The following is a 141,422-nucleotide window of genomic DNA, read 5'->3' as shown; positions in this document are numbered from 1 at the left end:
TGAAAATGATTTTGAAGCGTCCTCCCTGGTTTAGTACAAATGAGTTACATAGACTCACAATTATAGAACCATTAGATGTAGTGTCACATAATATTATAAGCAAATTCCGAAAAAAATCGATGCTTGTTTCAGTAGATCGTAGATACTTGTTTCAATAGAAAAGCATACCAACCTTATTGACCCTATGAACCATTTTTTTTTTTTGAAAGATCATAAAATAGTACTCAACTATAACGTCATCAAAATATTCTCCACAAATCTGATTTGGAATAATAATTGTGATTAACGCTCCCTTCGAAAAAGACAACCAGCTGTGAACACGATTTTCTAAATGGAGTGCAGTCATACTCCAACTAGCGAATTCCGGTTGTATATCATGGTTTTGGACGAAACAAATATTTTTTCCTGAGACATTTCTTTCGTCACAAATATTATATATTTGTATATATTTGGCGATATTAGTATTTATCTTATGCATATAATCGAACTCTTGACAATTCTATTGCAATCGGTATTTAATCTACCATACAATCAATTATTCTTCAACAGTCATGTAAAACTTTTAAAGATATCATTTGTTCTGTACTAGAACAAAGAAAAGATAAGAAAGGTCACTAAACAAAATCAAAAAACTTATTCTTAACTGTGATACCATCAACGGGATTCCTATAGTCAAGCCATAATCACCTATAAATGCGTTCGTTAATGCATGTTTTAATGAATCCAAATCTCACCGAAAAATGGAAATGATTAATGATCAGATAACTGAACTCTGTTGTAACAATTTATCCCATGTTCAACAAGAAAGAACAACGAGTAATTTAGTGTTTTCCGCAACTCCTGTACTCATATTATTCTTCGCTAGAGAATCTATCAACGCGGCAAAGTGAAGCTAAAAACGGGTTGTGCTCAAAACACGAAATTGAAATATGCACAGATATTTTTGAATAGTTTTAAGCATCGATGTTCAAACCAAAAGAAAAGCGATTTACCGCACCGCTACTTTTTTTTAACTAAACTTTTTTGTAATGAGAAGGCAATTTCGTGCGATTGTACTCTACAATGTTCCTAAACGAAAACAGAGTTGTACAGTTGTTTTGTTCATATCCAAACTTCTCCAACAACAGCCATTTTTGGATCATCGTAAGTGGTTACATTTAAAAAAGCAAGCTGATCAACCCTATAACGCGACGATAGAGTCCGCACTTGTCGGCCAGGTAGCCGGATAAAATGATCTTTTTCGTTCATAATCCCATTGTGTGCGTACCGAGCAGTGGCCCAACGAAACCGCACGCCGATAATGACTAACGTATAACATCTGTTGAGAGCAATTTGCTCATCAAGCTGCTTCTCGTGCAAGTATTCTTCAAATTGAAATGAAACGGGCTCAGTACGCGATGAAACAGTATCTTTCGTATAGAAAGCGCTATAAAATGAGAACGATACGATAAGCTCTCGAAACGTCCAGCCAATTATCATAGGCAGTATTCACAGCTACGACGAGATGGGATCATCATCTAAACCGGTTCAGAAGAGAAATTTCTTAAAAAGAATGTTCCTGGTGTTCGACCTTCACCTCAAATACTGGACGGGTGTGAATAAACTTTCTATTCTGTCTCAGTACCAGCAGTAGAAAAGCATACGTAGAATGTGTGGTTGTCCACACTGTTCAGATTCTTCTCTTTCTGTGGCAGAGCAATTTGAAAATTGATTTCAAGATGTTTGAATATTGATCTAAGAGATATCTTATCATTTTAATCATGGGAAAAGTTTTCATTACAAAGAAAAGGTATCATTTTTGAACATATTTAAAATATTACTGGAACACAAAAATTGATTAATCTGACTTGCAAATAGTTGAACTTAAATAAGATTGAATTCGTTAACTATACAAAAATATGTTTTATTCAACATTGTTGTGTGATGATCTCTTTCGTGAGAAATTGATGCAAAACTATTCAAATTTTTTGACTACTCTTGTCCAATTTGATATATTAGAACAGTTTAAACGATTATTTAACATCGCCATTTGTAGCTAAGGCTTTTTTTATTTAAAAGATGTTTTATTCAGGCCTATTTGCGTACAAGCTTCAGTGGCCGATTTAGCTGAGTTTTTAGATAATTTTTTTTGTATTGGATCTCGTTGTCACCCTTTTTCTAGGAGGAGAGGAGCTTCCATTTTCCTCCTGCGAGGATTGAGGGGCAGTTTGTTCGCGGATCGTCTCGTCATTCATTGCCGCATCGGTGGTATTGTTGTCGATTTCGTTCTTGTTGTACATTGTTTGCAGTTGCTGGTTGGTTGGATGGTAAGTTGGTAACTGCAGCTGGTGTACTTTGTGTAGGGGATACGTTGGATTGTTTCGTTGAAGGGGTTCACTATTGTTGGTGACTGTCACAGGTGTACTGGGGTTGCTAGGGGTTTGTGTGAAGGAAGCACCGTTGTCCTTTGGTGTAGTTGTCTCCTTGTCCAGTTTATCACATGGCTTACCGTAGTGAACAGCTTTTTGGCAATATTGACATGTGACCATCTGATTGTCATAGGTAACAAGTGATTTGCACGGGATTCTTGTATCCTGACCGAATGTCACATAAGAAGGTATAGGCCTCCTCAAGCGCATGAGTAACAAACGTACGCCATTTAGAATACTGGGGAAATAAACTCTTCCACTTTTCTTTTTCGATAGAGAGAATCTCTCCGTATTGGGACATAGTTTTGCGAATAATAAGGATCGATGACGCTTGAGGGAAGATCATGTACACGCACTTCTATAGCACTATCTTCCATATATACTGGAATGTTGTACTTGATATTTTCATGCTCCACATAGTGCACATTATTATTGTCTTTAGCGAATTGAATTGCATCCAACTCTTTATAGAACTAGATATAAACAACATTATTGGTCTTATTGCATTGAAGTAAATGCACACGTTTAATGTCAAGATGCATTTGCTCCTTAAGCAAACCTTCAAGTTCTCGTATCGAAGGTCGAATTTTGCACTGTCTGAAGTCAACAACAATTGTATTCTTCCGTGTCGGCGGTAGCTTTTGTTCGTTTGTTTACTCATTTCGAGGTCGTTCTATTGTTCACTACACAATACTGTACTTGGTTTCTTCTGTCCCGAACGTAAGCGGTTTTGTTTTATCGACTGACTAGGATGAGATGAGAAAGCGAACTGTGTAGCTAAGGCTTGAATTTTTTAAAACGAATTAAGATCCGTCTGTAAAATTTGTCGTAACTTACGAGACCATTCATGTGATCCTAAATTTGTAAAACTGATTTAACTTTGCCTGAGAAATCCAAGTAACTTCCCTAAAAATTCCGGAGCCGAAAATCGAATCCGGATACAATTTAACAATCACCTGTGGGGTTATAAGACCTTCTATTTAAATATAATTTTATGAAAATCCGGTAAGACATCCCTTTTAAATTAGGAAATTTATCGCTCTTTACTTTCGGAAACCGAAACATTGACCATAAACTATCAAAACCTACAAGTTGGAATAATCTTTAGCACAGTTTCGAAGAGCTTTCATCTTTTTTGCATTGTCACTTTAAACGATGGTTTGAAATTTTTAATATTCATCATATAATACTGCTACCGGAAAATGGATACACTTGAATTTTGACAGTCACCTACGGAGCTCAGGGATTGGTTTTTATCAACTAATGACTTCTAAAACTAGAAAGATTTACAAATTTATAGAAATTCACTCCTTTTTATTTGATCCTGTTAGGTTGGCAACTCGATCCACGAAGACGCGACAACCATCAAAGAAATGAAATACCGTGATTCCAGTTCATTCTCATACACATACCATTGTAATCGATCTGAATAAAGTTAGTTATAAGTTTGACTGCTCCGAGAGCACACGCGATTTTTTTATTTTTGTAACGATACAGTCCATTGCATCCGAACAGCACATTTTTTGGTCCTTCGAACCGGATCGATCCTGTTACGGAGTTCTGACCAACTTTCTCGCGGAAATGTTGGAATTCTAGTGATTTTATTCGAAACCGAACACCGACTGGTGTACTCGTTATCGCGGAAACGACAGTGCGAAGTGACGCCATTGCGTGAAGAAGCTATCTGCGGGAAGCATTCGAAAACGACGCCATTTTGAAATCGGACCACCGACGGTTCGACATATAGAAAATAAGCTTGCCTTCATACATGGTGATTGCAAAGAAGAAGCCCTGAAGGCGCAATCCGGAATATTGATGTGATTGTGCCTGAGTAACCATTTGTTGCTGACACCACCGATTGTGGTTGAATTCGGAAAGTCTAACATAGTTTAGATTTATCACTAATTGTTCGACGTTGAATACGGGAACAACGCATTTGTGTTACCGGTTCCATTGTGCAGTGAGCGATTTCGTACTAGACATTGTGCATTTGTGAATTTACTCGGCTACCGGCTTGGAACGCCGATTCAGTTGTAGTTGTGAACACTATATGAATACTGGTTCTACATTGTGGTTGTGATAATTGCGTTACATGAAATGAAACAAGTAAATTCGTTGTGCTCGTAATAATTTCGTGAAGGAGCCGCGAATCGGATTAGTAAATGTTAAATGTCGAACGAAACGCCAATGCCGAGGGCTAAAAAAGGTGAACCACGAAAGCTGGAATTACCAGAAAAGGACGAAGAAGAAAATCAAACCCCATCAGTGAGTGCTCAAAAAGTGAAGAAAAAAGCCAAAGAAGAAATGAAAAAAGCAATGGCAGCAATAAAGGTGATGAACAGCCGAATGGATTCCGTGCGAAACAAATTGATGAGAGTGCGATCGAGTTTGGAATCTAGCCAAGACGTTCCAAACCCGAATCTGAAGTGTAAACAGTTCTTACAGCTTCAGCTAAAAACCATCGAGAGTGCCTTTGCGGAATACGCCCAGCTTCATCAGAGAGTTTTTCAAGCGGACGTTGAAGACGAGGTACGAGAGGAGGCTGAGGAAGCATATGTTAGGTTTGAGCAGCAATACGGTGAGTTATTCATCTATATTTCTAAATTGATCGATGATAACATTAAGATGGAGGAAGATGCTGCTCGCACCATCCAGCCGCTACAAAGTATGCAGAATAGGACATCCGAAGTTGCGCTACACCTACCACCGTTGAAGGTTTCGTTACCCACGTTTGATGGGACGTATGAGAATTGGTTCGCCTTTCGATCTATGTTCGAGACGATTATGCAGCGGTACAATTCTGAAGCTCCCGGTATTAAGCTTTACCATCTCCGAAACTCGTTAGTGGGCAAAGCCGCAGGTATTATTGACCAAGAAATCATGAACAATAATGATTACAATGCTGCGTGGAAGATGTTGATTGAGCGATACGAAGACAAAAGGCTCATTATTGATAAACATATTGATACTTATTTCAACCTTCCAAAACTACTGAGCGAAAATGCGTCCGATCTCCGAAATTTTATTGACACATGCACGAAAAATGTTGAAGCTTTAAAGAACCTTGGTCTTCCTGTAGAAGGATTAGGGGAGTGCATGATGATAAATCGCCTTGTTTTCAAATTAGACACCGAAACTCGCAAAGATGTAAGGTATTGGAAAAGATTCAACCTGCAGTGAAGCAAGTACTGAAAAACCAAAAACCAGTACGCAACGTACAAGAAGCGAAGGGAAAGACGAGTACCTTACTTACTGTTACCGATAAGTGTCCGCAATGTTCTAATAATCATGAGCTGTGGAGATGTGATACGTTCAAGAACGTAAACTTATCCGACAAGTACAATACCCTGCGACGCATTGGTGCCTGCTTCAATTGTCTACAGAAAGGGCATAGACTAAGCAACTGCACGTCGAAACATACGTGCAAAAAGTGTCGGAAACCTCATCACACAATTCTCCATCCTGATGATAATGCGAAAGAGTCTGAAAAGTCGTCACCGTCCGCAAAGAAGGCAGAGCAAACGAAAACTCTTGAGCAGTCACCAACGAGCGGTTCGACTGTAGCTACAACAGATGTAGAGCAACAATCTAATTTCTGCGCGCAACCAAAAAACTTGGGAAAGCAGATACTTCTTTCTACAGCAGTCGTTCTTGTCCACGGAAAGGGCGGTCAACAGTATCCCTGTCGAGTACTACTGGACTCTGGGTCGCATACGAGCTTTGTGACCGAGCAGTTCGCGACTGTTTTAGCGCTAAAGAAGCATCCAACAAACGTGCACATCAGCTGTTTGAACGATACTCAGACCAAAGTTCGTCTCAAGATCCATATCCAAGTGACGTCTCGTGTCAACGACTACACGGTTTGCTTGGAACTGCTTGTGGTTCCCAAAATCACGAGAGTTCTGCCAAGTAGTAAGGTGGATATTAGTACCTTGTCTCTCCCAAGCGGAATTGAACTCGCAGATCCAAGATTCCATGTCCCCTACAAGATCAACATGTTGTTGGGAGCAGATGTATTTTTTGATATGCTGATGATAGGTCGACTACAACTACCAAGAAGTGGTGCTTTACTACAAGAAACTCAGTTTGGATGGGTTTTGAGTGGACCAGTTCCGAACGAAGATTCTCGAGTCGTTCATTCCTTCTCCGCTACTGCCTCCGAAGAAAGCGTGGATACATTGGTGAAAAAATTTTGGGAAATTGAGTCGTTCGGCGATATCGAAGGAATAAATTCTACTATTGAAGAAGAATGCGTGCAACATTTCGAAAGAACGCATCAGCGAATGGCAAACGGCAGATATTTGGTGCGTTTACCGTTCAATGATAGGAAGATCCTACTGGGAGATTCGAGGCGCATGGCCGAAAAACGATTTTATGGATTGGAAAAACGTCTGAACGGCGTTCCTGAGCTGAAGCAACAGTATAGTGACTTCCTGCGGGAGTACGAAACACTTGGTCACATGATCGAGAATCCGAAGCCCGATAATTCACAGGGTTTCTATTTACCACACCACTATGTCCTGAAACCCACTAGTTCTACTACAAAGTTACGTGTGGTTTTCGATGGATCAGCAGCGTCAGATACGGGGATTTCAATCAATGAAACCCAATTGATCGGGCCAATTGTACAAAATGATTTGGTCTCGATTCTTCTGAATTTCCGTATCCATAGATTTGTGTTTACAGCCGACATCTCTAAAATGTACCGGCAAGTCGCGGTACACGAAGACGACCGAAGATATCAGAGAATCTTGTGGAGGAAAACCCAGAATGAACCATTGAAAACGTACGACTTGCAAACCGTAACGTACGGCTTAGCTTCATCGCCATTTCTTGCGACGATGTCTCTCCGTCAATTGACTGAAGATGAAGGAGTACAGTATTCATTATCCTCGAAGGCGATCCAGAAATCTTGCTATATGGATGATGCACTCTTTGGAGCTGATGCATTACCGGAAATCATTGAATTGAAGAATCAGACCGTAGCTCTTTTGGCAAAGGGTTGTTTTTGTGTACACAAATTTGCCTCGAATTCCCAAGAACTACTGATGGACATCCCAGAAGTCCAACGAGAACGTGGTATTGAAATCAAGGATACAAGTATCAACACAATTATGAAAACACTGGGTGTGGCGTGGATCCCTGTCAAAGATGAGTTTACAGTAGTGCTCTCTACACATCCAGTCGACAAGTACGCTGTTCAGTTCGGGTTTACATCTCATCCAAGTCAGTCGACAAACAAAACCGCTTACGTTGGGGACAGAAGAAACCAAGTACAGTATTGTGTAGTGAACAATAGACCTCGAAAATGAGTGAACCAAACGAACAGAAGCTACCGTCGGTACGAAAGAATACAATTATTGTTGACTTCAGACAGTGCAAAATTCGACCTTCGATACGAGAACTTGAAGGTTTGCTTAAGGAGCAAATGAATCTTGACATTAAACGTGTGCATTTACTCCAATGCAATAAGACCAATAATGTTGTTTATATCCAGTTCTATAAAGAGTTGGATGCAATTCAATTCGCTAAAGACAATAATAATGTGCACTATGTGGAGCATGAAAATATCAAGTACAACATTCCAGTATATATGGAAGATAGTGCTATAGAAGTGCGTGTGCATGATCTTCCCTCAAGCGTCAACGGTTCTTATATTCGCAAAACTATGTCCCAATACGGAGAGATTCTCTCTATAGAAGATGAAAGGTGGAGGAATTTTTTCCCCGGTATTCTAAATGGCGTACGTTTGTTACGCATGCGCTTGAGGAGGCCTATACCTTCTTATGTGACATTCGGTCAGGATACAAGAATACCGTGCAAATCACTTGTTACCTATGACAATCAGATGGCCACATGTCAATATTGCCAAAAAGCTGTTCACTACGGTAAGCCATGTGATAAACCGGACAAGGAGACAACTATACCAAAGGACAACGGTGCTTCCTTCACATCAACCCCAAGCAACCCCAGTACACCTGTGACAGCAGAGATGGCATTTCACCAGAGAGATACACGCTAGAGTCAGATTTTTGCCACACCGAGGATGAAAAAAACGAAGCACCGCACAAAGCGGAAAGCGCACTTCTTCTCAGTTTCGAATAGACAGCATTTGAGTGTGTGCTTGTGGTTAAAGCAGCTGGCGCGAGTGAAACACATTCTCTTCACATGAATCGCTCACACGCGCTCTCGTCTAAATACACCCAAGTGACCACTGGCGCGTGATAGTGAGCGAACACTTCTGTGAACTTCAATTAATAGAGAGTAGATCTGCCCTTGCTATGAAAAATTTGCAAGGAAAACCGAAAATTTTACGATAAATTGTTTTATTTTGCTGATTTTGCGTGTCCACGCTTCATCTACGCAAACCATACAGCAGAGTGCTCACCGGCGTGTACACCTCTGTGAAAGTATCTGCATCCACCTCAGAGAATTTATTAGCTAATGCTCTAGCACTTTGGTGCGATTCAGTGGAAGAGGTAAAAGGAAATAAACAAACGCACTCATGATGCGTGTACACTTTACACAACAGTGGTGTATAAATGTGAAAGAGAAGAGCTCTCGTTGAAGTTGTCAGTGCGAGGGGAGAAATTTTGCTTGCTCTTCGTCACACAGAGGAGATAGACATCTCTGTGTGACAGTCACCAACAACAGTGAAGCATCCTCTTCAACGAAACCATCCAACGTATCCCCTATAGAACAAAGTACACCAGCTGCAGTTAACAGCTTACCATCCAACCAACCAGCAACTGCAAACAATGTACAACAAAGCGCATCTACAGCAACCAGCAACGAAATCAACAACAATACCACCGATGCGGCAATGGATGACGAGACGAACCACGAACGAAGTGCCCCTCTATCCTCGCAGGAGGAAAATGGAAGCTCCTCTCCCCCTAGAAAAAGGGTGACAACGAGATCCAATACAAAAAAAAATCTTTTATTTAAAAACTCAGCTAAATCGGCCACGTAAAGCTTGTACGCAAATAGGCCTGAATAAAATATCTTTTAAATAAAAAAAAAAGTCTTAAAAAAAAAGTACGCTGTTCACACAAAACGAACAATTTTGAGTCAAATTGCAAAGATATTCGATCCGTTGGGCTTTGTAGGTCCGGCGGTAACTGCTGCTAAATTAATTATGCGTGAGCTGTGGTAATTGAACCTGGAGTGGGATCAAACGGTTCCTGCAGATATGGCGCAGTTGTGGATAGAGTATTACCAACAGTTACAAACTCTAAACAATATCAAAATTCCGTGATGGATTTTGAGCGAAGAAACCAGTGACATCGAGCTCCATGGGTTTGCTGACGCTTCAGAGCTCGCATACGGCGCCTGCATCTATACACGATTGAAACGAACTGACGGTACAGCGGAGATGAAGTTAGTATGCAGCAAGTCAAGAGTGTTACCCAGGAAAACAAAGGAACAGAAGCAAATCACCACACCACGTGCCGAATTATTGGCGGCAGTGCTATTATCACGGTTAACTGTGAAGATACTAGCTGCGTTCGATATACAATTTGGTTGTGTGACTATGTGGAGTGACTCGCAAATTGTCTTGTGCTGGATTCGGAAGTCACCTAGTGAGCTGAAAACGTACGTTAGCAATCGAGTCCGAGAAATTCAAAATACGACTGAGGGATTTCAATGGAAATACATCCCAACGAAGGAGAACCCTGCTGATTGTTTATCGCGTGGAATCGCCCCGAAGAACATGGAGTCTCATTCGCTCTGGTGGACTGGACCAACAATGCTCCGTATTGCAGATCCAATCATTGTTGTGCCGCCTGCACTGGTGGACGAAGATATTCCTGAAGTGAAGAAGACAGTGTTAGTAACAGCGATCACAGAAGCACGGCTACCGCTTTTCGATCGAATTAGCCGCTTTTCAATTATTCTGCGTGCTATGGCATATGTGGTGCGTTTTTGTGATTTTTTGCGTAGTGGTAGGAAGAAACTCACTAAGGGTTTACCTACGACGGATGAGATTTCACTATCTCACGCACTGATCATGCGATTAGTGCAAACTGAAGCATTTGCTACTGAGTTGAAGTTATTGCGAACGAAGAACCCCAATTTGAAAGTTCCCTTCCGGAGCTTGCATCCTTTCATCGATCCAAATGATGCAATTCTGCGAGTCGGAGGCCGTTTGAGGAACGCCCAAGTTCCTTATGAGTACAAGCATCAAGCGTTACTCCCGGATAGACATCCCTTGACAACAACATTGATACGATACTTGCATCAAACCAATCTTCACCCCAGTCAAAGAAGCTTGCTAGCTATAGTAAGACAGCGATATTGGCCTCTACGAGCAAAAAACATCATCAGAAAGGTTATACATCAGTGTATACCATGCTATCGGTTAAAACCAACTACATCTACGCAACTCATGGGAGATCTACCCGACTATCGAGTCCAGCCGTCGTTTCCGTTCACACGCACCGGGCTGGATTTCGCCGGTCCATTCAATATTCGTGGCAACCACAAACTACGAAACGCGCAGATTACGAAAGGTTACATCTGTGTATTTGTGTGCATGGCAACTCGTGCCCTTCATCTGGAAGCGGTTTCAGACTTGACGTCGGAAGCCTTTCTCGGGGCCCTGCAACGGTTTGTCAGTCGTCGAGGTCTGATCGAGAATTTGTACTCCGACAATGCAACCAATTTTGAAGGCGCTAACAATGAACTACGTCATCTAGCTGAACTGTTTCGTGATGAGCAACATTGTCGTGATCTTGATACGTTTTGTACACAGCGAGGTATCAAGTGGTCCTTCATTCCGCCACGAAGCCCACACTTCGGGGGGATTTGGGAAGCGGGTGTCAAATCCGTTAAACGGCACCTCATGCGAATTTTGGCCGAGCATAATCTTTCCTTCGAGCAATTCTCAACAGTGCTTACCCAGATAGAGGCGATTTTAAACTCGCGGCCATTAACACCTACTTCAGACGATCCAAGCGATGTTCGTGCTATCACTCCGGCCCATTTTCTAATCGGTCGGGAGTTTCAAGCGATCCCAGAGCCTTCATATCAGCAAATTCATCCTGGTCGGCTGTCCAAGTGGCAGTTCGTCCAAGATTTAAAGCAAAAATTCTGGAACCTGTGGATGACCCACTATCTTCACGAGCTTCAGCAACGCCAGAAGGATTTCAAAATCACCACGTTCAAGATTGGTGCGTTAGTATTGGTCGTCGACGACAACGTACCTCCTTTGCAATGGATGCTTGCCCGTATCACTGAGTTGATTCCAGGAAGAGACGGCCACACACGTGTGGTTGGTCTGCGTTTACCTAACGGCAAAACAACGACGAGAGCAATCAAGAAGATCTGTTTACTTCCGTTGGATGGTGAAGGAGAAGAACCAGCCATCCCTTCTTGAAATGGTCCATTTCAACGCGCGGGAGAATGTTAGGTTGGCAACTCGATCCACGAAGACGCGACAACCATCAAAGAAATGAAACACCGTGATTCCAGTTCATTCTCATACACATACCATTGTAATCGATCTGAATAAAGTTAGTTATAAGTTTGACTGCTCCGAGAGCACACGCGATTTTTTGATTTTTGTAACGATACAGTCCATTGCATCCGAACAGCACAGATCCCTTATTACAAAACACTGATGAAAATAAAAATTTTGTTCTATTCACACTCTAACTCAGAAACTGGAACGATTACAAATCGAAATGAAAGAAGTATCAAAAATTACCTTGCAAATTAGATTAAAAGAAATCGTTTTATTTTGAAAGACAAACCAAAATGTATTATTTTATTAAATAAAAGCGTTAGCTGAAATAACTAAATTTAAGGTCATTTATTTCAACTGAAAAGTTTGTAATTTTGAAGCGCTAAAATTATGACCTTATCTGAATTGACAGGAACGTTAGTTAAATGTTTGTTGTTTTTATCAAAATATCGATTGAAACTATCTAGTCCACTGAGAAAATTATTTATCATGTTTTGTAGTTTCAAGCAGCAATATTTGTATCAAACCCGATTATCTGTTATGACTATTCCAATGAAAAAAGGTGGGTGGGTAATGTCAGAGACATAACTGGATGTCGTGAATACGAAAAAACTGATACGCTCCCATCACTTTTCCGAATATCAGTTAGTTGATTGATTGTATGAATTGTGCAAGATTTCCTCTTTTTCACTAATAGAGTTTGAAGCGATGTACCTACATTAAAATACAGATTAGTTACATTAAACAGCTACTATTCTACAACTATATATTCCAAACTTGAAACAATTCTTTTATAATTTGCTAATATAGCAGGCTAGGTACGACAAATTTGTAGTTTAGTTTTATTGATGCTACAAAGTTCGAAGATATCTGATTCTTCTCGAAATTTCAGTACGAGACAATTGCAATGGGCTGGTCTGAAATGTATCGACGATCTTCGGTATGCAAGAGTCATTCTAATAATAATAATGATAGTAATAATAATATTAATAATAATAATATTAATATTAATAATAATAATAATAATAATAATAATAATAATAATAATAATAATAATAATATTAATAATAAAACAGATTAACCTGTTTATATGGCAACCCTGTTTCGCATGGCATATTTTTACATGGCCCCATACTAGTATAAAAATGTGTTCAACATTCGCTTTCGCATTGCCGTTCGTAATTGAATGTGTTAGTGACGGTACAAATCTGCTTTTCTACCTGTTTCGGTGCCATCGTTCTGACGGTGTCTCGTACATACAGAGTAGCTGCTTTAACTCAAATGACGCTATTTCTCACATCACATTTCAATTTATACTGGTAGCGGTGTACGGACCTCCCCTTCGCAGAACGGGAAACAGTGAGACGATATAAAAGAGAGAGTTAGTAGAGCGGCAGTCAGTAATACTGAATTGGCTGCCTAACGGTTAACAGCTTCTTGTGGAATTTTCACGCGGAAACACGCACACAGGAGGAACAATTAAGGGCAAGGCAAAGTCCCGCTCGAACCGTGCTGGTCTGCAGTTCCCAGTTGGCAAAATCCGTCGTCTGCTCCGGAAGGGAAACTACGCAGAGCGTGTCGGTGCCGGTGCACCGGTCTATCTGGCGGCAGTGATGGAGTACTTGGCTGCCGAAGTGTTGGAATTGGCCGGTAATGCAGCCCGCGACAACAAGAAAACGAAAATCATCCCTCGCCATCTGCAGCTGTCCATCCGTAACGACGAGGAGTTGAAAACCCCGTCCTTTTCAGGACGACCACATAACTGTGATAAAGAAATATTTAGGATTGCTTTAAATTTAGCCAGTTCTGATACGCCTGGAAAGTAGAATGCGCAAATCAAGTGAAAACATTTGTTCTAATAATTTGTATAAAGTATACTAGTATAAAGATGTTTCTAAATCAAAATTTTCTGTTTCGTATTGCGAGACAGCGTTACTGTCCTGCCGTAATTGAATGTGTTAGATATCATGATCAAAAAGCGCCCCATACTAAAGAATGCAACTCTTTCGCACGGCATATTTGTGTACTAGTATAAAGATGTATTCAACATCATCACTTCCACTTTCGCATTGCCGTTCGTAATTGAATGTGTTAGTGACGGTGCAAATTAATTTAACTTCTCGTGTGTGCCTTGTTTCGGCAACAGTTGCTCGGAAAATGGTAGGAAAGCGATAAAATTCAACTAATTCTTTATGATTATTTTTAGCACTTAAAAGTGCTATTTGAATTTGCTGGAATTTTCGGCTGCCTTTCATCCGATTCTCGCTGTCATCGTGCTGACACTCGTGCTTTAACTTAACTGCCGCTATTTTTCACATCACCTTTGTTAGAATTCCTTTCCTGTACGCAGAACGGGAAACAGTGAGACGACAGGTCCACGATGTTGCTCTCGTGTGTCTTGTTTCGGGAACAGATGCTCAGCAAATGGTAGGAAAAATGAAGCACTCAACTTTTATATGGATGCTCTTGTATAGATGCAGACATCTCGCGTTCTGATTGGCTGGTGCTGTCATGGGTTAAATCAAACAGGTTTTTCAATAGTGTACTATTGAAAAACTTCAATATTGTTGTAATACACGTTCAAGTTGAAGATTTTCGATTCTATTGGTAGTTAGATTATATAAATCCTTCTACAGATCACTGAGCTATGAGCTTCCAAAATACGAGAAAGGCAAACGCGCCATATGAATTATCCTCTTTGACACTCGTTTGTACCAAACATTTAAGAAAAGTTTAATTTTGAACTATTTAAGATTATGTCACACAACTGAAAATTTTATCATTAAATTGTGATCATATTTCCGATGGCATGTTGCAAGAATTATGTTGATTCATTAGATACAACAGAAGATATTCACGATCAAAAACTTATCACTCTCTCAGAGGGTAAATTTTGAAAAGGCGCCCCATAGTAAAGTAAGTCGTATTCACGACAAAACCCTTTTTAATCCACCTAGTGGTGTAATGATGCCTTTCTCATATCATTTATATTTTCAAAAACATCACTAGAAGATTCTGTCAAGATGTCAATTTAACACTCCTAATACCATGTTATGTCAATTTAACACTCCTAATACCAAGCCTAAAAAAGTTACGCGAAGCACCAAGCCTCAAAAAGAGTTGGAACGGTAACTTTGAGCTACTATGGTAGTTGTTACTTGAACAATTTCGATTTTACACCCTCGAATTTTGTGAAGTGTGTAGATTATTTTAAGTATATTAAACTAATGAAAATCTGTTTTTCCAGTTCCAAGTTTTTTTTCAAGCCTAAAATGTGCCCTATCTGCATTTATGCGACTCCGGTATCGCGAATCGGATATTGAGAACTTCAACTTTACCGAGTCATAACTTTGTTTTTAGTCAACCGATCTTCAAAATTTGTTCACCATTGGAAAGTTACTACTTCCAGAAATAAAATGCACTAAAAGAAACGAAAAATAGGGTTGTCTACCCAAAGCTATAAAGAAAACTGTAGATAGATGACCTAAGAAAAGGTGAGACTTTTTATAATGATCGTAAATATCTCGAAAATCAAAGCGATGACCTATATATTTTTACATATCATTCGATTGCTTGTGATACCAGCTACAATTTTCGCTCAACTACCATTCCTGCACAATCAAAAGAAAACATTAAAAAATCGATAAATTGATAAATATATCTGAATTTTTCTGACATGTTTGTGTATAACTCAAAAAAATAAGCGATGACATTTTTTTGATTCGAAATATTGGAATCATTACCAGAAACCATGTGTTGTTTATCAAAATTCTATATCCGTTCAAAGAATCTCAAGAAATTTGTTACAAATACAGAGAATTTCTATTATTGGAAAATTTTGGAAAACAAAATCAAATTAAAACTTTTAAATTGTATGACATAAATTTTTTTATTATTTTAGTTAGAAATTTATTATGAACAAAATTTACAAAAAAAAACTGAAACTTGGATTTCACTGAAAATTTTAAAAATTTTAGTAAATAACCTAAAACTCTAAAAATAGTTATATTTTTGTACTGGACAAACGATCTAAACAATTTTTATGCACAATCCAAACGCAATTGATAACTACTAAAATTCTGATTTTGTTTTAAAATTTCCGAGTTAAATTGCATTGCACAGTGGTCCGGATCCACCATTTTTGGGGGGACAAAAACATTTGTGGCTTAACCTTATACTTTAGAGCTATGATGTCTTCTAAACAAATGATCAGTGAAGATAAGCCAAATGTCGATGTACATGGTATTAGGGTGGCTCTTATTATTAAGGTGATCCAAAACTTATTTTCCGGATGTATTGAGATAGAGGACTGCATTCTTCGGCAAAATTGTAGATAAACTTATATCGAGCAGCTTTGCTGAGGACCCATAGTTACGGTTTTAGGGTTACAGCTATTTTTGAAGAGCAACTTAGGGTGTTCCTCACAAAATCAGATTTTTTGCTCTAGCATTTATATTTTTCTCTTTTCGTATCGGTATCTTTGAACATCTTTTGGAGTTTGTTAAAACCAATTTTTTAATGACTGGCGTATTCAGGTAGCGTTTTCTGAACCTAAGTTAAGAGCAAAACTAGTTCAAAAACAGGTTATTTTTAAACTGCTATATCTAACATTGTGGCAAACGAAAAAAAAACCGTTTCTTGTATTTGACAGAAAATATTTTCGAGCATGTTTATAAAAAAAGGCGGAGGAGATATTTTTTAAAATTTTTTTAAATTATGTTCAAACATTGGGTTTTTTCATTGAAAAATATTCATATCATGTAAGTCATTTATTAGCTGTATATGGAAAAAAGGTATTTTTGTCTTCTAAAGTGTCAAATTAATTCAAGTGCATATTCGGGAAGAAATCGTTCTGCATTCTTCGGGGGAACATGCTACTTGAGCCAATTAGTTCTGATAACATAGATGCAGGGTTTCATTCAGTAAAAAGCATTCAAACGAAGAGGTTGTTTTTTCGAGACGAAGACAACTGTAAGCTGCAAATAGATTGGTTGGTTGGTGCTAATCGCAAAGGCTGCTGCAAAGCCAATATTCCGGGCGATTCCAGTTTCATAAGTACCTGAAATAGTGGAACTCACTTCACTGAGAAAAATGGCTTAACCGATTTGAGAACTGTTTCATTTTGTAGGTTACACTAGTTCATGCACTAGCTTTCATGTTTTTCAAAAATCAAACAAAACTGTTTGAAGAAAACATTTTTTATATAAGTTTCAGTTTTTTTGTAAATTTTGTTTATAGTGAATTTCTAACTAAAATAATAAAAAATATATGTCATAAAATTCCAAAGTTTTGATTTGTTTTTTTTTTTTGCAAAATTTTCCCAATAATAGAAATTCTCTGTATTTGTACCAAATTTCTCAAGATTCTTTGAACGGATATATAATTTTGATCATCAACACATTGTTTCTGGTAATGATTCCAATATTTTGAATCAAAAAAATGTACATGTCGTCGCTTTAATTTTTGAGTTATGTACAAACATGGGAAAAAAATGAAAGATTCATATATATTTATAAATTCATGGATTGTTTAATGTTTTCTTTTGATTGTGCAGGAATGGTAGTTGAGCGAAAATTGTAGCTGGTATCACTAGCAATCGAATGATGTGTAAAAATATATAGGTCATTACTTTGAATTTCGAGATATTTACGATCATTGTGAAAAGTCTCATCTTTTCTTAGGTCATCTATCTAGAGTTTTCATTACAACTTTGGGTAGACAACCCTATTTTTCGTTTTTTCAGTGCATTTTATTTCTGAAAGTATTACCTTTCCAATGGTGAACAAATTTTGAAGATCGGTTGACTAAAAACAAAGTTATGACTCGGTAAAGTTGAAGTATTCAATATTTTCTATGCGACGAGTATGCCAAAGGAAAGAAAATTGGAAAACAGATAGGGCATATTGGGCGCGTGAAAAAAACTTGGAACGGGAAAAATCAAATTTTCATTGGTTTTCCTTTAGCAATCGTCTGCTACAAAGTTTTGGAATCAATCTACGAACTTCACAAAAATCGAGGGTGTAAAATTTATTGATATTCGTTGAATAACAGCTGAGCTATGACAGCTCAAAGTTACCGTTCCAACTATTTTTAGGCTTGGTATTTGGAGTGTTAATTTACCGCCAAGAGTTCACAAAGTATTGGTTCATGGTTCAGATGACATTGATAACGCTTTAATATCCATTGGTGAATTATCTGAAAAGGCCACTGAAACAAATAACAAGAATATTAAAGATTTTAGACAAGACTACACTAAAAAAATTCAAGAACAGCAACAAACACAGATTTACTTCAGACTACTACTGAACTCAGATCCTTTAGTAACCGATATTATAAAAATTCCTCCCCAGAAAATATAATCTCTTCCAGAGTCAGTAAAGTCTCTCCTTTATGTATAAATTTCAATTAAGTATCATTATCAAGAAAATAATCTTTTTCAGTGATATAAATGTGTAACAACTTACAGACCATTAGTTTTTGTCAATCAAATCAAAAGAAAAAATGCACATTTTTTCGAACTTTTTTTTCAGTCAAACTGACAAATGTCCCTAATAGTAAAAATAGTGAAAGCTTGCGAAAATCAAAGATATTTGATAATGCTTAACATAACATAAACCATTATCTTCAGTGGAAAAGGTTATTTATTGACAAAATCTATTCATGACCGCCCATCCATAGGGCATAAATCGCCCTAAATTCAAAAAAATCGCGAAAATCGTGAAATACGCGAAAACCGCGAAATTCAAAACAACCCTGGATTTATGATTACAGATCAACATGCGTCAAGGGTGTTTCTTTCTTTCTTTCAAACAGCCCATTAGCTACATTGTTGCTCAATCATCTCGATGCTCGGGATTCGTGACGAGGATAGCACTTTACTGATATTTACTTCCTAAAGACCATATACTAGTGACTCGTTCGTCCTACTTTACCTTTACCGGCTTTAACCCAATTATGGTCGTTCATCAGGTCATGGAGCTCATATAGTATTCTACAATCGATACAGCGTAAATACGCTCGTTTTGTTCTCCGTCGACTGCCTTGGAATAATCCACATCAACTGCCGAGCTATGAAAGTTGCGGATTTGCTGATTGGTCTTCACACACATTTTAGCGTAATAAATGATCACACAACATGGACAAAAAATTATCAATTTAGCAAATAAAATATCTATGAACTAATACAGGCAAATTACTTATTACTTAAGAAAGGATATTCGGACGAAAAAAAATAAATATATTTCTACTCTTGAAATGTGATATTATTTATGTTCGAATCAAGCAGTTTTCAATAACACCATTGCTTTGCATTATTATTTCCAATAACACAATTGTTTTGCATTCCTATCAGAACTTGAAAAACATCCTGCACTGGCTCTTTGCAAGACAAAATTGTCATCACCAAGACTTTCGGTGATCACCACAAATTTACACTAAGTTCAAACATGTCGAAACGCACAATTTTTTGATGCACGCATTTTATTTGATAATTTATTCAATACATTTGAATCTCTTTATAGAATAACTATTATTTCAGGGAAAAAAAGTTAATAGTACTTTGTCATATATCATCCGAACATTGCATTACCGATACTTGATATCTGAGTTCTTATTATCGAGACCACTCAATGCCACTGTCACAATTACTGATCTTCATTTCGTACGCCAGAAATTGAACCAAACTAAACTGAACAAAATAAACTGATAACTTTTTCATGTGTTTCTTTCACTTCATCGATAACAGGTGAAAAAAATTGTAGCATCCCACTGCTGTTTGTGAAAATGCGCCTTCTAATACAAGGTAACATTTGTAAAACCAATTTCAAAATCAGAATTTTAACAACAAATGCTACATTCTATTCTCAGCGCTATGTACATCCCATCAGCCGGACTGTGCTAGCATACTAGAAAGCACGGATTCCGAACTGGAGGCGACCTCGATCCCACTTTAGACACATTCCTCGAGAGGGCGAAATCCATATAATGAAGTTCACATTTGATATCACAACAAAAAGCACTGAATATTTGAAAATGTCAAGAAGTCATACCCGCACAAACCACACTTCAAACATGGTTAATCTTTAACTGCAACTACAAACAGTCACTATACAGATTCTAAGCCCTTATACCAGCAAAATGCACTGTTTTTCTAGTACACCGATAAATGAGGGGCCAAATAGATACGAAACACAAAAAAAACTTTCAATATTCATTCAACTTGAGGAAGAAACACAACAAAAGCACAAAACACAAGACTACTAAACTCAGCACACAACTGGCACCACCAATTTAGGAAAGAGAAATTTAAAAGCACTCGATACCATACTGGATTCGATTGTGCATCGAAATAGTTTGCACCGCACAAATGTAGCAAACTTTCTGATTATGCGAAATTTTCCATGAAATCGCCATTAGGATGGTCACTTTCTCACCAATCTCCCACGTTTTTTTTCTGATAAAAACATACACTTAACTTGTAAATCAATGCCATTGCGGTCATAATTGTATTAGGTGGGAAACTTGTCACAATTGAAGACCAAAACTGAACATTGGCTAGAACTCCGGATTTATACATATCCGTATCACTCCTACTAAACAATGAACTTCAGTATTGTATAACATCATATTGATCCATTTTCAGTGGATGAACACTCAGCACAAATTTCCTAACTTTTGTGTATTTTTTTCAATTATTTCACAAAACTGTTAATTATGTTACTTGATACAATTCTATATACTTTTAGTGTAAGCATGTATTATTCGATTATTTAGTTATCAAGTGCTTAAGATGAACTACTGCTAAACACCAGTGTTACAACAAGAAGTAGCAAAAGTCTCACATGTTTTTCGTTTAAAATCATTGTCATCTTCATTTTAATCTATGCTGCCACTTTCGAACATTTTAAATGCATACGTCAATTTTTACAATCACTTTCATCGTTATTGTTGGAAATGGGAACTTGAGAAAGAACACCTTCCCCTCTGGTCCTAAAACATTATTGAATGCATAAAATCGCAGAGAAAAGCCTACGACAAAGAATTTAATGTAATAATTATACATTCAGCAAACTCAGTGGGAAAGGGAAGATGACTCTCTCACCCTAGTGGTGATGAATTACAAATCAGTTTAGCATATTTCTTACTAATGAAAATTACAATATACCGCTAGCTGTTACACTTCCACTAATCACTCGCTGCAGACAATTGTCGGTGCGCTCCGGTTCGGTGTCTGTCTGTGCGCACATCACGTCTATCTGTATCTGTTGCTGTTTCTTTCTTATTTTTTTTTTCATCCGAACATCCACAAGCACTTGCCACTCCACTTCACCGCGCTGACTGGCACTTCAATACACAAAATTCTCTGCCGCACTTCAATATTATCATCATCATCATTATCATCACCACTCGGACGTTCCGGATTCAATTTCGCGTTTTTATGCTTTCCATCGAATCAGCGGCGCAAATGGAGCAACCGGAAGCTCGACATGTTCTGTTTGTTTGATCTTTTTATTTCTTCTGCGAGATTCTATTGAGCACTGATGGAAGGGAAGCAATCATGATTGCAGGTCATTTGTATCCAATGGGTTTTTAACTATGAATGTTTGGAACTGGTGTTCAGTTGCGTGTCTGTTATGAATAGCTTGATCTAAAACAAAGTAAATATATACCTGGAATTATTGAAACCCGTTAGTTGCATTTTATTTCGAGCGAAATGAGCTATCTAGTCTTGTTCAACAAATCTAGCATTCTACTGATTGCGTGAGTGTTCGCGAAATAAGCCTAAAAACACTACTAAATGTGTGATTCTTTCAAACGTGTATATTTAATCAACAGGCTTTATATTAATAAGATCCACAACATATTCATGCAAAATATCTGGACTGCTGTTTGAAGCATTAACTTTTAGAAACATTAGATATTCCATACCTAAGATAGCGTGTTTAGTAAAACATATGTTGGCAGAATGCTATTATTTGTCCTACTTTCCATTTGCCATCAAATTTACTGTGTATTATTAAATGGCCGTTTAAGATAACTCATTCGGAATAATGGTTGTTTGGCTCAAAAGTCAGAACAAAATAAATACTCATTCAAAATAAGAATTAGAATAACGTCATTCATTTCAGCTCCATTAGTCATCTAATATACGAAAACCATTAGTTAGAGTGAGATGTTGTCTCTGTTAGATTGACTCCGAGAGTAAGATGAAATTAGAAACATTCGCTACGAATTTTCGCATCACCATACCAGTATCATTGAACAATTTGCGAACTACTTTTTCTGCGGTATTGCTTCTTAGAACCGATGCAAAGATATTGTACACTGAAGTCTTTTTTTATGCGAATTTACGTACCGCATAAAAAAACAGCATAACTCTGAAAATTCGCATAAAAAAACGCTTAACTCTGAAAATTCGCATAAAAAAAAACGTATAACTCTGAAAATTCGCATAAAAAAAACGTATAACTCTGAAACTTCGCATAAAAAAAGTCGCGTAAAAAAACTGCATAAAAAAGACCGCATAAAAAAAGATCTCAGTGTATTCGATTTGATCACAATTTATTGATTGAAAGTCAAATAATCGGTAAATTTACATGGTGACGTTATTAATGAGATGACTATTGGTACATTAGCCCTAGATGTATTTCAATCTACTGTTATTATTATTATTCGATCTTCTCAAAACTAGTTACTATTGTTTAGTTCGGTTTAAATTCTTAGGTTAAAATTTCCGAATGGAAAATTTTCATATCGCGAGGACAAGGTGAACTGGAAGGCTTTGTGGCAGTCCAAGTCGACCAATAACCAATCGGAAGCGACGGTCGCTTGCATACAAACCTCGTTTGCTCAGAGTTACTGGAAAGCAGAACAAATTAGCTCAAGTGGCATGTTCTCTATTTTGTTGTAGATTTTTGCACAGTTTACTCAAAGCTAAGCAAAGTCCGAAAAGGCGATAGGAATATCAGCAACACACGAGTCAGAACGATGTGTCAAAACTATATAAGTAAATTTTTTATTGGTGGCCGGCTAACTGATAAGTACCTAAATTTATCCCTAATGACTTTTATGCCAATTAGAGAATTAAGTTGCCATAAATTCATAGATATAGATTATATGAAAAGCTAAGCATTCTATTGAAACAGTAAAATAATTTGAGATAATTTTCTAATTGAAATGTTTATGTTTGACAAACCAGCTATTTACTAATATAATTTGCATTATTTATTCTAATTCCAGAACTTTGGGCCTGCTCGAACTTTTTGAAGTAGGTTTTCAAAATAATTCAATGTTCAAGTTTAAACACTACATTTTTTTTATGCGGTTTTTTATGCAAGTTTTTAAAGTTATAGTTTTAATGCAAATTTTCTAAGTTATGCGGTTTTGCTCATGCAAGTTTTCGAACCTGTGCGTTGTCGACTCTATGAGACTTTTTGAGCTTGCCGAAACCGAAATTTGCATGTTGAACGTTCATTTAGCCTCGCTTTTGACCGTTTGGAGCCGAGTGGAACAAAACCGATTTTTTTACCCCGGTTGTATTAAAAATGCATGAAACGTAGAGATTGCGTGTAAATCTCAAAATGGCAAAACTTTGCTGGAAAATTTATTTCAATATTTTTTGCTTTTCAAGATACAATCAGATCTCGACGTTTCATGAATTTTTTTCTAATGCGAAATTCCGAAGTTACGCGTTTTTAGTGATATTTTTATGTACTACTTTCCACCGCATAAAAAAGACAAGAGTGTAGTATAAAATTTAGGAACACACTAGCTTTTCAATACTTTTCAGGGTGAACCAAATTAATCATAAAGAGAAAAATACATATCAACTGTTAACAGTTGCAATATAATTATACCTACAGGAACAACAAGATTACGCCCAAGCAAGATGTAGAGAAAATTTCCAAAACTAATTATAACACGTTTCCTTACATTTATAAATTCATGAATATTGTATATGAGAATAGTTTTCTTTTCAAATGTATTTCTGAAAATCCCGCAATAAATTTAAACACTGTTCTAATTAAACCTTTGTGCAATTTCATTAGACGATTTTTAAGACAAAATCATAGTAAATTTGTATGAAATTCGCTGTATTTCTTGCCTGAGTTTAACTATCACAGATATAAAGAAGGTACACCAATAAACACACATGTATAAGAATAAATTACATCAACACCACCAGACTCCATATCGAACATGCATATAATTAAAGGATAACTTTACCTTATCCACTAGTGTTGTCCTCCATGGTCACTCAGGCGGTTCCACCTCGAACCACCACGATGACTAGATGATCTTCCTTAAGTCCCTCCTCCGTCAAATTGTGACAAGTGCGTTTCAACAGCTCTGTTGAGAAATCACACGGAGGGAAGGAGTACAACACACCGGTGGCTTCCGTTTCCTTGTTCAATAGGGATATTACTCCTGCTGCCTCCTTTTGCTTCAAATAGGAAACCAAATTGCGCAAGGGACGAGTCTGGACGCTAGTATCATCGGACGATGCTACAGAAGAAGTGGACCCCGGCAGACCCAGGAATATTGCGTGCGAAGATGATGTCGAGATCCTTTTTTGTACATCCTCCAGCTTGGGTTGATCGAGACGGAGACGCTGAGTGATTCGAAGGTGGTGTTTGCCTTCTTCGTCTTTCATTAAACTTTCAACAATTTCATTGTCTCCGTCTGTGAGATGGAATTTTGCAGGGAACAGAGAGCTTTTCAAAATAAGAGCTCCTTGCCAAACAGTAGTCGATTTTCGTGCGACTTCCGGGAGAGTTCTTGCGTTGGACAACATTCCAGTTCTGCGAGAAGAAGAGTCTGAATCTGAATCTACAGGACTGCGACGACGAGGTGAACGTGAACGAGATCTATCAATACCAGGTTCCCGAGATCCTGAACGCCGACGTGCCTCATAATCTACATCGCCTGCAGGACGACGCCATTCATCCCCTTCACCGTGGTGATGATGATGAGGAGGACCATCTCTATGATGAAACCCGCCACGGAAGCCGCCGCGACCTCGGAATCCGCCACGACCACGGAATGGTCGTCCACCATATCCTCCATAACTAGGTGTGTCGTCGTAAGATGGGGCTCCTTCAACGAAGTCAAATTCTGGACCACGTCGATATTCACCACCTTCTTCAAATCCCCCACGTTTTGGAAAAGGAGGTGTGGTACCATTATCAGCAAAATCAATACGAATTCGACGGTCAGGCGCTCCGAGTGGAAATCCTCGCATTTCTTTTACAGCTGCGGTGGCAGCATCGATCGAATCATATAAAAGAAAAGCCTGAGTGTCGCCCTTACTGTATTCAATTTTTTTGATAGCCCCAAACCGATCAAACTCTCGTTCTAACTGTGTAACCGAAGTCCACGCACCAAGCCCTCCGACCCAAATTCTAGTAGTCGGAGTAGCTTTGCCGTACCCAATCTTACACTGAAATTTTCCAATATACTGACCGGATAGCTCAACTTTCGCGCGATGAGCCATGTCCAAGGTTTGATAACGCACAAAAGCAAAGGCATTTCCCGTTCCTGGCGGAGGCCGCTTAATGTCAATGTCTTCCACAATACCATATTTTCCAAAGATACGGCGCAGCTCATCATCGGATATATTTATTTCCAAATTCCCAGCAAATAGAGTTCTGGTAGCTAAAGGATCATCTTCCGGCTGAATATGGTGCAGATAGTTCGGAAACTTGTCTTTCTTATGGTCTGGTTTTTCAAAAGGTACTCGTGGTCTTGGCATATATGGACGAGGCATGTAATGGTGATGCGGTGGCCCTGGATGCATATGAGGAGGTCCATGGTGATGCATTGGAGGTCCTCGTGGCATATATTCATGATGCATCGGAGGACGGAAATCTGGATGATGCATACGACCTGGTGGAGGACCATATCCTTCGTACGGGTGATGTTCTGGACGTCTTCGCTCAGGAGGGGGTACTCCAGGGGAACGCGCGTAATAATGACGCTCATATTCCTGCGGCGAAGAAGAACGTGGTCTGCGATATGATTCGGCCTTCGCCGATTCATATACTGGTTCAACCAGAGCTACTTTATCGTACAAGACGATCCGAGATTTGGCATGTTTCGCGTCCCGGGCATCTTCCGACGTACGGAAGCAAACATACGCTACACGTTCGTCTAAATCATGCGAAATGCGAATGCTAAAGTCTCCAAATTTCTTGTACTCGCGATATAATGTTTCTTTTATAACCTCGTCCGATGCTTTCGGATGGAGCGCACTTACACATAGTACCTTATAAGAATAACGTTCACTTGCACTTTCACGTGCACTACGAGAATACTCCTCCCGATGAGGAGATGCATAGCGAGCGCTTGCTACACGGGGGCTTGGTGATCTTGCTACACGTCGTCGCATTCTATCTGGGGTAATACGTTCGTCTGAGCTACCTTCGTAACGTCCAATGCTTCCGCGCCTCTTTGATCTTGGTGGAGAATCACGCGAGACACTACGTTTCATGTTACGTATCTTCACAGTAATACGATCTCTGTCGCCTGACCGGATGCTACTCATTAGCCGTCCTCATCAAAACTGGCCAACTCCAGCGTGGTCTGTGTGTATTCTCAAAACAGATGTGGGAATCTAGAGAAAAAAAAACGCTATAATTTAGTACTTTTTTATCAACAGAATAATCATCAATAATAAACAAAGTGAAAACCCAAAATCTACAAAAATCAAATAAATACATTGTACTATGAAACGAATCGATACTACGACGTTACTATCAATAACATTATCAAAACGCACAAAACAATCGTTTACTATTTTTAAATGTTACAATAAATCTTTTCGGTATTTTCACTAGTGCTACAACGGTATGCAGATGAGGCGAAATTTCGTTCACTAATGTCGTTTTCGTTTTTAAATTCCACTACACCGGTGTAGCGAAAGATGCACTGAAACCGTTCGTTTTTACCAATTGCACTACACCAGTGCTACACTTTTTCTGCACCGATGCCACTGGTGTAGCACTCATCAAAAGTTTGGTGTAGCTCTGTGCAATGGAATCGTTTATTGTAGACAATGGTTACTGTTTATGTTTTCGTCATTTTTGTTCGTTTATTCATGCCTCAGTGTAGCACTGCACCGGTGTGGTGCAAATTAGAAACGAAAACGCCATAACTTACAAAAAACCGTAGGCGTACAACACACAAGAGTGAACTACTTTAACAACTCTAGTGTTCATCCATAATTAAATGGCATAAATTCATGAAGAGATCCCAATTCACGAACTACACTGAGGTGATAATCGTTGAACAAAATGGCGTCGATTCTTAAAATCATGAAAAATCAAATAATGCATATCCAAATCATTGTTAACCACACAAAACGGCCATGGTCATATCACAAAATCACAACGTATTCACTGAAGATCAAATTGTATATTAAAACTACATGGATTCGATAATATTTCTTAAACGAGGCGTACATATTAAGAAACCCATTTTCACTAGTTTAACCTATTTAACACAATGTAAAGAGAAACTGTACCTTAATAATTTAGTTTCACTTACCTAGAAAAGTAATTTGTAACAAAATTGATCACTTCCCTAATTTTCACAGAAAACTACCCAGACGCTCCGAAAATAGCCTTCGCCTAGCAAGGAAACTGAAATACGAATGACGTTACAAGCCAGAAAATCTTGCTGTACGAACACCACTACTCACATTGATCGATGATCTGACAAACGTTAGTCTACCTCTGCGAAATCCAGCTCAACGTTCGACAGATGTCGCTTCAAAGTTTATTCTTCGTGGGCTACCGGCTATTCAACAATGACAACAAGATGAACCAAAGCGAAATTGAAAAAATATTGAGTGCCACACTAGCAGCGTTGCCAGGTTACCAGATTTGTCTGCCAAATGCCACATATTTTTCGCCTCGTCAGACACTCAAACTAACCAGATCTTTTGCCAGATTTTCCTAATTTTCTCAGATTTTCTAAATTTTCTTAGATTTTGTCAGATCTCGCTAGATCTCTACGGTTTTGGCCTCTATACGATAGGTGGGGAGACCTTTTTTTTGCTCACTGAAAAATTTTCTTGTATATAGTAGACCCAGACAAATCAATTTTTTAATATCGAAAGATTTTTGAAAAAATAACCAACCTGGAGCTCAATACACGGTGAAAACGAAATAAGGACTTTTGGGTTCTCTAATAACTCCCTGATAGTTTCAACCCAGTCGATATTGTCGACCCGCATCAATCCGATCATCGATATCGGCCAGATCGTACCCACATTATCAGTTCCGAATGAATTCCGAATAGGCGAGAAATTTTCATTCGGAATTCCATGTGGAAATCATAATTATTTACAAATAAATCCCAACTTCAGTATACGTTGGACTCACTACTGCTACCAGTACTTTGGGCTCACTGCTACTGCTACTCAAGACGTTGGGCTCACTACTGCCACCTACTCGACTGTTCGCCTCGGTCACAGCCTCAATATTTCAAAACGTTCCTCTTCGTTTCGTATTATGATATCAATATCAATGCAAACCATTTAAACAACTTTACACACTGATGGATGTGTTTATTAATTTCATTTTGCTTCAAAATTGTTCTGTGGAACATTCATTTTGATTCAAAATTCATTTTGCTTCAAAATTGTCCTTCCATGTGTTTCACGATATGCAACATTTACCAACATATTTGTGGAGTAGAGAAGGTGATTTTTAATAATTAATTTGTGAATAAATATTGTTGGATGAGAGCCTCTTTTTGTTTACTTTCTCTTTTGATTATTACGGAGCAAACATTGCAACTTCTTGAAAATTTCTAATAAAAATCGAAAGCTTGTAGTTGTCGTGATCAAAAAGTTTTGCGAAGAGTAACGCGTCAAATATAAAATCAATCCGGTAAATCGTGAAAGCAAAAGTAAACAAAGAGAAACTGTCGTTTACATTTAGGCCCTTTTGTCGCGGGCAGCGTTGCCACGTATTTTTTTTCCAAAAATCTGTATTGGATGCAAAAATCTATATGTACCATATCTGTATCAAAATCTCTTCTACATAAGTACCAGGAAATTATTACCAAAACTCATTTTGGTGAGCAAAAAACAACCTTTTCTCATATCTATCCAAACTAAAAACCGAAATCGGTATTTATCTGTATGATCCGTGAATTATCGGTATTTTGGGAGCACATACCCGCTAGTGAGGAATTCTGGCAACCGTCAGAAGGCTGGCTGCATTCCGGCTGCTGTCAAAATTGTCCAGGCGAAATTGCGTCATTATCTCGCCGCACGTGTCTTGTTTATTTCTCCCTTTCTTTTTTTTTTTATTCGACTTCTTTAAATATTCGGTAATCCCGCATGTATATACAAAAGAACGAATCATGAGACGAGGTAAATTAGATTGAAGTATGGGTATGTTTGGTAGTGAGATAGCATAATTAGTATATATGAAGGGCAATAGCTTATTGCCTTTCATATGTACTTATTATTGAAAAAATAAAACCAAGACGCTAAAAATGTAGAACCGAATCAACAGAACTCTAATAACCACTAGGCGAAATTCTCTGCCGGAAACGGTTGTTGCATTGTTGCCAGACTATGGCCGAAATTCTGGCAGACATAGCCAGTCGTCTGGGGGGAAATCTGCCCCTCGCGTACAAGTAGGTATCTGTATTGCGGTATAGGGTATAGAGGTCAAAAATCGGTATAAATACCGAGATATCGGTATACCTGGCAACGTTGCATGGGACTGTCGATTTGCAAGCAATTGGTATATTGTCGCAAAACTGAGATGTAGAGGCGCTGCTTGTTTAGAGATGATACTTTCAGCAAGAGCTGTCAAATCGGTAGGAAAATTTCTAATTATTCCACCTTTTCAACGATTTCTTATTAAAACGGGCAAATTCATTTGAAAAATAATAGTAGAAGTTGAAGAAAAAAGTTTTTACTCTGAGGTGGTAATGTTGATCTTAGTTCATTGTGCGAAATCTACCGTTTATTCAGAATAGAGCATTAAACTTGGTTTGATACCATTTTTCAAATGCCTGGAAATAAAAAATAAGGTATCCAAAATAAATAGTATTCTAGCAAATACAAATAATAATACCCCTAAGTCCCATACAAACGAACCACCAATGTCTGGTTTACAGCCTGAACAAGTAAGCCTAGCGAATTACTCCCTTTCGTTGCGATAGTTTGAAAATGTGGAAGGAGATCGTTTCTGGCAACGCTTTATGCTAGTTGCTACGGCGCAAAACAAGTTTGTTTGTTTATGTTTTCCGTTGCTGTATTGCAACAAATTCAAAGGTACACTCCAGCTAATCGATGGATGAAGAATTGCGATATATTTTGGCAGTGATGGGACTTTGTTTCATAAACGGGCCTTGCGTGGAACATGGGTACGATTCGTATACGTACCACGGAAACAGCGATTAGCGCTCTACACGATAAAATAAAAGTTAAAAGAGAAACAAATGCAAGCTGTGTATGCGTTTTCCCAATAGTCACTCATCTATGCGTGACCCAGACAAATTGATTATAGCCCGAACGGTGGCAAACACAGCAGTTTTCCTCTCACGATGGATAAACTTATTAATTGAATTATTTTCTATTAGTATTATGACGTAAAGGTTCCCCGCATTTAGCAGATGTTGGAAAAATTGCTACTCCTCTGACGGGAGTGATTTGCAATGAGAATACGGATGGCTACCATAACGATTCGGTGAACAGTGCCGAGACATTCTAACATATAATACTGAGCAATTTCCGAAAAGCCAAGGAACAAATTTCTGAAAAGCCAAGGAGGACAAAAAACAAAATCCGATATGGAATAACCATATCTCATACACAACAACATAGTTCAAGTTTATTTTTCACTACAATAAACAGTAACCATGGTGAATTTGTTCTTACCCTTCAGTGTTGCTAGTTTTATAGAAAACTCGTTAAAGTACATTGTCACACTGACAGTGTATCATGACAGTGTCCGCACGATGCAAAATGTGTCCTTGAAAATTTGTCGAAGTATTCCGTATTATAATTTGTATTTGATTCTAGTACTCGAGAAATCAATATTACACTGGTTTCTGTTTAAAAAAATGTTGATCCGAAAAAATCTAACCTTACCCAATTTCACACATTTCTGAAGATTTTCCATGTTTAATCGTAGTTTACACTAAAAAATGTAGTAGTAATCACTTTGAAATCGATTTTCTTCTACTCCGAGTGTAATTTTATTGCTGATATCTATTTGTATTATTGAATAAACGATAAAAATGTTGCAAATCACTACTGCCGATATGAAAATTTCCGAAAGAATCCTCCTTTTCTTAGTTCCATTTTTCATTAGCAGGTGTCGCCACCGGTAAATCAACTTTGCGACAATGTGCCAATCAGAGATCTGCAGATTTGTGTGAGAATTTACGAGCAGCCCTTAAACGATCATTAAAAGTCTCATTACTAAAGGGTGATTTTTTAAGAGCTTGAGAACTTTTTTAAACAATAAAACGCATAAAATTTGCAAAATCTCATCGGTTCTTTATTTTAAACGTTAGATTGGTACATGACATTTACTTTTTGAAGATAATTTCATTTAAATGTTGACCGCGGCTGCGTCTTAGGTGGTCCATTCGGAAAGTCCAATTTTGGGCAACTTTTTCGAGCATTTCGGCCGGAATAGCCCGAATTTCTTCGGAAATGTTGTCTTCCAAAGCTGGAATAGTTACTGGCTTATTTCTGTAGACTTTAGACTTGACGTAGCCCCACAAAAAATAGTCTAAAGGCGTCAAATCGCATGATCTTGGTGGCCAACTTACCGGTCCATTTCTTGAGATGAATTGTTCTCCGAAGTTTTCCCTCAAAATGGCCATAGAATCGCGAGCTGTGTGGCATGTAGCGCCATCTTGTTGAAACCACATGTCAACCAAGTTCAGTTCTTCCATTTTTGGCAACAAAAAGTTTGTTAGCATCGAACGATAGCGATCGCCATTCACTGTAACGTTGCGTCCAACAGCATCTTTGAAAAAATACGGTCCAATGATTCCACCAGCGTACAAACCACACCAAACAGTGCATTTTTCGGGATGCATGGGCAGTTCTTGAACGGCTTCTGGTTGCTCTTCACTCCAAATGCGGCAATTTTGCTTATTTACGTAGCCATTCAACCAGAAATGAGCCTCATCGCTGAACAAAATTTGTCGATAAAAAAGCGGATTTTCCGAGTGGACCACCTAAGACGCAGCCGCGGTCAACATTTAAATGAAATTATCTTCAAAAAGTAAATGTCATGTACCAATCTAACGTTTAAAATAAAGAACCGATGAGATTTTGCAAATTTTATGCGTTTTATTGTTTAAAAAAGTTCTCAAGCTCTTAAAAAATCACCCTTTATAAAGTAATATCATTTTTATGGAAACTGTAAAGGTAGTAATGATGAATATCCCTTACAAATTTGGAATGTCATTACTTAGTAATCATAAAAAATTACATTAGTAATTCTCGTGTAAGGGCCTCTAAAGATTTCTGAAATAAGCTGGATACATGATTTTGTTACAAACCTTTTTGCAGACTTTTGAAAATCATGTTTTCGCCGACATTTGTATCGATTTCATATCGATTTTTTTCTCGCTTCATTCTTTATACACGGAGAAAAAATGGTACTATCAACCATATTGAAGGTTATTTCAATCGTATTCCTACATTGAAATTTGCACAACCATGTTTTGATTTACTTTGACTGACTATGAACTTCGAAATAAACTGGAGTACAAGGTTGTTTTTAGCTCCGATTTTAAGGTATTTTCAACAAACATTCGTTTGGAACAACTATAATTATGGTTATTCCAGTTTGACAGCTGAAAACTCGTAGGTAAATTCTACCATACTTCACAACTTATTTCAAACAAAGTTTTGATTACACATACTGAGATTTTTTTCTAAAATGAGCAACAAAATAGTGAGTTTTTCTAAAATGAGCAACAAAGTTTGTTCGAACGAAATGAGAAGTTTTTAGGAAAAACGCCGGTTAAGGGAAATGAAATGAATATAATTCTTTCGTTTTTTTTCACATAAGTACATTGCTTTAAGTTTTGTAGTTACATAGTCGTAAATAAGTGGTCCCTTCTGAATTATGTAGATCTATAACATAGCTATTATTGTATTTAATTTTACTTTCTACTATTGGTTTAGTTGTAGTGCTCTTATTTCATACGATTGCAAACATTAACATTAACTGAATTAAAGTTATACTTCTCTTGTTCAGACCGGAATTGATTAAAATATATTTGACTTTCGTCGTATGTAATTTTCGAGGTTGAGAAATTGTTTCTGATACAATCATATGCAAATTTAACACCGGATTTTATGACTATGGTTGAGCACATATCTATACGATTACTGTTAATTCTGCAATACGCTTTGAATTCTTTATGTTTCGATTCAAACCTCATTGACCAATGTGTGTACCATGTACTGTACCATGTTGTGATGTTTCGATTTGAGAGTATATTGGAATAGTTTTACATATTGATTGTGATGAAATGTTATAAGTGATTTTAGCTATTTGACCAACAGTAATAGAATTTCTCTCAAAAGTAAGATGTGAACTATTTTTACCAAAGCACATGCAAGCTGCCATACAGCATCTGTTTCGGGCACTAGATGACCTATAATCAACGGAAGAAGCGTTATTAATGTCTTCGACTCGTTGGCAGTACGTTTGATTCTTTTAATTTTAATATGGTGCTCTTGAATATGATGTATAATGTTACTTGAATGCACATTTACACAGTTCAGTTCAAACTTTTTACAATATAAAATCACTTTAACAACAATGGAAACTGAGATGAATCGAAAACTAAACACAGTCGAGAAGAAGCGAGCTAACGATGAAAGTAACCGAAGCAAACTGAAAAACTATTTTGTTTTGGCTTAATCGTCAGGTCAGTATTTACCTAACCGAAAATAAATTGAGGTTATTTATACTCAACATATATGTTGATTCAAAGTGATATTTTAGATTGAACTGATTTGAAATATGTATCATCCAACAAGCTGAATTTTGATTGGTACAACTTTGAATATGATTTAAAAAAAAAAACATTTTTTTTTGGTGTAATCAAACAATTTTGATCTTACAACAATAATAATACAACTTTTAATTTTGATACAATAAATATTTTACTTTGATTTCAATAATACAATTAGTGGTTTTAAACTAGTCCTCTGTGTAGAAAACTTGAATCGAGTTTGCAGTCTTTTTCAACCCTGCTTAAAGATACTATAGATTTTTTTACCTGGCATATCTGCCGACTGACAACTCATAAAATTAGCTGTTAAGCTGCCCTTACACGAGACAATATTATTGTCAATACAAGGAGTATTGACAATACTTTTGATCGTGTAATGGAAACTTCATTGGATTGACGAAAATATTGTCAAAAAATCAAAACTGCTCATCAATCCGACAGTACTTTCTCTCCAGAGAAGAAACTATCAAATATGTGCAATGAACTCTCCTCTCAATGTTTCAATGTTCAGTTGCAATATTTGAAGCTTCAAACGCTTGATTTGTTCGAAAAATGCGGACTCAAGTTACCAAGTCAATTGGATTGACGGTATTGACAATACTTTGGATTGACAATAATATTTTCACGTGTAAGGGCCGCTTTAAGTCGTCCACACACAGTGCAGTCAACTGTTTTTTTTTCCAAAAATCTGTATTTGGCGGAAAAATCTATCTGTACCAATATCTTTCTCGAAAAATCAAACATCGATTTAGTGCGGAAACTTATTTTGCTACCAAAGAAAAAAAGACCTGGTTTACCCCTTTGGAATCCAACACAAAAACTGAAAATCGGTATTTATCTGTAGGAAAATTGAAATATCGGTATTTTGAGAGAGCATATCTGTATTCCTGTATCGAGTCCAAAAATCGGTATAAATACCGAGAAATCAGTATAGTTGGCAGCGCTGTCTACACACCATAGCGTGCAACACCACAAAGACCAAAATTTGCTGATTCAAAGTTTTCGCTGCATCGAATAGTTGTTTGATGTCGAAACAATACTCTATTCCAAAATGAATACTTCAATAAAGGTAAAATTATAACAATTCAATTCATCACATTCTTAAACCTCTAAGATTTAGATCGGAATAATTGGCGGCTCCGGCTTGGATGACAGTCAAATAATCGAAGCTCGTTCTGAGAAAGTTGTAACCACCTATTTTGGAAATCCATCGGATGTTCTGATTGAAGGAAAAATAGCTGGAGTGGACTGCGTTCTTTTAGCTCGTCATGGCCGGAATCACTCAATTATGCCTTCAAACGTCAACTATCGTGCGAATATTTGGGCAATGAAATCCCTAGGATGTACACATTTAATTGTATCTACGGCAACTGGCTCATTGCAAGAACACATCCGCCCAGGTGACATAGTTATTCCAGATAATTTCATTGACCGCACAACAAAACGAGCTCAAACATTCTACGATGGAAATGAGCTTCTGGTTGGAGTTTGTCACATACCGATGGAGCCGGTATTCTGTAGTCGCACACGCGAAGTACTAATTGAAACGGCCAAAGAATTAGGAATCGGAGTTCATGATAAGGGCACTGTAGTAACCATTGAAGGACCGCGATTCTCGAGTAAAGGCGAGAGCAAGCTCTTCCGTCAGTGGGGTGCCGATCTAGTAAACATGACATTAGTGCCCGAAGTAGTTCTAGCTAAAGAAGCTGGACTTTGTTATGCAGCTATTGCAATGGCCACTGATTATGACTGCTGGAGAGATTGCGGCGATATAGTAAACGTAGCGGATGTAATGTCCACTTTCAAGAAAAATGTTACAAAAGTTACGGAATTGATAACAACAGTAATTCCAAAAATTGCTGCAATCGATTGGACTGAAACTATCGAAGATTTGAAAAATGTTGTCAACGGTAGTATAATGCTACCGCATTCAGAATGAGCTGTTCGAGAGAAAAATTGAAAACTATTTGTCAATAAGACGAACTACTATTAGAATAACTATGGTGTCATATTAATTTTGAACCTAGTCAATCCATTTAAATTATCGATAAAATAATGAGAGGATCTTTGATATTGAATGAAATGAAATAAAAAAAAGTCCAAACCAAATAAGTTTCACCATTTTCTTCGGGTTTTCGGATAATTCACACATTTAGTAAAACAGTACAAAATACAACCGCATATAATAAAAAAATTGAACGCTTAGCTCATAACCCTTCCAAATGCAGTTTAATTAGTTTCTTCTGTGGTAGATCTACTGAGTCGTGCATTTTCGTCACGATTCCTGTCGATACCGTTTTACCATTTTCACGAATTGTGAATGTTTGGCCACATGACATTACCATTTTACGCAGTAAAGTTAACCGGATTGCTCCATGATCACCTGGCATCAGCATTTCTTGACCAATGAGGTCTACACGACAAGGCACATTCCACGTTTTGCTGAATAATTGTTGAATGTATTTCGAAGTAAGCGGTTTCGATCGTCCTCCTTCATTTTTGGCAAGTAGATACATTGTACCATCAAAATGATTTGAAATTCTTTCACTTCCTGCTGCACATAAAAGCATCCCTCGTTGTACCGTAGAAATTTTAACATTTCTCAACAAGACACCAATGTTGTCACCAGCCTTTGCACGACCAACATCTTTTTGAAACACTTGGAGTCCTCCAATGGTCGTTTTAATCTGCTCATCGAATCCCAACAGTTCTGCTTCATCGTTCTTTCGTAAAGATCCTCTTGCGAGAGTTCCCACAACAACCGTGCCTCTCCCAGGTACCGTGAACGAATTGTCAATGGGTAACAGAAAAGGAGATGTAAATTCTCTCGTGGGAATCGGGAAATATCTATCAATAGTATCCAAAAGTCGTTGTATCGATGGCTCTCCCAGTTCCGATTGATCTCCTTGCAAAGCAAGAAGTGCAGATCCGATCACCACAGGGCTGTCTGAGCCGTCAAACCCAAAATCGCTTAACAGTTCTCGTAATTCTATCTCAACCAACTCAATTACCTCGTCATCAACCTGATCGGCTTTATTGATAAAAACTACAATTTTTTCTATCCCAACCTGTCGTGCCAGTAGCAAATGCTCTCTTGTTTGAGGCATCTGTCCATCCGTAGCAGCAACTACTAATATCGCACCATCCATTTGAGAAGCACCAGATATCATGTTTTTCACATAATCAGCATGCCCTGGACAATCGGTATGAGCGTAATGCCTTTTTTCGGTGCTGTAACCGACATGCGCCGCATTGATTGTAATTCCTCGAGCCTTTTCCTCAGGTGCTCTATCTATTTGATCATATGGTACATAATTTGCTCGACCATCTTTCGATAGTACTTTCGTGATTGCGGCCGTCAAAGTTGTTTTTCCATGATCGACGTGTCCTATTGTTCCAACATTGCAGTGTTCAACCGGCTTTACTTCCGACGAAAAAACTCGTCGGTTGAAGGATGAATATGGATTTATTCCAATATGAATTCGGTTAGATGAAATAGTAGGAAATGATTGTTTTCTTAAATGCCTAATGGTAAGAGTAAACAATTCCACTCTAAACCTAATATGCAAGCACGGAGCTAGCATCATCTTTTTGTTAAGATTCAATCTTGAACATTGAACAATGTTTTTACATAATGTTGTAGAATTTTTATTAGCGGCCCTTACGTCTTACACGATAATTAAAACTGTACAAATTGGGAACGTCACCACTCATAGTACACGCTTATAAAAAGTTACTTAGAGTTTGAATACTAGCTACTCATTTTCAAATGATACTTGGAAAACTACAAAAATTGAGTAGTTACCATCAATGATAATGAATAACTCTTACTCTAATACCGTTTTCGTTTTTGAACCTACGCGCGGGCGACTCCGACTAAAACGAACACGTGGTACTCTAAACAACAACTCATAAAAAAGAAAAAATAAACAAACTCGCATGGATGTCGGGGTGCGACCCGAGAAAATGTTCAGAGCGAAACAACGCGGTTGGAGTCCCATTTAGAGCGACCCCAGGTTGCTAAAACGAACATCTCCAAAATTGTTTGGGTGACTCTGGGCCAGCTCTCGGGATGCTCTGATCAATAAACGAAAACGATATAAATTTAAGTTTACGTTAGAAATCGTTTTTTGGTTACTATTCGAGAGATCAGTCTAAAAGTCGTAATAACTAACCATATGTAGCAACAGGCGTAATTTTTGTTGGTGGGATCGCGATTTTTTATTTAGTTGTTCATCTGTGTTTGTCAAGCGGTTTTGTGTCTGCAAAACCGGAATGATAAACTCTTGGTTGTGTCATCGACGCAGATATTGTAACCAGGAGTGCTCCGTATTTTGCTTCAGAATGGAAACTAATATCACAGACTAACAGACATGACAGTATGAGTAAATTATTATAAAAATAATTTTTCGTGATGCACTAGTTCCACCTATATTGTACTGCGCGAACTGTTTACTATCTGTACACCCCTTGTGTTATGTTAAAGTTTTTTTACTAGTTGGTTTCCCCTCGTTTGTCAACACCGATCAGCTGCTTGCAGGAATGCCTGATTTCATCAAAATATTTGAGAATGAATCTTCACAATAAATTATTGGATTACGTTGATAATATATTTAACTTTTTCGCGATGTTGGAAGGTAACCATTTATTTGACTCAACGTTGTTCATCTAGACTATTTTTATTGTGTTGGTAGTTTTCACCCGAAATTAAGTGGCGGCAGACCAGAAGCAAATAAATATTGTAACAAAACGGGTTCGATTTTGTATTGCGTTGGAGGATGAGAAGTAGGCACAATTATGTATATAGTTTTGGCAATATGTATTAAATCTGTATCCTGCATGGACGTATACAAATCAATACATTACAGGTAATTCTGTATGAATGGCAACTCTGTTGGTAAATGAAAAAAATAAACAGTCTAGATGACAGACAGGATGTTTTTGATAGGGTAACGTGGCGCCATTATGACACATGTGAGTACTGTCCCAAATAAAGGAATATTCGAAATGACCGTTAAAATGATTGAAGAATCTAATTTGAGTGTCCTGTCTGTTAGTATGTGCTAATATGCTGAAGCCCACACCCACATTATCGAAATGACGGAATGAGCAATGAATTCTTACTCGACTGCATGATTTTTTAGTGCTCGATCGGTTCAGTGCTAGAATTTTCGCCTGAGTTAGCTGCTCGATCAACCTGATTGACAGTGACATTATAAATGTCATTGAATATTCGCTCATTTTATGAATGTGTTAGTGTGAAATTTAAGCGACTTAAGCCATTTCACTACACTCCAGCTAGAGGAATGGATGATGCTGACTAAGGTAGGCCGTTTTGTTAATTTCCAGCGAATTTCAATAGTTTATGTTGGGATTCTAAGAAGAACTGGTTATTTACTAGTTCTGTATATCCGAAAAACATGAAGATTTAAATTTGTATATTCAGTTATATAATGTTTTCGTTTAAAAATAAACTGAAAATCAGCACGAAAACGTGCAAAATCAGGAAAGAAGAAGACGAATTGACAATTCAGTCCGCATCTTCTCACTCAATTCCGAATGATTTCCGAATCAACCGGTTGTAGGCGAACCGGTTCATTCGGAATCGGTTGTTGCACTGGAGTTGGAATTGATTCGGAATCCATTATGATTTCCACATGAAATTCCGAATGAAAATTTCTCGTCGATTCGGAATCCATTCGGATCTGATAATGTGGGCATTATCAGATCCGAATCAATTCTGGAAATCATAATGGATTCCGAATCAATTCCAACTCCAGTGCAACAACCGATTCCGAATGAACCGGTTCGCCTACAACCGGTTGATTCGGAAATCATTCGGAATTGAGTGAGAAGATGCGGACTGAATTGTCAATTCGTCTTCTTCTTCTTCTTTCCTGATTTTGCACATTTTCGTGCTGGTTTTCAGTTTATTTTTAAACGAAAACATTATATAACTGAATATACAAATTTAAATCTTCATGTTTTTCGGATATACAGAACCAGTAAATAACCAGTTCTTCTTAGAATCGAATCCCAACATAAACTATTGAAATTCGCTGGAAATTAACAAAACGGCCTACCTTAGTCAGCATCATCCATTCCTCTAGCTGGAGTGTAGTGAAATGGCTTAAGTCGCTTAAATTTCACACTAACACATTCATAAAATGAGCGAATATTCAATGACATTTATAATGTCACTGTCAATCAGGATAATTGAGCAGCCAACTCAGGCGAAAATTCTAGCACTGAACCGATCGAGCACTAAAAAATCATGCAGTCGAGTAAGAATTCATTGCTCATTCCCTCTCAGCAGGCCGTTCAATTTTGTTGATTTTTGAGCGCTTGTTGAACGATATATTGCACGAAATATTCGTTCAATTTGCTGGAACGGTTTGTTGTTGTTTTTTCTCTTGCAAAAATAGTGTGAAAATTAAGTGTTACCTTTACATAGAAAGAAAATTTGTTGTTATTCTACGTGAAGTAGATGTATTGTGCAGGTATGTATTGATAGTTTAAACAAATGAGTGGAGAAAACTTCAGAAATTCTGCAGTAAAACTAGTCCAACTCCTCATGTTAAAAATGGCTCAACAATGGACCTCTGTCTGCCGGGTTTGTTGAACGAAAAAAATGGCATTCGGTTCAACGGTCTGTTTCAAAATCGGCAAACGAAGGACCCGTGTTGGCCTCCCGTTGAACAATTGATTGGACTTTCATTGGACCAATGATCCAACGTATTGGACCAATGAAGGACCACCGTTGAACGTTTTTTTCTAAGTGGGTTCCGTCATTTCGATAATGTGGGAGTGTGTCATTACACACTAAACTTCGGTAATTTTTCCATCTTTTGACGAGTTTAGAACAGCCGAACTACCGAACATTTTCATTCTACTGATATATCAGCACAAATAAACATATGTTGACAGCAGTACTTCAAGGTACCGCTGTGATAAAAGTTTATTTTTACTGAAAAAATCAGCTATCGAGGTTTGAACAGCTGAGCTTGGTAATCCAATTTAAGTGTGTAATGAGGAATAAGTGTCTTATTGGTGCCTGAGCATTTCTGTTAAGCTGCGATTAACACACTACTCCAAGTGACCGCCATTTGATATGATATCTAGAAGTTAGAAATCAATTGTAAACGGAATAATAAAAAGAACACAGTACCCAAGCAACCAAAAATTACGCAGTATCTTCAATGATCCACTTCCAAGTTTTCAAAAAGTTCAACTTTAAGTTCCGCGTGAACTTTCTCGCTACTTAATAGTGCAAGTGAAACTTTTGGCAACTTCAAGTGTTTAATAGTTTCATTGGCAGCTTGGAAGAACGGAATAAGTTCCACAAGGAACTTTCAGCAACTTGAAAGTACGATAGTTCCTAATGGTACCCTTTTCAACTTGGGAGTTCTCGACGATACATTTACAGATTTTAAGACGAATATAATATTTTTTATCGGATTAAAGTTTTCCAAACGAATTTTTTGAATTCAGGCGTAATGCAATGTGTGTCGCTATTGACAATACATTAAATTTAAAAAAAATATGCAAAATATTATCAAACGGGACTTGAACTCAGAAACCTTATGTCGCAATTGCAGCGCGCAACCAACACGCTATTTGAACATCTCTGCGACGACAGTGTAATATTAACTCATATTGAATAGCTACCACTTGTCAAACAGAAAGATTGATTGTTGTTGCTTTGTGCGCTTTTATTGTTGCCTATAAAATGGATTATTGCAAAGTGATTAAAAAAAAGTAATATTCTATTATCGCCGCAAAAGGTTACTAGCTAAGTGGACGCAAGAGAACAAGTTTTTGTTTGCATGTATGTTGAAAAAGATAATATTTTTTCTGTCAATTAATATTTAGTATTCCATAGAATCTCTTCCAAACAATCAAATGTCGAGAATTACGGAGGAAATGATTAACAATTCTACTCCAAATGTGAAAGACGTAACTCAAGATTACAATGTCCCATACAGTCCATCAAAAAATGTTAGATCAGTAACCGTGAACCAGTGAACTTAGTAATAATGCACTTTTGTTGACTCTTCGTTAATAAGCGTCGATAAACATTGTAAAATGACGGTAAAATTCCATAGCAACAACACAAGTTTGGAAGGTTGTAAACATACCGCACACAATATGTTGTTACTTCCATTCACTTAATGCCTCATTAGATCAGAATATAACAAATCAAACAGATTCTTAGTAATTATTCTAATTGATTCTTTCTTTCCTTTATTAACATCCACTCGATATGCCGCAAAATACTGCGATTTCATTCATATTTCAACTTAAGATTAATTCTACATAAACAAACATTGTCATAGTTACGACGCATGTAGCGATTCGACGCTTGTTGTTTTGTTTCAAATAATACTTGTACTGCAACTGACGGTGAACCGATTTCATCGAGAGGTCCAATTGGAATGGTATATGAAAAATCATAGACTATTCCATCTTGAGTTTATCTTTGATATTAATAATTTATAACAACCTTATTCAAATCGTTTGGACAAACGGTTCCTGTTTTCGTAAAAAAAAGCACTTGCGCTTTTTACGCTCCCGCTGCTAGGTAATGTTTTGTTTGTTCATATTTTAGAGGTTCCTTGGTAACCTGTACATAGAAACCAGAACAGTGTTGCTCGAAAAAATTATTTTTATCATGAGCAAGGGGTCTTTCGATATTCTATAACTGATGGTAATCCATTAACAGACAGTTTTAAAACCCGATTTTTCTTCGGAGTGTCTGGTCGTGTCGTCGCCTGAACTGTCAATTGTTGCCGAACTTATCAGCAGCAATTTTGCTGTTAGTTTGGAAAAGCGATCGGGATCGAATCATGGATTTACGAGTCATCAGCAATCGAGTGTAGAAAAGATTTTGCTTTATTATTGCACGAAAAACTTATCACTAAAGCCAAGTTTGGGTAATGAGTGTATTTTAATAATGCTCACTTGAATTGAAAAAAAAATTAAATCCCGGAAAAAGATATCACGAATAAAAACATTGGTTTCTAGTGCTCATCCTACCTGTAAATAAACAAATATTCAAAAGTATATAAAAAAAGAACATTTTGATTCCACTTAGCTTGTCACGTAATACTGAAATCTCTTTCATTCGTCAAATTCGTATGTATTTTCAGCTCCATGAGAAATGGCGACGTCCGGTGCTGTACAAAATCGATAGATGACAAGTGTCGCGCCGAATTTCAGTAAAAGCTAACACACTGTTCGAAATCTCGGCAAACGGATTTGCTGATATCGGTATATTTGTTGTTTACGAACAACTTCAGCAACATATTATACCAAACTTCGGCAATATAATCACAGACTAACAGACAGGACACTCAAATTAGATTCTTCAATCATTTTAACGGTCTTTTCGAATATTCCTTTATTTGGGACAGTACTCACATGTGTCATGATGGCGCCTCGTTACCCTATCAAAAACATCCTGTCTGTCATCTAGACTGTGTTTATTTTTTTCATTTACCAACAGAGTTGCCATTTATACAGAATTACCTGTAATGTATTGATTTGTATACGTCCATGCGAATTTCATGCAGGATACAGATTTAATACATATGGCCAAAACTATATACATAATTGTGCCTATTTCTCATCCTCCAACGCAAGACAAAATCGAACCCGTTTTGTTACAATATTTACTTGCTTCTGGTCTGCCGCCACTTAATTTCTGGTGAAAACTACCGACACAATAAAAAATAGTCTAGATGAACAACGTTGAGTCAAATAAATGGTTACCTTCCAACATCGCGAAAAAGTTAAATATATTATCAACGTAATCCAATAATTTATTGTGACGATTCATTTTCAAATATTTTGATGAAATCAGGCATCCCTGCAAGCAGCTGATCGGTGTTGACAAACGAGGGGAAACCAACTAGTAAAAAAACTTTTACATAACACAAGGGGTGTACAGATAGTAAATAGTTCGCGCAGTACAATATAGGTGGAACTAGTGCATCACGAAAAATTATTTTTTATAAGAATTTACTCATACTGTCATGTCTGTTAGTCTGTGATATAATGTGCTTTACCGAGATATCAGAACTTTACAATAACAAATTTCGGCAATGAGCATGTGAATTACTGAACAATCAGTAAAATTTCGAGGTTGCCGATCTAATTCGGCATTTCATTATGCCGAGCTCGAGAATCAGATTTGAGTGTGTGGGTGTTCTACTCGTAGATCTTAAAAAGATCACCCCACATGAAATAAAACAGCGTTGCGAACAACGTAAATAAAAAAATGAACTCATCTAATTCTAAGTAATATTTCCTAATCCCGTCAATCCACTTTTAATGTTTTTAATCTCTGCTAAACTTTTCTAATCTCGGTAATGTAAATCACCACTCAACAAACTGAAATTTGGGTAATAAATTAATCGGTATTTCTCTTCTTTTGCGTAATGTGCCGAAAAATTACTAAAATTCTCATTACTTTTAATGCACTGTATACAAGAAGCAAGTTCGAATGTCATGCTAATGTCAAATTGTCAACTTTATGTTGCAAAATCGTTAAAACAAAAAGTGTAAACAGTTCGTAGGCGAATATCATTTTATGTAGAAATACCTAATATTTTTTAACGTCATAACCATTTATTATCATAATATATTCGAAATTTTGATTGTAGTACAATCGCCTCAATTTAGATTTAATACGAGGCACTAAAATAGGAATTGAATTCATCATGACTGATCCTACTTTCATAGAAATCAATGAAATTAAAGGTTTTATTACTTTTTTACAAAACGTAAGTATGTTATTATAAATCATATGTATTGTGATTTGATTGTTAGCTTTTAAGAATCAGGTTTAACAATAGATAAATGAAAGAATAACTTGAGTTCAACAACTAGTTCTAAATTATTCAATTTTACGGAATAAAATTCAATAATGTAACTACTACAATAATAAAAATTAATCGTAAGGCATTGAACATGATCAATCTATTGTTTGCAGATCGATTGGTTTGATCCATGGCTCCTTGGATTAATAGCATTTCACATTTGCATCACATCAACTGCATTGCTAACGAGGAATTGTGGAAACTTTCAAGTGTTTTTGTTTCTGGTTTTATGTAAGTAAACTAATAGCGCTTTCGTTTATTACACTACACTACACCGGTGTAGCACCGACTACACTCGTTTGAATTTGAGTGTATTCCAGGCATCCTTTTTTGCTTTGCACCAGTGTAGCCCCATTGTAAAAATAACGAAATTTGATCTCTACGCTGATATGTGATTCATGACTGAATTTTCGCACAGTGCTCCTGGTGTATTTTTCGGAGAGTATCAATGAGTATGCTGCCATTAATTGGAGAATATTTTCGAAGCAACAATATTTTGATGACAAAGGTCTATTCATATCAATAGTGTTTTCGGTGCCTATTCTCTTGAATTGCATGTTGATGGTGGCAAGTATTTTATTTATGCTGGATGATCAAGCTTTATTTCTAATTTATTTAACAATTTCAGGGAAGCTGGTTATATCAGTCCACACAGTTGATGACTCGTCTTAAAACGGCCCAGTTACGACAACAGATTCGTCAGTCGAATAGTCGCCATAGGATAAAATTGGATAAGGAAGAATGAAAACACATACGCATTTTGTGCTATTTTCATTGAAATCGTGTACTGAAGTTTTATAGAAATATGTCATAAAACAGCAATTATTAGAAAGCGATGTTTTATGATAAAATATGGCAGGGTTCACATCACTTCTAAAATTTAGATGATTGACAATGCAGACCGTAGAGCAGACTTGGGTGTGCCGATTTAAATTGCATTCAAACACATTACTGATGATACGATTGATATTCCATCGATTGTTAATTTTGTATGGCATAGTTGTCACTTTTCATACTGGCCATAACTTTGTATAAAGATTGTTTGGCATAACGAAAAATCAGAAGATCACAACTGCGATATTTAGACTTTTGTGATATTCTAGATGTTCCTGGTATACGTGGTATATGGAGAGATTGGACCGTCGAATAGCAACAAAGGAACTATTGGTATCACAAAAGGTAAAGCAAGTCATGTTTTGTCGTTTTTAGAGACTTGATCGATTGTCTTGTAGCATTTTCTAAAAAAATCCCTATTCACCTTGTGGTGGTGTGATAATGCCTTTTTCTTGTCATTAAATATATTGCAATAATACATTTGAACTTGATTTTTGGTCAATTTCTGGAAAACTTTGCGAATAGTGAAAACATCGATCTTTACTGGTATGATATCTCCGGAACCGAAATCTACAACCATTTAATTTTCGAACTTGATTTACGATCCAAGAGTAGTTTGAAACGAGCCTACGTTTGTGGAAATCGGTTCAGCTCATCGAAGATGAGGAAATTGGGTGGAGAAAAATCTTTGAAAAGTGCACGCATATATTGTTTCGCCGAGCTGAGTCGAATAGAGTATAACACTAGGAGTTTTGGGACTATGATCAAAAGTCGGATTTTCTAGCAATTCTGAAAGTCTTTCCGGCAACGAAAGATTTTGTTGAAATTTGTAGTTAACACTACAATCAGAAACAAATATTTGAGAAATGTGGAAATAGAATAATTAAACAAAAGCGCAATTATTTCGCCACCGTACCAAACGGAGGATTACCGGCAGATCTATGTTTACTCCACTGTCTATATTGTATTCATCAAACATACTTAGCATTCTAGGAGATATAAAAATGTGCTAGAATTGTAAGGTGTTGAAGTGTTTTACTTTTAGAAACTAATGTCAACAAACAGCGGTGTGTCATGTAGAACATGAATGTTAATATAATAACGCACCCACGCTTCGTTAGGTAATTTGCTCATTCGAACTACTTTGCAACAGATGAATTTTTATTCTATCTTTTTCTCCTGAAGAAAAGAAATGGAAAAAATGAACTGATTTAATAGAAGTTTTTTTTGCTGTATACAAACTCTGATAATGACTAAATTGATTGAAACAGTCATATATTAATATACAAACTTACTATATTCGTTAAGAAGTTTTGTATAACTCATTTTATAGAAGAATACGTTAAAATACAGCAACTAAAACAATATTTCAGATCATCATTTGTAGTCTGATGCTGCATACAGGTATATATATATATATATATATATATATATATATATATATATATATATATATATATATATATATATATATATATATATATATATATATATATATATATATATATATATATATATATATATATATATATATATATATATATATATATATAGAGATATAAGTTCTTAGATGTTTGCAGATATCCAGAAAAAAAGACGTTTAATAAACAATAATAGGCTAAGTCGGCCGACTAACTTCTTTGGTAGGTGATGACCTCCTTTCCAAATAATAAGCAAACATTTCACTATTGTTTCAATGCTTATGTTGTTCGTAGATTGGTGTAGGACAAAAGAACTCATCAATAGTCTACCAAATGTCAAATAATCACATTCCATATATAATTGTATAAAATTGTAGCATTTTTGCACATTCTGTTTGATCGTTTATCATTAATGAATCAATGCAAATGATTCAGTTTGATAAATAATACTGATCATTGCGGGCGCGAGTTTAACAAATCAGAAATTTGAACGAATTTATGAAAGGACTGCGAGAAGGTCAAATGAATAGAATAAGCATACAGAATAAGTGACAGTTAAATACCAATGTTTCAGAAGTTTACAATAATGGATTGAAACTGGTTCTGTGCGAACTTTCTCGCTGCTTGAAAGCTGAACAAGTCAGTAAGTTATAATTTTATTTAACCCCGGTTTTAACCTATATGCATCTTGATTCTGTGTTTCGTTCGAATCGGATTATTTCAATCGAACACGAAATTTTGCATTCTGTAGCTCGATCGAGTTCGAGTTTTCCATAAAAAGCATCACTCGATCGAATCACAAAATGAAATTTTTTATATTCGATCGAAATATTCTGATACGATTGATGTACAGAATCAATAAAGCACGTGCAACATCTCGACGAACTTGTAGTGTATCGAGACCGATTAATAACCCGCGACTTACGTAGCTTGGTAGTTGGTGAGGATTGTTCCACGGTAAGCGCCGTAGGGCGAAGCGAATGAATCTGCGTTGTATTGATTCGATTCTATGAGCTCCGTTTATGTAGTGAGGGTTCCAAACGACAGAACAGTACTCCAAGGATGAACGAACAAGCGAGCAAAACAGAGATTTTAAACAGTGCACGTCTGTAAAATGTTTAGCCATCCTCATTACAAATCCTAGGTTGCGAGAAGCTTTAGAAACGATATAGCTAATGTGTTGCTTGAATGTCAGTTGCTCATCGAGAAAGACACCAAGGTCTTTAACACACGTCGTTCTGACTATCGGGGATCCTTCCAGAAAGTAATCAAAATGAAATGGCTCTTTCTTCTTCGAGAACGTGATGGTCGAGCATTTGTCAGGATTCAATTTCATACGGTTCACTTCACACCACTCGGCGAAGCTCAACAACTGTCGTTGAAGAAAACCTGCATCTTCTGGGCTTCGAATGTAATAGTAGATCTTAACGTCATCGGCAAACGATAGACGAGGGCCCTCTAGAATAAAGTTGACGTCGTTGAAATACAGTAAAAATATTAAAGGCCCGAGATGACTACCCTGCGGAATTCCGGACGAAGCGATAAACTCATTGGAAACGTGATCGCCGATTATCACTGCTAAACGACGATCTACAAGATATGACTGCAGCCACCGAAGGATGTTAGAGCCGAATCCAAGTCTTTCCAATTTAGCAATTTTTATATTGTGATTTATTATATCAAAGGCAGCAGAGAGATCCGTGTAAATAGCGTCTGTTTGTAAGCCTTTTGACATACCATCAGTCACGTAGCACATGAATGACAATAGGTTGGTGGTAGGGGAGCGCTTGGGCATAAAACCATGTTGAGTGTCAACAATATATTGCTTGCAGTGGTTGAAAATCGGTGCCAGAATAACCTTTCCAAACAGTTTAGGAACTGCACTAAGAGATGTGATGCCACGGTAATTGTTCACGTCTTTTTTGTCACCTTTCTTATACACTGGGAACATAAAAGAAGATTGCCATAAGTTGGGAAAAACTTCTTTAGAGAGTGACATTCGAAATAGTCGACAAAGGGGAGCAATTACACCAGTCGAGCAATTTTTCAATATAACTGCCGGTAAGCCGTCAGGGCCAGAGGAGGTAGACGACTTCATGCAAGCGATTGCAGTCAGAATCGAATCCTCGTCAATATGAATGAGATTTAAAGAATTATTAGATTCTGGAACGTTGAGCGCGGCGAGTGTAATTTGTTGCGGGCTTAAGGTTTCGTTTGTAAAGGCACGAGAAAATTTTTCCGAAAAAAGCTGGCAGATTTTCCGCTTACACGAACCAGTAAACTCTCCAAACTTCATTATAGAAGTTAACTCAGACTCCTTCCTTTGCTCGTTCACGTGTTTCCAAAAAGACTTCGGATTGGATTTCAATTTCCGTTGTACATTTTTCAAGTAGTTGATATGACAACGCTTGACAGTTTTCTTATATAATTGATTGATCTGGACATATTGATTACGTAGTGTGTATCCTCCATGTTTTGAATACCGTTTTAGGGCGGCTCTTTAGGGCAGCGAAAAAGAATCCACCGGAAGTTCCTTGCCATTTGATTCCGGGAAAATTGAAGTCTCCAACGATTAAAATTGCGTCGATTAGACGCGCGTGAGTTGAAAAAATTTCATGAAGGGACTCTAAGTGAGCATTGATTAGAGCAAGATCGCGACATCGATCAGGTGGAAGATAGACTACGCAGAGGAAGAGTGTGAACTCGGCGAGCTTGACACTGATCCACAATTGCTCGACACGACTACCAGGCGTTGATTCGATCAACTGCGCTTCGAAACGTCTATGTACCGCAACGAGCACTCCGCCTCCGATAGATTTGGGACTGTTAAGAGTACTGCGATCGGTTCGAAAAACTTCGTAACTGGCACCAAACCCCTGGACAGACAGCGTGTTTTCTCGGAGCCAAGTTTCGGTAAGAGCGATAATGTCAAAACAATCGTCTGAACTTGCTAACAAATACTCGTCGACACATGAGTTCATACCACCGACGTTTTGGTAGTAAATCTGCAGATTGGAGTTACTTGATCGGACTTGGACTTGGAAGGCTGGAAACTGGGATCGGATCAGTGCTAGAACCGTTCAATGCAGATGAGTACTTGTCATTTGTGGTGGTTTGGAAGACCCCCTTTTCGTTTCCGCACACAGGACCGGGACGACTGACGATCGCTGGCGGCAGTGGCTCGACTGTGGGGAACGTATCGGGGGCTTCCATGATGCTAACTATGTTGCGTCCCAGTCCAACCTCAAACGATAAATCATGCGCATCAATGGTGCTGGGCAGCAAGAGGTTTCCAACGAGGGGCAGACATCTACAAACGCGAGCAAGATCAGGACTTGGATGCAAAGAAAAAAGACAATACTTGCCGTGGAGAAATGTTTGGAAGACTCCTTCATCACACCCACACACAGGACCAGGACGGCTGGAGAACGCTGGCTGCAATGGCTCGACTGTGGTGAGGGGTTCAGGAGCTTCCAAAATGCCTATAACAGTGCGTCCCGGTATGTTTCCATGCAATCTCATAACGTCATTGGTGTTGTCAAGAGGGAAAAAGGCGATCCAGGTGTACCTTGCTGTTCCATACTCACAGGCGTACTACGGTCATTCTTATCTGGAGTAAGCGGAGAAACATCGATAGGCGGACACCAGACATCCTGCCTCCGGTTGTCCTCAGACTCGCGAAAGAGGACACCTTGAGGCCATTTGTCACGATTAAGTGCAACATCACGATACTTAGCAGGAATTCCAACTTTGAAGGAAACAAAGTTCAGGGTGTTGACGTCCATTCCTTTTTTCACCAGCGGGATGACCGAAATTTCGTCATTGCAATTCAGTCCAGCTTTCGTTAGTTTTTCGACCATCTCTTTACTAACGCTGGGATGAAAGCGAGAGATGTAGATCCATGCAAGAATGAAAGCTAGCGGAACCGTTGCAATATTGCAGTTTTCGGCTGGTTTCCGCCCACCCATCAATGAACTGCTTGTCTCAAATACCTCTTCGCGACGACGTTTAGCAGCCGGACGAGAAACTGGATTTGCTGGCACCGATGACGAAGTAGAAACGATGCGAGACAGGCGAGATATTTGCTGGCTATTTTTTGTTATTTCGGCTTTCAGCTCAGCACATATTGACTCAGTTTTTTCAGCAATAGCTGAGACAGCACACCCAATGGAGGAAACTGTCTCGCGAAAACGAGCAAGTTTTATCAATTTACAACATTCGTCACAAATCCAGAGCAAATTGGGGTTCTCGTCATTTACTTTCAAAAACGGTTTGTTTAGTTTTGCGCACTTCATGTGGACTACATTATTGCAAAAACCCGAACACCCTATGAAATCATCATCTGATTTAACGGTTTTAGCACACCGATCACCAGCACTAGCCATCGTGCACAAAACTCACAATGCTGACACTAAGGTTCAGATGGCGCTTCGAACGGGAAAAATAGAGTGAGTAGTTGGATTTCTATATAAAACGAAATCTTCGGTAGCCGGCACTATCGCTCCAAACAAATCACAAACAGCGACCAAACGGATCGAAAAAACACTTCGAAGTCCTTCGCCTCGACACGACACGAAACACAATCCAGATCTTGTCGAAATCGTGAATAACGCAGTGGGAAAAACGCTCAAAAACTCCGAAATAATCAGAAAAACTACCAGAGCGAACAAACACACAACAATTAGCGGTAAGTTGTTTACAAACTAAAACTATTTGTCCCGGGTTGGCGATTCAATGCATAGGGCCTTATACAGGCCCGTACCCAAGATTTCATTTCGGGAGGGGCCCAAAGATTAAAAAATAATGTTACTGAAGATTGCTTTTGTACCTAATTCTCGCTGTGCCTTTTACGGCTGTTTTTAACATGCACTTTAAACTTTTCCACTGGAATTGATATTGTATTACATTTCATTACGTTTAATGTCTTGTTATTTCTGTAACACATGTCTGAGACATTCTAAATAATTATATGTTTTTGATTTCGGGAGGGGCCAGGGCCCCTCGGGCCCCCTCTGGGTACGTGACTGGCCTTATATCGTAAGTTCGAGCCCCGATCTGGAAGGATTCTTAGTGTCAGTAGGATCGTATCACCACCCATTCAATACTTATGTACGCTATGAATCGATTGCGAAGTCTGTTAAAACCAGAGCCGCTTTTACAAAGAGGCACGGGCCCACGGCTTCAGGGGGCCCTTGACGGGACCAACTGAGCAAAAAACAGGACATTCAGTTAGTGAGGGGTACACAAATGAAAACAGAAAATCAAATTCCACAACAAGGAATGTAATACCAAGGCTTTTCTTATGTTATTATTTATAAACGAAGTCACTGTCGTATTTTTTATTAATGTGTATAGTCAATGAACTTTTTCTTGAGGGAGAAGCAATATCATTTAATTCACCATCATTCACCCCATTGTACTCCGTGCCCGTTGTTTCGTAGTCGCCGTTGTTGTTATTGGCATTATCGTTATAGGGATCCTCTGTCTCGTTTTCATTTTGTTGGGTATTGGTAGCGGTTTATAAGTTCAGTTGAGAGGCGTGTTTTTTTCTCTCATAAGGCTAGTCATAGTAAACGATTTGCTGATAGTTTTGACACGTGGTCTGCTGGCTTTTATACGTGACCACCTTCCGTCCAATTCGAAGGCCACATAAGATGGAATTGGTTTTGTTGAGCGCATGCGTAAAACACGTACACCGCTCAGAACACCGAAAAAAAAAGTTTTTTCGTTATTTTCTCTCGATGGAACGAATTTCGTCGTTTTGCGAAAGATTGCTTCTAATGAGTCTCTCTCCAGCCTCTGGAGGAAGATCAAGCACGCGCACTTCAATTATACTATCTTCCACATACACCGGTATGTTGTACTTCACGTTTTCTTGCACTGTTTATTGTTGTTACGACACGGTTAAAAATCAATAACGATTGACATTGGTCGGCGGCTGCTAATAATACCATTCATAAACTTTGTAAGCTGTTTAAGCCATATCACTCCCTTTTTTCAAACTTTTAGTGAATTGAGCCCGTTCCATGACCAAGTTCAGAATTTATATATATCCTACTCTACAGAATAAGCAACTCTAGAAAAAAAACTCTTCAACATTGTGTAATTTTTATTATTTTTTCTGATATTGATTCTTCTCCCCCTTTCCGAATTCTTTTAAGGGGTTAAACTTTTAAAAAATCATGTGTTTTCTTCTTTATATTTTCTCATAGTAAAACATTTCAATATTCTGTGATATTTTCAAACCTTTTGGAACAAAACTCTCTGGAAATAAGTGGCCTTTATCTATGCTTATTCTCTCCTGCGAAGAAGTAAGAGCTCGGTGCACAGGTCCAAGATTTCTACTTGGATTGACTTAAAATCGTGACAAAAAAACCGCATAACTCTGAAAATTCGCATAAAAAAACTAAAATTCGCATTGGATCTCGTTGTCACCCTTTTTCTATGGGGAAAGGAGCTTCCATTTTCCTTCTGCGAGGATTGAGGGGCAGTTTGTTCGCGGTTCGTCTCGTCATTCATTGCCGCATCGGTGTTATTGTTGTTGATTTCGTTGCTAGTTGCTGTAGATGCGTCTTGTTGTACGTTGTTTGCAGTTGCTGGTTGGTTAGATGGTAAGTTGTTAACTGCAGCTGGCGTACTTTGTTCTATAGGGGATACGTTGGATGATTTCGTTGAATGGGATGCTTCGCTGTTGTTGGTGACTGTCACAGGTGTACTGGGGTTGCTTGGGGTTGGTGTGAAGGAAACACCGTTGTCCTTTGGTGTAGTTGTCTCCTTGTCCAGTTTATCACATGGCTTACCGTAGTGAACAGCTTTTTGGCAATATTGACATGTGGCCATCTGATTGTCATAGGTAACAAGTGATTTGCACGGGATTCTTGTATCCTGACCGAATGTCACATAAGAAGGTATAGGCCTCCTCAAGCACATGCGTAAGAAACGTACGCCATTTAGAATACCGGTGAAAAAATTCTTCCACTTTTCTTTTCCGATAGAGAGAATCTCTTCGTATTGGGACATAGTTTTGCGAATATAAAGATCGATGACGCTTGAGGGAAGATTATGCACACGCACTTCTATAGCACTATCTCCCATATATACTGGAATGTTGTACTTGATATTTTCATGCTCCACATAGTGCACATTATTATTGTCTTTAGTGAATTGAATTGCATCCAACTCTTTATAGAACTGGATATAAACAACATTATTGGTCTTATTGCATTGAAGTAAATGCACACGTTTAATGTCAAGATGCATTTGCTCCTTAAGCAAACCTTCAAGTTCTCGTATCGAAGGTCGAATTTTGCACTGTCTGAAGTCAACAACAATTGTATTCTTTCGTGTCGGCGGTTTGTTCGTTTGGTTCACTCATTTCGAGGTAGTTCTATTGTTCACTACACAATACTGTACTTGGTTTCTTCTGTCCCGAACGTAAGCGGTTTTGTTTTATCGACTGACTTGGTTGAGATGAGAAAGCGAACTGCGTGTATGAGTTTTTGAAAGTGTTAGACCTCCTGTAACAATAAATTGTTTTCTTTCGATTTTATAGACGTTCGAAAACTACTTCTCCAATTATTTTCAAATTTTGCACTGATTCTACATGTAAAATACTACACCCCAACGTTTTCGTTTTTTGTTACTTTGGGGAGGTTGCACAAATACAAAATGGTACATGTTTATGTGAAAATTCGTAGATTTGACTTTAAACAACCACCAAACATTTGTTCAAAAAATTTAAAATCAAACATAAAAGTTGAGGTCTAGAAAAACATCTACTACAACTATTCTGCTTTGATTAGTTCACTTCTGATTAGTCTCCGCTGAGATACAGTGGACATCGCAAATCATGATTACTAAGAAGCGTCTTCAAAAACACTCCACCGCCTTATTGCTCCTTTCGCAGTTTTTGACCACTATTTCTGGTACTTCCGAGGACCAGTATAGCGGTAATTGGTTCGTACGGCTAGCAACAAATATGGCCTACAAATAGAAACAGTTTGGGTTTAAGATTTTTCATCTTTTGATTCGCTGCTTCAAGAGACGGTTTTCAACTTTCTGACACTTCACGCGGTAATTCCAGAAACCGGAAATCGGATCGATCTGAAAAAAAGTTTGAGAAAACTTGGTTCTGCCATCTCCGAGAAATGTTATCATTTATTGTTTGTACATATTACCCAGTAATTCCGGAATCAGTAGTCATCTGCAAATGATGTTCAGGAATTTTGAAGATGACTATAAGACCTTTTATTTGAATCCAAGTTTGCAAAAATCGATTCAATCATTTCCGAGAAAAATGAGTGCATATGGTATAATGATACTCGGGCCTTCCGGGTCTCGATTAAAAAGTCGGGTTTCACAGTGATTGCATAACCTTTCTTTACGAGAAAGACAAAAATAAATTGATTACAATGTAATCTACGAAAGAATTTGACAACGTTTCCGTTAGGAAGAAAAAAGGAGCCACAAAAATATTACTGAGAAATGTGATATTTTCAAATTGATAGAAACAATGAATCTTCTCATCTGTCAACAGCAAACAAAGAAAATTTATTCGTATTAAAATTTTCATAATCTGGGAAACATGAGCTTACATTAGATAGTTTAGAAATTGCTACAAATGTTAGACATGAGCCTTGTCTTCTGCCAGGTGTAATCTAAAAATAGTGTAAGGTATAACAATGTCAATATATGTTTAATAAGTTCCAAATATTTTTCTCTGACTAGTTAATGATGACCAACGTAGTGGTGTGTGGTCAATCTATTATATTTTTCTCAAATGATAACCGTATTACATTGTTGATTCATCCAATCCATTCTTACTCAAAACTGATCACAATATTGTTCTGTTAGACACATGTCGCAGTCCCGTTGCTAGTCGCCGCCGCCGTTACCTTCGCCCCGCTACTGTTCAAGTTAGAGTCCCGACTTTTCGCACACATCTCACAGATGCGTTCGCTGACGGGATTTAAATATGTGCAAAATTTACAATTCCATTCGCTGATTTTCGTTCCACCGTTGTTTGAGTTACGACTCCGATCGCGGTCGTCTACTGGATTGATAATAGTGGCCGCGGCAGTATCGAAGCTGGTAGTTTTCTTTCTACCCAAAACAGCAGATGTCCCATGATAGTTTGAGCTGTTGTGGTTGATTAAAATTCCACCTCCGGTAGATGTACTGCTGCTATTTGTGGCGTTTGTTGTAGAAGTAACGGTTTCCTTAGTGGAACTCGAAATTTTTCGTGTTATAGAATTTCGTCTACTACCGGAAGCCTCGTTATTATTGGTGCTGTTCACATTGTTGGTGTGGTTTGCCTTATGGCTATTGTCTGCCTGATTATTGCTAATAGGTTTCGATAATTTTTGTACTAGAGATGGTTTCTGTCCAGCCCTTGCAACCATTTCGTTACGCTCGTTTTCCCGATCGTGTTTCGTTGCACCAGACGTACTCTGTCTGGTCGATGCCACTCGGATACCATCCATCCTATCCGCAGATTTGACCTTCATTGCTTTTAATTTGTCGTTACTACTTCGTTTGAGTGTACTTCCTCGACTGGTGTTACCTTCAGGAATCTCGTCTCCTTCGGCGCTAACCAAGAAATCTCCACGTTCACCCAAATCCTTACTATAGCCCTGTTTCTCCAAATTTTGGAATACATAATTCCATGACTCGTATGAACCAATCCCATCTTGATTTTTGCTTGATATGCGCCTATTAACATTACTGGCACGCTGATAGGCACCCGCCTGTAGTTTTTCATCTTCGTAACTATCAAAATCCGATTGTCTCGAGTTCCTAGACATCTGGTGATGCAGGTGATGATGGCGATGATGTGGCTGCTGTTGATGTTGATGTCTCTCTACCAATGATTCAGGTAGCATATCACATTCGTAATCACCCAGCAAATCTGTAGTTTTAACATTTCGGTCGATTTTCTTTCGGTCCTTTTTGTTTTCTTCCCTGGTATCGATATATATCAACTCGTCTGGATGTTTATTCTCATTGCTATGTCTAACCGAAGGAACATCGTAATCATCATAGGAGTTTTTCTTCTTGCTCAAGATAGATGGAGGAGTTTGCGTTCCCGTGTTTTCGAAATTATGATTAATGTAGATACCCGGAACGTGCCTTTGTGACTTGGGTTGTTGACCGTATAATTGACCATTGCTACTGTTACAATGGTGGTAATATGGTGGCATCGGTGTATAGTTATTAATACTGGGATGGTGGAAGTAAGATTCACCAAAACCCGGCTTTCCTGGTATGCCATTTATGCAAGGTCCAATGTTAGCAGATAAATTTAATGGGAGGGGTATTCGGTTGCCGGATACATTGTAGGGATGATTACTGTAGGCCATACTGCAACTGTCGACGGTATCATATGCTCCAGTCGGTGGCGCCACACCCATCGGACCTCCATAGTGAGACGCGGACGAAGCTGCAGCGTATTCAAAGGGCTGATCAATTGAGTGACGTTGCATGCAAGTCGTTAGATTGTACATGGAAGGATCCTGATAATGGTCTAAGGATTTCGAATGGGGTATGGCGCCCAATGAAGGAGGTGCTTGGGATGGCAGCACATTGGATTGATTCAACGAATGAACATGGGCCTGTGATGGAGATGTTGGTAGGTAATTGGTATAGCTGTTTTGATCGTGATATCCGTAAGCTAAATTGGAAGGTTGATTATGGAGACTACAGGGGGTAGCACTGTACATCGACTGGGGTGTGTAGAACGGCATTACTGGAGGTAACGCGGGATGCATAACCATAGAAGGAGGTGGGAGAGATGATTGCTGCTGCTGCTGCTGCTGCTGCTGGTGGTGTTGCATATGTGGATGAAACTGATACGCACTGCATGAGTTACATGAACCAACTGCTGGAGCTTTCAGGGTGCCGTACGAATCTACTGCTACAATAGAAAAGAAATACAAAAAAATGCTTTCTTGAATCTGATAATTTTAAATGAGCATTTGGAAACTAAACAAAAATAATATTGAATGCTAATAATAGGTATTTGATTGATTTTTGCGAGTTTAGTTTTGAATCATAAGGTTATAAATCGAGCATTTAATTCGCAATTTAGAAATTCGGTTTGAAAATCTTTAACCTTCATTACAAGCTCTCATATAAATATTATCGACTATGGTAGCCTCAGATGAAGTAATCCAAAAACGTTACAAGAAACCAAGAGCATGATTAAACTGCATTGTTTATATACAGGAAAAAAAGGGCATATGAAAACTAGCTCGTAAATAACATCTTTTCACACTCTACAAGTTGTGTGCATGCAAGCTTTGCGCAATGACGAATTCGTAACCCATGAGGTACAATCGAGGTGCGATTATTGCTAGTTGAAGTTGTGTGCATACTAGAGATGGGCAAAACAGTTCATTTTAACTTAGTGCTGTTAGGTTAGGCGAGCAAAAAAAAGGTCTCACGAATTAGAACTGAGGAACGGATCAGGGTCATTTCGCCGAAAGCCGTTTCGCCGAAAGGGTTATTTCGCCGAATGGGTCACTTCGCCGAATGCCATTTCGCCGAGAGGGTCATTTCGCCGAATCCTGAAAACGTCTTGAAATCGTAATTTGATTTAAATTAAAGACAAACGAAAGATGATAGCGTTAACGCCCGTTTTGTTGACCTACCATTGTAGTTCCCAAGAAAACTTGTTGACTATTAGCTACTAAGCATCAAAGCAATTGCATAGGTGTATCTACCAGGCAAATGTAGGTGGTATTTTCCGTTTGTTAAATGAAAATGAAAAAAATATCTTATGCGGCTACGCCACATCGTTTTGGTTCTTGTGCTGTCCGACCTTGCTACCGCTCGTTCGGACCTAACTAAAGCAAAGAAACCTAGCTTTGAGTAGACCGGGCAAACGAGGCGGTTACAGGTTTGTATGCAAGAGGCCGCAGCCATCTTGGCTTCAGTTATGTGGCTGCGCCACATCAGTTATACAGAAGACATAACATGCATGAGATATGACCCTTTCGGCGAAATGACCCTTTCGGCGAAACGACTTTCGGCGAAATGATCTATTCGGCGATATGACCCGCTCCCCTGAGGAACTACCGTTCTCGAAAAAAAGAACTACTGTTCATTCATTCATTCAAAAGAACTAGTTCTTTTGAACCGTTCGCGAACGAATTGCCCATCTCTAGTGCATACCTAAACATAGGACTCCAAGTGAAGCATCCAGCCTATTGTGGCGCTGCACAAGTGAAGAGCTTAAAACTGCTATACTTTTACGCTCAAAGATTTGAGAAATTGGCTAATTTTTCATATTTTTCTCATAAATCGAATTCAAAATCGAAACCGGAATTGCAAGGTGATAGTGATGACAATTTTCAAAGATTGATAAGTATGAAAATTCCCAAATGAAAAAAAAAACCCTTTTATATGTAACATAGGGCAACAACTTCCCATTTGCAGTTTTTTTTTTCAATCAAATTCTATGCTGCAAAACGGAAAATATTTGATCGAACCGATAGTTTTTCGTCACAATTGGGAAACGGCGAAGTGTGCATGTTTGGTAGTATATAAAACCCGTCGAACAGAGCGAGGTTTTGGCTCGTCAAGAGGGATAGCTAACCATAAAGTTGGTTTCTTGCGTCCTGATTGAACGTAAGGGATCAATTACCACGCTCACCACAGCTAATTGTGAAGAAGACACTACACTGCAGGGTGGACAACAATTACTCTTGGAACAGCTACTGCGGATACTGTCAAGATTTCTCGTGGGAAACAGGTTGACCCGACTATAATTTGCCACCGTCGCTAGAGAGGTTTCTTACACACCTTCCTAGGTAAGAACCATACATAGTTGGTGTAGAAAAATACATCTGTTTCCGCCCGGCCGTAGGAAAAAGCAGATAGTCGCAACTAACAACAGAAAATCATCGGAGTTGGTAGAGGCATGTGTCGCTCTGTAGCGAAGGGTTAGCAGGGCTTTTACTGATCCCGATAAGTGGATGAATCCTGCCTTACTTGTAGTTTTGCGGTCCTGAAGCTATGAAGGAATAGCTCAATATTGTTTTAACTATCCTTAACCTTGCTTGTATAATACGCTATATGAATATATGGTAGGTAAAAACTTATGAAAATGTATTAGCTACAAAAGTGTGATAAAGCATGCGTGCATCAAATGTAATGAGATACCAACTGAATTTTAACAGCTTTAATTTAAAATCCAAGGATGCCAATATTAAATTCGAAATTACAGTACAAATATAACATAATTGGAATACTATTCAGTAGTAGTTCAGTAATCGAAACGTCGATTATAGCATATTTTATATCTCTAGATCTAGGAACGGGAGTACTACAAAAGGCCGAAATACGAAAGGCGGAAAAACGAAAAGCCGAAATACAAAAAGCCGAAAACACAAAAAGCCGTACGTCACAGAAAGCCGAACCTAAAAAGGCCGAAACTCAGAAGGCCGAAACTCAGAAAGCCGAAACGATTCTTTCAACGGGCAGACCGGGCAAACGGCCCGCGGCCCCACGCAAGCAAACCGTTTGCCCGGTCTGCCCGTTGAAAGAATCGTTTCGGCTTTCTGAATTATGCCAGAAAATCTTCGGCTAAGCTGCCTGATTGTTCACAGTCAACAAAACTAAAATTAATTCTCAATTTTTGATAGCTGCTCATTTTCTCTAGGTGTTTCTACTACAATTGTAACACTAGTAGACGAAACAGTTTTTCAGGTCGGAATAAAATTATTTTCTAAATATACTAAACGTTAGAATTCTTACCAAATACTTTGTACCACAATAATAACACACAACTCTAAAAACTGGTAAAAAATTAGATCAGCGAAAAAGAACGAACAAAGGTGATCACGAAAGACAGTTGTTGGTCGAGGAATAATGGAAAAATCAGCTGCTTTTCAAAGTAGGACAAATCTTACAAAAGTAAACAAATCGAGTTACTCTCTCCTACCAATAAATGCTTCAAAATCCTACAATTTTGTCTAAAAATACGGTTTCTACAAAAATCTCAATTTTAGTAATACAAAGAACTATAAAGGGCGAAACTGTCATTCCATTTGTTTATGTTAGTTTCGCCCTGTCAATTCAATGTAAAGCTAATGGAATGTTTTGAATTGTTGTCAACATTACAGATGAGAAGTCGTCACTCTGGTTATAGGCACTTTACTCTATAGATATAGAAGGAAAGGATGCCAGATTCAAATAAATATCTTTTCTACTCAAGTAAAAGAAATCAATTTTTTATAACTAATATGTAGTTTAATTATAGACAACAAGTGGATTATCGCTAAAAATGGAACTTTTTCGTGAGAAAATTATTGTAACTCACTTACTCGCCATTATATATATTTCGGCCTGTTATGCTTCGGCTTTCCGAAATTTCGGCTTTATGTGGTAGATAAGAACATCGTCGGCCTTATGTATTTCGGCCTTTCGTTATTCCGCCTTTCGTACTTCGGTTTTTTTAGACTCCCCTAGGAACGATTATTCTATCTTCAAAACCACCAAGTTCATATTATTCGATGAACAAAATGCAAAACCAAAGTTTTTCAAAGAAGGGCAAATCTTACAAAAGTAAACAAATCGAGTTTCTCTTTCCTATGAATAAATGCTTAAAGATTCAACAATTTAACCTAGAAATTTTGATTATACAAAAACATCAATATTTAATATTGATCGGAAAATATATAATCCTAAATGGGAATTGATTTGCTGTCAATGTGAGTTTTGCCCTATTAAAAAAAACAGATGATATGTTACATGTTATATTACCTTCTCGTCGTGGCTGTTGATTTTTCTGAAGTTTTTCTTTAATCAGTGCTGTCATCTGTTGGACAGACTGTGAAACATCCACTGCAGGGAAAAAAAAATACAAATTTATGTTTTTCAAATAAATTACTTCACGTCTTGTTCGTACTTGTGTTGTTCTCCCGAAAACTAAAAATATCACTCCAATCGACGGGTAGGGACAGCTCCGTAAGTTGGTTGTAAATTTCTTTCATAATCTGTAAACAATAAAAACGTATGAACAAGAATAGAGAAGCATTACAACGTGCATTAATTACCAGGCACTCCACGTTCGCTGTGATAGCGTCTCTCGATACGTTCGTTACACGGTCGGGACATATTGCCCCTTCGAATACCAATGTTTGGTTCGGCATTACTCGATAGCCCATGTGTTCAAATAGTACTTCCGCTCCCACTAGATTGGCTGCGATCTCATGTTGATAAAATCCGGAGTACATCTGAAAACAAAACTTAAAAATGAATCTACTATCTATCTAATGCGTATAATGCTCAATACGATACCTTAACTGTCTTGTACTCCTTTCGCCATGGTTTTGTGAATAGATTGTTAGCGTACTGACTTATGGCATCAAATCCAAGCGATGCTTTGTACGCGGAAAAGTCATTCATTTTAGCAATCGAACTAAAAAATGATATTGATATTTATTCGTTTTCTGATGAATGACCTAGCATCTCCATTGCATACCTTTTAAGCACCTGCACCGTTTCCACGTGAAAGAATTTTTCTGAGTGTGGCCAGTTGCATAAGTACTGTAATATCAGGGCTGCAATTATACAGTAAATAGAACATGTTTATCGAAGATGTGACAGGTGACAGCATTTTTTTCGAACTATGTAGAATATTCATATTTCCCCCTTTTTATCTTCCCCCCTATCTTATAACTAGAAAAATAGGTATATAATCTACTTAAACTTTAGAAAAAATACCTTTTCATGACATTTTACATAGTTTAGATTTTAGCACGGTTCGTTTTTGGCAACATAATCATATGAATACATATAATCATACATAAAAATTGAAATTAGAAGACTTATGGTCCCACACAAAATTGAAGAATTTTATCCGATTCCGGAATTACAGGATGATGAGTTCTTAAAATTCAAACCGTCGTAGATGACGATACCAAAAAAAAAGCTCTAAACTGGGCTTGAAACTATTCCGATTTATTCGTCATATTAATTCATGAACATACGAATCGTTTTGGGTTATGCTGGAGTCTGGGTCTGAAAGTACCGTAAGTAATGACCACAAACTGGAACTCTCTTTGACATCTCATGGAATGCTTAACCGATTGTCACACGTTACAGGAATAGTTTTATGGTTTCATACAATTTCTCTCTTCGATCCGACTTGTAGTTCCAAAATTACAGGGTAAAGGGATTGAAATCTCAAACTGTCAAGTAAAACGACGGCCATTAACATAATTTCATGAAATTTAAAAACATTCGGACAAGAGCTTGAGTTCTTTGAATTGCATTTCTAAATATCTCGAGAACGACTACTTCTAGAAGGAAAGGCACTGATCTGTAGAAAAATATTCTAGTGTATTTCATCAAGACCTTGAAGGTTTGCAAGTGATTGAAACGTTTTTTGCAGACTCCTTCATTCAAAAAAACCACTAATCGCATTAACGTCGAGTGTTGGTTTTAATAACAAGTTTTCAATCAAAATATAGCATTTTTTGCATGCGTCAGAAAAGAATGATTAATGTTGACCCTTTAAATGCACGAAATTGATTTTCATTTCTTGTTTCTATACAAGTTTGCATAAAATGCGTGAGCCGTTTCCATTTTCCTCAGCAAATAAATTTTATTCAAATCGGTCCGGATTCTGATACTGTTCCACTTCTAAGGTCACACAATGCCGAAGACTTCATTTCTTCGAACGCACGGGAACTGCGGCCAATTGAAAAGTACTGAGCCACCATGAAGCAGGCTCTTCGGGATTACCATATGGAAGTAAAATTGGAGGAATATATGAAGAAAAAAATTAGGGGTAGTCAATTGGAATAAAGGTGATTTGGCATAAAGACATTTTGCATAAACACCATTTGGTATAAAGGTCATTTGGCATACGGTCATTTGACATGAAGGTAGTTTGGCATACGGTTTACAGGTAAGCTTGCGAGGGGTCGCCGCTTCCGACGCCTTTATGCCAAATCAAAAAAAAAGAACATTCTCCATCACGTCAATGCGAGCACCAACATATCGCGACAAACAAATGACTTTTGAACATTAAAAACATCTAATTGATGAGTCATTTGCCGTATAGCCCTGATATTTAGCCGCGCTGTCAACAGATTCCAACGCCTGAAGAAGGGGTTGATGCGTGATCCAATTGTTAGTACATTCAATAACAATGAACCTTAAATGTATATCATATTCATAAATTTGGTTTACGTCCACTCAACATATACTACTGCTTTAAAGAGCCAACACAGCGTTTTAGATTTATAGCAAAAGAAATGAGATACTACTACCCACAAATAATTTGAATTTCCATAGTCTACAAATGGAAAATTTATGGCTATCATTTGAATCGATGAGTAGAAATATCATGAAATAGTGAAAGCAATATTATTAATATTCCAATATTTTATTGGAACAAAATACACGATGCCGTAAGTCTTTAAAATTTGACCCCACTATATATTAGTCAAAGTACCTGAATATTGCGAAGAATTTTTGTTAAAAAAACCTTCTTAGTGCAGATCGAATCTAAATCATGCGTCATCGCCGTTATCACAGTAAAATATTTCCCAGTATAGATAAGGATGTTAAACATTTAAAGCATTCTTAGAATCAAGCAGTTGGTGATCAGAGATTTGTACTTACCTTCCAATTGGTTTCTCAGTTCAATCTTTTCCATCGATTCGTCTGCATCCAGGAACTTCCAGTGTACGTTCATGATTTCATTCCAAAGCGGGTTAAAGCCACCACTCTGAACGTAAACAGATGCCATCCTAAACAGATTGTCGGTCAATAGTTGAAAACCAATAAATTGCTTCGTTATTTTTATCTTCTTTTAGCTGGTGCCAAAATCAATGCGCGACTCATCATCGATGGCTGCAATTACTCAGGATTATTTAGTTTGTCAAAAATGTAACCTATTTTCAGCACAATAGAATCATATTAAATAGAACAAATCAACTAGTATCACAATAAAACACTAAGCCCTCGGATTAAGCTTGGTTAGCATTATCTCGTGTGAACAATATAACTTCGCATTGAATGTAAACAGCGGAAGGAAAGTTCTAATATAATCTGAATATTTTCATTGTTCACGATAACCGCCGATCCCCATTCAAAGGATCACATAGAATACTATCAACATTAAACGTAATAATTTTCACATCTTCATTGCTGCTATAAATATCATAACACTTTTCTACGACAGAGAATGGCACGATGAGCAGTTCTATTAAAAGATTTGCATAAGTACCTCTGCTCTATATAAACCTTTTTGTTCCATCCCGATACAAAACGAATATGATTTGCAACTCAATCTTTCTGATCAGCGGTATGTTAAGGAATTTCGTGCAAAAATAAAGATTAAAGAACCACATTGAGGAAACGATACGATATTGGATTACCAAAAGAAACAAATGAACATTATTCATTTTTAAACATAATTCCCAAAATTCGCACTATACCTCACATCCACTATGTGATTTTGATTCGAGTCTTGTTTTCTGCCGTTTGAAACGGGATTGCTTTATGTTTGCGTAGCTATAGCAGTAATTTCATTTCCTAGATCCACCATTTACAGTTTTCTTGCTTTTCTTTCCATCTTTTTGACATAAACTGTGAACTGTTCACGTATCAGCTCTGTCAATTTTTGCGTTTGAACTGATGAGTGAAGAACGCATTTTTGGAAACATGAACTAAGACCGTCCGCAATGCAGTTTTATTTCGCATTGGGCGTTATTTCAAAGACTAAAGCGACCCTTACACGAGAATTATTAATGTCATTTTAAATGACAACTAAGTGATGACATTCCAAATTTATACGGAGAATTCATCATTATTGCCCTCACACGACCGATCCGAGCTCTCCGGCGTGAACTTTTTTCTGCTTCGGCTATGGCTGAGCTGCACATTCACACAGCTGTTCACTAAATCAGCTGTCGCATCGGTCAACGCTAATGTTAATCTCCCATAAGCGTCTGTACAACAAATGGTCAATGAATCGATGGACCGTCTGCCGATTCTACCGAAAAACCCCTACTAAGTCGGTGGGATAATCGGAAGGATTTTCTATGGGAAGGCTTCCTGACAGCTCACTTACAACCACAAATGCAAATGGCATATTGAGCTTGAGCTTGAGCGACCACCCCTGGTTGCTACTCCGTTACTGATCGGGATTAGCTGAAATTGTACAGGGAGTTTCTAGATGATCCGACCTGGGACTGGTGAATCATCCTCCAATGTACATCTTCTGGTAATCCCAGAACTCATTGATCAGTACCGGCGCCGGCCAGGCCCGAACGTAGATCGTCTAAGGAATGGGAAGGGATGTTAGTCCAACACTTGTTGTTACTAGAGGCCGTATATACTACTGCGCACTCCACAAGTGTCACGGGAGAAGGATATTTGTTAGTAAAAATTTCGGTATTGGTAGTATTCGTGCGCGACTCAGTATATGCCGGTTTCAAGATGCTCGGATGCACCACTAAACTCATTGACTTCCCGAGTGAACGTTTCACCAATATCCTATATTGAAGCCCCGGGAAGTACTGATTCACAGCTCTTATTCGAGGAAACTGAAGAAAAATTTGCAATACTATCGCGTAAAGAAGTAAAATTTCCCTATTTTTATAAATGAAATTACGTGATACAAAATAAACGAGTGAATAGGATTTAGACAAAGCAGTTGTTATAAAATCATTTTAAATCACCAAACAAAGCTCAACAGATTTCACGTGCGTCTTGATTCTGTATTATTTCTGCTTTATTATTCTAATTATTTATTAAAATTAATAATTGGTTATATTGGTTGATCTAAGCAGCCGGCTACCAAGAAAAATATTAATTTATTGTTTGAAATAGTAATATCAAGTGTTTTTTTTACTACGTGTTTAATATATCGATATATGTGTGTAGTTTCTAAATTCCAAGTTTGGTCCTTTTGAATCCAATCTTGCTGTTGAAGAGAAACGCTCCGTTCTTTTTTGTATCCAATAATGTAATGCGGGTGTGAAGTCTCAAACGATTGCTGTGATGGAGATAAACTGGTTGCTAATGATTGTGGAATGAAGTAATACGTGGTAACATGTTGTGGTCTGGTACCACACAATATGTTATCTCTGTTATTAACTTTGTAATATCAACGGATTCGTGCAATAGTTTTAGATTATTTATTTATTTATCATTCAATTTATAATCCTGACAGACAATCAATAACATGGAAGAAAAAAACATTCCTAATAAAACTTTTCTCTGAAGCCATTTCTTTGAAAAATCATAGTAGAAGTTGAAGAAAAAGTTTTTACTCTGAGGCGGTAATGTTGATCTTAGTTCATTGTGCGAAATCTACCGTTTATTCAGAATATAGCATTAAACTTGGTTTGATACCATTTTTCAAATGTCTGGAAATAACAAATAAAGTATCCGATATAAATATTACTCGATCGCTATACATTCTAGTACTCGAGAAATCAACGTTACACTGGTTTCTCTTTAAAAAAATGTTGATCCGAAAAAACCCAACCTTACCCACTTTCACACATTTCTGAAGATGTTATATGTTTAATCGTAGTTTACACTTGAAAAAAAGTAGTAGTAATCACTTTGAAATCGATTTTCTTCTATTCCGAGTGTACTTTTATCACAGACTAACAGACATGACAGTATGAGTAAATTCTAATAAAAATTATTTTTCGTGATACACTAGTTCCACCTATATTGTACTGCGCGAACTATTTACTATCTGTACACCCCTTGTGTTATGTAAAAGTTTTTTACTAGTTGGTTTCCCCTCGTTTGTCAACACCGATCAGCTGCTTGCAGGGATGCCTGATTTCATCAAAATATTTGAAAATGAATCGTCACAATGTTTTATTGGATTACGTTGATAATATATTTAACTTTTTCTTGATGTTGGAGGGTAACCATTTATTCGACTCAAATTTGTTCATCTAGACTATTTTTTATTGTGTTGGTAGTTTTCACCCGAAATTAAGTGGCGGCAGACCAGAAGCAAGTAAATATTGTAACAAAACGGGTTCGATTTTTTATTGAGTTGGAGGATGAGAAGTAGGCGCAATTATGTATATAGTTTAGGCAATATCAAAGATAAACTCAAGATAGAGTAGTCTGCGATTTCTTAGGTATCATTTGAATAGGACCCCTCGATGAGCTCGGTTCACTGTCAATTTGAGTATTTTGAAGCAAAACAACAAGTGTCTGATCACTAGATGCGTCTTAACTATGACAATGATTGTTTATGTTTGGAAAAATATCAAGTTACAGTATGAACGATATTGAGAAATTTCGCTTTATATCAGTGATTCTTAGAATAAGAAAGTGAAAACTACTTAGAACCATTGTCTAGAATTTATTTAGTTTGTTATAGCCTCATCCCATGAAGCATCAGTTGTGGCAAGAAATCATTATGTGCTGAATGTAAACATGTGTGTGCTTCCTTTCTAACTTGTATTGTTTCCATGGCATTTTGTCGGAACTAGTCGACGCTTGTTAACGGAGGGTCAATAAAATTACATTATTACTGAACCAACTGGTTCACGATTACTGACCCAACATTTTTCAATGAAACGTATGGAACATTGTAATCTTCAGTTTATCTTTGGCAATATGTATTCAATCTGTATCCTGCATGAAATTCGCATGGACGTATACAAATCAATACATTACAGGTAATTCTGTATGAATGGCAACTCTGTTGGTAAATGAAAAAAATAAAGACAGTCTAGATGACAGACATGATGTTTTTGATAGGGTAACGTGGCGCCATCATGACACATGTGAGTACTGTCCCAAATAATGGAATATTCGAAATGACCGTTAAAATGATTGAAGAATCAAATTTGAGTGTCCTGTCTGTTAGTCTGTGCTTTTATTGCTAATATCTATTTGTACTCTTGAATAAACGATAAAAATGAGTTTTTTAGCCAAGTATTACCCACGAACCCGACGTTAAAATGTTCCGTAAACTTGACGGATTGTTCCTTTATATGAATTGCTTACAATTAATGTTGTCGTTCCATAACCGTTGCATGTCGGTGATAGTCGTCTGATGCCACGTGTGAATCGCATTTACATACTGTTTTGTTTTCATCAGGAAATGTATTGGCCACCCATTTTTCACTAGGATCGCCGTTTATTTTACAACGGGCTAGTGATGTATATTTTTACTCAATTAATCAAACTAATCGATTGAAAGGCTAAAGTAATCGAGTATTTGTAATCGATTAACGACAGTGCCACTAATCGTGCTTATCGATTAATAGCAATCAATTCACGCGTTTTTTTTAAACGGCCAATAAGCCATCCATCAACATTCACTTTGAAGAGTAATTTTTAATGACGGCACTCGCTGAGAGTAAGTCATAAGACTATTTTTTTCTTTATTTTATATGGTTTCCGAACCTTTTACTACTGGAAATAGTAAATGAGACGATAAAATTACCTGTAGATTTGTTTTATTCGCGAAAACCAGCCAATTTCATGAAAAATGCGCAAGGGCGTATCTTTGTAATTCACCCAGGAAGCAGAAAAGTAAACAAATCGAAAAAGGGCGAAACATTTTTATGTTGATTTATTCAGTGGATATAGCAGGAAAGTGGTAAAATTTGCATGCCTTTAGAAGATAAATTAACAATTCATCGTCAAATCATGAATTGATCTGAGAATATACGATAATTTCTAAATACGATTTGAAACCAAAGTCGAAACATTCATCGATGTTTTTCTCCATTTGCTGTCAATGTTAGATTCGCCTTTTTTTGAAAAGCAGCTGATATAGTAGTTCCACTTTTGGCGAAAGTGAGTAAATTTGAACTCTCTTTGGAGTAACATAGAACGAGCGTATATGGCGCGAACGTTGGTCTGCAGAAATCATTCAATCGCGTATCATTGTATATCATTGGTAACTATCATTAAGACCACATTGTGTATATTGATTGTAAGTATATAAATAAATAAATAAATAAATAAATAAATGAGTTGTAATAAAACTTAGAATCTGATTTAAAACAGTGTTAGTACTTTTCAACTTTAGTTTGGAATAGAGTGCCTATAACCAGAGTGACGACAGCTGTTTGTTGGGAATGACAGCTTTGTTCCAAATGAGCGAAGGACCTTCAAATAAAATGTAAAACTAATGAAACTGCCAATATTTTGGATTAAATATTTTGATTTGTTTTTGGCCCGTATTCGATAAAAAAAATCTCTACCCGTTTCCGACCCAAACCCAAAAAAATCGAGTATCCGGGTTCGAATAACGGAAACCAAACCAAATTTTTTAACATACCCGTTAAATATGCAAAGTCGGCACCCGTTTCCGACCCGACAAACATTTTTTCAGAACAATACCTGTCGGGTTTGGGCTCAGTACGAATCTTTGTACAAATAATCGAAACCCGACCATCTCTAGTTTTAAGCTGACAATGAAACCAAGCAGGGTTGCGAACGGTACTGGAGAATGACACGAAAAGCAGACAGTCAAACCGCGCAAATAACAGCAGTCGTCGATTGCACTTCGCCACGTCTGTAGCAGATGAAAAATGTCATAGGTCTCATGACATTTTCTCTCGTGAATGTCGCCGTTTGCTCTCATCGAGCTGTTCTACTCTTTTCAATCTGAGAATGGCAAGCCACAATGAACAGTAGCTCCTTCCAAATTCAACAAATTTCGAGAGACAGTCAACTTTAAAATCAACAAGGATCAACTTTGAAATTCGTTTTATGTCGATTCTCATGAGGTTTAGGGGGACATGCACAAGAATGTCTTGCTTCCCAATGCAGACGATTTTTCCTGTGTGTATTTGTTTCTTTGCACTCCCGTTGGAAGGAAGCGGTTCAGTGAGAAAAGCAAAGTAAATGCTTTGACTTCCAGAATTTGGATGCACTTTTTCGATCAAACAATTAAACCCCGTTTAGCATGAACCTGAATTTTATAAGTAATAGAAGCGCGAAACTTATTGTCTCTGTTGTAAGATTTCTTGCCTTTGCGTCACACTAGAAAGGCAAAAGCTGCGCTCATGATACTTCGTGTATGAAATTTAAGTAAATAGTTGTAATATTTTTGAAACATCTGCATGAACAAGCTTTGTGATTGGATTTTTTCAAAACTGAAATTGAACCGGTAATAAAAACACAGTCGTTCGCATTCAATTTATCGCCACAGATCGGTCACAGCGGATATGACAGTCTCATTATGAAAATGTCATGATATTTTGAGCTCGTGACATTCTCGAAACCCGTGACCGAAAATGAACAAAGCAGCTACTTATCCAGTATGTACGTACACTACCACAAAGCGAACGCGGTGGCTTTGACTGCTGTGAGAGAGTGCGACAAAATCAACTGCTCTCAATATTGCTGTCGTGTGTCGTGGTTCTCATGATTGCGCCAAACTTTCGTGTCATTGCGTGTTGGTTACTGTTGAACGCAGCAGCTGCGCGTATCATTGGCTGTGACTGACATGCTTGGCAACAGTTCTCACATTTCCCAAACAAATCATTGGCAGCATCGTTTTTTGCGAGCATGGCGCCCTCAGGCGAGTTCGCATCGAATCTCGTACATAGAAGTAGGGTAGAGAAATATCAAATTCGTGCGCCACAAAATAGTAGCACTGCGCACCCATACAATTGACATGATCTGTTGAATGTGATGCCGTGCGATGGCGTTGATGAACTGAAAATTGATTTCGCTCCAAGCTGACATGGTCTGCTTGAAACCAAATATTATTCATCAAAATACTGACCACCTTCATTGATGCATTGTGACTGAACTCAAGCTGTCAGAGTATGCGTTCCTTGTTTCCGTTTTATCCATTCTTTTCACTCTTCAATTATATGATTGCATTTCATTTACTCTACCGGCATACTAACGTGACTAGAGCTGTCAAAGGATAAAACCCTGCGACGGCAAATCAACTTTCATATCGTTCGCTCGATTCAACCGCGACGTCCATCTTTCCGAGCCGTAGACGGCAGAAAAAAGTGACACTCCGAATCATTTGGTGTTCTAAGTACGATCGTTAGTTCGGAAACAGAAAGGAAGCACCGGAAAACTCCTAACTCAAAAAATGTCGATGCTTTCTGCTCGTTTGGCCGCCCAAGTGGCTCGCCAGCTGCCAAGAACCGCTAATCAGGTATGTGAAGTGACTAAAACTTGATAATTTTTTTCAATGGCAATGGTGGTTTGTGGAGTGAAAAAAGTGGTGACATAATCAAACCGTGAGGAGGTAAAGGTCCATATAGAATTTTTTAAATAAGTGCGTTGGTTTTTTGAGACAATTGGTAAAATAGGACTTAAAAATTTTTCCCAAATTTAATGGCAAATATTGAATTTTGCAGTCTAACATTTGAGTTGTTATGTAATACATCTACTTTTATTGAAAACGTCTTGCCGGGATGTTTTGTTTTATTTAATGGAAATAATTATTCATGCTAGTAAAATTCAACGAATTGTTGGTAAATCAAGTGTGTATTATAGAATTATATATTTTTTACTATCATGTACAAATTGTTTCACAAGAACAAATCTTAATATGAATCTACCTGATTTACATAACATAAGTTACAAGGCAGATAGAAAACGAATTTGTAATTCTGTTGACGATAATTTAATTTTAATTCTGTTCTTTCAGGTCTCCAAGATCGTTGTTCCTGCGATTCAGGTTGCTTCCCGTAATCTCCATGTTTCTAGCGCCAAACGCGGATCGGAAATTTCTGCAATCCTGGAAGAAAGGATCTTGGGTTCGGCACCAAAGGCTGATTTAGAGGAAACTGGACGCGTTCTAAGTATCGGTGACGGTATCGCTCGTGTGTATGGCTTGAAAAACATCCAGGCCGATGAGATGGTGGAATTTTCCTCCGGTCTCAAGGTTTGTTTTGAAAATTTCTACGTAATAAAATGAATCTAACCGTCGAATGTTTCATAGGGTATGGCTCTCAACTTGGAACCCGATAATGTTGGTGTTGTCGTTTTCGGTAATGACAAGCTCATCAAGGAAGGTGACATTGTCAAACGTACCGGTGCTATCGTCGACGTTCCAGTCGGTGACGAGATTCTTGGCCGTGTTGTTGACGCCTTGGGTAACGCCATTGACGGGAAGGGTGAAATCAAGACCGGACAGCGTTTCCGTGTCGGTATCAAGGCTCCAGGCATCATTCCTCGTGTGTCTGTACGCGAGCCCATGCAAACTGGAATCAAAGCCGTCGATTCACTTGTGCCAATTGGTCGTGGACAGCGTGAACTTATCATCGGTGACAGACAGACTGGGTATGAAATTAAAAAAAAAAAAACAATTATATGTATTAGTAACGTTTACATCTTCCGCAGTAAAACCGCTTTGGCCATCGATACCATTATCAACCAAAAGCGATTCAACGACGCTCAAGATGAATCGAAGAAGCTGTACTGTATTTACGTAGCCATCGGTCAGAAGCGTTCCACTGTGGCCCAAATTGTAAAGCGCTTGACTGATGCTGGAGCTATGAAGTATACTATCATTGTCTCTGCCACCGCTTCGGATGCTGCCCCTCTACAGTATTTGGCTCCTTATTCCGGTTGTGCTATGGGCGAATACTTCCGTGATAATGGAAAGCATGCCCTCATCATCTATGATGATTTATCCAAACAGGCTGTCGCATACCGTCAGATGTCGCTGTTGCTGCGTCGTCCTCCTGGTCGTGAGGCTTACCCTGGTGATGTGTTCTACCTGCATTCGCGTTTGTTAGAACGTGCGGCCAAAATGAATCCAACTTTGGGCGGTGGTTCGTTGACTGCTTTGCCGGTTATTGAGACCCAAGCTGGTGATGTGTCCGCTTACATTCCAACCAATGTTATTTCGATCACTGACGGGCAGATCTTTTTGGAAACTGAATTGTTCTACAAGGGTATTCGACCAGCCATCAACGTCGGTTTGTCTGTATCACGTGTCGGATCCGCTGCCCAGACAAAGGCAATGAAGCAGGTCGCTGGTTCCATGAAACTGGAATTGGCTCAGTATCGTGAGGTAGCTGCTTTTGCCCAGTTTGGTTCTGATCTTGACGCAGCCACCCAACAATTGCTGAACCGTGGTGTGCGTTTAACTGAATTGCTGAAGCAAGGTCAGTATGTCCCAATGGCTATCGAAGAGCAGGTAGCTGTCATTTACTGCGGTGTCCGTGGCTTTCTGGACAAAATGGATCCTAGCAAGATTACAGCCTTCGAGCGTGAGTTTTTGGCTCATGTCAAAACTAACGAAAAAGCTTTGTTGAGCCAGATCGCTTCCGAGGGAAAGATTTCCGATGAAACGGAAGCCAAATTGAAAGGCATCGTCACCAGCTTCATGTCTACCTTCAGTGGTTAAGCATACCATGCTTTTAATCTAGCTGTTAGAGGAATATAAGTTAAACTGCGTCTTTTCGTCGATCATTGCTAGCTTCAGTTTAGCAAGCCAGCGAGGTTGTTGAAGTGAAATATTCAATAACAAGACAAATTGTAACATCTTTTGAGCGGGCAGACAAATTTTGATCGAGTAGAAACTATTGCGATACCATCATTGATAGGAGTTGATAAGAAGCAACAGTGGAAAACAAACACAATCGAAATTGCGAACATCAAAAAAGTAGTTCAAACAATTGTATTAAACTTGCAAGGATAAAATCTGAATATCGAAATACAGTTTCCCATTATAAAAACAAGTTCTTATTAACTCTGAAAAAACATGGTTGATCTATCCGAAACAATAAAAATAATCGGCTTCTCTTGATTTTTTGAGGTATATTTTCTGCGCTTGTTGGTTTCGATATGTGAAAGAAATCGACATTAAGTTAATTTTCGCCTTATGGACTGCCGAAGTCGTTTCTTTGACTGCGAGCAATTTATTTGTACAGCAAGTGTACGCGCATCTAGAACAGATAAATGATAAAACGCATTCTTGTATTTGATAGTAGTATAGAAAACAGATAACCATGGTCATATGAATAGTGTGTAAATATTTAGAATATGTAGTTTGGCGAACACTCGCAGATGTCCCCGCTATCGACATCACGTATTGTCATTCAACATTGCAAGTGAACTTTTCGGTTTATTTAAAAACGACATATGTTCCTCCAATGGATGGCGGTCTTCAAGGTAATGCTATTACCGTCAGATAGAAATAATTATTTTTATAAGTTAACATAAATATGTACATATGTCTTTTAAATTATGGATTTGACTAAAATCCGCTTTGTGATACGGGCAGATAACCGTCATATACCATTCGACACAGTTCGTCGGAATCACGAAATGGCTGTGTGTGTATGTGACAAATAATGCCACTCAACTTTCTCAGAGATGGCTGAACCGATACATACACTGATTCAAATGAAAGAGTTTATGGTCCGGTTCCGGAATTACAAGGAAACATGGACAAATAAATGAAAAAATGCGTAACTAATTTTCTCGGAAATTTCTTAACCGATTTTCACAAACTAAGAAGCAAATAAAAGTTCTTAAAATTCTTTAAAAAAATTCCCGAAAAGTCGATCAGGATCCGATTTACGGCTCCGCTTTAACACCACTATAAGTGAAAAATTTTCAATTTCTTGAGTACTTTTTCACAGGTGATGGCGAAACGGGGTGCCAATTTTTATAAAACTTACTGGTAAGTTCTTGTTAGTTGGAGGATATGTAAACGTTGTTTCTGGACAGCACCGATAATAGGGAAGAAATATGCCAAAAAAAACCGGAGCTAACTCCGATTTCTCAACAATTGTTAAACAGATTTGCACAAATCTTGATTCAAATTGCTCACAAGTTCCTATCCCACGCCTTCCCGTGTACCTAACGTCGACAAAACGGTATCAAAATATGTTCAATATAAATATGTTTTTGAATTAGGTTACAGTTTGGTTTGCCGACGTGTTTTTTGTTTTTTTTTTATAATAAAACATTTAAAGTTTTGTTAAATTTTCAAGTTAATTGAAGCAGTACCCTTGAACCTTGGGAAATATAAATGATTTTTCAAGTTTCAAACCCTACCCGTCTCTTAACCGGATTGTTTGGTTGATCTCGCACTAACCTGCAAAGTTCTCCAGTTGTCGTTGAGCACCATTCTTGTAGCGGATTACAAAATAGAAGACAATCATCAGCAAACGATACGCGAGAAAGTGCTACGACATCAAATTTGCGAGTTTGCAACTCATTTTACGTTTACAATGTTTGCCACTCATTTTACGTTTCGTCTTTGCTGCTAGCGCGACCTAGCGGCTCAACATGAACTGCTAGGCAGGCGCAAAGTTAATACTCTCTCTTTTTACACGGGGGATACGTGTCGCGTAAAAAAAAAGCCGCGTAACTTCGGAAATCCGCCTAGAAAAAAACAGCAGAATAGAAGATACTTATTTTTTATGCCAAATGTCTTAGAAATGCATGAAATGTCCAGATCCGGTGTAATCTCAAAAAACTTTGGTTGTGAAAATCGACTTTGGGGTTTAGAGAATTTGAAACCGCGTAACTTCGGAGATCCGCGTAGAAAAAAACCACAAAATGGAGCAATAATTTTGTGTATGCCAAAAATCTTGGAAATGCCTGAAACGTCCAGATCTGATGTAATCACAAAACAATTTTTTGTGAAAATCAACTTCGGAACTTGCAAAATTTTGAGACTTCAAAAATCAAAATAAAAAAAAATTAATGCCAAATTTCTAGGAATGCATGAAACGTCAAGATTTGGTGTAATCTGAACATTATTTATTTTTTTGAAAAAAAATCGAAAATTTCCTAAGTGTCAAAGAGTTGACTTAAAAAAAATCGTGATTACACCAGATCTCGAAATTTCATGCATTTCTAAGACAAAACAAGTAAACTGCGTAACGTCGGAAATTCGCGTAAACAACCGCGTAACTTCGAAAATCAGCGTAAAAAGAAACCGCATAAAAAACGCGTAAAAAACCCCAGTGTACTTGCAAAACACCAATGTTTAATGTCTAAACCAGGGGTTCCCAAACCATTTTGGGTCATGGACCCCTTTACAAAAATTAACTTAGGCCTCAGACCCCCATTAGCAAATTCCTTTGAAACTTCAATTTCTTGCTTTTTTAATATTAATGTAAAATACTTACCACTTTCTGCGGATGGTCAAATAGACACAACTTTTTAGCTTGAATATTTCAAATAACAACTTATATCACGCAATAGGGGGTCGATTTCTAGACCTCGTCGACCCCCATAATAAGTTTTGGTTTACGTCGACCCTCGCAAAAAGGATATCGACCCCAAGGGGTCTATATAGACCACTTTGGGAACCCCTGGTCTAAACTGACGTCTCGGACGAAACAAATTTCGGCTTACTAGCCGTACAGATTGTGGTAAATTAAAAGAAAAAAAAAGATTTTTCACCCCAAATTTATGCTAGGTGAACATACCCATTTTGATTTAATATTTACTGTTGTTTTCGGTATAGAGGCTCTTGCTGGTTTTTTTTTGCTTGTACCCGATCAACGTCGGTCGTCTGTGTCAATTGATTATAAATGAATAAATTATAATCAAACTAATGTGATATTTTATTTGAAAGACGGTAATATTTTGTCACAATTACTTTTAGAATTTATTCGCAATAATAATAGTAATAATGATATAATAATAATCAATAATATAATAATTGTGTTGTGTATATAATAGTTTTCAATAGTTTTTTCACTTGTTTATCAATATATTATTTTTATGCAAGTATATTATTCATTACAAGTATGCTTGGGTGTGTATTATCTGGTTATTGTAAGCAAATATGTATGAGTGTGTATGTGTATGGGTGTGTGTTTGCATTATTATTATTTTTTTCATTCGCGCATTCCATATGCAAGAAGTTAGTGTCACTCTATTTCTGAGATACTTAGTAAAAAGTGGAGATGTACAATTTTATTTCACTGCCAAATCAACGGAAGATCGTTGACAACATGCTTCTGTAATAAAATTTCCCGTAGATGCAGGTCCGCACGGGTATTTAAATATATATTACGTCTCTCTGGCTAAACATACTTTTCTCTGCTTGCAAATGTGCCTCCTGCCACAGTTTAATTGTGGTTCTAATACAAAGATTACTCTTTTTTAACACTTATAGTACATATTATAATTACAATGTTTTCTTTCTCTCTATTGTTTTTCAACCGTCTTAGTGTTGCATCTTTCCCCGTTCGTTCACAAGTATTATTCTTGTTTTTACGACATTTTAATTCTCTCTTAATAGTAATTGTTTTACGAAAACAGTAAAAATTAAATGTTCATTTTTGTTAAATTTTTAAAAATTTGTTCAGTTTACACTCACGCATACTCAGTCATACTGTTATAAATCTCTACTGCGTTCGATATCAATCAAACCGACACGCTACAATCGTTTGATTCTTTCATTTACTTAATAGTAGCAATATATCTATATTTTATTCCGTTTCGGACATTATGCTCTGTGTTGAAATATAGGTTTCTTAACGCTTTTCCTATACGCTATATATGCAAATTTCTGATTTTCTGTGAACTTATATCATAATGGGGGCTATAGGGTATGGATGTTGTGGATGTGAGCTTATGATTCATGTTTAATAGTGATGACAACGATGAAATCTAACGCGATTATTTTTTTTCATGGGGTTCTGATTTGTTTTGCTTTTCTTACGAGCTACTGTAAACGAAGTAAAGCGAGCTCGCGAGTATGTCGCTCTAAAAAAACTAAATGAATTAAGACAGTGTAACTGGGTTAGTACGGGTGAAGCGGATCGAATGTTGTCTATTCGTGGTTGTATGAATTTTTGGGTTGGTTTGACTGTATTCAATTACGTTCCGAAGTTTTGTTTTGTACAAGTACGCTTTTTCGAATAATTGCCATTAACCATAATCAAATAACAAATATTTTTCACAAAACAAGTTTTCTCAACATCTTGTAATTTGAAGACGAATGCTAACTCTGTCTAAAAGCCACACTATCTGATACTGCCTTGCGTATTTTTGCCAAATTTATATCACGCATATTGATGATTTTCCGGGAGTTGTCTATTGCACATAAATATGTTATATCGAATGCTCATGACGCTACCAATTTCTGGAAATAATAATATATGGTTCTGTGTAACAGGTGCCCAAATTCAAAATGTCGTGTTGCTGTCCACATCCCAATAGCAAGTTTGGCAGTTCTCAAAACGATTGCTCTACCGACGAAATCCAACTAAATAGACGTACTTAAGTTGTTGTTGATGTATCAATCAACTGGAATTCATCTAATCGGATTGAGAAACCAGTTTAATACACCGAAAGTTAAAAGTATCAGGACTGGATAAACGCATACGCAGAATATACGTTCACTTAGGGCGCCAAGAAAAAAAATGCGCCGAAATTAAGAAAGTTTGGAAAAGGTTCGTTTTCTTTTCCCTAAACGCGTGGAATATAGATGTTAGGGATTAAAGCTATAAAGAATCATTTATGACCCTTTGCGGGACAAATTTTGCCTTGACACAAAATCATCCTATAAATAATTAAATATGGTTGCATAACATAAGTGTAGAGTGTTGCAATTGATAAATTCTTCTGTTTAATCTCGGTAGATTAACCGGGCCAAACCCGATTTAGTCTGAGGAATAATAGGAGGGATTTTTCATTCGGATTCTGTTTGTCTACCTTTTAAAAATATCGCATTTGTTTATTTGATTTTCCTGTTCAAAAGAATACATAATCAGAAAGTCGTCGAATCCTTGTTCAGATTTTGCCCCAACCTTCAAAACTTGCGTACGCTGCAGGGTCATTTTTCCAAAAATCTGTACAACTCGAAAAGCATTTCTGATTGTCTGCGAGCTATGGGAAAAATTGATAACGTTGATAAATGGATTCAACACAAACTGTTTGAGGGAGACAGATGGAAATGGGATAAACTCGGTGCGAAATGCTTAATGCTAAGTGTGTGATGTATTCAGAAGGGAGTAGTGTACTACGAGCTTCTTGCGTCCGGCGAACAGTTAATACTCTCCGCTACTACCATCAAAGGATCAATTTTAACAAAGCATTAATCGGTAAACAACCACAATGGGCTTGAAGACACATGAAAACGCTGCTGCACTTCCAGGCAAAGTGGTCTTAAGAAACCATTTTTACGCTAGATTGGCAACTATAGCAGCCAAAGTCGGAATGCAGATCTACTTAGGAATGAAAGGATTGTTTGCCACCAGATGTTAAACATTTAAAGAATCTGGTAGCAGTGAGTAGGAGAAAGAAAAGACTACTGCTATTGTCGCTTTTTACGACATGGAAGCAGAAATCCAATGGATCTGTTTATGGCTAATTTTAGCCGCCGAATGCCACACGACTCGTTCTGATCGAAGTAGGATTATAGGTACTAACGATCTCCCATGAGATCCCAGACCGATCGCCCAGTAGCCTCAGACAACTTACAAGGTCTGTTAAAAAAGTATCGCGAATTTTGAATTTTCGCGGGCTACGTATATTCCATTTTTGATCTTTTGATGGTGTTATGTTCGTAATCATAACCATCACTTATGTTAACGATTCCGGCCATTTAGAATGTCCAGTCAGTTTCTGACAGCTATTGAGCGTGGACATGCTGTAGTTTGTCTTCTATTTTTTATTTATTCGCGATACTTTCTGAACAAACTGCGAAGCAGCATTGTTAATTTTGTGTGTACAGAAACATTCTTTAATAAATTCTTTAAAGATTACTATATACTGAATCAAGACGAATATAACAAAAAAAAATGATTATATGGGTTAAACCCAATGAGGTTTCTACCTCAGGTGGGGTAAACATAGTTCTAGTGATATCAACTTTACTTCAGCAAGCCAAGTAAAACTAAAAACCAGTGCTTGCTGTCGTCACACTAGGTACGACTCCGAACGTAAGGAACTGCTGGTTCGACGACGAATGTGAACAGTTAGTGGCCGAGAAGAATGCAGCTTGGCCGAGCAAGCTGCAACACCGAACGAGAGCAAACGAGGAGCGATACAGACAGGCGCGGAACAGACTAAACTCGGTATCCCGTAGAAAAAAGCGCCAATAGGATGACCGAGATCGCGAAGCGATGGAACAGCTGTTCCGTTCTAATGACACAAGGAAGTTCTACGAGAAGGTGAACCGTTCGCGCAGAGGCCATGTGACAATATCAGGCAGGATTTATGGGCGAACGCGCTACCACGGACCAAGTGTTCGCCATCCGCCAGGTGTTGCAAAAGTTCCGCGAATACAATGTGCCCACACATCACTTATTCATCGATTTCAAATCAGCCTACGACACAATCGATCGAGAACAGCTATGGAAAATCATGCACGACTACGGATTCCCGGACAAACTGATACGATTGGTCAAGGCTACGATTGATCGAGTGATGTGCGTTGTTCGAGTATCGGGGATAAACTCGAATCCCTTCGAAACTCGCAGAAAGTTACGGCAAGGTGATGGCCTTTCGTGTCTGCTATTCAACATTGCTTTGGAGGGTGTGATAAGAAGAGCTAGGATAGACACGAGTGGCACGATTTTCAGAAAGTCCGTTGGTTTCGCTGATGATATTGATATTATAGCACGCAACTTTGAGAAGATGGAAGATACGTACATCGGACTAAAAGCTGAGGCCAAGCGGATCGGACTAGAGATCAATGTGTCAAAGACAAAGTACATGATAAAGATCAAGCTAAAAACCTGTCTGTGAAAATCTGTGCACGTTTCCCGTACCATAGTAGCAGATCGGAATCAATTAGGTGAGCAAAAAAAAAACACATCAACACGCTCTGTACCTTTTTACTCAATCGCTCTGTACTTTTGATGCTAAACTGTACTCGCTTTCAAAAATCTGTGAAAATCTATGATTTATTTCAGAATCCGTAAAAATCTGTGACCATTTTTAGAAATCTGTGAAAATCTGTGCCATTTTTAAAGCCTGTGCAGAAAATTGAAAATCTGTGAAACACAGATTAATCTGTGAACCTGGCATCCCTGGTTAGCATTGAATCCAATGTTGCCAGGTATACCGATTTCTCTGTATTTATACAGATATTTGACTTCTATACCGCAATACAGATATGTACTCCCAAAATACCGATAATTCACGGATCGTACAGATAGGGTAACAGAGGTATTTTGGCCACTTCATATATTTTGGCCCACCTAACAAACTTTATCAATTTCATCGGATTTTATCGATGTTAAGTAACCCATGTTGCATCAATTTGAAGCTAATCACATTGAATTACCTACTGCGGAAGGGGTTTTCAAAGATATTATAACATTTGGGGGATATTTTTACAAAGTGGGCCAATATAAAATCAATCTTAAAGTGGGCCAAAATACCTCTGTTACCCTAAATACTGATTTTCGGTTTTAGTTTGGATAGACAATCGGTAAAAGGTTGCTGTGGGACCTTTTTTTTGCTCGCCAAAATGAGCTTTGGTGACATTTTTCCTGGTACTTAAAGGATTCTGATACCGATATGGTACAGATAGATTTTGGCGCCGAATTCAGATTTTTGGGAAAATGATCTGGCAACACTGATTGAATCATAAATAAAATACATCTAGATTTCTCAGTGTAATAGCATTGTAATAGAGCAACCCGTGACACCGAAAGCGTCGCCATGTGCTCCTAATGCCCCGTTTACACTTCTGCTGGCTGCCAGCATGCTGGTGTCAGTGTACTGCCCTCTGAGGAAAAAAACGTTCAACGGTGGTCCTTCGTTGGTCTAATACTTTGGATCATTGGACCACAGTTGAACGTTTTTTCCTAAGAGGGCAGTACAATGACGCCAGCATGCTGGCAGCCAGCAGAAGTGTAAACGGGGCATAAAATGAATGTATAAAGTTCCCTGCGCTTTTAACACAACCACAGTAGCTAATGGAAAAAAGTACACCCGTTTCTCACTAGAAGCGCTGTCAATGTCTCCGTACAGTGGTAAATCTAGATTTACTTGATTCATGATTGAATCCAAGCATGTTTATTTTACATGTATGTCGTCATATCGAATTTTTTTACAAAGCATGTGGTCTGCACCATCAGTTTACATCACATTGGGTTAAACCATCTAGAAAGAGAAATTAGTTTTTTGCCTTCAGTGTTTAATTAATTGAGCACAAGAAAAACCTGTTTTGATCTACCTAGTGGTGTTATAATGTCTTTCGTCACTCTTGTCTTTTTAATATTACTAAGACTTTTGTTTGAATATTGATTAAGGACCAAAAAGACAAGTTTCGACCCAATTGAATAGAAAATTTCTCCGTTTCTTGCCTTTTCGCTATAAAAAATAAGGGTTTAAAATTTTAAACACATCTCATCCTGTTGTTCCGGAACCGGAAGTGATCTTCGAACAAAGGTCAAAAGTAGTATATTTTTATAGAAGTTTGAGTCTTAGTTTGTGGAAATCAACTTAGCTTTTTGAGTTTTCGACCACTATTTCCGTTACTTCTAGAATCGGGAGCTAAGAACTATAGCTGAAATCGGTTCTTTTAGCCAGCAAGCAAATTGCATAACCTATAGCACAGACTAACAGACATGACAGTATGAGTAAATTCTTATAAAAAATAATTTTTCGTGATGCACTAGCTCCACCTATATTGTACTGCGCGAACTATTTACTATCTGTACACCCCTTGTGTTATGTAAAAGTTTTCTTACTAGTTGGTTTCCCCTCGTTTGTCAACACCGATCAGCTGGTTGCAGGGATGCCTGATTTCAACAAAATATTTGAAAACGAAACGTCACAATAAATTATTGGATTACGTTGATAATATATTTAACTTTTTCGCGATGTTGGAAGGTAACCATTTATTTGACTCAACGTTGTTCATCTAGACTATTTTTTATTGTGTTGGTAGTTTTCACCAGAAATTAGGTGGCGGCAGACCAGAAGCAAGTAAATATTGTAACAAAACGGGTTCGATTTTGTCTTGCGTTGGAGGATGAGAAATAGGCACAATTATGTATATAGTTTTGGCAATATGTATTAAATCTGTATCCTGCATGACATTCGCATGGACGTATACAAATCAATACATTACAGGTAATTCTGTATGAATGGCAACTCTGTTGGTAAATAAAAAAAATAAACACAGTCTAGATGACAGACATGATGTTTTTGATAGGGTAACGTGGCGCCATCATGACACATGTGAGTACTGTCCCAAATAAAGGAATATTCGAAATGACCGTTAAAATGATTGAAGAATCTAATTTGAGTGTCCTGTCTGTTAGTCTGTGCCTATAGCTTGAAACAGTTTGGAACCAAATTTAGAAGAATTTTTACGTTTTTTGCATTATCGCTCTATATGTCAGGTTACAATATCATACACACTACCCTGTATTTCCGGCACCGCAAGCCAGACCAGGATAAAATTCTACATCAACTTATGGAAACATAATGCTTTCCATTTAAATCTGAGTTTGCGAAAATCGGTCTGGCCGTTTATGAGAAATTGGAGTAATTTTCGGTAGGATTATAGGTTAGGTTGTAAGACCTTTCATTTGAACCTAAGCTTGTGAGCTGAGCGATTTTTGGTACGGGCAAAATTGAATAGCAACCTGTGAGACCGAGAGACTTTTTATATGAAAGTAAGTTTGTGAAAATCGGTCCAGCCATCTCCGAGAAAATCGGGTGCACATTTTTTACATACACACATACATACATACATAATCCCACATACAGACATTTTGCGTAGACGAACTAAGTCGAATGGTATATGACATTCTGCCCTCTGCGCCTTGGCTCAAAAATCGGTTTTCACAATGATTCTATAGCCTTTCTATAGAGAGAAAAACATCAAAACATCTTTCGAGCACTGCAACTAGGCTTAACTACCGTAACAAATGAAAACAAAATAAAAAATCTAAATAGTTCGCTCAGATTAATAACTTTGTTCAAAAACGCTCCTTGTTTCTAATTTTCGATACACTGTAAACACATACTCAATATATAATGGTAAAATACTATAGTAATTGGATGTTAGACTCATTAGAAAACTAGCAGTCGAATACAATCGTTACGTATTCGACAGGTTGAGGCTCATATAAAGCATTTCGACACATTTCAACACATAATGTGATAAAATGCAATAGAGAAAAAACAAGCTACAAATATTCAACGTATATAAACAAAAAAGCTATAGATTTGTTTATACAATTCACCAAAAAATGTTAAAAGCATACTTGCATCACAGATATTGAAACTCTAAAGTATTCAAAACGAAGTGAACACGAACTCCACCTGAAACCCTACAACCACAGTGCACATTCAGTTGAAAATAATTCGAAGCTGTACGAAAAACCTTCGCAAATCCTCTACAGCAAGCAACTAAAATACGTTTTCGCTGTTGCTACTTGGTATTACACGTATTGAAACGACTGCTGCAAATAGTCGATTGACTCGGTAAAACTGTCCACAAACTGTAAGTTGTTAGTTTTCGATATGTCTGTGAGGGTGTGGTCCTGTTGTTGTTGTTGTTGTTGCTGTTGTTGCTGCTGCTGCTGTTGTTGTTGTTGTTGCTGTGACTGTTGGTGGGGATGTGGTTGGTTAGGATATCCCGACATACCTGGTTGTTGCTGGTGCGCTAGCTGATGAGGATGTCCTGAGGCAGATGACGGTCCAGCCGCAGCGCTGTGATGTGTGCCGGGTGGCCCTGGTACATGTGGATGATGGTGGGGATGCTGTTGATGATGTGGAAGATGTGCATTGTACTGATGTTGCTGCAGCTGTTGCTGTTGTGTTCCCTGAAGCTGCTGCATGTGCGGTGGATGGTGATGCGGACTCGGTGTCTGTTGTTGCACGTGGTGACCATGCAATTGAACATGACCCGGATGACCAGGATGGTGCTGTTGCTGCGGATGATGAAGGCTATGGTGTTGCTGTTGTTGATGAGGGTGATGACCAGGGGCTTGAGCGTGATGCTCTTGGAAATATTGTTGCTGCTGGTGATGATGCTGACCTACCATCGGATTTTCGACACCCATCATTCCAGGTTGCTGCTGTTGTTGATGCATATGCTGTTGTTTATGATAGTTGTTCTTCGGTGCGACATGCGGCACTTGAGCAGTCGATTGGCTAGATTGTTGCTGTTGCTGCTGCTGTTGTTGTTGCTGATCGCCACCAGTAGCTGGTGGAACAATGTCATAATTTTGCTCATAATTACTATTGTTGCCTATCAGTTCTAGATTCGATAAAATGTTTCCAATATTATTGTACGAGCTTCCTGATACATTCGAGTTGTTTACGTCATCCTGGTATTCCATTTTAACCATGTTCGCGTTCCATATTTCCTAAATTAAAATGATAAACAATACGGTCATAATTCTTGACTCATAATAAATACGAAGTACGTACTTGATAACCCATAAACTCCTGACTATTCATACTTAACATTTGCTGTTGTTGATGGTGCTGTTGTTGTGCATCTTGTGGATTCTTAACTTGCAAAGCTGCAGCATTCGTAACGACTTGATTCTGTTGTTGTTGCGTTTGCTGGTGATGTTGCGGATGTTGTGAGTGCAGTTGCTGCTGTGGATGATGAGGCGACTGGTGCTGTTGTGGCTGTTGGGAGTGAATAAAACTGCCGCCTGCGGCACCACTAGGATCCATCACTGGATAGTATTTGTTGGCTTTCATTGTTGCAGCCACTGACTGGACCGTCTGCCCGGCACTCGTGTTGGACGTTCCCATTCCTGGGTCAATACTGTTTTGCATTTCCATGTTTCGCCATTCGAAGGAACTGTTCATCTGGCCGTAGCCTCCTGCTGCTGCGTGACCGTAGGGACCCGCCACAGGTGAACCAGTAGGATCGATCCGGTAAGTCATTGTCTGCTCAGTCCCAGTTCGACCCACACCTGCGGTTGATCCATAGTGGAGCGCACTGTTTGGATTTTGGATAGTAAAATGAGTGCTTTGCTGTTGACCTTGGCCCATTACGTTATTATAATGGAGCCCAGTGCCATATGGATCATACGGTATTGCGTTTGGATTACTTCCAGCACCAGCACTACTGGTGCTGCTGGTTCGCGAGGGAGGCACCAACATACCCGTAGGTGTCCGGGGTTCAAGCTTAATTGAGCCTGGTGTGCCAGGAACATTACCCATAGGAATCCCTGGTGTACCCGACGACGGTCCCGATACAACTGGAGGAGGCTCGGGAAGCAGTTTATCACTGGTTGCTTTCGCAGTAGCACTTGCTTTTCCTTTGGCTCCCCCTTTTTCGCTGGAATCTGGGCCAATGCTGTGCACCATCTTTTTGTGCTTCGCCAAGCTGGTAGGAGTCTTGAACGATTCCTTACAGTCTTCGACCGGGCATGGAAATGCACCTTCCTCCTCATGGCAAAGTTTATGGCGTTTTAACGATCGTTTTGCGGCGAACAATTTGTTGCATATGTTGCACTCGTACTTCTTTTCCTGGAAATTGAAAAGAACAAACAATCATCCGGGCTTGCTCATGAGCTTACTTACACTTACCACTGTATGAGAAATTTTGATATGTTCTTTGAGTGCTTCCTGCGAGAAGAATGAAGACGCACAATGTTCGCAGATAACTGATTTATCAGTAACGGTTTGATGTACCAGCTGGTGTTTGTCATATTCTTGCTTCAGTATGAATACTTTAGAACATTGTTCACATGCGTACCAGGTTTCTGAAAAACGCAGATTGTATTAGATATAATATTAATTTCATATACAATTTTCTAGCAAGCAGATGAATTTTAATTCGTGAACTTACCATTTTTATGACACTTGAGCATATGCTGGTAAACCTTGAGATTAGAGTTGAATATTGCACTACAGAGGTCACACACAATGCTGTCGGTGTGATGATTCGTTTTTTGGATGTGTCGATCCAGTTGGGGTCCGGTAGAAAACACCAAATTACAGGTTTTACAATACAATCGTTGCAATTCTGAATGAATGAAATACGTTTATTTATTAAGAAACAATTATTCATTACTAAAGCACTTACTTTTCCCTGGTGGTTCCTTACCATCTTTCGCCGTAAAGTGATCTTGTATGTGAGCTTGTAACTGCTGACTATTGAGGAAATTAGCCTCGTCACAGTGTTCGCATATCAAATTCGGGTCCTGGAAAAAAAGGAAGACGATTATTTTAGTTATGAGCATATCTAATGAAACAGTTGTATAAATACCGAATATGTCCGCATTGCAGGCATAGTTCCAGTCATGTAGTTTGCTCCGTGGCCACTATCTATGTAACTTTGATTGATTTGTTCAATGCCAATGTTTCGCGGTGGAAGAACAGGCCCATTGCCCCCACCGCTAGAATTGCCAACGCTACCAAATTCGAGATTCTGCCATTCAAACTGTTCCCCGGGGGCAGGTCCACCGTATCCCAAGTTGGGATCATTAAAGCTAACAGCAGGAGGGATTCCTAGTCGAGTACCTGCTGGCCCAAGCATTTGTATCCGTTGCTGACTCGGATCTGGCACTGTAACCCCAGTTTCCACGTAGTCATAGTTGTAGGTCGATAAATTGTCACTGAAGTTAGTACTACTGTCACCAATGGATTTGTCACTTCCTCCAATCACTGGTTTTTTCATTGGATTACTTTTACTAGCTGCTGAATCTCCTGTGCCGATCGGATCCAAAGGAATAAATTCACCCGATTCATTCTTAGCAGCTTTCTGCATTCGCTTGGGAGGTGGATCGATGTGATGAGCGGTCTTCATATGTCGTGCCAAATGGGACTGGTTTTTGTAGGCCTCTTTGCAGTTTTCCACCGTGCAGGGAAAAGGACGTTCCTCCGAGTGACAAAGCTTATGACGCTTGAGCGATCGTTTCGCAGCGAACAGTTTGTTGCAAATGTTGCATTCAAATTTATCGTCCTGCAATTTAGATGTGCTCGATTAACAAATGATGTGTTCTAGTGGTACAAAGAAAATCTAACTTACCCCGCTATGGGCTATCTTAGCATGTTCCTTCAGGGAAGCCATGGAGAGGTACGTGGCATCACACTGTTCACAGGAAAAGTTTTTCTCTGGCACATTTGTGTGTAAGAGAAGATGTCGATCGAGATTCGCTTTCTGGTTGAATACTTTAGCGCAATGTTCACATGTGAATCGTTTATCTAAAAAAAACAACAACATAATTTTCAATATAAACTATTGTCCGTGTGGTTCGACATACCATTCTTATGGGTCCTAGCAATATGCTGATAAAGTTTTATATCAGAGGGAAATATTGCACCACACGTGTCGCAGGCCACCCCTTCGGCCTGGTGACAAGTTTTTTGAACGTGTTTTTCCAAATATTTCTGATTGTTGAAAACAATGCCACAAGTGCGACAGCTGTACTTATACGTTTCTACGTGGGGGAAATAATGTTATAAGAAGCTTTGTTAGAGCATAAACCTGGCAAAATGGACTTACTTTTACAATTTTGCTCTTGGACGCGAGCTTTGCTGATGAAATGACCTTGCACGTGGACCTGATACTGTTGGTTACGCGTGAATGTTTCTCCACAGTGTTCACAAATGTGAGGCCTGTTTTTGTGGTAGACCCGATTGTGTTCGATTATTTCCTGTTCGACAAAAAAGAAAACAATTTAAACTTCTTCGATATATTCACTTATGAATTCTTAAATCATGAGATATAGTCAGTAAACAGATGAACCAAGTTAATCAAAACTCACGGTTTACGAGATAACAATTCCCGGTTTTTAAAATAGCGCTTAACATTTGCGTTGCCTATTTGTATGAGAAGAGTGATGCTAATCTAAAAACCCTTCTTAGTCCACTTAGTGGAATTTTCATAGATCTAGAAAAATCACCCTCGGGGGGGGAGTACATGAAATTTTTTTGATGCCAAAAGCCTTAGAATGGCATGAAACGTCGACAATTGAATGTCATCTCGAAAAAACATCGTTTTGAAACAATCGAGAGTCTGGGACTTAGAAAAAATAGTCCCATGAAGTCGATTTTAAAAAAAAATTTTTTTTAGATGACACTAAATCTCGACGTTTCATGCAACTCTAAGACATTTGACACAAACAATTTTTTTTTCAAGATAGGAAATTTTCAAAGTTTGCTCAAACCTTTTTTTCGAAGTGCTCAAACTTTTAAGCACTACCACCTTACAAAACTAAAGGGGATCCCAAAATATTCGCACCCTTATATATATTTGAGCGGTGAAAATCAACGTGTTTTGTCTGTTACGTCACTTATACCATAATATCTCCGGAACCAGAAGTCGCAGTCATTTGATTTTCGAACTTGATCGATGGTCCAATACTAGCTTTCAAACGAGTTTAAGCTTGTTGAAATCGGTTTAGCCATCTCTGAGAAAATTGCACATTAAAAAAATTCGTTAAAAAGTGACATTTTTCGATCTCGTCGAGCTGAGTCGATTGCCATATAACACTATAGGTCTCCGAGGCTCCGTTCGATAGTCCGTTTTTCCAGCAATTCTAATACCTTTCTATAGAGAAAGGCAAAAATCAATCCAATTGAGGATTGAAGTATTTTTCGGGCATCTCGATATATAAACAGGAATTATTCATTATTACAAGTGCATATAATGATAATGTGATGATGATGACCCCTACAAAGGTGTGAGCAGAACGAGTTATCTAAATGATAATTAATATTTTTGCACATATCTTAACCAGTAAACAAACAAAAACGATCTGATTAATCTAGCAGGTATAGAATCTTCTTCAAAAGGACGATTTACCACAAAATAACATTCAAATATTTCGGATTTACTATCCAGGGTTAATCAAGAAAATTTCCAACCCGGGAAGATCCTTGATCACATCAGGAATCGAACCCGATATCTTTACCAGTATCAGACAGTAATTCACCTGGCCCTTCCTGCCGGACCAGTTCATCGCTATACACATCAGCTACGATGGAGTAATGAGACTGCGGATGAGCAGAGCCAAGCCCAATTCCATCAACAACTGTCGATCTCAATTAGTTTCCCGAATCAATTCCTTGAATTATTAATCAAACCTTGCGATCAAGGTCAAGAGCAAACTTAACACACTGAATGCTAAAAAAACAAAAGATCTTTTTTAGCAATCTAGAAGTTTTGGTTACTTGTAACCGGTTTGTACTGAGCGCATGTGACTGTTTCTATTATTAGTTGTATTTACATTTCGTTTCTAGTTCACCAGTGCATAGCAGTTCATGTTGAACTACCGCACAACTCAGTAATTCAACATAAACCGCTGAGACGTAAAGTTATATTTGCGACACTTAAACTTGTACCGAAGTACACTATCTTTACTTACGAAATCCCGAACGTAATAGAGTTTATCACATACTGGTCTTTTGCAGTCATTTAGGGGTTTAACACAATATAATGATCATGTTGTCGTTTTCTCAAACTTGTGTATCATTTTCCGTTGATACTACGTAATTTTCAAAATAGAGAGTAAACATATTTCCAGCGCACAAAATATATTTTTAATTCCGACGAGTTTTCAACTTCGCCGATAGCAATCAACATTCTAGTGATCCTGCTATGAAATCCATCCATCTTCATAAGCAAAAAGAAACGTAGATCCACGGTACAAATTAAACCATATTCTAATTCTTAACAAACCCTCAGAAACCAGTTTCATATATCAAAGAAGGAAATCACGGTGGATAAGGTAAAAGTTAACAACTTTTTCAATTTTGTGAGTCAATCGATATCTCATACAAATATGATCATAATACAAGTATTGCCTCAAGATGACATTATTGAGATAAATTATAATGAAATTCATTAGCAAACTTAAAAACACAATCATTAGCAAACTTAAAAAAGTATGAGCTTGCATTGTGCTGTTATTGATAACAACTAAAAAAGCTCTGATGCTTTCTGATTAATTTAAAACTGCTGTTGAACCCTTTAAAACCGTTGGACGAGACATGAGGTGTTGGCCCTATTCCTAATGGATTGTTTAGCATAGAACCTTTAACACTTTTACTTAACTTCTCACTCAAACACAAAGTTTGGTATTGCCTCCTACTTTTCGCTAGTCGAATAAAAAATCATATAGCTGAAAATTGCTACTCATATTTGGGCTAGTACTGTTTTCCCCAGTTTTAGATTATAAGTCCCGGCTTTCTCCCGGTGAAATTAAATTTCGATCATTTTTACCTTGAAAACTAGATGTTGTTCTATACTTCATTAAATTTGAAAACCGTTTGTTTTGTACTAGAAGATGATTCACGAGAATCTGAAGATATGTGTCAGACTCTCGTAGTCGGTTTTAAATTAGGTTGAAAAGTTCTAAACATTCATAACCAAGGTGAGAGAAGAAACCTAAAACCGAGTGTTTGGGGTTACATTAAATAAACTTCCAGGGAACCGTCACGCGAAACTAAACTTTTAGAGGACTACAACTAAAATGGTCGTCAAATGACGAGTAACCACTCACAAGTGGTTATCTCATGTCTCCACGTGTGTCTATTGATGACCGGCGCCTTCGGTAGTAGCAGTATAAGCGAACAAGTGCGGATAACACTACCGTAGACAGAACTAAATACCTGTCGCAGATGACAGTTAAGAGAGGTGACAGACAACACAGAAATTCTCATGATAACCCCGCCGGCAGGACTGAGGAAGTACAAATACTGCACGATGAGCAGTAAATTTGCTAGATGCAAATTCTGGAAATCTGGACACCCCTAAACACACAAATCTCAGAAAATACCTCGTGAACCGCAAAAACGTATATCTGTTTATAATGCAACATGAATTTTTGGTGATACTACAAGCTTTTAGATCGAAGATGGTGTCGAAAGAAGAGCAAGTCAGTAAGGAAACTTGGAAAAAAACCTTGGTTTTCCTGCGAGCACTATCCGCACCTTGTCACTACGACAAAGATGTTTTAGATTGTGTTACTCCAGGCTTGCTCAAACAAATCAAAATGAAGTCGGTGTGTCATTTCATGCGTTTATATTCAATCATAAGCCATCATCATAACCTCACTCAACTGTACTTTCCTCCTCCTTTCCCTACATTCCTACCTTCTCGCTCAAAACTGGCCTGCTCTTCGCACTCTTTCTCTATTTTTCCATCCTCTACAAATCATAACCTCACAATATCTTCCTTCCTCCACCGTTTCTAAATTCTTCACTTTCCTCAGCGTTATCTCATAATATTTACAATAGTGATTTTCTACTCACGGTACCGGAGACTTGTGAACTTAGCCTATTGATCATCTCAATTACGTCGCCATTTTGCCAACAGCGAACACACAATGGCTGCTCTCTTCCGGCGATCGATCAGCTGCAGCTCAATGACGTCGCTCGTTCCGTCAGCATTCACTCGCCGGTATCCAACGCCGCGAGTTGCACACTGAGTCCGGCCACGGTACTTTTCTCGATCCGTATGCGTCAGCTAACTTTCCGCTTTGTCCACCGTCAACAATGCTCGAATCAAACGAGAGGGTCAGTCCACCAAACTTGAAGTACGAGAATCGTTGTCTGTCCGCGCGCCGCTTGGGTCGATGATAGCACGCCTGCCGACGCAATGAATTGAGCCGTCGCCGAAGAAATGCGAGGCGAACCAAAAACAACAAAACCCTGAAATAATGGCTATATTGAATCTTTTCGTGACCACCCTCTTTGGTGAGTTATTACCCTTTCGGGGTGTCCGTTAATATGCTTGGTGCCCGTCGATTCGCGAATAAGTTTCCTATCACACCGCGTTTGGGGTTTTGCTCTTTCCTAGCGCTAGATTTGCTTTAACAGCGTCGCAGTCGTTTTCCTACCCCGTTCGTTAGCTGGTGTCCTCTTGCTAGTCGTTGTGGACGGATCTTCGAGCTGTAATCGACGATTGCAATAGTTTTGGATGGTTTGAGCGAACCAGCACATACCTGTTTACGGCCACGTTTTCAGATTATGTAACGGGTGATTTTTTAAGAGCTTGAGAACTTTTTTAAACAATAAAACGCATAAAATTTGCAAAATCTCATCGGTTCTTTATTTTAAACGTTAGATTGGTACATGACATTTACTTTTTGAAGATAATTTCATTTAAATGTTGACCGCGGCTGCGTCTTAGGTGGTCCATTCGGAAAGTCCAATTTTGGGCAACTTTTTCGAGCATTTCGGCCGGAATAGCCCGAATTTCTTCGGAAATGTTGTCTTCCAAAGCTGGAATAGTTACTGGCTTATTTCTGTAGACTTTAGACTTGACGTAGCCCCACAAAAAATAGTCTAAAGGCGTCAAATCGCATGATCTTGGTGGCCAACTTACCGGTCCATTTCTTGAGATGAATTGTTCTCCGAAGTTTTCCCTCAAAATGGCCATAGAATCGCGAGCTGTGTGGCATGTAGCGCCATCTTGTTGAAACCACATGTCAACCAAGTTCAGTTCTTCCATTTTTGGCAACAAAAAGTTTGTTAGCATCGAACGATAGCGATCGCCATTCACTGTAACGTTGCGTCCAACAGCATCTTTGAAAAAATACGGTCCAATGATTCCACCAGCGTACAAACCACACCAAACAGTGCATTTTTCGGGATGCATGGGCAGTTCTTGAACGGCTTCTGGTTGCTCTTCACTCCAAATGCGGCAATTTTGCTTATTTACGTAGCCATTCAACCAGAAATGAGCCACATCGCTGAACAAAATTTGTCGATAAAAAAGCGGATTTTCTGCCAACTTTTCTAGGGCCCATTCACTGAAAATTCGACGTTGTGGCAGATCGTTCGGCTTCATGATGAAATGTCAGAGCATACTGAGCAAATAATAATGCATGAAAATCATAACCTCAAAAAATCTGAGCAAATACTAATGCATGAAAATCCTAACCTCAAAAAAATCACCTTTTAGAATGGCCGATAGCGGCGAATTGTTTCGTGTCACTGCGGAGTGAATTTGACGTCCGCCTCCGATGACTGATTGAGCCGAATGTGGATGTTCTTTGCTTTTCCCTTTCTGTGCTATTTGACGTTTGTGCGGAAGCTAGTGTTCGCATGTTTTACATCGTGCGTTTGCCGAGGAAGCGGTTCGTAAACAAGCAGTGATGCCAGGGTTGCTGGCCTGTGTGTTATTATCTTGTTCAATTTGTGTTGTTGGCTGACGAATGAGATTAGACTTTCGATGGAGGGAATCGGTGGTGCTATTACCCGCTAAATACTATTTGTTGTTTATTTTGTTTTTAATAGTGCTAACTATTGAATATGCTAAATGAACTGATCACAAACGCAACACAACCTTACCACAGATACAGAGTTTTTTGTGAGCGTCGATAGGCAGCTCACAAAAAACTCTTAGACTCATTTCTTCAAGAAATTTCATAGAGATAGAACAGATCCAAACGTTACCGAGTTGGGTAGACCCCAAAATAGTGATAACTATATCATAACTAATATACGCAAGCCTTGTAGCTCGCCAGATCTAAGAGCTCAACTTTAAGCTAACTAACTAACAAACAAACATAACGGCAGCAAGTTCTGCCAAAGGTGATCTGAACGCCCACTAATGAGCAAAGGTCTCTACGCTAGTTCTTGTCCCATCTTCTGTGCTTCGTCGCTCCTGTGGTTCGACACTCATTAGATCTATACTAGTTCTAGAATGCAAATAGAACTAGAAATCTTACATGCAACAAAATTTACTACTAAATGTTGGCTAATCTTTGAACGATTAGAGGGCTAATCTTAAATGCGCGTTGAGTCAAGGAAGCATTTCCGCGACCTAAATCACTATGAGCCCTGATAAGAGGTTTTACCGCGCCTCCCGATCGCGTTGATTTTGTGAGATTTCATAGTGATCCCCATGCAAAAGAATACCATCTCGTTCAAGACCTAAGCCTGAGATAAAGACCTATCGCAATGATTGTTGGTAGATCAAACAATGTGTGGTTAGACCGTGTTCGTCAGAGATTCTAAAGTGCTGGTCCATTTAAGTGCAAGGATTAGCGAGGTTTCGATTTTTGATTTAGGTCCTCGAGCCATTGCCGAAATACGTGTGTGAACGGCACATTGCTCATCGTCGTCAGCTCCTTGCTCGCCGACTGCATAGCTGAATTATGTAATTCCTTGTCCAAATGATTACCGCCGAACGAGGACTTCCGATGCAAAATAACACCGTGGTGTGTCAGCCACAGTTTGGCGTGTTTTATTTCCGTGGTTGGCAGCTTTTGTTGCTTACATAGCTGATGTGATCTGCCGCGTTCATTACATGAGTGGAACTATTATAAATGGTTCCTTTAATTTCATCCTCTTGCATGAGCGCCCGTAAGCGAACGGATCTTGCTCTGCGAGGAAGTACGCCGAGATTATTCACGTGGCGCAACGCCCATTCATACCAAATCTCTTCTTCTGTCAGGCTTGATGGATCCATGATCCTTAAGGTCTATGATTAGCCAACTAAACAAAAGCAATTGAGTTGCAAAATCAGCAACCTAATGCAATACTCTTGGATCGTGCCAAAATTCTATTTTCTTTAAAATCCAAAAACAAACACTAAACAAACTATTAAATATGCATAAACCACAGATTAAAATGGTTCGTTTTGTTGGGCGCCATTGTTACTCCAGGCTTGCTCAAACAAATCAAAATGAAGTCGGTGTGTCATTTCATGCGTTTATATTCAATCATAAGCCATCATCATAACCTCACTCAACTGTACTTTCCTCCTCCTTTCCCTACATTCCTACCTTCTCGCTCAAAACTGGCCTGCTCTTCGCACTCTTTCTCTATTTTTCCATCCTCTACAAATCATAACCTCACAATATCTTCCTTCCTCCACCGTTTCTAAATTCTTCACTTTCCTCAGCGTTATCTCATAATATTTACAATAGTGATTTTCTACTCACGGTACCGGAGACTTGTGAACTTAGCCTATTGATCATCTCAATTACGTCGCCATTTTGCCAACAGCGAACACACAATGGCTGCTCTCTTCCGGCGATCGATCAGCTGCAGCTCAATGACGTCGCTCGTTCCGTCAGCATTCACTCGCCGGTATCCAACGCCGCGAGTTGCACACTGAGTCCGGCCACGGTACTTTTCTCGATCCGTATGCGTCAGCTAACTTTCCGCTTTGTCCACCGTCAACAATGCTCGAATCAAACGAGAGGGTCAGTCCACCAAACTTGAAGTACGAGAATCGTTGTCTGTCCGCGCGCCGCTTGGGTCGATGATAGCACGCCTGCCGACGCAATGAATTGAGCCGTCGCCGAAGAAATGCGAGGCGAACCAAAAACAACAAAACCCTGAAATAATGGCTATATTGAATCTTTTCGTGACCACCCTCTTTGGTGAGTTATTACCCTTTCGGGGTGTCCGTTAATATGCTTGGTGCCCGTCGATTCGCGAATAAGTTTCCTATCACACCGCGTTTGGGGTTTTGCTCTTTCCTAGCGCTAGATTTGCTTTAACAGCGTCGCAGTCGTTTTCCTACCCCGTTCGTTAGCTGGTGTCCTCTTGCTAGTCGTTGTGGACGGATCTTCGAGCTGTAATCGACGATTGCAATAGTTTTGGATGGTTTGAGCGAACCAGCACATACCTGTTTACGGCCACGTTTTCAGATTATGTAGAATGGCCGATAGCGGCGAATTGTTTCGTGTCACTGCGGAGTGAATTTGACGTCCGCCTCCGATGACTGATTGAGCCGAATGTGGATGTTCTTTGCTTTTCCCTTTCTGTGCTATTTGACGTTTGTGCGGAAGCTAGTGTTCGCATGTTTTACATCGTGCGTTTGCCGAGGAAGCGGTTCGTAAACAAGCAGTGATGCCAGGGTTGCTGGCCTGTGTGTTATTATCTTGTTCAATTTGTGTTGTTGGCTGACGAATGAGATTAGACTTTCGATGGAGGGAATCGGTGGTGCTATTACCCGCTAAATACTATTTGTTGTTTATTTTGTTTTTAATAGTGCTAACTATTGAATATGCTAAATGAACTGATCACAAACGCAACAATTGGTATAAAGCGAATAGAGTCTACAACGCGACGACGCGACTAACAGCTGTAGTCCTGGGGTGTCCTTTGCTGTATCAAGCATACGTCTCCACTTCACTCGGTCCATATCACGTATGCTTCGTAGATCAACCTCCCCTTGATCGATCCACGCTTGCTCGCTGCGTCTCTCTTCTTTTTGTACTGTACCAGTCGGATTAGATTTCAAGAACCATTTTCACTGGGCTGTCGGCCGACATCCTTATGACATGCCCAGCCCATCGTAGACGTCCAATCTTAGCTGTCCGTACGATGGATGGTTTTCCTACCAGCTATTGCAATTCGTGATTCATAGGCCATCTCCACGAGTGCACGTTGTACCGAAAAATGCGAATTCACCTAACTGCCCAGAGTTGCGACCTATCGAGCGGTATTGGGCTCTCGTGAAGAGAGAACTCCCTCAATATAAACAACAAGCTACAACTATAGAAAAATTTCAAGAATCTTAGACAAAAGCGGCTAATTGATTGCCGAGAAGTCTGCACATACCCTAATCGCTGGAGTGTCTAAAAAGTTCGCAGTTTAATCATGCAGCCTAATTATTTCACTGTAATAAGTTTTAAGATGACTATTAATGCACAAATAAACAAATAAAAAATGTATCTTGGATTGAACTAACAGCAAATTTGCTATATTTCAAATTTAATCTATCCAGATTTTGTCGCGAACAAGCCTTAGAGAAATCTCTATGAACACTTTTTGGAACACTGCCCAACGAATTAGTATTAGAAACGTGGTTAAAGAGAGTGAAGAGTCCTCGAACCGATGCATATATGATTTAGCTAAGAAAGTTTGTCCAGATTCTGTCCCTTTGCAGAATATTGTCAGGGAAACTCTTTCGAAAGATAATTTTATTGATTCACTTTTTCCAATAATGGAGTTTTCCATTTCGTTGCTCTCATGTAGGGTAAGGTATGGCAAGAATGCCAGAGGAGCAAGTGCGTCACCCTCATCATTTCAACATAGACTGAACATTTCTCATGAATATAAATATTTCGGTTGGGTTTGCACGATAGAATTTCATGTTGCTTCTATTTTTACCATTTGTTTATTTGATCTTGGAATCCAAACAAATAATATCGCGTAATCATTATACAAATAATATAAGAACGAGATCTTACAAAATAAGAGTTTCAATTATTCTACATTTGTTAAGGTTTCATTTCAACGTCAGATCATTGGTATACCATTTAGTTGAATATTTGTTCAAAATTGAATATCGATGCAATAAGTTTATGGCGAGACAAGTTCGTCATATTGCTATGATGCAGGTGTGCCATAATAGATGATGAACAAATCTAACCTCAAAGTCGATCAGTGTTGAAACATTCAACGTAAAACACACCTAAAATCGGTATGTAAACGATGGTACGGTTGAATAAACGCATTTCTCCGCGTAAGAAGTGTCATCAATTCGGAAGGCGGCTAAAGAATTTGACATTCCGCGGGAAAACTTTAGAGAAGCGTAAAAACACGATAATTCCTAGTATGGCACATTTGTCCCACCCCCTGATGACGATTCTCCTATTCTTGAGTAAAACTTTTTTAAAACCAAGAAAACCAATATACAATAACATTTCTTTGGGCCCAGAGCGATGGTATCCGGCACCTGAAAACTTTAGGAGAAAATTATTTTGTGACGCATCGACCCTTGGATCAAGAACTACAAGAAGCAACTTTTGTTATTTTCAGAACAATGGATCAAAAACAATTCCGTGTTTTTATTTAACACTGCTTCATGATGGAAAAAATACCGTTCAAGCAAAGCAATGGCTTGAAAAGTGTTATGGAGACTCCGTTCCATCAGAAACAACAATAAAATGTTGGTTTGCTTACCTCAAACCTGGTCGGAGGGACACCGATGATGCAGAACGCAGTGGACGACCAAATGAGGCGGTAACAACAGAAAAGATAAAAAATCCACAAAACCGTTTTGAATTGCGTGAGTTAGCTGACATCGTAAAGACATCGAAAGAACGTGTTGGCTTTTCATTGGATGTGATACCCCGTTTACACTTCTGCTGGCTGCCAGCATGCTGGTGTCAGTGTACTGCCCTCTTAGGAAAAAAACGTTCAACGGTTGTCCTTTGTTGGTCTAATACTTTGGATCATTGGACCACAGTTGAACGTTTTTTCCTAAGAGGGCAGTACACTGACGCCAGCATGCTGGCAGCCAGCAGAAGTGTAAACGGGACATGAGCAGCAACGATCGCCATCTGAGTGGACAGCAACTGGTGATCCTCGTCCAAAGCACCCGAAAGTACAACAATCGGTTGGAAAGATTATGGACTCGGTATTTTGGGATGTGCTTGGTGTAATATTTATCGACTATCTTAGGAAAGAAAATACCATAAACAGTGAATATTAGATTGCGTTATTGGATCGTTTGAAGGCTGAAATTGCAAAGAAACGACCGCATATGGCAAAGAAAAAAATTTTGTTTCATCAAGACAACGCATCGCCCACATCCACCATATTCGCCAGATTTGGCTTTCATCGACTATTGGCTGGTCGCAGACCGGAAAAAAATGCTTGCCGGTAAGAAATTTCGCACGAATGAAGAGAACGCTGAAACTGAGGCCTATTTTGAGGCAAAAGATAAATCGTTCTACGAAAATGGTATTCAAATGTTAGAGCGGCGTTGGAATGATTGCGTTGCTCTTAATGGATATTATGTTGATGAATAAAGCTAATTTTTAACCAATTTTCTCTTTGTTAGTCCCGGGACTTTTCAGCCCATGTGTTAAACAACTGTTATGGGAATGATATTAACATTTGCCTTGCGCTCCTTGTTGGGTAAGATAACTAATTACAGTTCCGAATAACTTCGAATAATATTGCTTCGTAACAATGGTCTGCTTAGTACTTTTAAATGTTCATATCGTGCTGAATACAGCGATTATTGAATGCTTTCAAATACGTGGAAAATGAAATTATGATTGCGTCTTGTCCGGTGCGGGGAGAAACCGGAAACTTAATTCATTTCAAATCCATAACGAATTTTGGAAACAGACTTAGATATTGATATCAATGTTCGCCCCGGGCGGCAAAGTAATCCTTGGGACCTTTTTTTTGCTCGCCCAAGTTCCACCCCGCTTTCTTTTTCTGCTCTCAATAAACCAAAACCTACGATGGGGGCGGCCAATCTCCTATTTTGCCCTGGGCGCCAAATTTCCTCGGTACGCCACTGGGTTAATGTTAATGTAGTAGTCATTTCGTTAGTAGAATCACCATGTTATCTTACCGACTTTCAATCGAATGAAATCGAGTACAATTCGTAGTAGTTCGAAAATTAGTTCACTCGCAGATCATCTCACCCATCAGGTCCCACACAAAACCGACACAACCTCACAAAATGAACTGGATGAATATCGTTTGGCAGCTATCGGTGGTTCGCTCACATGTTCAATCTATATCATTTCATTCTATTTCACCTTCTCATTTCACAGCATTCCATGGTACACAAACAACAAATAGATGTCAAAGATGAACTTGATTTACCGTTCATCTGTTGTCATCGTGTGAAACTCAATTGGGATACGTTCACATCACTGAACTTCCACTTCATACTGGTAATAAGTGCCAGTAGTATGAAAATGAAATATAAAACAGAACTTTGTTAAGCCCTACCGGCCTCTCCGACCCCGGATATTATGGTGTAATGCAATCAACATCTCATTCAAGTCGTTCCATTTCTTATTCAATGAATTCAATAATGCAACTAAAAGCTGTAGCACATATCTATATTAAATTGTAACGCGTTGGGAACCCGAGTTTTTTGCCTTGTGAAATCAAATTTCCAACTTTTTCCAGAGTTTTTCGGTCAGTGGTCACCCTGCACATTTCATTACTCGTCGGAGGATTTAAGAGAAGCTTGGCAGGCTTATGTGCGTTCTTGTGGTATAAAAACAGGAACCACTTAAATACACAATAGACTTTCTTTTTTGTCTTTTACATTACAAACCATTTCTGCTGTGAAAGAGAAGTATTAGGTATATGAAACAATTCAATTCGTTTCCGCCAGTTTTTACTTCTACAAAATGCGGAGTTAAAAATCCAATCCAGACAGGTTGCGTGAAAGGCGATGATGAATCAGTTTAGAATTTCTTATAATGCTTCTCGAGCAATAATACAAGTAGTCGAAGAGGGTTCAATTAGGTTTTACGTAATTTCTCGTAATGTACAATTTTTCATAGCACTACTTTCCAAATCATTTTACGTGAATCCGTAAAACTATGTTAGATAAACAGTGTAACGTTACGTTGGGCAAACTTTGCCGGAGATTCTTAGCGTAGATGACAATTCAGTGGTTAATGCTAAAATACTACTGACTCAAATCGATGTATTATTAGAAGGATACAATATGTGTTAAATATTTGTTGTTTACAGCTGGGATACATTGTCAATAATTTGCCTAATGCTTCATGACAATAGCAAGTATATAAAATGATTATCAAAGTGAAATATATGTACATCAATGTTCTGTATAGAACCCAAAATTGAATGTACAAGGAAACACAATTTAATGAAGGTTTTAAAGTAATAACCATCGACGCAATGCACAATTATTGAAGGCTGAATTTCACAATTTCCCTAATAATGGTATTTTTTGGGTATTAGTCTTTGCATAGAGGAAAAACTCTGAACAGATGAACAATCAATTCACATCTTGACTGCACATGTTTCACTATTTGAATGAATCTACTCGAAATTCATAGAATTAAGAAGACTCTTAGCGCATAAAGACTGCAAGTATCGAAAACGGAGTGGAATAATTAATCAAGTCAAAGAAAATACCTCTGAGGTCACGCCACGCTGTTTTCCACAATCTGGACAGAATCCTGGATGATGACTGAAATGTATAACTAGCGATTTTCGTTTCCGGTAGCTGCGGAATAAAACATGCATTATTATTGCTCTGATTAATCACACCCAAATACAACTCGTTTACCTCTTATCGCACAACAAACACTGGTACACTTGCTCCTTACATCGCTCACCGGACAGCATATTCGAATCGTTGGTGTCCAAAGTATTCGTGTCAGACGATAGCATCAGCGATGTGTTGTTAGTGGAGGATTCCTCGGAGAATATTTCATTAGATATAGAATCGTCATCCTCGTCCTTTAGCATCAGAAGCTCGTCGTCGTCATCCTTAAGCTCCTCGAAGCATGGATCATCACCCGTCAGTGAGTAGGGTGGATCAAAATCGAAATCCTCTTTTTTGATATACGCTGCTGGAGGAGAATGTGATGATCCACCACTGTAACAGATCGCTGGCATAGTCGTACGAGTACGAGATCGCACCGGACGCTCCGCTTTGAAAATTTTCCACGCAGGAAAGATGCTTTGTTCGAACATATTGAACAGCAGCTTGAAGTTGCGGGAAGCAATTAATCGCACCAGGGAACGATTCAGCTGAACATTGCCGTAGCATGTCAATGTACCAAGACGTTTGCGTGATTTGATTTTAAGTGCGCCCGTTAGAGGAATATCATCAAATAGCCCTCCCCTCAGCAATTTCCCCGAAATATTGTACGGAGTGAGCGGAAGCAGCGGCTTTGCACTAGGGTGAACGAGCAAAATTCCATCACTACCTGCGACACCAGGGATATTGTTTCGAATGTTGGTCCGCAGTTCACATGGAGTAGATAAGGATGATGGTGCCGATGCTGCACCTCGCGATTTTAACAAATTTGCAATAATCACATTTTGGATGTTGTTCAATTCTTTGAGTATTGACGGCTTATAGATACGCTCTTGGTTGTCGTTGTATAAAAATTTGACGTACAGCTTAATGGCCGAGATGAGAAACAGTAGCGCCTGGTATTTATCGTCCGACTGCAGACATTTTAGAGTTTTGATTAGGGATTTAACCTGTGAAACGCATTATTCCATCAGTTAAAATTTCAGTGGTCAGTTCCAGGGCGCAGCAAAGCCATGAAATAAGAAAGAGAAAAAGAAAAAAAAAGTTGTAAAATCTGCCTCAAACTGAAGTGACAAGAGCGGAATTTCTATGGTTAAAGACCCGTTCTCAGTGACTTACCTGTATTTGAAACAAGTGCGCCTGGGAGTTGTGCTGCATTTTTACCTCCATAAAGGCCAGAAAGCACTTGGTAATTCACAATTTCATTAGATTGTTTACGAAAAATCTCCTTATTGACATATTGCTTTTCACAGTTTTTTTGCTTCTGCTTTTTTTATTTGTCAAAGCGGAGCGAAATTTCGCCCCATCTTGGTTGAGATGATGGAGCTTATGGCGAAAAAAAATCAACAGCCGTGTCGTTTGGAGAATTTCACGATGAGAGGCAGTCGCTCAAGCGTACTAGTCAACATGACATGAACTGTTGAACACACAAACAATAAGTATTTATTTAGTTCGTTAAAATTTCTTGAAGTTCGGTTAATGATAATTATGCATTAGATTTCATTAGGAATTGTAACCATTTGATGCACCATATATATTCAAATGATTTGTACGGTTTCTAAGGGTAGTATTATTTGTATTTGGTTATGCCTTGCGGTGCAAGTTGAACTGTAATGGAGTTGAGCTGTTATGGAGCACTAGCAGTTCAATTTGAACTGCTGTGCACTGACGAGTGGAAAACGAATAGTGAAGGAAAAAATTTTCTCTTTCGTTTGGTTTCAATTAAATCTCGATGAACATTAGAAAAGGTTCCAAGTGCAAATGACAGATTCTCTTGGTTTACTTTCTCTTTCAATTATTACGGTAAATTCCAGTAATTTCCAACAAATTTTACAGTTTCTATCGAAAGTTGATGGTTTTTGCTATTGTCATATGTGAAGTGTTAGATGGAAGGATCGCTGATTGAGCCTATTCGAGTATTACCGCAAGAGAAAGTAAACAAAGAGAAACTCCCATTTGCACTTAGGACCTTTTCTCGTGTTTGTCTGCAAATGTATTCTATTTGCAATCGTTGCAATTTCTTCTAAAGGTGTTAATAGCTTAATGATCGTGAATATAAAACCAAAAACTCACTTCACACCTTTCCGGGCCGGTTCTGCCAGCACAGTTCCGTGCTCGGACGCCAATATTCTTCCGCACGTTTAAATGTATTCACTAAATTCACTATATATATATATATATATATATATATATATATATATATATATATATATATATATATATATATATATATATATATATATATATATATATATATATATATATATATATATATATATATATATATATATATATATATATATATATATATATATATATATATATATATATATATATATATATATATATATATATATATATATATATATATATATATATAGTTTTCCCACTCGCCATGCACAGAATTACATTCAACATATGTCAATTGCATAGGTGTGAGCAATACTGCTATTTTGGCACGCACGAATTGGACATTTCTCTCCTCTATTTCTATGTACGAGATTCGATGCGGGCTCGCCTGAGGGCACTAAGCTCACAAATCAATGATTTGTACGGGAAATGTGAAAGCTGGATATCATGTTAATATGATGTTTTTGGTTTTTGGTAGTTCGATAAATTATAAAACGTTAAGCGTTTCTTATTGTGAAAGTGTTTTCCTCACATATTCATATTGCGTTGTATGAACCTATCAATGTTATATTTGAAAATATTAAAAAAAATTTCTGAATTTATTAGGCCATAAAAACACTTTTGATCAAAATGATCTGAAATTTAGTAAGCAGAGATGTCAAATCCAATTTGGCAAAACATAGTCGCCTATATCTTAGTTAGCCCAGCGTTTTCATTTTCTCACCTTCGCTGAAAATGTCAAAGATTTCCATCGGTATGAAAAACAGCTGGCAGCCACGTCTACCTCAGAAATCCTGGTGGATACGGTTGTATCGTTTAAGGTGTATGTCTGGTAACGCTGAGGCAGCTAGACACCTGAATGGCTGCCAGCCATGTTGTGCCCTCTGGCAGCCGTTAGTCAGCAGTTTGGCAGCCAAGCCAATGCGGGCTCGCACCAAAGTGCTAGAGCAGAGCTAATAAATTCTCTGAGGTGGATGCAGAATGCAGATACTTTCACAGGGGCGTACACACCGGTGAGCACTATGGTGTATGGTTTGCGTATAATCAAGCGTATAACTAACGTACACTCAAAATAATAATCATATTATAGTTACGTGAAAAGTTATGTGAATATTTTCCACCCTACTTTTCACGTAGGTTTTAATGGACTGGCATTTAAAAGCTGTTTAATGCATAATCCAGTAAAAGTTACGTGTTCCATAGGTAAAATGTAATGTACTGTTCATATCACATTTATCTATCAGTTCATATCAAATTTAGATACCAGAAATTACTATTTTATATATTGGTTGCAGTCAAAAGGAAGATTTTGCTATATATATCTGTGAAATGAAAAATGCCATGAAATATAAAACATTTATTTCATAAAATTGTCATATAATTCCAATGGCTTAAAAAGCAACTAATAACGTCGTGGTATCTCAAATCGACAAGCCTCCAGAAATCGTTTTTGTTGTCACTGCCATCCAACCGAAGCTGAAGTCGAGATCCAAGAACTCCCACAACACTATCGATGCAGGTTGAAGTCGCATTACATGGTTCCAGTGTCTCTAGCTTCATACCGACGGCCTGTTTGAAGCATTCGGCAGGAGCGGGTAAACTTCCGGACTCACGCAGGCACTCGGTCCAGTTGAACACATGGAAACTTTCATACTGGAATGGTCCGGTCGATGGAGTAAAAAATTTCAATTAAATAACTTTTCTCGCAAATATTTACACTACTTACACTTCGAGGGCCACTGCTCGCCATTTTCAAAATCGAGTTTTTCACACTGAAAATTCACGTAGATTGTTTGACGTTTGGTCAATTCACGTAAATCTTATGTGATGACTCTATTCATTTTAGGGGATGTTCGTATAACATTCATTTTCGTCACGTAAAATATTCAATTTGACATTTGAAACCATTCTACGTGATTTTTCAAGTGAATCGAACGTGAATTTTTATTTGAGTGTAGGACACACAAAATCAGCAAAATAAAACAATTTATCGTTGAATTTTCGTTTTTTCTTGCAAATTTTTCATAGCAAGGCCAGTTCTACTCTGTATCAATTGAACTTCACAGAAGTGTTCGCTCACCATCACGCGTCATGGATCAAATGGGTGTATTTAGGCGAGAGCACGAGAGAGCGATTCGTGCGAAGAGAATGTGATTCTCTCGCACCAGCTTCTTTCAACACAAGCACGCACTCAAAGTCTGTCTAGTGTCTTTGACACTGAGAAGAAGTGCGCTTTCCTCTTTGTGTTGGGCACACCAAATGTATCCGCAGTGTGCAATTGTATCACTCAAGTGAAATGCCATCTCTTGTAAGAATGTGAGGAAATTATTATATTTTCACTACCATTCCGATGATTTTCATTTAAGAAGAATATGTTGTAATTTTAAAAAAATCGGTGCACACAAGAAACATTTATTCGAAGGTGCTTGAAAATTTCAAAACAAAGAATTTCCCAGATATGAAAACAGTACCCATAAATATCAATCAAACATACCACGGAAAGTTACTGAATCATTGATGATCGATGTTTTTACCAAATTTTCACACGTTTTTGTATGTTACTATTCGATTCATAAGAAAAAAAAGAATCCTGCATGTTGTTCGAATCTTCAAGCAAAATCTGAAAATTATCACCATCGCTTAGTTCAAAGCTCGCCACTCGGGCAGCGCAGCGATCTCAAAAGAGTTGGTTGGATTCTTCAATTGGATTGTTCAATATTTGAAACACAGATTAAACGCTGCTGGGGCTGCCAGTTTATTTTGTTATAAATTCTAGACTTAAATTTTAAAACTGACATAAATTATGCATCTAGAACTAGAACACTCCTGAACATGCCCTTAGGGTGGCGAAATGGTAGCGCGTATATGCACGGAATCAGACCCTGTCAGCTTGGAGCGAAATCAATCTTCAGTTCAGCAACGCCATCGCACGGTGTCACATTCAACATATCATGTTAATTGTATGGGTACGCAGTGCTGCTATTTTGGCGCGCACGAATTTGACATTTCTCTTCCCTACTTCTGTGTACGAGATTCGATGCAAACTCGCCCGAGGGCGCCATGCTCGCAAAAAACGTTGTTGCCAATGATTTGTTCGGGAAATGCGAGAGCTGGATATTTTGTTATATGATGTCTTTGACGGAATGCATAAGAACGCAGGTTCGAGTCCTGTCTCTGAGCGCATCTTTTTCCAAAAAATCATCTTTTCTATAAGTTTTTCATTCATTTGGCGTCTCCAATATATGTTTTCACTCAGTTATGACGCTTGCGGGTCTTTCTCGTGCTTGGAAGACGGTTTGATGCAGCGAACGACATTGTATTGTCGCGTTACCAACTGGGTAGGTATGAAATGTAAAAAATGACACGTTTCATTCAATCAAAGCCTATCAGTAAATTAATTATTAAAAATTATTAAAAGACTTTTTCATATTTTCTTCCATTGAAATTATTGTATTTAATGCCGTGTGTACTTCTGCAGGCGAACATTACCCAAAGATACCATATTGACAAGATATCCAGCTCTCACATTTCCCAAACAAATCATTGGACACATAATTTTTTGCGAGTATGGCACCCTCAGGCGAATCCGCATCGAATTTCGTACATAGAAGTAGGGAAGAGAAATGTCGAATTCGTGCGCGCCAAAATAGCAGCACTATGTGCCCATTCGATTGACAGGATATGTTGAATGTAATGCCGTACAATGGCGTTGCTGAACTGAAAATTGATTTCGCTCCAAGCTGACAGGGTCTGGTGTACCGTAACAATGTTGGAAGTAAAAGAATGTAGCAATTCATATAATATGTCAACCTATGAGATTTTAGAAGTGTGAAGTTTTATTCGTATTCATGTCGTCCAGGTATATCTCTGACATTTCCTTTTCACTTTTTATACTGGAAATTCACGTATATTGTTTGACATTTGGTCACTTCACATAAATTGTATGTGATTTTAGGGGATGTTCGCATATCATTCATATTCGTCATGTAAAATATTCAGTTTGGCGTTTGAAACCATTTCACATGATTTTTTAAGTAATTCGAATGTTTTGTGTGAGTATAGAGTATCTGCAAGTAAAGTGACGACAGCTTTTCGTTTGGAACAAACAATATCGTTCCAAATGAGTAAGCGATTTTTCAAATACAATACAAAGTTTACGAACACAGCTCGCTTTCACATATCTTCCAAGTCAGTCGATAAAACAAAACCGAAATGAGTGAACCAAACGAACAGAAGCTACCGCCGACACGAAAGAATATAATTCTTGTTGACTTCAGGCAGTGCAAAATTCGACCTTCGATACGAGAACTTGAAGGTTTGCTTAAGGAGCAAATGCATCTTGACATTAAACGTGTGCATTTACTTCAATGCAATAAGACAAATAATGTTGTTTACATCCAGTTTTATAAAGAGTTGGATGCAATACAATTCGCAAAAGACAATAATAATGTGCATTATGTGGAGCACGAGAACATTAAGTACAACCAAAGATAAACTCAAGATGGAATAGTCTATGATTTCTCATGTACCATTCAAATAGGACCCCTCGATGATTTCGGTTCACCGTCAGTTGTACTTCAATTATTATTTGAAACAAAACAACAAGCGTTGAATCGCTACTTGCGTCGTAACTATGACAATGTTTGTTTATGTAGAATTAATCTTAATTTGCAATATGATAGAAATCGCGGTATTTTGCTGCATATCGAGTGGATATTGCAACAGGAAAACAAAAATCAATTAGAATTATTGCTAAGAATATGTTCAATTTGCAATATTCTTATCTTACGAAGCATTAAAGTGAATGGATGTTTTATGCGGTATGTTTACTTCCTTCCAAACAAGTATTGTTGCTATGGAATATTACCGTCATTTTCAAATGTTTATCGACGCTTATTAACGAAGGGTCAACAAAATTACACTATTACAAAGTTCACTGGTTCACGATTACTGGTCCGATATTTTTCGATGGATTGTATGGGACATTGTAATCTTGAGTTTATCTTTGGTACAACATTCCAGTATATATGGAAGATAGTGCTATAGAAGTGCGTGTGCGTGATCTTCCCTCAAGCGTCACCGATTCATATATTCGCAAAACTATGTCCCAATACAGAGAGATTCTCTACCGAAAAAGAAAAGAGGAAGAATTTTTTCCCCGGTATTCTAAATGGCGTACGTTTATTACGCATACACTTGAAGAAGGCTATACCTTCTTATGTGATTTTTGGTCAAGATACAAGAATTCCGTGCAAATCACTTGTTACCTATGACAATCAGATGGCCACATGTCAATATTGCCAAAAAGCTGTTCACTACGGTAAGCCATGTGATAAACTGGACAAGGAGACAACTACACCAAAGGACAGCGGTGCTTCCTTCACACCAACCCCAAACAACCCCAGTACACCTGTGACAGTCACCAACAACAATGAAGCATCCCCTTCAACGAATCCATCATCATCCCCTATAGAACAAAGTACACCAGCTGCAGTTAACAACTTACCCTCCAACCAACCAGCAATTGCAACCAATGTACAACAAGGTGCATCTACAGCAACTAGCAACGAAAAGAGGACGGAAATCGACAACAATACCATCGATGCGGCAATGGATGACGAGACGAACCACGAACGAAGTACCCTCAATCCTCGCAGGAGGAAAATGGAAGCTCATCTCCACCTAGAAAAAGGGTGACAACGAGATCCAACTCAAAAAATAAAATAAAATTATTTAAAAAATCGGCTCAATCGCCCACGTAAAGGTTGTAAAGGCCTATTTGCCTGAGTAAAAATATCTTTTAAATGAAAAAAATAAATTCTATTCGGATTATTTGAATTGTTGCCAACATTATAGATGAGAGGTCATCACCCTACTTACAGACACTCTAGCACAAAGAACTGATATCCAAGATAGTGCAAACTTTTTAAAAAAGCTGTGTAAAGCATGCAAGTAAAAATCCGTTTAAAATCACCGTTGCGTACGACATTGTACGCATGAATTACCATTGTATGAAAGTTCGATCGCAAGAGCCTACTACGAATTACAAGACTACTCAAAGCGAATTGTTACTTGGTGATTGCTTCTTAAAACAATCGTGACTCTGGTTCTGTTTATTATATCGGGTTTTCGAACCCAACCAGCGCTAATCAACATCAAAGCAGCCGCATTCATGTACCTAACACATAGGCTTGCGGGATCTTATTGATATAACGTCTAATCACCAAACGGGTGTCACTTATATACTAATTATTATTTTTACTATGACACTGATAATACTAATTAACAATTAAATAGACAAGTTAACTAATTAGAAGCATTTTTATACGGCTCGTGTTATCGTATTAATGTAGTAGCCCCCAACATCCGAGTGAAAACTGCAGCAATGAATAACTGGTTGCACAGTATATTTATCAATAGGTATATAAGAATTTGAAAATCAATTCTTAACGCAGTTATGTTGTTAGCATTCGAACTGACAATGAAAATTTTATCTTTATTTCTTTTGCACGACTTTTTACTAATTAACTTTGTTCTTGGGGACTATTACACTCCGAATGAAGATGTTGGTAAGTGAAAAAATATTTTCAAGAACATTTATCTACACGTTCTTACTTGTTCCATCATGAATAGGTCAAAAGTTATCCGGATATGATCCGAGTAATGACAAAAGGTATCCGTTTGAATTTGGAATCGGCTACTATTACCAAGGTGACATAATGCTAGTTCCACCAGAGAATGGAAGGGTTTCAATACCAGATACATTAACTTCGTACATTTGGCCAAATGGGACAGTGCCATACGTCATAGTAGGAAACTTTTGTAAGTTTTTTTTTTATCCAAATCAATACAAGAGTGTTAAATTAATTATGAATTGCCCAATTTAGCTGAAAGCGAAAAAACTACCATTCGTAATGCTATGGATATGTACAAACAATACACTTGCGTTCGATTTGTACCGCGAACAGCAAACGACAATTTGTTTGTAACAATAGGAAATAATGACACAGGATGTTATTCTTATATTGGCAGACAATCGAATAATCAGTATAACTACATAAACCTACAGACACCACAGTGTCTGATGGCGGTTGGAACACCGGTGCATGAGATGATGCATGCACTTGGGTTCTATCATGAGTTTGTACGGCCAGATAGGGATCAATACATTACAATCAATCGAAGTGCATTACTACCCGAACTCCAATGTTAGTAAATACTTCGATATAATTCGTACAACCTAAACTTATAATATATTTGTCAATATTTCTTTAAAGCCGATGAAATATATAATAATAATTTTGCCAAATTACAACCTGAGGACGGACAGACATATAACATTCCTTACAACTATGGTAGTGTAATGCATTATTCACGATATGCCGGAGCCCAAAGTCGTAAATATCCTGTTTTGATCAACAAGGTATAGCTTAATTACTCTCAATTGAATGTATACTGTACAAAGAACTTTTGATTTAGCAACCGTGGGTCGGAGATTTCGGAAATGAGAATGGATTTGCTGCGACAGATGTAATGGAAGTTAACTATCGGTACAATTGTACAACCAACAACAAAATACCAAGACCTATTACTGGAATGTTTGGATAACTTCGTTTAAAATTGTTAAACATCCAATAGATAACGAATCGTTACAAATAAATCAGATTTATTGAGTAAATGTTTGTTTAGTATAAAAATTTTCATTACTGTCTTTGGTCATGTAGATCCATGGTTTCCGGTTTTGTATACACAGAAAGTAGCGACCAAAAAGTTGAAAATGGAACTTTTACCGCTATCACGCATTAACCCATTATGTTCTCGCGAATCTTTCAACACCTGTTTACTGTGTAATTTTAACATCTAGCAATTCCACCGTAACATCAGCTGACAATGTAATTCTAATTTCTTCATTTGTCAACAGAACTATGAATTTATGTTACTACATTTAGTATATATTATTTTTGAGAACGCCCGGGTTATTATGGGTTAATACATACGCTAATAAGAAATACATAGGCTCAACCCTAATAACGGTCGCCCTGCAGAGAAACACGCAACGACAATGCAAGATCGAATCGCAAGAAAAGCAAATGTGTAACACCGGAGAAAATCACGTTCTATTCAGTTTATTTATCGATAGAAGTTAGCGGCATCTACCGGACACAAAACGAGAATTTCGTACACAGCTGATTTCTGCTATTTTCAAAAAAAAATCAGGAGCGTTCTATACTTATGAAATAAACTGAATTGTTTTTTTTTGTTTTATAATTTACCATACTAATAATTAAAAAAACTACAAGGATGGGGCTGGGGTTGTTCGCAGCCATTGAAGTGGAACAAAATTTCTAATGGTCTACACTCAAACAATTGAATTAATCGTTACTTTTTTGAATCCGTAATTGCGCAATAGTCTGCTTAGATTGATTTTGATTAGGAACCAACACCGAACATTGTTTGTCTTGATTTATATTTATTTAATAGCCGACGAAATTACATCAATATCCCAAATGTATGCAATTATATCTTCGTACATACTTGCGATACGGATTTCGATATATAAGTTTCTCTTCGCCAAGCTTGTGTTCAAGTTTTGTATGTACGCAGTTATTTTTATAGCGTTAAATTTCTCTACCATTTCGATTGAAGCGATAAACTTTTTCTCATTATTAATCTCATATTATATTAATTAGAAATTAATCTTAAGCACTCAAATTTTACCCTGGGGTAGTTGCAAATTTCTCAGGCGAAAACGACATAACATGAAATTTCATCTGAACTCGACTGACACAAGATCAGAGCATACCAATTAAAGCTTCAAATCGTTTTATGGCACTCTTTGTCTGGCAACAACCTCCCTCTAGCATGCTACGCGTAGGACTGAAACGTGAGCTATAATTTAACTTATATTTATAGATTCGCGCCCTTCCAACAGCTTCGCTTTTGCATCGATTGACCAATCAGAGCGATGCTTTCCCATTTTTTTGAATAAATATCTGTTTATTAATCTTATTTTTGTGTATTACATCAACATTTTACAGTACAAGTGTTTTGATCCTTTGGCCTTTCATCTTTGTTGTTCATACGATCCGTTTTTAATAATAGGTGTTTTAGTTACTCTTGTTTTACATACGAATGTTTAATCATAATATTTATTTTGATTATTAATAAAATATCTACCTACTTATAATTATTCCTAACCTAATACGTACAAATTTTGAATTATTTGTATTACATAGATAGAGCACCTCTCTTCAAATTTCGTGCAGTATTGTTCGAATTTTCGTTATAGTATATCCAGGAAGGCCAACTCATGTACTTCACTAGTCCTTGTCCAAGAGGGTAGATTTAGAATCATCTTTAAGATCTTACTTTGAATGCGCTGAAGTTTGTGTGTTCGTACACAGCCCCGCCAAACAGGGACAGCGAATTCAATTGTGGGGTAGATGATTTGTTTATAGACAGCCATCTGATTCTTCAGGCACAGTTTAGATGTTCTACAAATCAGCGGATACAGAGACCTAATGAATATGCTACATTTTTGAACGATTTTGTCAACATGTGACCTGAATATCAGATGTCTGTCAAGGGTGAGTCCTAGATAGATAACTTCGTCGGACCATTGGATGATCTCATCACCGAATTGTATTCGGCATTAGTCTGATGGAACAAGTTTTGGAGATCTTAAAAGTGGAAACAAGATGACCTGAGTTTTTGCTGCATTGATCACAATTTTCCAGCTTGTAAAATATTCAGTTTGAGCGTCCAGACCTGTCTGTAGTTTATTCTTCAGAGCATTAATGACACGACCTTTGTAAAGAATGGCAGTATCATCAGCAAATTGTGACAAAACACCATCACCCGGAAGAGGTGGGATGTCTGATGTAAAATTGTTGTATAGAATGGGACCTAGGATACTTTCTTGGGGTACACCAGCAGGAATAGTAAATCTTTCTGAAAGTGCATTATTCAGCGAAACCTGGAATGGCAGATACATGGGAAAATTATACCGATGCAGTTTGAACACCAGGCCATCGTGCCACACATTATCGAATGCCTTTTCAATGTCCAATATTGCCATGGCAGTCGTTTTGGACACTGATTTGTTTTGCTGGATGACGTTGTTAATCCTTGTGAGTTGGTGGATGGTGGATCTTTCTTTCCGGAACCCAAACTATTCTTCCAGTAATATATCCTGTTCATCTGCGAAAGCAAGAATTCGCCTTTGTATTGACTTTTCAATCAGCTTGAATAGGGCAGAGAGTAAGCTGATGGGCCGTTAGCTCTTGGAAAAGGAAGGATCTTTCCCCGGTTTCAAAACTGGGATTACTTTAGCTAACTTCCACTTTGAAGGGGAGTAACCCAGCACCCAGCACCTGTTAAACATTTAAGCTAAGAAAACAAATGAGCGAATACTCAAATGTTTCAGCTCAATGTTGAATGTGTTGTCGCGGGCCTTAATATTTTTTCCCTAAATTTCTGTTTGAGCTGTTAGTAGAATGTTCTCACTAATAGTACTGTTGTTGTACCGTTGAATTCCACTATGTTATATCACGTCATTACACTCTCACAAAGTCACTATTTTCACAGTCACTATTTTTCCGAAAGTATTTCAAACGTTATAATACAGATACGTATTTCGGAATGCTATTTGCATCCTTCTTCACTTATAAATAAACTTATAAAACCGATACACTGAAGAAGGATGCAAATAGCATTCCGAAATACGTATCTGTATTATAACGTTTGAAACACTTTCGGAAAAATAGTGACTGTGAAAATAGTGACTTTGTGAGAGTGTAATGACGTGATATAACATAGTGGAATTCAACGGTACAACAACAGTACTATTAGTTAATATTTTTTGTTTTTTTTCACAATAGCCATCAGCTCATTCGCGGTGACTCTACTTTCCTCAGAAACCAAGCTGTCTGATTGGTCAACCTCAGCTACGCTATCAGCAACGGCTCTTTCATGTGGACTAACAATGTTGAGTCCTAAATTGTGAGAACACACAAACTGCTGGCCTAGCGCATTTGCCTTCTCTACTGGTGTGATTAAAGATATTCCTTCAGTTGCGTCCTGGGGTGACATCAGAGGAGGAATAGGCTTCGGTTTTTTCTTAAGCACCTTCGTTAAGGACCAGAAGGGCTTTGAATGTGGGAGAATTTCTCGAAGCTTTTGCTGGAAGTTCCTGTTGCGAAGCTCAGATATCCTTTCCTGGATTATCCTAGTTAAGTTTTTATAAGAAGTCTTTTTATCTAGGATGCCAGTTCGTTGATACTGCCTCCTGTAGATATTTCGAAGTCGGATGAGTTTCTTGGTGACACTGTCAATTTGAAGAGAGGAACTCGGCATATGTTGTACTGGAACCGTCCTATCACGAGCGACTGTGATTGAATGCTGGAAGGAAGATAGGGCCGCATCGATTTCCATCGGGGAATCTAGTGGCAAAATGATATTAATAAGTTGGTCGGCGATTTATTGAAATTGGACTCAGTCGGTGCAATAATAGTTCTTCCGAGATTCAATAGGCACTGTTTCTGGTGAATATCCCAATGTCAATATTACTGGAAAGTGGTCGGAAGAGAGCTCGTTGAAGACAACCGGAGACCTGTCTATGGCGATGTTACTGATAAATATATCCAAAATGGAATGAACTCCCGATCTGAAAAGTCGCGTTGGTTGATCTGGAGCGAGGATGTTGTACTGTCCAGCTTCGTAATCTTCGGCAAGTACGAATCCGTTTCGATTCTGTCTTTGTTTTCCCACAGTTCATGCCGTGCGTTCAGGTCCCCAGCAATGATGAATTTGTTCTGTCGTCGAATGAGCATAGCCAGATCTCGCTTCAATGATGCACACGTACCATCTCGAAGATTGTTTGGGGCAGTACGCTGCAATGAATCCTGTAATTTGAAATAAAAATAGAAATTTCTGGCTTAATATGAGTTTCAGTTAAAATAGCAATATCGGCATTCTTCTCTTGAAGAATTCAGCTGCTTTGCTCCTGAGTGAGCAAGCATTCCAATTTACTACAACCAACTCATTATATTGCATATTCGATGATGAATTTGCCTAAAGCAATGATTTTATCTAACCGCGTTCTGCAGTTTCGTAGTTTTGCTGTCATTGTTTCAAAAATGACGATCAGTTGTTCAGCAGAGAATAAGCGACCAGAGTCATCCTTTGCCTGTGGTTTATTATTGCACTATCCAGCAGGGATTCTTGAGGATGAATCTTTTTGTGGTCCAGAGACTGGATCTGTTGGATTGCTGTGAGGAAGGCGAATTTGGAATATCCCTCTTCGGTGGGAGCCGTGGGAAATTAGTTTCATCCTTCTGTGGAACATTCTTGCGCGTTGATTGTTTACGGGACGCCTGTTGTCGAATTTTTGTGAACTCAGCACGTTTGGGACACGATTTGCTAGTAGATGGATGGTCGCCACACAGTTCACACATTTTACAGCGATGTCATCTAGTAGGCAATCGTTGGTATTGTGTGATTCGGCACATTTCCCGCAGAGACTTTTCATGTGGCAATTCCTCGCTCCATGGCCGTAGTTCAAACAGTTCGTGCACTGTGTGACATCCCGATGTACCGGTTTATACTTTTGCCATTTGATGATTATATGGAATAATGATTTTATCGTTTTTAGTTGACTCATGGTGATGGAGCCCTTCTCCAGATGAACCAGGTACAGTTGATCTCGATACTTTTTGTCCGTGTTATGTCGTTTCATTTTAAACACCATCAACGGCTTTAGTCCAGCCTCCAACAGTGCCTGCTTTAGTTCGGCTTCCATCGTGTCGGGTTGTCCTCGAAGTCGAAGCAAAGTCCTGCCATTACATTCCTTTTGTGGAATTTGGCCTTTCTGTTTCAACAGACTTCGCAGCCGATTCTTAGTGTACATAATCATTGCATGCTAGTACTATGGATCCTACTGACACTAAGGATCCGTCCAGGTCGAGTCCTCGAAGTACAGCCTTCATAGGTTTGTTGGCGGCAATATTGTGTGTGAAGTATTCCGCTTTTGTCTGCTTCAGGTACAATTCCACTACCTTGTAGTGGTTCAAAGCCGGAACAGTTATTTTTAGCCTTCAGTACATAAACGGATTGTTGCCTGTGGTCCGCGTCCGCAATATTGTGTGTGAAGTATTCCGCTTTTGTCTGCTTCAGGTACAATTCCACTACCTTGTAGTGGTTCAAAGCCGGAACAGTTATTTTTAGCCTTCAGTACATAAACGGATTGTTGCCTGTTGATCAGCGTGTTGAAATCCGAGTGTAGAAAGGTAGAAAGGCGGCAGTTTTTCCTTCTTCCGCAGTTCCTCTTCGACATCAACTGGAAGATCAGCGTATTGGTTGTTACTCAGCAAACGGTCGTTTACCTGTACATCACTTGGCTTCAAACGCTTAGCATCCTTTGGATCCTCTCGGATCTATGGTGCGTTTTACCCATAGCTTGGGTAGGTAGACAGCAGCGAATAGAAGATAAAACAAAATCGAAATTAGTCGTAGTAGGTTATTCATCTATATACATCGAGTGTTAGATGACGAATGTTCATGCTTTCCCATTGATATATCGCTTACTCGTTCAAAACCGTCGTCCATGGCAGGGAAGCCCGGTATGCCGGAGATTTTTAGTAGACAAAATAGGACACTGGTAGCTATTAATCAACATTTCAATGATAAACAATTGAAAATACATGACTATTAAACATTCAAGACATCACGTAGAAATATTTCCAATCAATTGATGAAACAACATTACTGATTGAAACTAAACTGACTTAGCTGTAAGGGTTCAAAAGCTGACCACATTTCTACTTGTATTTATCCTTGAATTTCTAATTTGCACCCCTACATAGAAAATAAAGATGTGTTCCACATCAATAACCTTGATTTTCATGATTTTAAGATAATTTAATGCACAATAGTTGGCGTAACATTTTTTAACCGCTCCCTAAAGAAAATAATCTATCGACATCAAAACGCAGATTGTCGGCGTCCAATTCGCATTCCATTTCTTGTGGTTATTCGATTTTTAAAGATTGTTCGCAGAACATCGATTGTTTCCTTGGTTGGGTGGCACGTAGCGCTGTCCTGTGGAAACCTAACATTTTTCATAAATAAATTTCATAAAAATTTAAATCAAACAAATTTTTTTTTCTCAGCAAAAAGTAATTAAAAAATCTGTAAATATCGAAAATGACGAGAAGAATGATTCGGAAGGAAGAATAAGAAGCCAGCTGTCAGGTATTGTCTTAGATTTATACATGCGATTCAGATGCAATACAGAATATAGATTTTTTTTTATAAATTTGCTACATTTTATTCAGATTTAATACAGATTTCACAAAAAGTAATAAAGAAAAATTAATCCTTTCGGTTTGAATTATCTTTTAGTATTTGCAGTGATGAGATAAAAGTTTACTAATCAACGGACTTGGTGTATTTGCAATTTGGAATTGCAATAAGAAAAAAAATGGAGGATTCCGACACGGACAAATCACAAATTAATGTGAAAATCTTTGTAAAGATTCACATGAAGTATGGTGGTTCTGAATAACTGTTTACAAATTAATGATTTGTTTTAAGACAGAGCTTAGAATTTTTGTTTGTAAAAAGTAAATGTATTATCTTTATCACTTTATCTGAATTCTTTTTGTGCGATCTTTCAAAGTGGAATTTTTATCATTCGCTGAGCTTCAATATTAACCAAACCATAACCGTGTCATCAAATTTTCAATTCGATAACACGGTTATGGAAAATTGGTTTAAGAGAAAAAGATCTGGGTTTTCACTTATATTATCGCCACGCAATCATAAGCTATTAGGTTAACGCGATTGATACAAAAGGCGCAAAATTGTTCGATAACACAAGTGTGAATATGTTGGGCATCAGCTGATATAGAGATTTTTTGCGGGAAAATGTTGAAAACTAGAAACACACTTAATCATTAATCATCAATTAGGAAACTGTTTTATTGTTTCTCTTGCAGTTTTTTTTTCAAATATTTGGCCTTTCACCAGTATACTCTACCAAACGGACAGTATGATTTTTATCGAACTCGGAGACTATTCAGATTTACCGTATCAATTGCATATATATTTACAAAATTCTGTAATGTAAATTTAAGGAAAACTGATCATCCAGTAAAAATTTGCATAATTATTGTAAAATAAAACTCGTGTACCGGAATATCGGTTATTTCTATAGATTACCGAACGTTCTCGTCAAAAATGTTACCGAACAAAGGAATTAAATCTTAGTGTGTAAGCTATGAAATTTACTAAATTAAAAAAAATAAGATAGAATGAGAACCGTAAACAAATCCTACCACGGCTTGAACACTTCATTATTTCGTATACAAATACATCGAAATGAACTGCATCCGTGTGTGTAACAGAGCTGTCAAACTGCTCAAATGTGCTCAATCGGTCCGATTATCGGATAGATGCAGCTCGATAAAATTCACTGGGAATCGTTTCCGAATTAGGCTCTCTGACAGCTCACTTACAACCACAAATGCAAATGAGATTGGTTTGTTTTCATCAGGAAACGAATGCATTAAACACAATTCAGACGATCAATCAACTTCGGTCGACGTCGAGATTGGTTTATTAATTTTATTTAGCCGAATATTGCTCACGTATCCGACGTTAAAAAGTTCCGTGAACTTGACGTAGTGTCCTTTCATATGAATTGCTTACAATTAATGTTGTTGTTCCGTAATCGTTCCATTCAGGTGATAGCCGCTTGATGCTGCGTGTGAATCGCTTTTACATATTGTTTTGTTTTCATCAGGAAACGTGTTGGCCACCCATTTTTCAGTAGGGCCACCGTTCATTTTTCATCGGGCATAGAAACCTCTATGACTGAAGTGTACAATATGGAAAATGGAACTAGCGATGCCAACTCGACGGACTTTTCTGTAGTTATAAACAATTTTATTTTCTCAATTAATTTACTAGAGTGCCCATAACCAGAGTGACGACGTTTCATCCGTAATGTTGGCAACAAACGTTTAATCCGCAATGTTGGCAGTTTCGTTAGTATTCCATTGTATTTGACAAGTCGTTTGCTCGTTTGGAACAAAGCTGTCATTCCAAACGAACAGTTGTCGTCACTCTGGTTATAGTCACTCTAAAATTTACGAGTAAACGAGTAAACGTATTATAATTATTTACGGATTTGATGGAGTAAAATAGTGAGTGACAAACGATTTTTCTTCTTCTCTATTTTTGGGATTATCGATCAAGCAAAAAGTCGGGATTGATACTCAGGAAAAACTGGCATCATTGTAAGGAACATAACGGACTTATCGTTTTAGATCAAAACAAGAGGTACACTACCGGCTCGAAACTCATCAAACATATTCTCTCAGATTCGACCCATCTGTAGCAAACAGTACATAAAGCAGTTATTCTATATTCATTCTTAGAGCTTCATAGTTATGGTGAGTATAATAAAATTATTTGTAAACGTTAAAATATTTATTTGTTACAAATATTACAGTTGTTCTATTCGTTTTTCAAATCGTTGGTTGGGAAGGACGTGGTAGTAGAATTGAAAAATGATTTGAGGTTTGTTTATATCTGGAAAATAACCTGAAGAATATATAATTTTATTTTTTTGTAGCATTTGTGGTACACTTCATTCTGTTGATCAATATCTTAATATAAAGTTAACTGATATTAGTGTCACTGACCCGGAAAAGTACCCCCACATGCTATCAGTCAAGAATTGTTTTATACGGGGATCCGTAGTTCGGTATGTTCAACTTCCTGGTGATGAAGTTGATACACAACTTTTGCAGGATGCAGCAAGAAAGGAGGCAGTAACTAGTGTCCGATAAAATACTCCAGTTATCAGATATTCATAAATATAATGACTTTGTGTATTGTTTCAGCATTAATTATTATTTTCAAATATTCATGGTCAGCTTTTAAGATCTATTTAAACATTTCCGATCCAGTTCAACGCGTCTCAAAACGTGTATTGACAATTTTCAGTAGTACCGGCACGAAAGTACCGGATAAGTTTGATTACATACATTGCAAATGTATGAAAGAGCGTCCGTGCATGGAAGTGTGCCGGTTCTGAACCTGTTCGGAAAAAATTGAATAGACCTTCATTCAATATTATCAATGTTAACATTTTGGCTCTTATACGATTGGAGAATCTGATTTTTATGAATATAATTTTGCGAACAAAAAGAACAACAGTAAACATTTCTTTTTGAAGAATGAGTGAACGGAATCTCTTTTTCACAGAATGATCAAAAGCATTTAAATTGAATGATTTTTACAAGCAGGAATGGAAATCAACTGCATGTAAAGGCCACAGCTTTCAATTGTTTTTTTTTAATTTATTTAATGTTTAGCAACGAAAATAAGAGACTTAACTACACTACAACTTTCAAACACACTACACGTGGCAATATCCACCCCTATTCTGTATTTGGATCGTGTCGGATTTTTTCGATTGAATCCGAAATTTCGCATTCTGCATTTCGATCTAGTTCGAGTTTTCCATATAAAAGCATCGCACGATTGAATTACAGAATGTAAATTTTCACAGAAATTAGATAAATATGTAAGAAAATTTCCTGCAGTTTTCATACTGAGTACTGCCACAACTGTAGGAGTTTCTCTTTCCCTAATTTGGATCACCAGATTTGTTCAGTTTTTCAAATTTGTTTTTTTTACTAAATTGTTCCTTCATTCAACATACATATTTAAAAATATTTATTCTTTATGTTTCAAGAGAACTCTTTCTTACCGATTTATTTTAGCTTCTGAAAATAATTTTATCTGACTAAGCTCGTTATCCTTTTTCATAGCATTTCTAATCTTGAAGACTACAATTTGATCGATAAAAAACATGTCTTGCGATAATGCATTGAAATCAATATATTCATAATGTAAATAAGTTTGCCTCACTGTGTTTGTGATGTATTGAATAAATAAAAAGAAAATATTTTAAATGATTAATCATTTCCCTCCCTTAGGCCACTTTTACAATTATTGATACAAAAAAAAACCAATGATTTTTTTTTCGGTGGCCGGTTGCCCTGATAAACTTATTCGAAGATATTGACGGATTTATTCGAACGAATACGAATAATCCATTCTTGTTTTCACTCGAATGAATTCGAAAGTGACTCGTTTGCCACAAAATATTCAAATATCAGTAACCTTTTTTTAAATAAATGCTAAACCTTGATGAAATCAGTCCAATTCTTGTGATTAGCCATATGCAAAACGCTAGAATGTATGCCATTATAGTTTCGAACGATACGTGTGTTCGAATATTTGCTGTGCCATCAAATCGGCGTCATCTCAAGTGAGGTAATGCCGTATTTTGGATTGCTGTCATAGTAAAATGCGAGCCTTCGAATATGTTCGCGGTTCCAAGTTTTTACGCATCAAATTTTATATCTATTTGGTACTTATATTTTTTATTTTGCACGAAGTTAAATTTCAAAATATTATTTACCGACTTCAATAATATTGATCTTGAGTACAATATTTATTTATTATGTAACATTCGCAACTTCTTTGACGCTTGAAATCTTCCTAAAAAACTACCTGAGATGCCGATCCTTTTTTTGCACAGAAAACGCGTTCATACACATTCGAGTGAAAACAAGAATGGCTTGCTTGCATTCGTTCGAAAGTATGTATTCGTCGAATAGTCGATATGGACGTAAACAAGCATGATGATACAAAATCAGCGAAAAAACAAGTCGAATAACAAATGATATCAAACATTTTTCATTACAACTTAAGTCAGTACCAAAACTGATGTTTTAAAGTTAGATTGGCGTTGTTCTTATGTTATGTACGATGTTTGAAAGTGTGTTTGATTCGAACGTAAACGGTAATGCGAATTTGGCATACCTCTGTTACCCTATTGTTCGTTCTTTGGTAAGCCTTTACAGAAATCCTCTAAACAATTGATTGTTGTCAATGGTGTAAAGCTGATTATAGTACAAGAGGTTAAAGTCAAAGTAGGCTTTAGGGAAAAACAGGGAAACTTGAAACTTTGAGTACTAAATTGCAAAAATTTAAAAATTCATTCAGAAATTGTGACCTTTTTGAAACCATGATTGTCTCTGGAAAAAAGTTTGGAAATTTATTTAAAGAAGACTTCTTTTCACCAATTTTGGTCATGAAGCAGATTTGGAGCTGAAATCAGTTAAGCCAATTATTAAGAAAGCATATGACGTTCCATATCGTTCAAGGGATAAAGTTTTAAAACATTTAAACAAACTGGAGCAAGAGAAAGTGTTCACTTCTGTTCAAACCAGTGAATGGGCTTCTCCAGTAGTAGTAGTTGCAAAGAGAAATAATGAAATCTGACTCGTAATAGAGTGCAAACAGACCGTCAGCTTGGAGCAAAATCAGCAACGCCAACGCACGGCATCATATCCAACATATCATGTCAATTGTATGAGTGCGCAGTGCTGCTATTTTGGCGCGCACGAATTTGACATTTCTCGCCCTTACTTCTATGTACGAGGTTCGATGCGGACTCGCCTGAGGGCGCCATGCTCACAAAAAGAATGTTGCCAATGATTTTTTTTAGTTTTTTGGGGAAAAAGGATTTAGAAAACTGAGTAATTTCTACTATGTTTCTAAATTGATTTCAAATTTTACTCGTCGTGCTGAAAAAATGGTGGAAAACTTGAGCGTAGAAGCAATTGCAGGTTGTCGACAAATATTTAAAAAAACTTCCTGTAAGTGTTGGACTGGGTCCCCTTTTTTCACCGTAGTTGTAAGAACAGATTCTGTTCCTTCGAAACAGAGACATCATATTAACAAGATATCCAGCTCTCACATTTCCCGAACAAATCATTGCCAACATCCGTATTTGCGAGCATGGCGCTCTCAGGCGAGTCCGCATCGAATCTCGAACATAGAAGTATGAAAATCTTATTTATATTCATTAGATTTGTCATATAAATCATATGCAGAATATAATTCATAGAAATTATATGGAAACTTATAATCTTTATCTAATGTGTACGTCAAATCTAAATGGACTTTATGAAATGGACTTTATGAAATGAATGATAATGATAATGAAAGTTATAAAAATATCCCATATAATTTATATGGAAATCCGATGAAAGTCGTGAATAGTTGTGTCCTCGATATTTATCAACTGCTCCAGACCATTTTTCAGGAAGTTCCGCATCTCAATGTAATTTTAAATCGCTGACAAGACAGCTCATCCAACTTCGTTCAAGGATATGCGTTAACGGACCATGAAATATATATCCGGTACATTTCATTACTCTATCTGTCTAATAAGATTTTTTTTTTTTTTATTTTCAGTCTCGGGATCTCACTTATCTTTCGCAAATATCATGAGGTGCTCCCTTACCGAATGGAATACTAGTAAAGCTTGAATCCTCAAAGAAAAGTAGTAGTTGGCAATTATCTGCTATTCGTATGACCTTCATTGAAAGTTATATATATATATATATATATATATATATATATATATATATATATATATATATATATATATATATATATATATATATATATATATATATATATATATATATAATAAATTTTATAAAACTAGTCATATGGTATATATGAACCTATCTAAATAAATTCGAAGTGAATATAATATGCGCTTCATAAATTGTTCCAATGTATGTTGTGCGGATATCTAGTAATGGTTATAAGACGCGCCAATAAATTTGACTCAGACTGGAAATTTCATTCGTTATATGGAAATCCTATAAAAATAACGTTAAGAAGAGTTTTATGTTTCATGAGATTATCTCATATATTTGACATGATGTTGAACACATTTTGTAACTATTATTGGAAATGCTAATAGTGCAAAATCATTAGAATATCATATAATGTGAAAAAGAAAATTTAGCTCAGTGTAGGGTAGAGCTGTGCGCCGCCGCCGCCGATAATTTCGACACGCCGCCAATTTAAGAAAAAGATTATCAGCGCGCCGGTTATCCCATTTTAATCGTGCCGCCGATAATATTACATCAGCCGAAAAAATGATTTTGTCAATGTGGAAAACTGTTTACAGTTTTCATGAAAATTCATTGGAAATTACAGTACAGTCACTTTCCTTCTACTTATACTGAAACTCAGTACTACCGTTGTCAACCGAAGCCAATGTCATTTGATTCAAAGTCTATTTTCTGTATTTATTTAAAAGGTTTTGAGCTATTGGCACATTATCGCAACATTATCAGTCGCGACATCTGAAAATGAAAAATGGAACCAAGAAAAGGAGGGTTCTTCCGAAAAAAAAATAATGTTAGGTTTTTTCGGATTAACATTTTTTTTTAGAAACCAGTGTAGTGTTGATTTCTCGGGTACTAGAATGTTTAGCGATCGAGTACCATTTATTTTGGATACTTTATTTGTTATTTCCGGGCATTTGAAAAATGGTATTGAACAAAGTTTCATGCTCCATTCTAAATAAACGTTAGTTTTCGCACAATAAATTAAGATCAACGTTACCAACTCAAAGTAAAAACATTTTCTTCTACTTCTACTATGACTTTTCAAATGAATTTACCCGTTTTTATAAGAATTCGTTACAAATGTGAAGTAATTAAAATTTGAATTTGTTAATTTGATATTATTTTTGATATCTGAATGAATTTGAGCGCCAAATCGATTTTAGGTTAATTACATACGTACGAAAAAGATATACTTATTTTTCGAGTTGATAAAACGATTTTTATTCATGATAATTATCAACTATGTAAAAAGCGATTTGAAAAATAGTTCCGAATAAAACTTCATATTTCTTGCTCATAATAAAAAAAACCCTTTGTATATGAATGAAATATTTATTTAAACAATAGTCAACCATCTCCAAATAATCGCACTTATACTCATCTCAATTTCTCTTCTAATTCGATGCATTCGAAACCATTTACCATCTCTATTCACTACGTTGGCTTTAATGGATCACATAAACATTAGGATCTTTGATTGTAGGTCGACAAAACAATAAGATAGAGAAATTGTCCTGTGTGAATCAATATTAAAATGTTTAATATGTTTATAATTGATTACGCCGAATCGCGCCGCCTCCGCCGCCGATGTTATCAGGAAACAGCGTCACGCCGATTCGCCGCCGCCGCTGGTCAAAAAGACGTTTCAGCCGTCGATGTTGACATTTTTGATCGGCGCACAGCTCTAGTGTAGGGGAGAGAAATGTGAAAGTGAGGTTGCGTGCAGGCAGTTAATTATAGGCAAAAAGATCGAAGTCATTTCCGTATGGTTCCATATAACAATGTACAGAATTGTAAGTCACTTTTACCATAAATAAAATAAACATAGATTCACCAGTGTAATAGTAATGTACACACTTAGAAAATTTCGCAGAATTCGGTAATTTTTTACCGAATTTTCAACAGCTGAACCGACGACTGAACGTTCGGTAGTCAGTTCGGTAATCAAATTGATTACCGATCGTTTGGTAATTGTTGAACTGTCAAACAACTACCGTAAACTGTAAACCAAATAGATCTAACTGATTGTTCGGTAATTGGTTGTTTGTTTGTTTGTTTGTTTTTCTTTGGTTAAAATTCTTTTATTTTCGAATTTCAAAAAACAACACATGTTCACAAAAATGAATGAAGAAAATTGAATTTTCAATTTAATTCCAACCTGTTGTGGCTATGGTTTTATTTCACCTTCCAAAACACTGCACAATCCGTCGAGTCCACCAGAATTGTGTAGGCCGCAAGAGGACAAGTGATACAAAATTATTTTATGCCTATAAGAAAACAAAAAGCTTTTAATGGTTCTAATATTTCAAAAACTTTAGCACATGTACCTCAATCTATTCGATGAATTCTTCAAGATGTTTTTCGTTTGGTTAATAAAAAGACACTTACTGAACATTTTATCAACTGTTTGACAGTTAGTTTTCACGAAAATCAGTATTTACAGAAGTTCGGTTACTGGAATATTATTTTACCATACGGACGGTAGGATTTTACCGTACTCGGCGACTATTCAGATTTACCGTATGAATTGTATATCTGTTTACAGAGTTCGTTAATGAAAACTTGCGTAAAACTGATCGTCCGGTAAAAAATTGCATAATTTTTGTAAAATGACGTTCATGTACCGAAATATCGGTAATTTCTATTGATTACCGAAAGTTTTCCTCAAAAAAAAAATTACCGAACAACGGAATGGAATCTTAGTGTGTAGTTGAGCAACCCGTGACACCAAACGCGCCGTCTGGTGTAAAATGGGTGCGTAGATGCTCCTAAAATGCATGTACAAAGTTGCCTGCGCATTTAACACTACCACAGTAGCATAAATTAAATAAACATAGATTGCCCACTGCACGGTGACCAGAGATGCCAGATATTTTCATAGGAAATCTGTATTACTATCTATAAAAAATCTGTATTTATCTGTATCCAACACATTATGGCTGTAGAATGGTACTTTCAATGAGAGCAAGACTTTGTTTCTCGTCACTGCAATCAATTACTAATAGATTGCTCATACGAAAAAGTAAGTTTTTATTTTGCTTTTTGGGAGATTCGTATTAAATTTAGGAAATCTGTATCAAATCTGTATTCTGCATGCGTATGTAAAAATCTGTATAATACAGATAAATCTGTAATAATGGCATCTCTGACGGTGACACTGACAGCGCTTCAAGTGAGAAACGGTTATGGGGTAAAATGTCCAAAAAATGAAAATATGTGTTCTAACGTTTCTCATAGATGGCGCGACCGATTTTCACAAACTTACGTTCAAATGAAAGGTCCTATGGTCCCAAACGTAATTCCTGAATTTCATCCGGATCCGAATTCAAAAATATATTCCTTTGAAGAGCCCTCGATAAACGACTTATTGGACTTTTTGTGCTCGGCCCATACTCGTGATACCACATGTGAATAATAGGTTTATTGTGAATGATTTACGTTATCCAAAAACTACCTGGAGTTCAGGCCTTAAGATCTACACGAGTAACAAAGTTCATTAACGAACTTAAACTTCATGCTCAATACTCGTGATTCACTGAAGTTCATGGACGACTGAAAATATTCCTGAAACAGTTAAAAATACACAAGTAAGCAAGATGTAGCTCCATGACTATGAGCAGCGTAGCAATTAACAAGTGCTGAACAAGTTGACAGTATGTAGCTCCACGACTGCGAACAGCATTGAGAAGTTATTTAAAAGCTGCCGATTGCTTGTGTAGATCTAAAGACCTGTTTTTTCAGCAGTTGTTTGACTATTGAGAACATACCTGAAACAGCTATAAATAGGCAAGTAAGCAATGTGTAGCTGTAAAATTATGAACAGAAAACAAAAAATAGACCTTAGTCGTTGTAGTTCTTGCTGTGTTATAGTGTAGTCTCTAAGGACAATATTACAAGTAGTTCTTAGATCTTGGAATATCTCTTTCGGATTTTCATAGTCTCTGAATACTGAGATGGTTCTAGATGCTTTTGCATATTGACGTAGGTATATAATTTTTGTTATTTATACTATCAAATGGAATGAAAAATATTTTCTTTGCGCGAAAAATTCGAAAAAGTGCGATGTTTTATTTAATTTACGCTCCTCCGGCTTTGTGCGTAAATTGAAGTTCCAGAGTATAAGCTTCCATACTCGGCTATTAGTATTGTGAGCTAATAAAATAACCTGATAATAGCTTTCAAACGAGTCTAAATGCATTAAAGAACACTGGGTTTGGTTACGTTACATATAAGATTACATCTCTCGAACCGGAAATGATCGCCACAACCCTTCTAATCAACATTGTTAGCCTTCATTAACCTGAGTTGGCGGATCAAAGGATAAGGCGCTAGTCTTACAAGCCCCGACTTGGAAGGATTCTTAGTGTCAATAGGATCGTAGTACTAGTCATGCATTGATTCTGTACGCTTAGTATTGGATGCAAAGGCTTATGGAACAGAACGGTTAAATTCCACGGAAGGAATATAACACCGGGACTTTACTTTGCTTGGTAGCCTGCAAATAAGCGTAAGTTTATCAACATGCTTTGACTAATCTTCGAAAAAATTCAGCCGATGAAAAATGTGTCAGTCAGTTACATCACTTATACTTTTTTATCTCCGGAACAGACAACCATTTGAGTTTCTTTTAAACGAGTCTGGACTTATTGGAGTTGGATCAGCCATCTCTGAGAAAATTGAGCAGTAAAAAATCATAAACACATACGCACACAGGTATTTTGGCCACTTCCATATTTTAACGTGTTTTGTGTGTGTGTGCGTGTGTGTGTGTGTGTGTGTGTGTGTGTGTGTGTGTGTGTGTGTGTGTGTGTGTGTGTGTGTGTGTGTGTGTGTGTGTGTGTGTGTGTGTGTGTGTGTGTGTGTGTGTGTGTGTGTGTGTGTGTGTGTGTGTGTGTGTGTGTGTGTGAGTGTGTGTGTGTGTGTGTGAGTGTGTGTGTGAGTGTGTGTGTGCGTGTGTGAGAGTGTGTGTGTGTAATGAAGTAGACCAATAAATACGAGCTATTTGAAGTATGAAATATGAAAATAAAGCAAAACAATCTTGTTTAATTAACAATTACGCCATGTCCAAAATACCTTCCAGATTTTGAAAAAAATTGCGTTCACTTTTGATATTGTGTAAGGTGACTGATTGTCAACAACAATGTTACAGTGCTCGATATTCGGAAGAGGAAGAGTTAGCGATTTTGGAAGGAGGAGGGCTTTCTGAGGTCTTTATGCGCGCCAGCGGTGTAGTGAAAGATGATGAGTCTTCCTTCTATCTTGATCCAGCTATCGATAAAGTGATTTCTAGTCGTGGAGAATAATAAAATATATACTACCTTGATTAAAAGTTTCCGGAATTCATTCAGAAAATTAAAAATACAAGATTATTCATCCAAATCGATATTGTCTCCTTAAAAGTACTTCCCATCGACTGCAACACACTTATGCTAACGCTTGATCCAATCCTCGAAACATTTTTCATGTTCAAATCTGGTCTTTTTCGGCTAATTGCTTCACGCAAACGTCTCATAATGCCCAAATAATACTCCTTGTGGACGGTCTGGTACTATGGAAGAAATTCATGATACACAACATCCTTGTAATCAATGAAAACTGTGAGCATCGTCTTCTTTTTCGACTGAAAACTCTCGTCATCATCATTCACGCTCCCCGGTGAACGACCAAAATGGTTAAAGCCGGGGTAAAATAAATAATATATATATAAAAAAAGAAATTCACAGACTCACGGTCTCGTCTGAAACGTTCGTGCCACAGATAAACGACTGTTTTCTTCAGAGTATCGTTGCAGAAACACTCTTGTAACATTTGCAATGTCGTCGCACCGTTTTTAACGCAAAACTTAACTCGTTGTTGCAATTCATTTTCATTTTGAAAATTGTACAAAAACGATTTTCATTTTTAAAATTGTACGCACAATCGCAGATGTACCACAGACTAACAGACAGGACACTCAAATTAGATTCTTCAATCATTTTAACGGTCATTTCGAATATTCCTTTATTTGGGACAGTACTCACATGTGTCATGATGGCGCCACGTTACCCTATCAAAAACATCCTGTCTGTCATCTATACTGTGTTTGTTTTTTTCATTTACCATCAGAGTTGCCATTCATGCAGAATTACCTGTAATGTATTGATTTGTATACGTCCATGCGAATATCATGCAGGATACAGATTTAATACATATTGCCAAAACTATATACAGAATTATGCCTACTTCTCATCCTCCAAGGCAATACAAAATCGAACCCGTTTTGTTACAATATTTACTTGCTTCTGGTCTGCCGCCACTTAATTTCGGGTGAAAACTACCAACACAATAAAAAATAGTCTAGATGAACAACGTTGAGTCAAATAAATGGTTACCTTCCAACATCGCGAAAAAGTTAAATATATTATCAACGTAATCCAATAATTTATTGTGACGATTCATTTTCAAATATTTTGATGAAATCAGGCATCCCTGCAAGCAGCTGATCGGTGTTGACAAACGAGGGGAAACCAACTAGTAAAAAAACTTTTACATAACACAAGGGGCGTACAGATAGTAAATATTTCGCGCAGTACAATATAGGTGGAACTAGTGCATCACGAAAAATTATTTTTATAAGAATTTACTCATACTGTCATGTCTGTTAGTCTGTGGATGTACTATACACAACGTAACTTTTACAAATGTCTTCTTCTTCTTCTTTTTCTGGTTGGCGTCACATCACTTGCGATGACACCGATTTGATGGCACAGCAACTTAGGCTATATTGGCAGTTAATTTTCGTTTATAGTCCAATGGGCTTTCTTTTCACTGGACTACAAGCGAAAATCTCGCTGTGTGGCTGCGTGCGTCAAAGTACGGATAAAATCCTTTCTTTCTTGCAAAATACTTGAACTTTCTCCGGAATAACACGATACAACGTGCTCACCCGTTGAGAGTTTCACCGGAAGTGTTCACAAATGTTTAGGTACCAAGCTGGAAGTTTGATAGAATATCAATGACAGATGTGGTAGCCTAAAAAATATAATCGGGTGACTGAGAGCGCCATACGGTGGTGATTCCGGGAACTTTTTGATCACATTAAATTGTATTATGCCACAACTTGCTTCATATCGTAGAAAAGATGTGTATTAGTAATCTCTGTTTGAAATTGGGTCATATTGTATTGAATTAAAACATAGTTTTACAATATTGTGCAACTTTTTCCTACAGTGAGCCAAAATACTTGTTTTACCCTACAGCTATACATATACCACAAACCAATAATCGGTTTCACGTACCTGAGAAGTCATTTTTCGGAACAACGTTGGAAAAAATGAATTGTTGCCTTCAAACATCGACAAAAAAGTTAAATATATTATCAACGTAATCCCATAATTTATTGCGTCGATTCATTTTCGAATATTTTACAAAGCTTGATGAAATCAGACATCCCTGCAACCCACATTATCGAAAGGACAGAATGAGCAATAAATTCTTTAGGACTATTCACTCATATCCAATTCGGTTCATTACCGGCACGACACCGCCACGACACTGATATTATTTCATTTGTTTTTCTATGCACGAATTCACGTTCGAGCAGTTCAATACACTGAGGTCTTTTCTATGCGAATTTACGTACCGCATAAAAAAAACCGTATAAAAAACCGCATAAAAAAGTCGCGTAAAAAAACGCATATAAAAGACCGCATGAAAAAGACCTCAGTGTATAGGTAAAGCTAGTGGCCCACGAAAATTCATTTTCAGAAAAATTTACTCATAGTGTCATGTCTGTTAGTCTGTGTTTCAACTTCGGACGGTCATTGCCGTTTCAACTAGTGATGTCTGATTTTTCGTATTAATCGATTATTAGGTATTCGAGTAATAAAAGAGAAGTCGATTAGTGTAATCGATTATTATAAAGCATTAATCGATTAATGCATTTAATCGAGCAAATTATTCTAAACAGAATCAGAGCTGCCAAATGAAAATGAAATGTGTTGAATATCAAATCTTTACCATTAGTGTATCATACATCAAGCAAAAATATGAGAAAATGTGGTTGCAATGTCTAGAAAATTCAAAATTCTCGGTTAACTTTAACTTTTGGTTGATTTTTTTCAGTGTCGGAAAATAACCATTAATCTATCAAAAATAACCATGCTCTCGAACAGAGTTATTTTTGACAACATCAAAATAACCACTCAAGTGTCAGATTTCAACTAAACGTTAAAATTAACCGCGAAATGGTTCACAGCCTAACTGATATACACGCTCGTTCAATGTTACTCTAAAGTGAGTACAATTTCACTCACTTTTGGTAAAAGTGGAACTACTCTATAGAGAGTAAAGCTTGTTTACTCACTTTTGAGTAAATATGGTATTTGTCTAGTTCTGAGTAACATTTACTCAGTGCTACAAATAGGAAAATTAGCACGAGTGAGTAAATATTACTCAATATCATTCGATTTGAATAAGGGACTCGAATAAGGAATTTGTGCTTTAAACAAATACTGACCTACTTTTATCCAACGAATGAAGGAAGCCGCTACCTGTTCATCGGTCATTGGAAAGGATCCGTCTGCCTTCCTACGTTGCCCACGTACTGGCATTTTGTACAGCATTCGTACAAATGCTCTGATGTATTCTTATATAGAAAAAATAAATACAATACTTGCTATATGACTGAACACTTTCTTACCGTCTTCAACCTGCGCAAATTGCTTTGAGGTGTACAGTAAGCATTTCGATAATGTGCTGTTATAATATGGTTCCGCCTCCGACAAAGGGAAAAGTTCAGTGAACGTAAATTTTCACACAACGTTTTCAAAGCACTTGAGCCAATTTAAAAATTGAGTAGAAGTTACTCAGTCTTCTAAATCAATATTACTCACTTTTTGACATTTGAATTAAATAAGCAAAAGTGAGTACAAATGACTCACTTGAGAGTAACATTGAATGAGCGTGTAAATCTCGATTAATTGATTTCTATTAATCGATTTGCTCGATTAGTGGCACTGTCGTTAATCGATTACAAATAATCGATAACTTTAGCCTTTTAATCGATTATTTTGATTAATCGAGTAAAAAAATACATCACTAGTTTCAACCTTCCGAGCGAACGGACGTGATTTGGATTTACTGCGAAAGCATTGAAAACCAGTTGTGTGTGTGTGATAAGTGGTCGGACGATATTGTGTGATAGACAATAGTGCTTTTTCCTCTGAGAGGTTTTTTTTCGCATTATATAATAGAACAGTGCCTTATTGCGAGCGGTCGATCGAAACGGTACCGTTAGCCGATTATTGTTTCGCCGATCAAGGCCAAGTGTGAGGATTATAAACAAGCGGCCATTGTGTGAGGATTATAAATAAGTGTGCCTTTTCCTCTCGGAGGTTTTTTGCACACCATCAAAGCGGCGATACGCCGACCGACGAAGTCCAGCTTGGTGTCCCCCGTTGGATCTTAGTTAAGTACCTTTACTTCGTTTATTTTTATTTCTTTATTTTAACATTATATTTCCCCCCGAATCATTTGTTTTTGCGCGGAAGTAGTTCCGCTATGTCTAATTTAAATCCTGACCCCCCCCCCTCCCTTCCCCGTTGTTCAAAAGGAGACTTCCCTTGTCAGTAAAAAGTCCCGCATAAAGAGCTATACTGATGGGCTCGCACTACCGTCCGGGCCTTACGCGGTCTATTTCCGGACCAAATCAAAGGAAAAAAACTGAATATTTTAAAAATATCGCGGGACCTGAATTCGCGATATAATACCATAAAAAGTATAGATAGAATACGGCCAGACAAGCTCAGGGTCCTGTTTACCAGCTCAAAACAGGCTAATGAGCTTGTTCAAAAGGATCCTTTTACGCTGGAGTACCGCGTCTACGTGCCAGCTCGTGAAGTCGAAATCGACGGTGTGGTCACCGATTCGAGTTTGACTTGCGAGGATATTCTTAAGTACGGGGCGGGTTGTTTTAAAGACCCCTCACTTAAGAATGTCAAGATACTGGATTGCAAGCGATTGCATTCAGTATCGATCGCCGGGGATGGAACAAAGTCTTATCCCCAATCAGACTCTTATCGTGTGACCTTCGCCGGATCGGCATTGCCTAACTACATCCTCTTGGACCGGGTTCGTTTGCCTGTTCGTTTATTTGTACCCCGGATAATGAATTGTACCAATTGCAAACAACTGGGGCATACAGCTACCCATTGTAGCAATAAGCCACGTTGTGCTAACTGTGGGGAAGCTCATGCGGACGGCTCTTGCGGTAAGGATGCTGAAAAGTGTCTCTACTGTAAGGAGGGTTCGCATGACCTCTCTGACTGTCCCGCTTACAAACTGCGAGGAGATCGGATGAAGCGTTCCCTGAAGGAACACTCCAAGCGTTCCTTTGCCGAGATGGTTAAGAGTGCCACCCCTCCTAAACAGGCAACGAATCCATATGCCTGCTTGTCAACTGACGAGAGCGATTCTGACGACCCTTTGGAAGGTCCATTTTCAGCGGTCCCTCATAGCTGTAGGAAAAGAATGAATAAATCTTCTCATAAGCTACCTAGTAAGGGTTCGAAGGTGTCTTCCGAAGGGCTTCAAAAAGTTACAGCTAACGGGAATCGGGAAAAATCACCGAAGCAAAAAGCTCCTGGTCTCGGAAAACTCAATTCCGAGATGGAATTCCCACCGCTTCCAGGGACTAAAAAATCCCCAAGCGTCCCTGAAAATCCACCAGAGAACCAACTAGGTGCTGGACTTATAAAGTTCTCTGATGTTGTGGACTGGATTTTTACAACTTTCAATATTTCAGACCCTCTTAGAAGCATTTTAATTGCTTTCATGCCAACAGTAAAAACATATTTGAAGCAGTTGACTGCAAATTGGCCCCTTCTTTCAGCGGTTGTATCTTTCGATGGCTGAATCATCCACCGAGGTCACGATTCTAATCACTGTTTTACAGTGGAATTGCAGAAGTATTATCCCAAAAATAGATTCATTTAAATTTCTAGTAAACAATCTGAAATGTGACGCATTTGCATTGTGCGAAACTTGGCTAACTTCTGAAATACCCTTAAACTTTCACGATTTTAACATTATTCGTCTGGATCGAGATAATCCCTATGGAGGAGTACTTTTGGGGATCAAAAAGTGCTATTCTTTCTATCGCATTAACCTCCCCTCGATACCAGGTATTGAAGTTGTCGCATGTCATGTTACAATCAAAGGTAAGGACCTTTGCATTGCTTCCATCTACATTCCCCCAAGAGCCTCGGTTGGGCATCGGTGGCTCAGTGATATCGTAGAGCTCCTTCCTGCACCGACGTTGGTTTTAGGAGACTTCAACTCACACGGTACGGGATGGGGCTGTCTTCACGATGATAACAGATCAACTATGATCCATGATATCTGCGACAACTTCAATATGACAATCTTGAATACGGGAGAAATGACACGGATTCCTGCACCACCAGCAAGACCAAGTGCGCTGGATTTATCCCTTTGCTCGACATCGCTACGGTTGGATTGCACGTGGGAGGTAATTCCTGATCCCCACGGTAGCGATCATCTACCGATCGTAATATCAATCACCAGCGGCTCAAAACCATCGAAGACAATCAATGTTTCGTATGACCTCACACGAAATATTAATTGGAATAGCTATGCGACCTCGATATCTGAGAAACTTGAAAGAACTCAACAACTTCCTCCGGAGGAAGATTACACGTTTTTGGCTGGCTTGATTCTCGACACCGCGACTCAAGCTCAGACGAAGCGTGTACCCGGCGCGAAAACTAACATCCGTCCTCCCAACCCGTGGTGGGACAAAGAGTGCACAAATTTAAACGCGGAGAGAGCCTCCGCGTAAATATTCAGAAAAAATGGAACACCTGATAATTACCGGAATTACGCGGCGTTAGACGTTAAAACTAAGAACTTGATTAGAGCCAAGAAACGCGGTTACTGGCGTCGGTTTATAGACGGCTTAACGAAAGAAACATCTATGAGTACTCTTTGGAACACAGCCCGACGAATGCGCAATCATAACACCACGAATGAAAGCGATGAATATTCCAACCGCTGGATATTCGATTTCGCTAAAAAAGTATGCCCAGACTCTGTTCCGGAACAGAAGATCACCCGCGCCGCGACACCAAATACAAACGAAACACCGTTTTCGATGGTAGAGCTCTCACTTGCACTCTTGTCATGTAACAATAAAGCCCCGGGATTAGACAGAATAAAATTCAACTTGTTGAAAAATCTGCCAGACCCCGCCAAAAGGCGCTTGTTGAGTTTATTCAATAAGTTCCTTGAGGACAACATTGTTCCACATGACTGGAGACAAGTGAAAGTGATCGCCATTCAAAAACCAGGAAAATCAGCCTCCGATCACAATTCGTATCGGCCGATTGCTATGCTTTCCTGTATCCGGAAATTGTTCGAAAAAATGATTCTCTTCCGTCTAGACAATTGGGTCGAAACTAATGGCTTACTTTCAGATACACAATTTGGTTTCCGCAGGGGTAAAGGAACGAACGATTGTCTTGCGTTGCTCTCAACAGAAATTCAAATGGCATTTGCTCGTAAAGAACAAATGGCGTCAGTTTTCCTAGACATTAAGGGGGCTTTTGACTCAGTTTCTATAAATATCCTATCTGAGAAGCTGCATCAGCATGGTCTTTCGCCAGTTTTGAACAACTTTTTACATAATCTATTGTCTGAGAAACACATGTATTTCGCGCATGGTGATTTGTCGACAATACGATTCAGTTACATGGGTCTTCCTCAGGGCTCATGCTTAAGCCCCCTTCTATACAATTTTTACGTAAACGACATCGATAAATGTATCAACACATCTTGCACGCTAAGACAACTTGCCGACGACAGCGTTGTGTCTATTATAGGACCCAAAGCTGTCGATCTGCAAGGGCCGTTACAAGATACTCTTGTCAACTTATCCACATGGGCTCTTCAAATGGGTATCGAATTCTCTACGGAGAAAACTGAGCTGGTTGTATTTTCGAGAAAGCGAGAACCAGTACAATTACAGCTTCAGGGGGTGAAAGCATAGCTCAGGTCTTCACATTTAAATATCTCGGGGTCTGGTTCGACTCCAAAGGCACCTGGGGATGTCACATTAGGTATCTGAAAAGAAAATGCCAACAAAGAATCAACTTTCTTCGTACAATAACCGGGTCGTGGTGGGGTGCCCATCCAGGAGACATGATCAGGCTGTACCAAACAACGATATTGTCCGTGATGGAATACGGATGCTTTTGCTTCCGATCCGCGGCGAACACTCATTTCATCATGCTGGAAAGAATTCAGTATCGTTGTTTGCGTATTGCCTTGGGTTGCATGCAATCGACTCATACGATGAGCCTCGAAGTGCTGGCGGGTGTTCTCCCGTTGAAAAACCGGTTCTGGGATCTCTCATATCGTTTGCTCATTCGATGCGACATTTTTAATCCTCTGGTGATTGAAAATTTCGAAAGGTTAGTTGAGCTTAATTCTCAAACCCGTTTTATGTCCTTGTATTTTGATTACATGGCTCAGAATATTAATCCTTCTTCGTTTGTTTCCAACCGTGCTCATTTCTTGGATACTTCTGATTCTACTGTGTTTTTCGACACATCCATGAGAGAAGAAATTCGTGGAATTCCGGCTCACGTGCGCCCTCAAGTGGGCCCAAATATTTTTTATAATAAATTTAGAACAGTCAACTGTGAAAAGGTGTTTTACACTGACGGATCAAACATTAACAAGTCCACAGGCTTCGGCATCTTCAATCAAAACATCACCGCTTCTTACAAACTCAGTGATCCGGCTTCAGTTTACGTCGCAGAATTAGCTGCTATTCAGTACACCCTCGAGATCATTGAAACCTTGCCCAAAGACCATTACTTCATTGTCACGGACAGTCTTCTCCGGGCAATGAAGCCAGGAAAGTATCCCCCATATTTCCTGGGGAAATACGGGAACATTTGAGTACTTTATCTGAACGGTCTTATTTAATATCGTTAGTCTGGGTCCCTTCGCATTGTTCCATTCCGGGAAATGAAAAGGCAGACTCATTGGCTAAAGTGGGCGCATTAGAAGGTGATATTTATGAAAGACCAATCTGCTTCAATGAATTTTTCAGTATCTCTCGTCAGAAAACTCTCGAAAGTTGGCAAAATTCATGGAGCAATGACGAACTGGGACGATGGCTACACTCCATTATCCCTAAGGTATCGACGAAACCTTGGTTCAAGGGGATGAACGTGAGTCGTGATTTCATTCGCGTTATGTCACGACTCATGTCAAATCACTATACATTTAACGCACATCTCCGGCGTATCGGGATCGTGGAGAACGGGCTCTGCACCTGTGGCGACGGTTTTCAGGACATCGAGCATGTCGTGTGGTCGTGCGTAGAGTATCGCGACGCCAGGTCGAAGCTACTGGAATCCCTCAGGGCCCGAGGTAGACCACCTGAGGTTCCGGTTCGGGATGTGTTGGCGAGTCGGGATAGTTCATATATGCTTCTCGTATACCAGTTTCTCAAACACATTAATATACAAGTGTAATCTGTTACATCTGGCTTAGAAAGTTCCTCCTATTTATCGACGTTGTTTCAACTGTGGCTGAGAATTATTTCTCAACTGCAGGTTCGACACTAACTTCCGCCGATTATCCCGATTCCTCATCTGTCCACCATCTTCATCGGAACTAACAAGATCTTTTTGCTGTCACTAACCTTCGCTTCCCCCCTCCCCGTCTCTTCACCATCTCGATGTCAACTAAGTAGATCTCTGTCGTTTTAGTCATTTTATTCCCATATCCCCTTTTCACTCCGTTTTCCGCAATATTTACTTCGCTATATTTTTTTTTTCATTTTCTTCTGTAACAACACCATCATCGCCCACGGAAACTTATCAACAGCATGCGGGCCACCCGCCGGGTATTCGTAACCTGGGGGTGTTTCCCGCGGACCCACACGGACCGAAGAATGCGGCCAACATGAATATTCACCAACGCCATATGGAAGACTCTCATGAAATATTCAATTCACCGGCCGATCACCACATGAAGGCTGGATCTGCCAAAGTCAACCACTGCGACCCAAATATGACATTACTTAATGATGCAACCCTAGTTTTAAGTTAGTCGTAAATTTTAAATTAGTAAAAGCCCTTGGCATCTTAGAGCTTAAGCAGTGTGCCTTAAACATTATATTCTTGAATAAAAAATAAAAAAAAACTTCGGACGGTATCGTGTAAACGAAAATTTTTAAAACCAGCTTAGGGAAATGCTTAATATGTCTGCCTGTTTTGAATCTTTTATTTAAAATAATTGTTTTTCTCACCCTCAAACTTACATCTACTGATTTACCAAACGAAATTTTCCTGCATTTTTCTGTGTTTGACAGTAAATTTAAAAATATTCAAGCATTTCAAAGAGTACCCTTCATCGCTGGCGATATAGCATACGCTGATGCCATCCCCATGTCTTAGCTGCAAGCAAGGCAAACAGAGCGAAGAAGAAGAAGAAAGAGTACCCTCTTTAATACTTCTAATAAGAGATAGTGAGTAATCAGTCAAAAAATGGAGTCCAGTTATTTTAATAAATCTTTACTCTGTCTATAATCTTACATTGCTTATGAAGGATCATTTGTTTTAAACCCATCTCGAATAACCCAGGTGCAGTTAAAGCTCGCGGGTGTAAAATATCCCCAGCATTATGATTAATAATGCAATAAATTTACAACAATCAAACATTATATACATTGTTCCAGTCTATTTTACATAACAATTTTTTCATTCATCATATGCGCACGATACATTTCTATTACAGTTTCACAAAATAATAAGTTTTCGTATTAAAAGTAGTTATAGCGCAGATTTATTTTTCATCACCAACAATCTGCTCTATCAAGAATAAAATAAAACAAGGTTTTAATGGTTATTGACTAGGATAAACTAGGTCG

General features: G+C 38.0%; 12 protein-coding genes across 17 annotated transcripts in view; 6 read left to right on the top strand and 6 right to left on the bottom strand.

Annotated features, from left to right (window-relative positions):
- Window positions 1-4,577: 4,577 nt before the first annotated feature.
- LOC131434106 (uncharacterized) lies at window positions 4,578-11,787 on the top strand. Its single transcript, XM_058600751.1, has 3 exons — window positions 4,578-5,268; window positions 5,586-7,508; window positions 9,683-11,787. Exons 1-3 carry the CDS (start codon window positions 4,578-4,580, stop codon window positions 11,785-11,787), a joined length of 4,719 nt encoding a protein of 1,572 aa, XP_058456734.1.
- A 7,372-nt stretch (window positions 11,788-19,159) lies between these two features.
- LOC131435223 (RNA-binding protein spenito) lies at window positions 19,160-27,512 on the bottom strand. 2 transcript variants are annotated; one of them, XM_058602886.1, is made up of 3 exons: window positions 27,418-27,512; window positions 24,100-26,485; window positions 19,160-21,542 (listed from the first exon to the last, which is right to left on the bottom strand). In XM_058602886.1, exon 2 carries the CDS (start codon window positions 26,414-26,416, stop codon window positions 24,131-24,133), a length of 2,286 nt encoding a protein of 761 aa, XP_058458869.1. In that variant the 5' UTR covers window positions 26,417-26,485; window positions 27,418-27,512; the 3' UTR covers window positions 19,160-21,542; window positions 24,100-24,130. The 2 variants fall into 2 exon arrangements, with proteins under 2 accessions (XP_058458869.1, XP_058458870.1); XM_058602887.1 differs by having other exon boundaries at window positions 19,160-21,520.
- A 7,291-nt stretch (window positions 27,513-34,803) lies between these two features.
- Window positions 34,804-36,000, top strand: LOC131437044 (S-methyl-5'-thioadenosine phosphorylase). Its single transcript, XM_058606090.1, has 2 exons — window positions 34,804-34,957; window positions 35,009-36,000. The coding sequence occupies exons 1-2, from the start codon at window positions 34,940-34,942 to the stop codon at window positions 35,825-35,827; spliced, it is 837 nt and encodes a 278-aa protein (XP_058462073.1). The 5' UTR covers window positions 34,804-34,939; the 3' UTR covers window positions 35,828-36,000.
- A 71-nt stretch (window positions 36,001-36,071) lies between these two features.
- Window positions 36,072-37,568, bottom strand: LOC131437043 (elongation factor Tu). The gene has a single exon (XM_058606089.1). The coding sequence runs from the start codon at window positions 37,473-37,475 to the stop codon at window positions 36,096-36,098; it is 1,380 nt and encodes a 459-aa protein (XP_058462072.1). The 5' UTR covers window positions 37,476-37,568; the 3' UTR covers window positions 36,072-36,095.
- A 6,864-nt stretch (window positions 37,569-44,432) lies between these two features.
- LOC131437759 (transmembrane protein 18) lies at window positions 44,433-47,017 on the top strand. Its single transcript, XM_058607316.1, has 4 exons — window positions 44,433-44,672; window positions 44,882-44,999; window positions 45,187-45,335; window positions 45,397-47,017. Exons 1-4 carry the CDS (start codon window positions 44,610-44,612, stop codon window positions 45,511-45,513), a joined length of 447 nt encoding a protein of 148 aa, XP_058463299.1. The 5' UTR covers window positions 44,433-44,609; the 3' UTR covers window positions 45,514-47,017.
- A 3,524-nt stretch (window positions 47,018-50,541) lies between these two features.
- Window positions 50,542-51,408, bottom strand: LOC131434105 (uncharacterized). Its single transcript, XM_058600750.1, has one exon. It carries the CDS (start codon window positions 51,406-51,408, stop codon window positions 50,542-50,544), a length of 867 nt encoding a protein of 288 aa, XP_058456733.1.
- A 4,134-nt stretch (window positions 51,409-55,542) lies between these two features.
- Window positions 55,543-65,632, bottom strand: LOC131435513 (protein tamozhennic). Of its 4 annotated transcripts, XM_058603494.1 has the most exons (9): window positions 65,476-65,631; window positions 65,265-65,332; window positions 64,658-64,888; window positions 62,508-62,586; window positions 62,324-62,444; window positions 62,080-62,259; window positions 61,932-62,019; window positions 61,787-61,867; window positions 55,543-57,935 (listed from the first exon to the last, which is right to left on the bottom strand). In XM_058603494.1, exons 3-9 carry the CDS (start codon window positions 64,782-64,784, stop codon window positions 55,873-55,875), a joined length of 2,739 nt encoding a protein of 912 aa, XP_058459477.1. In that variant the 5' UTR covers window positions 64,785-64,888; window positions 65,265-65,332; window positions 65,476-65,631; the 3' UTR covers window positions 55,543-55,872. The 4 variants fall into 4 exon arrangements, with proteins under 4 accessions (XP_058459477.1, XP_058459476.1, XP_058459480.1 ...); XM_058603493.1 differs by lacking the exon at window positions 65,265-65,332 and having other exon boundaries at window positions 65,476-65,632; XM_058603497.1 differs by lacking the exon at window positions 65,265-65,332 and having other exon boundaries at window positions 55,543-57,461; window positions 65,476-65,632.
- A 6,300-nt stretch (window positions 65,633-71,932) lies between these two features.
- On the top strand, window positions 71,933-74,697 carry LOC131435590 (ATP synthase subunit alpha, mitochondrial). The gene is made up of 4 exons (XM_058603637.1): window positions 71,933-72,158; window positions 72,657-72,893; window positions 72,951-73,291; window positions 73,352-74,697. The coding sequence occupies exons 1-4, from the start codon at window positions 72,093-72,095 to the stop codon at window positions 74,361-74,363; spliced, it is 1,656 nt and encodes a 551-aa protein (XP_058459620.1). The 5' UTR covers window positions 71,933-72,092; the 3' UTR covers window positions 74,364-74,697.
- Window positions 74,698-77,596: 2,899 nt separating this feature from the next.
- LOC131434779 (uncharacterized) lies at window positions 77,597-104,120 on the bottom strand. Its single transcript, XM_058601913.1, has 12 exons — window positions 103,956-104,120; window positions 102,861-103,786; window positions 102,707-102,797; window positions 89,376-89,526; window positions 89,134-89,310; window positions 88,899-89,074; window positions 88,137-88,832; window positions 87,954-88,071; window positions 87,717-87,893; window positions 87,455-87,630; window positions 86,336-87,394; window positions 77,597-86,271 (listed from the first exon to the last, which is right to left on the bottom strand). Exons 1-12 carry the CDS (start codon window positions 104,004-104,006, stop codon window positions 85,342-85,344), a joined length of 4,728 nt encoding a protein of 1,575 aa, XP_058457896.1. The 5' UTR covers window positions 104,007-104,120; the 3' UTR covers window positions 77,597-85,341.
- Window positions 104,121-111,447: 7,327 nt separating this feature from the next.
- Window positions 111,448-112,607, top strand: LOC131434104 (hatching enzyme 1.2-like). Its single transcript, XM_058600749.1, has 5 exons — window positions 111,448-111,535; window positions 111,600-111,788; window positions 111,854-112,174; window positions 112,244-112,389; window positions 112,446-112,607. Exons 1-5 carry the CDS (start codon window positions 111,448-111,450, stop codon window positions 112,572-112,574), a joined length of 873 nt encoding a protein of 290 aa, XP_058456732.1. The 3' UTR covers window positions 112,575-112,607.
- Window positions 112,608-121,250: 8,643 nt separating this feature from the next.
- On the top strand, window positions 121,251-122,877 carry LOC131435851 (U6 snRNA-associated Sm-like protein LSm2). The gene is made up of 3 exons (XM_058604087.1): window positions 121,251-121,420; window positions 121,480-121,547; window positions 121,603-122,877. The coding sequence occupies exons 1-3, from the start codon at window positions 121,418-121,420 to the stop codon at window positions 121,817-121,819; spliced, it is 288 nt and encodes a 95-aa protein (XP_058460070.1). The 5' UTR covers window positions 121,251-121,417; the 3' UTR covers window positions 121,820-122,877.
- Window positions 122,878-141,037: 18,160 nt separating this feature from the next.
- The window catches only part of LOC131435661 (LIM/homeobox protein lim-6), an 18,284-nt gene continuing 17,899 nt past the window's right edge, over window positions 141,038-141,422 (bottom strand). Inside the window, exon 5 of one of the 2 annotated variants that reach the window (XM_058603784.1) lies at window positions 141,038-141,422. This exon is cut by the window's right edge and continues 231 nt beyond it. The gene's annotated coding sequence lies outside the window, so the exon portion shown is untranslated. The other variant, XM_058603783.1, reaches the window with a different exon arrangement.

Source organism: Malaya genurostris, chromosome 3, assembly GCF_030247185.1.
Source record: "Malaya genurostris strain Urasoe2022 chromosome 3, Malgen_1.1, whole genome shotgun sequence".
Classification (NCBI taxonomy): Eukaryota; Metazoa; Arthropoda; class Insecta; order Diptera; family Culicidae; genus Malaya; species Malaya genurostris.
The sequence above is the reverse complement of the archived record's forward strand: the minus strand, read 5'-3'. Positions and strand labels throughout refer to the sequence as shown.

Coding starts and splice junctions, on each gene's coding strand:
- LOC131437759 (XM_058607316.1), top strand. CDS start 44,610: ATGACTGATCCTACTTTCATAGAAATCAATGAAATTAAAGGTTTTATT. Junction 44,673..44,881: donor TTATTACTTTTTTACAAAAC/GTAAGTATGTTA, acceptor TATTGTTTGCAG/ATCGATTGGTTTGATCCATG. Junction 45,000..45,186: donor GTTTTTGTTTCTGGTTTTAT/GTAAGTAAACTA, acceptor ATTTTCGCACAG/TGCTCCTGGTGTATTTTTCG.
- LOC131434106 (XM_058600751.1), top strand. CDS start 4,578: ATGTCGAACGAAACGCCAATGCCGAGGGCTAAAAAAGGTGAACCACGA. Junction 5,269..5,585: donor GTTAGTGGGCAAAGCCGCAG/GTATTATTGACC, acceptor TTCAACCTGCAG/TGAAGCAAGTACTGAAAAAC. Junction 7,509..9,682: donor TATTGAAATCAAGGATACAA/GTATCAACACAA, acceptor TTTTGAGCGAAG/AAACCAGTGACATCGAGCTC.
- LOC131435590 (XM_058603637.1), top strand. CDS start 72,093: ATGTCGATGCTTTCTGCTCGTTTGGCCGCCCAAGTGGCTCGCCAGCTG. Junction 72,159..72,656: donor TGCCAAGAACCGCTAATCAG/GTATGTGAAGTG, acceptor CTGTTCTTTCAG/GTCTCCAAGATCGTTGTTCC. Junction 72,894..72,950: donor AATTTTCCTCCGGTCTCAAG/GTTTGTTTTGAA, acceptor AATGTTTCATAG/GGTATGGCTCTCAACTTGGA.
- LOC131437043 (XM_058606089.1), bottom strand. CDS start 37,475: ATGATGCTAGCTCCGTGCTTGCATATTAGGTTTAGAGTGGAATTGTTT.
- LOC131435513 (XM_058603493.1), bottom strand. CDS start 64,784: ATGGCATCTGTTTACGTTCAGAGTGGTGGCTTTAACCCGCTTTGGAAT. Junction 62,020..62,079: donor CAGCGAACGTGGAGTGCCTG/GTAATTAATGCA, acceptor TATTGTTTACAG/ATTATGAAAGAAATTTACAA. Junction 61,868..61,931: donor TTTTCGGGAGAACAACACAA/GTACGAACAAGA, acceptor TTTTCCCTGCAG/TGGATGTTTCACAGTCTGTC.
- LOC131434105 (XM_058600750.1), bottom strand. CDS start 51,408: ATGGCTAGTGCTGGTGATCGGTGTGCTAAAACCGTTAAATCAGATGAT.
- LOC131435223 (XM_058602886.1), bottom strand. CDS start 26,416: ATGAGTAGCATCCGGTCAGGCGACAGAGATCGTATTACTGTGAAGATA.
- LOC131435851 (XM_058604087.1), top strand. Junction 121,548..121,602: donor GAATTGAAAAATGATTTGAG/GTTTGTTTATAT, acceptor ATTTTTTTGTAG/CATTTGTGGTACACTTCATT.
- LOC131434104 (XM_058600749.1), top strand. CDS start 111,448: ATGAAAATTTTATCTTTATTTCTTTTGCACGACTTTTTACTAATTAAC. Junction 111,536..111,599: donor CACTCCGAATGAAGATGTTG/GTAAGTGAAAAA, acceptor CATCATGAATAG/GTCAAAAGTTATCCGGATAT. Junction 112,390..112,445: donor ATCCTGTTTTGATCAACAAG/GTATAGCTTAAT, acceptor CTTTTGATTTAG/CAACCGTGGGTCGGAGATTT.
- LOC131434779 (XM_058601913.1), bottom strand. CDS start 104,006: ATGGAGGTAAAAATGCAGCACAACTCCCAGGCGCACTTGTTTCAAATA. Junction 89,075..89,133: donor TGCTAGGACCCATAAGAATG/GTATGTCGAACC, acceptor TGTTTTTTTTAG/ATAAACGATTCACATGTGAA. Junction 88,072..88,136: donor CTGCAATGCGGACATATTCG/GTATTTATACAA, acceptor CTTTTTTTCCAG/GACCCGAATTTGATATGCGA.